Source organism: Rhinatrema bivittatum, chromosome 3 (assembly GCF_901001135.1).
Source record: "Rhinatrema bivittatum chromosome 3, aRhiBiv1.1, whole genome shotgun sequence".
Lineage (NCBI taxonomy): Eukaryota > Metazoa > Chordata > Amphibia > Gymnophiona > Rhinatrematidae > Rhinatrema > Rhinatrema bivittatum.
Window position 1 is genome coordinate 187,269,373 of NC_042617.1, and position 144,179 is coordinate 187,413,551.

Below are 144,179 nucleotides of genomic sequence, written 5' to 3' on the forward strand. Positions count from 1 at the left end.
TCACGAAAGAAATCTGTGATCTGGAGCCATTTTCAAATGAGGGAAGACTCACGCTTTGCACGTTGTAACAACTGCACAAAGGACATCAGCTAAGGGAAGCAACTGGGCCACAAGAAATTATGGAGTGGAACATCAGCTGAAGAAGCAGCATCCCCTTCAATATGCACCTAAGGATGGTGGTGGTAGTAGTCAGGGGACCCCTTCTGCAAGACAGAGGACACTAGTCTTTGCAATGAGGACTAATGTTCCTCAAGCTCCTTCCAAGACTTCGACTTCTTCTACCAGTCAGGTTGCAGGCTTGTAGCAGCAGTCCCCAACTATAGCTAAGAAGTGACAGCCCAATGGAGGAAATGGGGTGGTGTTTGGTGGCACTGTCATGGGGAAAGAGGCAGGCAGCATCCAAAGTGGTGATAAGGACTATTGGTGAGGTGATCGCTTTAGACAATCAGCCCCTGCAGGTCATTGAGAATGTGGGTTTCAGGCAATTGCTGCAGCTTCTAGCGCCAAACTATAAAATGTCTTCCAAGACCATTTTCAGCAGAAAGGTCATACCCAGTTTGGTAAAAATTGTTGTAGTGTGCAGGCGCTGATGCTGAAGGTACAGGGGAATAGTGTACATTTCACAAGTGATGTATGGACCTCCACAAAAGCCTCACACTCTTTCCTCTCTCTGATTGCACAGTGGTGGCACCTGGCTGCGTGATTGGCAGGCAGCAGCTCCACAGGGGCCGGAGCAATAGGACGCAGTTGGGCTTTGCTGCACACTCACCTGGCGGATGGTAACCATACCTCTGCCAATATTTTAGCAGCAATTCCAGAAATGCTGGAGGGATGGCAGCTGGATCAGACAGCCAGAGGTCTCAACACAGGTTTCATTATCACCTACAATGGCTCTAATATGGACAAGGCAGTATCTGATGGTAGATATCAGGGTGTACGATGCTTTGCTCACACCCTGCACCTAGCAGTGAAGGAGGCCCTGGGGCTGGGGTCCAGGGATCCAGAGCATGTATACCTGCATGGCTTACTATAGAAGTTTATAAAATAGCTGGACACTTCCACTGAAGTGTGAAGGAAGGTGAATTTCTCTGTAAAAAGCAGGATGAATTAGAGATGCCTCAAAAGCGTCTCATCGTAGATATGGGTACCCACTGGAATTCAACCTACATGATGCTGCAGAGGCTAGTGGAGCAGCAGATACCCCTGTATGTTCTGTCTCAGGAAATGGAGATAGGTGTGCAGGCTTCCCTAGGGCATCATGACTGGTCAGTCATGAGTCAGCTTGTGAAAATCCTGAAGCCCTTTAAGTTTGCCACAAAGAAGCCGAGTACTACAAGTGTCACTGTGTTCGGAGGCGCGGTTGCTTGCTCATGGCGATTGTGAGCTCTTGGGCCACGGTGCAGCTCAGGGAGGAGCCCCAAGACACACACCGTGGGAGGTGAGAGTTTTCAGGGATGGGCTGGAGCAAGGCTGGACCATGATCAAGACTTGGAACATCAGGAACTGGAACAAGGCAGGCTCAGCCCTCCACTGGACCTGTACGCACAGGTGAGACCCAGCAACGCAATGCTGGTCTCAAGAGTAGCCCTCCAGCCACTCGGTGGCCCTTCCGGACTCGTGGCTTGGGAACAACGAGTGCGTGAGGTCAGACAGAGGCTGAGGGCAGGAACAAGACGAGACATGGAACTCAGGAACTAGGAAACTCAGACGAGGACTCAAGGAACTTGGAAGACTAAGACGAGGATACGTGGAACTTGGAAGACACAGCTGAGGTTTCAGTATACTTGGAAGATTCAGACAAGGATCCAGGATACTTGGAAGACTCAGGTGAGGTGTCAGTATACTTGGAAGATTCAGACAAGGATCCAGGATACTTGGAAGACTCAGGTGAGGATTCAGGGTTCAGGCACTATTACAGTGCCCTACACGGCTGCTCATGGCTGGTCGCAGACCATGCCGAAAGCGAAGCCGACTCCAGGTGAGAAGGTGAAGACTTGGAACTGGAAACATGTCGAAGATTCAGGAGAGGCCTGCACCAAGGCACGCCCTACACAGCCGCCCATGGCTGGTCGTGGACCACGCTGAAGCAGAGCAGGTTCTGGCTTGAGTCTTGGGCATGGACGGAAGCAAGCACCAGGTACTCCAAAGATCGGGAACAAGATTCAAGACTCTGGATTCAAGACTCGGAACGTGGATTCAGGAACAAACCTTGGATTAAAAACAGTACATTTTAATGGAAAACAAATGAAACTAATAAAACAAATGAAAAAAAAAATTCCGCATTGAAACTAATGAGTCCCAATAAAACAAATAAACGAACCAAAACAATTTTTTTTGGTCTGCACATCCCTAATGTCCAGCCTGGGTTATTCAGCACCATATTCGGCTAGCTGCAGAATTTAGGGGTGGTCTGGGGATGGGCGGGAGGCATATCGGGGTGGGTCAGAGTTAGCCTCATAAGTTAAGTGGCTAACGCTTAACCTATGCAACTAACTCTGGTCACACTGAAGGACTGTCCTAAAGTTAGCTGGATTGGTATATCCAGCTAACTTTAAGATAGCCAGATATATTACGCTGCTGAATATCCCCATTAGTTAACCAGATAGCTAGTTCTGGCTAACTTAACTAGCAGCTCCATGGCTGAATATTGGCCCCTAAATATTTCAAAAGAGCAGAAACATCAAATTAAACTCAATAAGTAAAACTAATAAGGATTTTAAAAATCCTGCTTCTGCTGCATAAAATCGGGCAATTTTAAAAGGGGTGCGTGTCCACGCCATTGCCAGTTTCATCAGTCAGCCACCAATTCACCCAGTTAACAGCTAGGTCCTCTAAACCCCCTGGTTTGATAATCTGCACTCCTTCCAATTACCACAGACCTTATAAACCCCTTAGAAATGGCTCTTTCTTTTTATTTTTTAACTTACACCTTCTCCATAGCAGAAGTAAACTTGTGTGGCAGTGGATCTGGCCATGCACGCTGGCGCACATTTCTTGGCCATGCCCTGAAATGCCCATGCCTCACCCAGAACACAGCCGTACCCTGCCCCTTTTTGAAAAAATTTGAGATGTGTGCGCAGTAGGAGATATGTGCGCATCTGGGTGGCTTTTAAAATTCAGTGGGCGCTTGACTTGTGCGCATATCTCCCAATTTTGGTGCACACCAGGCTTTTACAATTCACCTTTTAGTGTTTTCCAGTGTCTTACGGGTTAAGAGGACAGGAAGAATATTTGTATCTGATGCAGCCATCAAAGAGCTGCATAACAGACAAATGCGGTCCGTGAGCAAGAAGTGACAGGGCTGGATGGATCTGGACTGAGCATAAGAAATCAATCGCATATTCATTTTGTCTAATATATCTGGCAGTATAATCTTACTGTAGCAGAATTGTTTTCTAGATAAATGAGCAATCAGAAGTCGCAACTCCTGTCTGTTTTAAAAGTGTGTCATAAATCCCAATGTTTAGAAGAAAACTAACATCACTGATACTCCATATAATTCAGAAAAGGAGCTATTGTCTTCCACTAACAGCTAATGTAATTAAGCAGTGTTTATTCAAATATCTCAATACTAATTTATTTAAACAAAAACAACAAAACCAGAAATCACATGCGCCGAAAGTTTTGTGCTGTGGGGAAGGAACCGGGAACGGACAGCAAAACAAGAGGAATCCCCTGAAGCTGGCGAGCTGTGCTGCCGAAACATTGCAATGTCGGGAGGTTGGAGGTTTAACAGTCACAAACACATTGGTTGATAGCACTGCCTGTAAGGCAGGTGATTTGGAGGTTCACGGGATAAGTTCACGCAACGGTGTGGAGAGGTTGTCATGAATATGGCAAGATAAGTAATATAAAATTTAAAACGATTTAAAAAGAGAGTTGATTAAAAACAAAATAAAAGCATTATGTCATGGAAATTGGTAAATGAAGTAAAACTCTAGTGACATTGCCATCATGAAAGTGGTTGCAGCCCTGTATAGGGCAAGAGCCTAAGCGATTGAGCACACAAGTCTGATACCAATTTCTTAGGGTAAGAAAAATTAGTATAAACGGATGAGACGTTAAGTAGTATATTAATCCTCATATGTTGTGTATGTGTATGATTATATCGAGTGAGGATAGTAGCCCTTTAACTTTGAATTATTTGGTTTTCTTGGTGAAACTTTGGAGTTCCGCATCAATTAATAAAGTGAATGATTCTTCTATGAAATGCTTTGCAAGGACTTATAGTGTTCATACCCCAACAATCGTAACATGCTATAACATTCAAAAAACGTCATGTTCTCCAAACCTAGATTACCCTGGACCCCAGCATCCTTGATTGGTGGTACATGGCATAATTTTTTTTTAAATTTTAAGTTGTGGTACCTGTGCAAAGGGTGACAGAAGCCTCCTCCCTTTTATAGTTAGGTCAAGCACTGCTGCTCACAGGTATTTCAGCAGGAGTCCTTCTTTCTCTAACCCATGAATGTACACACTTTAATGAATAGCACACAACTTTTTACAGCATGCAGCATCACTTATTTGTTTAATGAATTCCACATTAACCTACACAAATGCAGAGCATTTTCATTTTCAGGCTGAAGCATCAACCTACCTGTACTTGGTGAAAGTGCCACATCAAGATTTTAGTAAATAGGTGATTTCTACTGGTATAAATGGCCATTTATGACCATGTAAATGCCCATGTAAATGCCCATTTGGTGAATCGGCCCCTTGATCTTCCTAATGTAGACCTCATGGTACACAAACATAGAAATAATTAATGTGACATTGCAGTTAGGTTCTATTGGCTGAATTGCCCTGGAGAAAATAGTCGGTGATATTTTGTAAAGAATAAAAAAAAAAAAAAAAAAAAAAAAAGATGTCAAATACATGAGGTTTTCACACCACATACAGATAACTTCTTCAAGTCAGAATAAAAAGGGAGCCTCTATGTGATATTCCCTGTAAGTTGTGTGTGTGCTCACATAGGTTGTGAAACAAGCACACACAGGAAAACATAGCACAGAAAAGAAAAGGAAAATAGAATGTTTTTTGAAGAACGTTGCACACAAATGTGTACACTATTTTGCACATGAAAACATATTTTCGCACATGGCCAACAAAATATGAGAGGGAACATAGCTTTCGATACAACAAAGGCAAACTCATTGTAACATCTTTTTGTTGATACCATAAACCTACTGAGATTTCAGTATTGCAGTTCACAAATCTTTTCATTTGGAATTTACAGGAGGCTTAAATATGTTACTATTACACATCTGCATAGGTAAACAACAGTAAGGCAACTATTTCTGGAATTAGTTCTTCTGTATGCAAGATAAAATGTCTTTTAATAGATTCTCTATACAATATTCTTGGTCTCTGTCCTGTCAACTTCTGCAGTTTGCAGCATTTTCCAACTTTTATAGACCCAGATATTTCACTTAGTCATTACTGTATTACAGATACAAAATGTTCCCTTAAGCATCATCCCTATATTTATCTTGCCTCTCTTCTCAATTACTTGTTCTAAAACATTACCAATAACTTCAAAAATCTTATCCTCTTGTATAAAATTTTTTTTTCATGACTCTGCCTTTTTCATAAAGTCTTCATATACACTGCAATTTGTTTCTATCTTAATGAATTAGCTTTCTGGGTTATGCATTGTGTGGTTTGGGTATAAATTATTGATAAAGTATACAATTTTCTTGTGCTGTCTATTTGTGCCATTTGTATAATACAATTATCAAGAACCACCTGCCAAAAGAAATGAAAAACACAATAGATTAAGTCAGAAAGAAACCAAAAATAAAAAAAATAACAGGAAACAGAGAAGAAATTCAACCTTACGCATATCTTAGTGAAAGGACCCATCAAAAGAGACAGGCCAAAAAGTGAGTACATGCATATACTCACTGACCCCAGCTTCTCCCTCCCTGAGAATCCACAATGTCAGGCTCATATTCAATCAATACGTGCCTTCTTCTGTAGCCGCATATCCCTTTGTTGTGTAGTTTCTTATGATCTTCTTTTTCTTTGTATATCTCTGTGCCTGTATTTGTATTCCCCTTGCTCATTAGTGTCTTGTGATCTTTTTTGTGCAACTTTGTTTTTTCTCTGGTCGTATGTCGTTGCTGTAGATTTTCCTGTGATCTTTTCTTGTTTCTTGTTCTCTAATCTTCTGCAGTCATGTCTTTTTTGCTGTACAGTTTCATGCAATTTTTTCTTTGCTACTTTTTCTCTGTGCGTCTGTTATCTATGGCTCTCTTTGCTCTTTTTTTTTTTAATTATTTTCTGTTTTTCTTTCAGTCTGTCACCCTCTGTACATATTCGCTGCTCATATTACCTTCATTTGAGGAAACAATTGAAAACAGAACATCATAATGATCGCTATCTACCTCACCACTGTACAACGGTGATATAGCGGGGCAAGCAATGAATGAAAGAAATATAATAGTGGGTGGTCCCAGTAACTAGACGTTTGGTGTTACAATAACTACTAACAGAAATTCTGTAAAGTTTGCAAATAGCAACCATTTTTACATAATGTCCATCAACTCTGCATTACCTCCATCAATTTAAGACAAGCTATTGCTATGTTATTTCCTAGTTATCAGTTTTGAAAAAGTATAATTTCTCTTCCAACTGCTTAAGAAAGCTAAATTTTTTCTGTAAAAAAAAAAAAAAAAAAAAGGAATGAATGTAGCAACCAGCAAGGGGTCTAATAGTCTGCTACCTTTCTGATATTCATGGGGCTAGAATTTTGTATGACATTGTGATCCCAAGCTTTAAGAAGATAAGATGAGCCATCAACTGCTACAGAAGACTCTCTCCTTGCAGGGATAGTTTCTGTTTGTGTTCAAGTTTAATTCTGGAGTTGGCAGCAAACTTCATTCACATACATGAATTCCAACATTCATTACTCCAGGAGTGAAGCCACCAACATTAATACTGGAACGACTAATCCCACCAATGTAGTATTCACTTTCTGATCATCTAAGGTGAACACAAGCAACAATGATTCTAGAGGGAATGTACATTCAGTATGGGATAAGGAATGTGGAAAATGTATGGCGTGGGGTGGGGGGGGGGGGCGCGCAAATACATCTGATTTTCAAGATAACTAAAATCAAATTATCTGGTTCTTATATTTCATGTTTATTCTTCAGAAAACCAGTCCTCAAGGATCAGAGTTGTGCAACTTCTGGTGTAAAGGATGCACACAAAAAAGGTACGATATGCCTTCTCATACAAAGTATTGTTACCAATTATTTCATTTGAAATACAGGAAACCATAAATAATATAGTGCAGCTTACAATTTTAGCACTGGAAGAGTAAACTGAGTAGTTTACGCTCTCATTGCTGCCTATCAGATGTAGCGTGGGAGGTGCCAGGAGCAGGTAAGTGAAGACCCTTTCTCCCGGCAGGGAGGTATTTGGGTCATCTGGGAGGTGGGGGAGGGGTACTACTAAGTCGTTTGAGTCCTTGGGGGTAGACAGGGCCAGTTCAAGGGTATTAGGCGCCCTAGGCACCTTCTGCTTGTGCCGAACCCCCCCCCCCACCCCCTCTGTTACCCCCCCCCCCCCGGGCTTGTACACTCTCTCCTACTCCTCCGTGCAGAGAGAGCCTAAACAAGATGGTGCGAGGTTGCATGAGCCGGGGTCCGGCCTGAGGGGAACCACCGCAGGTGAGGTGAGGGGGGGGGGGGGGGGGAAACCAGGTTACTACACAGCTGGCAAGCTGTCAGTGCCTGTGAGGGAGAAAAAAGCACTGAGTTAGGTGAGGACGGACAGGTCGTGAGTCTGTGGTCACTGCCACAGCTGTTGCCCCTGGAACCCTGGCACCCTAGGCCGCTGCCTAGTTCACCTAATGCTTCCAGCGGCCCTGGGAGTGGGATGAAAGTCCAGGTGGGGGCGAGATTGAACATTTTAAAATTAAAATGGAGAAAGGGTACGGAAGGAGGCCTGGTAATGTTTCAGGCTGAGGGGTGCTGGGCCAGACAGGGCCATTTCTATTTAAAACTAGGAAAGGCGGACATTCAAGCCGCGAGTCCTTTTATTTTTGTTATTTTGATACTTACTGGATATCTTTTAAAAATATCCAGGTAAGTAGAAAGTTATCTGGTCACACGAGGCCAGATAACTTTAGGTCAACCCTGAAGCAGGCCTAAAATTATCAGGCTAACATAGCCAGATATACCTGATATTCAGCTGGATAACTCAACCACTGCCCAGAGCGTCCCTAGAATGCCCCTTTTCTATCTGGCTAAATTATAGCTAAAAAGTAGCCAGATAAATGTCTGAATGCGCTAAATTTGCCATTTAGACGGATAACTTTTGAGTTATCCGTCTAAATGACTTGACTATTGACCTCTATATTTTTCACCTGGCCATACAAAGGGGATCATTTATTAAGCAGAAGAGGACAAATACTAGGGGCAAGAGGCTTTCCTGTGATATTTTTCTCCTCCCATAAAAATTATCATGGTGACTCCTTAAGTTATTGCAGAAAAACTCTGCGAGAAAATATATCACAATGAAATAGGAAAATGTGCAATGTTGACCCCCTTTGCACAGGGTCACCATCATCTTAAAGAGCCTCCATCCCACCATAACAATCCCCCAGGGGTCTGGTTAAACTCCTGCCACTTCTAGACGTGGTCCAGCAAGGGTAAAAATAAAAAAAAATAAAAAAAGATTTTAATGTTACACAGTGATATCCTGCCCTCCCTTTCCAAACCTCTGTTTCCAAGAAATATCACCCCCTGGTTCACTCCCCCCCCCTCCCCCCACTGTAGCTCACCTTCTGGATTTCCTAATATTTTAGAAGAGTTCCCTGATATTTGGTGGGGCCTGGAGTGCTCCCGATGCCATGGGCCGGAGGCTGCCATCTTGAAAAATGGTGCCCCCTTACCCCTATCAAGTGGTGGGGCAAAAGCTGGTCAGTAGCATTACTGGAATGGTGCGATATGGGAACCTTCACAGAAACAGAAGAATGAGCAGCCTCTTAAACAGTACTTAGTTCCTTTAACTAGATGTAACACCAAGTTGTTGCCACAGACATTCAATTTACATCTGTTAATTAATCAACATAAATGTATTTCCAAGAAAGGTGCTGTCATTTTATACCTATTATTGGGCAGCATCCCTGGCATTCAATTATAGAATTGTGGTTATCGGATGCAGACAGAGTTCTGTTGTTTCAACTTTGTTCTATAAGTTATGATTTAAGTTCTCATCCTCGCCCCAGTAGAAGAGGGAGGCTTTTAGTAATTTTAAGTGTTTTCTTTCCTTGAAAGCTATGGAGCGTGCGATTGAATTACCTTATGAAGGTTTAGTAGTGGTATTGTAGGACTTGAATATCTGCTTATTTTATTGCCCTCCTGGGTTGATGACTGAATATCTCTCCTGTTTAATTTTTATCTAGTTTAACATTAAATGTTTAGCAATAGATTTTAATCTTCACATGCACATGAAGCCCTTTTCTACTCCATGTGAAACTTTTGTTGATCAGTGTTGGCACTTGGTTGAGAGCTATTATCACCTGCACCAATCCATAAATACGGACATGTCCTGGATCTTATTTTCCTAAATTTTGATCTTATAATGAGCAGGGCATCTCTTATTGATATTAATCAGGTGTTATGGTCTGATCATTTCTTGATCTCAAACAAATTTGGTATCATGAGGGGTGCTTCTGGTATGAAACTTGCCCCTCCGATGATTAATAAGTGCATGTGATGGGTGGCATAATTGTGAGCCCTTGTTGCTGTGGCGTAGCTGATGCAGCCTCGTTGGCAAACCTACAAGGCCTACTCCAACAGCTAGCGAACACGCCCTGAAATGGCACAGGCTGGAGCTTTACCTATACCAGATGTCTCCCCCACAGATTGAGCTCTTGGATTCTGGCAGCCAGTAAGGCTTAGGTGGGTGCCTAGGGCGGTCATGCAAAACAAGAGTCTGAGGGAACGCAGGGTCAGGGCAGGCAGCAGACTTGAGGAGTCGAAGGCAGGCCAAGGTTGGGTGAGACTGCAGACAGATGTAGTCAAGTGCAAGCAAGAGGTCAGGTCCAGGTGGCAGGCAGTTATAGTCAGGTCCAAGCAAGAAGTCAGAATTTGGAAGTTAGGCCAAGGGTGGACAAAGACACACATAAGACACTGGAGGAGATGGTCAGGACAAGGCAAGGTTGGACAAGGAAGACTAGACGAGGCAAGGCATACAAACAAAGACCATTGGAAAGTCATGATCATCACACACTACTAGCAGTAGGAGACCCATTATTAAGGTGAGGAACTGTGGTGCCAGGAGAGCTTATAAAGGCCCATGGCTGTGACATCATCCAAGGGAGCTATGCGGCTGTTCTTGCCATGGGCTTTTTAAGAACTGGTGTACGCTGTGTGCACATAGAAGGGGGCCGAAGAGGAATAGGAGCTTTATGGGGCCTAGGCATCATGCTGGCGTGCCAACCACATGACACTGCTCTGATGGTTGGAAGCGGTGTCCCTGCTGTGGATGGCCGGAAGTGGCAGCTCACAGAACCTACCTGGGAGCCGCACATCATGACAATGCAGTTTAATAGACCCTGAAATGTTTCACTGGCTCTATTATGAGATTTTGAACCAACTAAATGCACAGAGACAGTAAAAAACCTTGTTCCTAGCATTAGATAATACTGTAGAGGAGGTGACACCTATGATGGCAGTGTTGCAAAAACAAAGGAAGAGAAACCTTTGGTTTACCCAGGCTGTAAAGAATTCTAAACAGGAGATTGGAATATTCATTGTGGACATCCAAATCTGAGAGTGTAGCCATGATCTTTAAAGCTAATCTATTTATTTTAGTTATTTATTTAGGCATTTTATACACCGTTGTTTCATGTTTAGATCACAATAGTTTACAAAGTAACATTCATAGTTATAACTCTACAGACATACATTGATTGGTTACAGAGGTGGTATTCATAGACAGGCATTAATATTTGTCAAGTGACATTTTCTAGTATATATTAATGACTGATCAAGTACTTAAGGCAAAGGTTATTGAAAATTAAAATGAAATGATAGTTTTCACATCTTAGTCAGTGGGTTGTTGTTATAATCTTACATTTTCTCGTTTGAGTTATTTTTCATGATTCGATTATCTTTTGTCCTTGTCTTGGTGGCTCTTATATATTCTGATGTTATGAATTAACTTAAGCATTTTTGAATAGCCATGTTTTTAGCTCACATTTAAATTTATTTTCTAACTGGTAGAATACGTAACATTTCAGGCAAAGAATTCCAGGACTTTGGACCCGCTATGCAGAACATACGATCTCTTATTTGTGTCAGAATTGTGCTCCATAATGTGGGAGTATCAACAGACCTTTATTTTGAGATCTTACAGGCCGATTCAGTAAAGTCCGCGGGACAGCGGGTGAACGCCCGCTCTCCCGGCGTGCACACAGGCCACTCGCCTGTGCGCGCAATACAGTACTTAAATTAGGCCCGGCAGTAGAAACGGGCACAAGGAGGCGCTAGGGACACTAGCGCCTCCCTAGCGCCTCCTTTTTGACAGGAGCGTCGGCTGTCAGTGGGTTTGACAGCCGACGCTCAATTTTGCTGGCATCGATTCTCGAGCCCGCTGACAGCCACGGACTCGGAAACTGGACGCCGGCAAAATTGAGCGTCCGGTTTTCAACCCGACAGCCGTCGGCTGACATCCAATTTTTTTTTTTTTTAACTTTTTTTACTCTTCGGGATTTCCGACTTAATATCTCCATGATATTAAGTCGGAGGGTGCACAGAAAATCAGTTTTTACTGCATTTCTGTGCATTTTCCCAGTGCCGACAGAAACTAGCGCCTACCTCTGGGTAGGTGCTAATTTCTGAAGGCAAAATGTGCGGCTTGGCTGCACATTTTGCTTTGTGAATCGCGCGGGAATAACTAATAGGGCCATCAACATGCATTTGCATGTTGAGGGCGCTATTAGGTTCGGCGGGTTGGACGCGCGTTTTCCGCCACTTACTGAATAAGGCGGAAAACGCCTTATTCAGTAAGTGGCGGAAAACGCCACTTACTGAATAATTCTTTATTATTATTTATTATCCACAGAGAACACTAACAGGCCGCTACAGTACAGTGCGCTCCGTCAGAGCGCACTGTACTGTACAGATATTGCAAAAAAGTCTTTTATGCAGATATTGCAAAAAAGTCTTTTATGCAGGAATGATAGCAGAAGCCGGGGGAGGGGGGAATCACCGTGAGTTATTCTTTATTATTAAAGGAGTGACCTGCGATATTGCTAATACAGATATGAATAGTTATATTGGAAAAACCCACTAAATATAAAGATTTGCTCACTTTTTTGAAGATAAATATGCAGTCAGTTTAGTGTTCTCCCCTTCTCAGATTATTCTTCAAGATCAGTTGTCACATTGGGAGAGCTTTTCTTTCGTATCTTCAGAAGAAATTGTGCGTATTATTTCCAAACTGAACTCAGCTCCATGTGCCTTGAGCTCATGTCCTTCTGCACTGATTAAATATTCACGACAATATTTTGCTGAATTGATTTGAAAGATAGTGAATCTATCACTCTGAGGGCTGTATGCCAAGTATTTTGAAAAGGGCTTCTGTTAGGCCTTTGTTGAAAAAACACTCTTAAGATTCATCTGATATTTGTAATTAGTGCTCTATTTCTTCTCTCCTATTTTTAGCTAAGATTGTAGAGAATGCTGTTTTAACCCAACTGAATAAGTTTTTAGAAGATAATGGTGCATTAGACCAATTTCAGTTCACTTTTAGAAGATATTTTAGAACTGAAACAATTATTGACAAATTTAGACAATATGAGGAGAGGCTTTGGTCAGGGAATGAGTTATGAGTTGGCTTTTTTGGGCATCACAGCTGCCTTTGATACATTGAATCATGTCATCTTATTCCAGTCTAGCTCAGGTAGGCATATTCGGGACAGTTTTTAAATGGTTTTAGTCATTTATGTCCATGCATCTGCAGTGCGTGTCCCCATTGCCTTAGCTTACTTGAAGGGTGACCAAAATGATAAGGGGAATGGAACAGCTCCCCTATGAGGAAAGACTAAAGAGGTTAGGACTTTTCAGCTTGGAGAAGAGACGGCTGAGGGAGGATATGATAGAGGTGTTTAAAATCATGAGAGGTCTAGAACGGGTAAATGTGAATCAGTTATTTACTCTTTCGGATAGTAGAAAGACTAGGGGGCACTCCATGAAGTTAGCATGTGGCCCATTTAAAATTAATCGGAGAAAGTTCTTTTTCACTCAACGCACAATTAAACTCTAGAATTTGTTGCCAGAGGATGTGGTTAGTGCAGTTAGTATAGCTGGGTTTAAAAAAGGATTGGATAAATTCTTGGAGGAGAAGTCCATTACCTGCTATTACTCAAGTTGAGAGCAACTGCTATTACTAGCAGCAGTAACATGGAATATTCTTAGTTTTTGGGTACTTGGCAGGTTCTTATGGCCTGGATTGGCTACTGTTGGAGACAGGATGCTGGGCTTGATGGACCCTTGGTCTGAGCCAGTATGGCATGTTCTTATGTTCTTATGTTGAATTTTCATGAGCTGCCTAATGGGATACTGCTGAGCTCTGCCTAATCAGCTGTTTTAACATTTATATGGCCCCTTTGTTTACACTTCTATTCAGTCTGGGAGTCTGTTAAAAATTATACACTGAAAATATCCAGTTTTTCATATCTAAGTTATCTACCTGGTAGGCTACCCAGACCTTTCTTTCCATCTGTTTATCGTCTATAAGGGCATGGATGTCTCATAATCATCTTGTATTAAATTGGAGATTATTATTTTGGACAGATTTCCTGACCCAGAAGATACAACAGATTTTAATGTTGGAGATGTAAGCCTAATAATGTCAAGGGAGACAAGTACACACTAAGTGTGAATACAAAGAATAGAGGAGTGCAGATTTCTGTTAATCCAATTTTTCAAAACATCATAAGTATTTTATCATTTAAAGTAATACGAGATTTTAATTTCAAAGGAACTCCTGAGAGTTGAAAGGATTCTAAAACAATAAATCAAAGTGTCCCCCGATATGGACACCATGTTTCGCCGAAGGCGGCTAGATTGGGAGGGATAGAGAAACAATTGTTTGTGCTCTGTAAAATAAAAACTATTTCATTACCAATAAGGACAAAACACAGACAGGAATGCACAACAGAGAACATAGTAGCATACCTATTGTTAATTTTTGTGCATATTAAGAGTCTGTACACAAAGTAAATCCCCTTACAGACAATTTTTAGATGATGACAAGGGCATCAAACACTAGATCAACCATAGGTGGTCACATGGTGTAATCAAGCAGGTCACAGATAATAATGTTACATTGTAGTTATACATAGTATATGCTAAGAACCATAGGTAATGCAAAAAGCTTTGAACTGCCAAGAGGCATAAGAAACTAAACAAGTATATTTATAAACATTTAAAATGTTTTAAAATAATGAATCGCATCAACATTGCAAGACTAGCAAAAGAAATTGCAGAGACTGGAACAGCATACCTGTTTGTAGATTATTTCAGTACCTGTCAGGAATCCATACACAGAACAAGTCCTTTAACAGAAAGATTTTTAGATGCCGACAAAGGCACCAAAACGCTGAACCAAACATAAGCAGTCACATGATGGAGCGGCAGTAGCCACAGAGGCATTCACGGAGCGGGATGCCAGTGGCCAGTAGTTGGTGTTCCACCTTCACGGAGTAGAAGGATGGAGGGCTGCTATCTCCAAAAAAAAAAACAAACAAAAAAACAAAAAACAAACAAAAAAATAAAAACAGGGGTGGGTAAGAGTATGGGGTAAGGGTGTGGCCTGCTTATTACAGCGGTTGCTACCCCTAATTGAGCTGGACATTCAGTTGGATGCAGATACAGCGCTGCTCTCTAAATTGGTGGTGGGGTGGAGGGGAATTAGGGCTGGAGGGTACTGGAAGCCAATAGTAACAGGTGGGAGAGAAAAAAATGGATAAAGTGTGTAGCTTGCTGGGCAGACTAGATGGGCCGTTTGGTCTTCTTCTGCCATCATTTCTATGTTTCTATGATATGGACACAAACCAATCAGATCGCAGATGGTGGTATTGCATTATAAATGTACGTGAAGATGAAAAATGACAAAAACTATGTTGCCAAAGGGCAAAAAACATTAAGAGAGTACATTTGTAAACATCGGAACTGACAAATCACATCAACACTGCAGATGTAACCCTACCAGTTTTTAAGTACATAATTTTAGGGTTACTTTAGATTCAGAATTTTCTATGAAGCCCTATATCAGATCAATGGTAATGGCTTTGTTTTTCAAATTGTGTATGTTACGCAGGCGTAAACCTTTGCTATCAGCAGTGGGTTTTCATTTGGTATTGCAAGTGCTTGTGATGGGTGGGTTAGATTATTATAATTTTGCTCTAGCTGGCTCTGCTGGGATCAACTTTGAGGGCCATCCAAATTGAATAGAAGGCAGCAGCAAGGTTACTCCTGGGCACAAGGGTCTTTGATCATATTACACCAATTTTGAAGGCACTCCATTGGTTACAAATAGAATGGAGAATTAAATATAAAGTGGCCATGGTAATTCATAAAATGATGGTGAATAATGAATCTGTTTCATGGGTTAGTGCCCTGTTTTCAGTTTATGTGCCATTGTATGTTTTATACTCCACTGGTAAAGGCTTGCTTGAAGTTAAGTTTCCTCATTTAGGGCCTGATTCATCAAGGCATTTTCCCATAGACACAGAATGGGAGAAATGCTTTAGTGAATCAGGCCCTTAGGGGCGGATTTTAAGAGCCCTGCTCGCCTAAATCCGCCCAAATCCGGGCGGATTTAGGCGAGCAGGGCCCTGCGCGCCGGTGCGCCTATGTTCAATAGGCCTACCGGCGTGCGCAGACCCCGGGACTCGCGTAAGTCCCGGGGTTTGGCGAGGGGGCGTGTCAGGGGCGTGTCAGGGGGCGGGCCCGAGCCGCGCGGCGTTTAGGGGGCGTGTCGGCAGCATTTTGGGGGCGGGCCCGGGGGCGTGGTTACGGCCTGGGGCGGTCCGGGGGTGTGGCCGTGCCCTCCGGACCCGCCCCCCAGGTCGCGTCCCGGCGCGCTAGCGGCCCGCTGGCGCGCGGGGATTTACGCCTCCCTCTGGGAGGCGTAAATCCCCCGACAAAGGTAAGGAGGGGGTTTAGACAGGGCCGGGCTGGTGGGTTAGGTAGAGGAAGGGAGGGGAAGGTGAGGGGAGGGCGTTAGAGGATTCCCTCCGAGGCCGCTCCGATTTCGGAGCGGCCTCTGAGGGAACGGGGGTAGGCTGCGCGGCTCAGCGCGCGCCGGCTATACAGAATCGATAGCCTTGCACGCGCCGATCCAGGATTTTAGCGGATACGTGCGGCTACGCGCGTATCTACTAAAATCCCGCATACTTTTGCTTGCGCCTGATGTGCCAGCAAAAGTACGCCTATTCGCGCAGTCTGAAAATCTACCCCTTAGGTTAGTTCACCTGGTAGAGGCTAGAGAAGGTGCCTTCTCCATTGCAGGTCACATTTTTTGGCATACTCTTCCAGAACAACTATGTTTGATGTTAGATACAAAAAAGTTCAGGACACCATTAAAAATAGTTCTCTTCCAGAGTGCGTTCGGGGAAGGGATTATGACCGCTGTTTGTCTTAATTCTTGGGAAGGTGCAAATATGATGATGAATGTCTGTCTTAACTTATAGTTATGTGTTTCAACTTCATATTTTGTACGTTTGTTTTATTTCTGGTTTTATCTATTTATAGTTTTATATGTGATAGTATGTTTTACTATGTTAATTGTGGTGTTGGTGTCATTTGTTAGATATGTTTCACTTGGAATCAGCTATGTAATATGGGATTTAGTGGAATATAAATTCTGGAATAAAGAGAAAGATGGTGGGGACCAGCCTGGAGCTAGGAGGCCCTCCAGGCACCACTAGACACCAGTAAACTCTTAAGGTATTGGGGGTTCCGGAAGGTGGCCTAGGATGGGGGGGGGGGGGGGGTTTGAACCAGGGGTGATTTTTTTTTTTTTTTTTTTTGAAAAGGTGAGGGCAAAGAATTTCCATGACTTTAAAATCTTATTTTGGACTTTTGCCCCTGCTGGGCTTTTTCCGGGGGGAGGGGGAGGTGTCTAACCAGGTACTCTGGGGGGAATTTGTCATAGTGGATGGAAAGTCATTTTGGGTCAATTGCTGGCCCTTTAAATAGCAGCTCCAGAATATTGGTATATACATTAACATTCCAATGCTCCAGGGATTTTGATTTGTAGCTAAACGTTTTGGCAAATAATACAGTTCTGGGAAGTCATGTTGTTTGATTAGCATAGAATTAGCTAGGCATAAGCTGATTTGTTTTATTGCTTTTATTGATTTATATTCTGCTTTTGTTTTGCATGCATTTGAAAATGTTATGTATGCAAAGCACCTGCAAAGCAGCTCATTTTAATAGGGGCAGGTTTTACACATAAATATTGTGCGATATTGCCATGATATGGGTATGTCATACGATAAGCAGCACTTTTTACACATTATATCATCATCATCAGTTTAATAAATATACCCCAAAGGTTGTTTCTGGAATAAGCCTCATGCAAAGTAAAGTACAATAGACTAACAAATGCACAAATAAAAAGCAGAGGGCACGATAATCAATATTATTTAGCTGGCTAAATGCAGGCTTCACTAGCTAAATGGCAGGTTTGAATATATAGCTGCCGTCAGTGGCTGTCACTTAGGGGCCAATTTCACCCGTGGTGAAATTGGTGCTTTTTGTCTGCATGTATTATTTTAGAGCGTATGGCAAAAGCTGGAGCTTCCATGGGATATAATAAGGGAATGGCATGCAAATGAGATTCATGCAAAAAATCCAAGCAAAACAAATATCCACGTAGATATGCGCTAAAATTTACGCTAAAGGTGCTATGCAATAAACCGTGCATAAACCCACATTATGTGGTGACCTATGATTGATTATGACAGTAGTGAATTTGAGATCCTGGAGTAGGACTGAAGGTGGGTAGAGCAATGTCTAACCCTTTCATGATCTGTCACCGACCACGTGGGAGCTGTAATGGTGAATGCTGATGAGTGGGGAAAATGCAGTAGAGATTTGGAAGGGCTACAAAAGCATTCAGCATTTCTGACATGTGCCTGTTCCCTCTTCAACCCTTCTTCTGGCTTCTACCACATAGTTTTTCGACCTCCAGACACTTACACTTAACTCCTGCCCTGACCCAGGCACTAAAAAACCCGCACTAACACCAGTGCAGTTCTCTGCATTGCCCATGAATAGTTAATTGCTTCCTTTCCATGGCATCAGCATGGACTCGTGCTAAAACAGCCGCAGCTTTTTTGAATGGGTTTGTGCATGCGTTTTTTCTGCACTAACTGCATTACATATATGCGAAAGATTGCCATGGAAAAACCACATGTAATACCATACGCAAAAACCCGCAGCAAGTCTATCACAACTTTTTACATTGGCCCCTTAGGCAGCTAACTTTTATTTGGCTAGAAAGTTAGCTGTATAAATGAGGGGCCGGACAGAAACACTGTTCAACTAACCAAGCCAGATAAATGCTGATATTCAGCATTATCCAGCTTAGTTTCTGGATAAGAGTAGGACTATTTGATTGTTCTAAAGTAAGCTGAATAAACTTATCTGGCTAAATTTAATTTAGCTGAGTTTATTCAGTGATGCAGCCTTTTCACTGAATATCTAGGTTATGTTGGCTGGGTAAGTTTATCCAGCTCACTAAGGGTTAGATTCATGAAACTATCACATGTGATAGGAAGAGGGGTGTGTTGAGAGAACATTGTACAAATCTCATCTTTGGTTGAGTTTCCTCACTCCGAAGGACATCAAATCTTCACAAGGGTGCACTACTTTGTTCGTACATCTCACTCTGAATGTTAAAGTGGCCCCTAACCCCTACACTAATACCTAAACCTCACCTCGAGTAACTAGGTTGGCCTCCTATAGAGCTATAAATACCTAACTACTATGAGGGCCTTATAGCTTCTTTCTCTCTCTCTCTCTCTCTAAAAATGCTATGTGTGAAAACATCACAAAGTATGATAAAGCCATTTCGCACAGCTTAATGAACTCTCCACCCCTTTTCTAAATTAGCATCGCACCATACGTTATGGTGCTTTTCGCATGCAAAAAGCCCATAACGCAGCTTGGAAAATAACCCCCTAAGGCAGCCATATGATGGCTGAATATTAGGCCCACAGAGTACAGACATTACTGCATACACATAATACTTACCCCCATAGTCTAATATTGTAATGCTACATCATGACATGTAAGGCAGAAATAGTTGTTACAAAGGAAGATTATTTCTCTCCCCTGTACTGAGATCCACACTGGACTGAAAAGATAATATGCAGAATTCAGCTAACACAGATGTTTTATAAATGGTGTGTGCATGTATGGCTTGTGTCATTCAGGCCCTGATTAATATCCAGAAGAAATAAAAAGAAAGTAAAAAAACATAGTAAGAAGCAAACATCTAGCCCAACCTGTACTTTCTAGCTTTATTGCTGTCTTGGAGTCCTTAAGGCATAAAACAACAACAAAATGTCTCGGCTGCATTTTTTGTCTATCTAGGCCAACAGAGAGGTATGGAAGAGAGGAAAGTTACCATTCCACTTTGAATTAAAAAAAAATTTGTGTGGAAGGATTCTGGTCAGGACTAGAAAATTAAAAAAAACAAACACATTTTCATATTACATAATCATAATTCTATCATTGTTTTTCAGGAGCTCCAAGGTCTTGCTCTTGTGGTTCTGCTTTCCATAAACATCTCCCAAAATAGAGCCAGCACCCTCCTCTCTCAGGGTCTCTGTAACTCGGGATTCCTATAATCAAACAGCCTCACTTAGAAGATTAACATAGAGCCCAAGGCGAAGAGAAAGCTCAGATTTCTCTTAGAAAAAAGTAAGGATAGAGGAACTGAACCTCTTCACATAAGCACCAATGCTCTACAATAATCAAGAACATTTCAAGTTAACCCTGTTCTAATAACTTAAAAGAGTTCCAGTTCTTTCCTTAGGTAGTCGCCACGATCCGCTTTCAGCCTTTTAACAAGAAGCATTTTGCCATGCACAAGGATTGCCTACCTGGAATCAAAGTCCCAGGGTCAATTTGTACCAGCAGATTTGAAAATTCCATTCTGCATGTGCACTTTACTTCCCCCACCCTAAACGTGCCCCCAGAAACGCTCCTTTATAACGCTGCTAAACACTACACATATCTTAGCCTCTCTGAGGAGGGCAATTTTCTAGCAGGTCAATTTACCTGAGTAAATGTTTTTTTTAAAAACGGACCTTAATGAGTCTGGGAACTGGACTGAGCTTATGCACAGACACTTGTGGTGATGTTTCTTACTTTTCTACAAATGCTGAATCATGATATTTCATACAACGTGAATTGTTGCTCAGTAGCTTAGCATTCTTTTCCAGTCTTTGTTTGCAACTTCTGATGGCGGGCATTCATTTCAGCTCTGGGAACTAGGGAGAATAAAATCACATCTCCATCCAAGTCTGAATTTTACCCATCAAGCTTAGTTTCTTTTGCTCTCATCTGTCTTTTTATGGAAAATTGATATGGGCTGTAATTATAGTTTGCTGGAAGCAACTGAGTTACAACAATGCTTCCCTTGCAGAAGATGCCTTAGGGAGTAAAGAGAGACAGACAGAGGAGCAGTGACTTTCGGTCTTTTAGCTTTCCATCTGTTAAACTCTCATTGGTGTCAACTTCCAAACCATATGCTGAGACATCACCAGAATCAGCTTGGTATTTCTTGCAGGCCACAACGTTAGGCATTTTGGCACATGGAGAGATTGTAATGTATATAGCAGATAAGGGAAAGATAAGTGTCTGACTTAGGGATGTACAGAGGTAAAACATTTTGTTTTGGTTCATTCATTCATTTATTTGGTAGGCCACCTCCATTCATTTCATTAGTTTCAAATGAAAAAAAAATTTGTTTATTCAATTCATTTCCTATTAATGTCAAGGGGGAAAGCAATGCAGCCTAGTCTGAGCTTCAAAATTGGGGTTTTCTAATTCATTCTAATGGAATTTGAGGATTGACAACATCAGGAGGAGGAAGAGAACTCCAAGGCACTAAGACCATGGCAAACTGGCACCAAAAGTGGCACTGAAAAGGGGCAAAAGGATATCAGCAGTGGCAGGCGTTCTCCAAAGCACCTTCAGAGGAGCAAAACAGCATAAAAGTGTCAAGAATATCCCATGACTTCAAAAGATGGCACTAATATCAATGGCATGAACCTCCAAAGGCAGAATGAGAGGGGCAAAGTGGCACTGAGTAGTATGAACATCCTAAAGCACCATGAAGGGTGAACAAAGCAGCAAGGCTAGCAGAAAAAAAAATGCACTGATAGAGGGACAAAGAGCACTAAGAGTGGCATGAAGAGTTCAAGACACCATGAAAAGAGTAAAGCAGCAACCTGCAGTGGCAAGAAGTAAGGAAGAGGTTGGGGACTAGAAACCAGTTAGTCCGACCTCTGTGGCGAGAAAATTAATGGAATGATTGCTAAAACAGAGGATAGAGTAGTTTTTGGAATGCAATGAATTGCAATATCCAAGGCAGCATGGTTTTACCAGAGGTAGATCTTGTCAACTGGATTGCAAGATCCAAGGCAGCATAGTTTTAAAAGAGGTAGATCTTATCAGACAAATCTAATTAACTTCTCTGATGGGGTGACTAGAGTTGGATCAAGAAAGAGTGCTAGATGTAGTGTGTTTAGCTTTCAGTAAGACCTTTGTCACAGTTTAGCATATAATTTATAAATAAATTGAACACAGGGGCTGTGGAGAAGGAGTCATTTTTCGTGCTTCCTAGTACTTCTTCCCTGCACCAAAGCTGATTGGCGAGCCAAAGAGAAATAGCGGAGCTCCAACTTTGTCAACAAGTGACTCTGAGACTTTAAATCTATGGTATGCAGCCTCTTGTACACAGCTAAAGGGGAGCACCCCTGGTTAAGATTGTTTGTTTGTTTCTTGATCATGGGAATGAAGAGGAAAGGAAAGGTGAACAAGTCACTTTGAGCCTAGATTCCAACTGGTAAATTCAGCCTTGTAGTGATTTCTCCTTTTGACATCTCTCCTCAGATCCTTTGGGCAAGGGAATCTCCTAGGCCTAGCTTTTCTGAGAATCAAACGCTCAAAACCCCCCAACTCTTAGACCCCTGAAAGCACCCAACAAACCCAAACCTCCCTCCTCCCTTCCTTACCCAAAGTGCCCATAGCAACCCACAATCCGAATCCAGATTGAGTCCAATATTCAAGTTCCATAAGGACTGATTTCTTCGTGGGGCAGAAACAAGGAACAACAGAAGCAATCACAACTCTTCCGTAGTCTTCCTCTCTTAGGGACATGTGTGCCAGCAGGCCAATAAGGAAAATCCAAATTTTCCAAATCCCTCTATACAACCCCATAATCTTTAACCACTAATCTGTACCTCCCCAGTTCTACCCCCTCACATAAAGACCACTCACATAACTATACTCCCATAATCAGTCAGGCATAGAAATGCACCTTGCACCCAGATATATATTCCAAAATTTGCAGAAAAAGGATATCAGCGTGTTGCAGAGAATCTACACATGGGCAGAATCTGCTCCTCACAGCTGCTGTACAAATGTTGAGGCTGCCTTCTCGTCATTGTACATTGTTCCTGTTGTAGTGGACCCATAATCTTGCTGGGTAAAAGAGTGCACATGAGATTCCTCTTTTCTGTAGCTCCTTCTTGACTTCTCCAAACCCCTGTTGCTTCTTTAACACCTCAATGGAAAAGTCTTGAAAAAAGAATAATCTCCTGACCTAGTATATGATTTCCTTTTTTTTGTGTGTCACTTCTAAAATGTCAGCCTCATCCCTGTAATCATGCAGCTTTCGTATCAGAGTGCAGGTGTGACCATCTGGTGCTGGGGCTAGCACCAATGCTCTGTGCTTGTGCTCAATTTTCAACTTCCAGCTCTTGAATTCCTGACCCAAGGGCCTTAGGGATACAGCGTGACAAGAACTCCGCTGGATCTGCTACCTCTGCTTCCTCTGGAAGTCTATGCATAGATTATTATCGTGAATTCAGTTCTCAATGTCATACACCTTTTCTACTGTGCTTTTCTGCACACATTCCAGGGCATCCAAATGGTGCCAGGCCTTGGTGAGAGAACATCTCTTCCACACACTTGACTATGATATCCAACCTGGCATTAATTTCACAGACAGTTGAAACTAACTGACCGACCTGGTCTACCATGGACTCGTTTTGCCTTGAGGCTGGAGTGAATTTTGTCACCTAGTTGCTGTATTACCATTTCATGGCCTCGATCATGTCACTGGGTAGTGTGATCTTGGCCTGGGTTTCTTCTTCCAATGATATTTTCTCCTGAGCTACCTCTTTCTCTATTGTCTTTCTGGTAGATCTTTTTGGTCTTAGTGCCTGCTCTCCCCCAAAACATGGGGGGTAGATTCTTGGGTCCCTTATTTGCCATGCCCAGCTAAAATAACTGGAAATAGAGGGTATTGACTATTAAAAATTCCTAGTGGAAGTGGGAGCCAGCCGAGATGCATCCTCCTGCTACTGCTGCATTGCGCAAGCCCAGATATTTATTTTTAAGAATTAATTTCATACACATTTTCTCCCTGTTTTTGAAACATAGCCATATTTAGATTTTTATAGTTCATTTTTTATTATACTGTTATTGTTTTAGTTTTATTTTCATTTTGACTTTTTAGTCCTTTAATTGATATAGAATTATGTCCCAGAGAGTGTAGGCCCTAAAAGGAGTATGCGCTACAGCAGGGTCCCCAAACTCAATGGTCAAGGGCTGCAACCCAGTTAGGTTTTCAGGATTTCCACAATGAATAATATATCTCATGCATATTCATTGTGGAAATCCTGTAAATCCACATGGATTGTGGCTCTTGAGGACCAAGTTTGGGGACCCTTATACTAGCGGGTGTATGTGTGCGAAACTGGAAATGTAGATTGGTGTGTGCATGTGTGAACACCTGCACTGGAGCTGTGAGAAAGAGAAGCTACAGGTGGAATGGCTGGAGAGAGGATGCCAAACTCCTGGTGAAGCCTTGACTCCAAGGAGGATTAAGGAAACCCACATGAGAGATTTTTCAGTCAGTGAGGACAATTAGAACACTGAATAAATGAGAATTCTACCCCTGAACACACCCTTGTTAAGAGGAACATGAGACCCCTTTATACGGTACTTCTAGAACAGAAAGATTCACTGGATAATACTTTCCAAGAAAGAGAAGTGTTCAGTAAAGACAGAATCCGAAAATTCATTCTTTGGGTAAACGGGAGAATCAACAGTCTAAAAGCCTAGAGCTTTACTCTGAGTAGCATATCTGAAATTTGAATTATATCAGTGATTTATCTACTAAATTGAGATCTGTGATTTTTAAGGAGGAGGGATTTGTGAAATCTATGAAGTGGAGCACACTGTATTCAGCACAGATACATAAAATCTGCATATACTCAAATTGTGCCTGTGAAGCAGCTTATAAATACTTTGTAAATAAAAGTCAGAGCAGTTGGAACCATAGGGCCAGATTTTCAAAGGGTTATGCCCGCCGGGCCTATTTTCAAAAGGCCCGGCAACGTGCGTAAAGCCCCGGGACGCATGTAAGTCCCGGGGCTTTACTAAAGGGGCGGGAAGGGGGACGGGGCAGTACGGGGTGGGGTGGGGTCAAGAAGCTCCAGGAACAATGGCCATTTGTCCCTGTGCCAGGCATCGCGAGCCGGCAGTCGGCTGGTGCAACTTTCTTCAGCCCCAGATGAAGTAAGTCTTGAAACAAAAACAAGAAGTCAAAAAAGGTAGGGGGGAAAAGGTAGGTGAGGTAGGGGAAGGTGGGGAGTAAGGAATGGGGGAAGGCAGTGTGGCTCGGCGTGGGCTCAGTGCATGCAAGGTGCACAATTGTGCACCCCTTTGTGTGTGCCGACCCCCGATTTTATAACGTGCGCGCGCCTGCGCGTGCAAGTTATAAAATCGGGCGTACAAATGTGCGCGCTGGGTAGCACACGCACGTGTACGCCCGCATGCACCCTTTTAAAATCTATCCCATAACTATTCGATTTGTCAGCTGGTCTTAACTAAATCAGTGCTACCACAGGGAGGATTTGGTCACCTTTTACTTTTGAGTACCTTCACTCGCAATCTACCTTACCATCATCTCAACTACATTTTAAAGAACCCTAAGGCTGTTCAGAACATTCTCTAGAAGTCTAGTTACATGGTCACCGACAATATTCATTTTACTTAACAAAAGCTTTTTGTTGCCTATTTTAATTCTTATTTATAATTTATTTAAAAGTTGTATCCCACTCATATCTATAAATTCATGACAGGTAACAATGTTAAACATTCATAATAAACATATATCAAACAAAAGTAACAAACTCTACAAACATTAAATTTTAGAGATGTGAATCGGAACCGGAATCGGCTCTGATTCCAGTTCCGATTCACATCGTGTTTTTTTTTCGTCCGGCCCGATCGCGGTTTTGTTTATCGGCTGCACCCAAGCCAATAAACAAAAAACCCACCCCGACCCTTTAAAATGAATCCCTTAGCTTCCCCCACCCTCCCGACCCCCCAAAAAACTTTTTACAGGTACCTGGTGGTCCAGTCGGGGTCCCGAGAGTGATCTCCCGCTCTCGGGCTGTCGGCTGCCACTAATAAAAATGGCGCTGATGGTCTTTGCCCTTACCATGTGACAGGGTATCTGTGCAATTGGCCGGCCCCTGTCACAAGGTAGGAGCACTGGATGACTTGCACCAGGAATCGCTTACCCTTCCTAGGGTACATCATATCCGATCAAGGTTTCTCCATGGATCCAGAGAAAGTCCAAGGGATCCAAGATTGGCCCTAGCCAGCAGTCCTATGGGCCTTACAAGGTTTTCTTGGTTTCACCAATTATTAACAGAGCTTCATTGCCAACTATTCTACCCTAGCTGCTCTACTCACGGCCATGACCAAGAAAGGGCCTAACACTCGTGTGTGGACACCCAAAGTACAAGCTGCCTTTCAGACGTTAAAAGAGGCCTTCTGTTCCAGCCCTTGTCTTCAGCATCCAGACCCAAGATGTTCATTCGTTGTTGAAGTCAATGCCTCCACAATTGGAGTGGGAGCTGTCTTAAGTCAGTTTTCTCCAAAGGGTAAATTAATACCTTGCTCATTCTACTCCCACAAGTTCTCTCCCACAGAGCAGCACTACACCATGGGTGACCGAGAACTCCTTGGGGTCAAGTTGGCTCTCCAACAGTGGTGCCCCGGGTTGGAAGGGACGCAACATAAATTTACCATTTTCACAGATCATAAGAATCTTGAGCACCTGAAAGAAGCTCAACTCTTGAATCCTAGACAAACCCAATGGTGTTCTTCTTTGAACGATTCAATTTTGTCCTACGCTATCACCCAGGTCCCAAGAACCTCTGTGCTGATGCACTATCGAGATCCTTTGAACCAGAGGATGTTCTTGACATTCCCAGACACATCATAGATCCTGCATGCATATCCCTTGCCATGACCACCACAGTTCCAGTGGGGAAAACAATCGTTCCATGTAAATTATGTGAACGAGTTCTGAAATGGGCCCATGATTCCAAGTTGGCAGGATACCCAGGTTGTACAGGGACCCTAGAGATGCTGCAGAGATATTACTGGTGGCCCAACATGGTGCAAGTCTCTTGTAACTATGTGGATTCATGTCCCGTCTGTGCCCAACAGAAGCCACCTACCGAAAGGCCTTGGGGCCTACTCCAGCTGCTCCAGCACCTACTGAGCCATGGTCCAGAATCTCAATGGACTTCATCACAGACCTGCCTCTGTCTCAGAACAATACTGTAATTTTGGGTCATCATCGATCGTTTTTCGAAAATGGGTCACTTTATTCCCTTGCCGGGCCTCTCATCAGCCCCAGAACTAACCAATCTGTACCTGAAACATATTTTTCATCTCCATGGACTCCCAAAAGAGATAATATCTGACCAAGGACCACAGTTTGCCACCAGATACTGGCGCTCCTTATGCAATAAATGTAATATTACCTTGAATTTTATGTCGGCCTATCATCATCCACAGGCCAATGGTCAAACTGAAAGGACCAATCAGACCTTGAAAGCATTCCTCCATTCCTACGTGAATGACCAGCAGGACAACTGGTCTGATTTGTTGCCCTGGGCTGAGTTGTCGCATAATACCCACGTTGCTGCCACTACCAATGTATCTCCGTTCTCCGTGGTATTCAGATGACAACCTCGGCTGCCACTTCTATTTCCTCTGACTTTATTCCCATAACATTCTCGACAAAGAACTCCTTAAAGCCTTCCATAGAACCCATCCTGACAAGCCACGAGGCCGGGAGGGGTGGGGGGGGGGGTAATGTTGCGTGCCCCGTCCACGCCTGGGCCAAGCATGGGCCTGCTCACCTCGCTAGCTCCTCTGCAGGTCCCCAGTCGGCCTCCCCAGCGGCAGCCACGGGCTCTTCTAGGTCTCGGCGTCCCGCGGTGGCGGTCGCCAGGCCTTCCACTGCACACCAGGCCTGAGTTTGGCATCTCCAGTGGTATTGGCCATGTCTCTATGCATGTCCTGATTGATGGGACGATATACAGAAGTCCCTGCCTGCACTTCCTTGCCTTGGCAATCAGGTCGGCACTGTAAGTGTACTAGTTTGCCTCAGTGTTCACAATCTTATTCCAGTCTTGTTCCAGCGTCCTTCTGTTCCTGCATCTATTTGTCCGTCCTCCCAGGTAGTACCCTCGGACTGTCTCTCTGGTACTGACCTTGGCCTGTTCCTTGACCTTCCTGGCCACTGCTTGCATCCTGACCTCTGCCTGCCTTGTGACCTCGTCTGACTTCAGGAACCTGACCTCTGCCTCGTTGACTACTTCTCTGACTGATGCTCGGATTCTGACCTTGGCTGCCATTGACCACGTCTTCTGATTCTGGCTCTGTCCCGTGCCTTGCCATCACCTACACTGTTTGGGCCTTCCTTGCCTCTCCAGGCCAACAATGTGAAGTCCGACCGCACTCCCTTGCTAATCGTGGGCACGCCTTTCTACTACCTCTCCGGGAGACTCTGTGAGGCCCACCTACGTCCAAGCGGCCCAGGTCCCTATGGGCTCCACCCGGGGGGACCTCAGGCTTCCAGTGGTAAAGCTCATCCTAGCCTCTGACTCCTCCTGTGCTCCACCCCCTGGGGGCAGGTGCTTTCTGGTCCCTACCAGGGAGCCATTCTCCACTGCTCCAGGACAAGGGTCCAAGTCTAAACGCAACATAAGGTGGAAGATCAAAGTGCATTTCACAAATAAGTCCAAGTAATTATGGTGGGAGTATATAAAGAAAATAAAAATGAAAAAGCAACACAAATGGCCCCAGTATGCAAAATTCTGACAGGCCATTGTGATGGTTATAAAATCTGTGTGGACAATTTGCAATTTTTTGTCTGTATCCAGTCCTCTTGGTCAGTTACAATTGAAACACTAAAAATCTGTTTATCTGCTATTAAAGAAGGGTTATTCTTTCACAAGCTCACATTAAACATGTCAAAACCCCAAAATTTATGGTGCTCCAAAAATCAGCTGCTAAAATTATTGATTCTTCTATTTCTATTGATGATTTAACTTTTTCATTATGTCTTAGTATCCAAAATTTGGGTATTTGGATTGATTCTCACTTAAATTTTCAACAACATATTACATTTTTATAAGATATGGGTTTTTCAAGGTGTGAATTTTGAATGGTTTAAAATCTGTTTCAGATCAAGCCAACTTCCGTATGCTAGCCCAGACTAACTTTTGACACCTGAATCCAAAAATGACCCCAGTTTTTCTCTATCACATCAACTTTTTAAGGTACAAGATACCCTCCCTTTGTTCGAAAAATCATACAAAATGTACATACAAAGGAAATAAAAGAAAAAATTACCTGAATATACTGTTTATTTAGAGTTATTTTATTCATACAAAAGCTATATTTTGTTACTGTAAGTCAAAGTGTGTACAAGTAGTAAAGTTCTGCTACCAAACATACATATTAAGGTAAAAATTTACATTTATAGCTTTTCCGGCAGTGTTCAGTCTGTGGACAATCTCGCCTGATGCTCCAACAATAGTCAGCCATCATATGTACATCCCATCTACCCTGATACCATGCCTCCATGACCTTCAAATCTTGGTGGAATCGTTCACCTTGCTCATCACTGACTGCACCAAGGTTTTTCAGGAAGTCAGCAAGATGGCTATGCAGAAAATGCACCTTGATGCTCATGTTGCAACAAAACATTTTGAAGCTCTCCAAGAATTTCTGGACAATTTCGGTGTAATTCTGTGCTCATGTATTTCCAAGAAAGTCCTTGACAAGGTTTTTGAATGACAACCAAGCATTCTTTTGGAGTTCTGACATTGTCCCGATGAAATGTTCATCTTTAATGAGCTGCCGAATCTGTGGACCATCAAGCACACTGGCCTTTATCTTTTCAAATGACAGGCTAGGAAATGCCAAAATGAGATACTTGAAACAGTCTCCTTCAGTTGGCAAAGCTTTAACAAATTGTTTCATGAGACCCAGTTTTATGTGTAGAAGTGGGAATATAATGTTCTTTCTGTCAACAAGTGGCTCACGCCCCGCCCCTTTAGTTATCGCAGTTTGCAGTAATACCTATGCGAAGCGCTAAGATAGCGCACTTTACGATAAACAACCTATTACCATAAAACACGCCCCTTTTCCTATCACATGTGATTTTTAGTGCATTTTGATAAATCCAGGCCTAAGATAGGCTGTAGAGAAAAAACTTGATGTGATAGAAGAAAACTAACTGCAGTTTTGAAATCAGCATGCCTATTTAAGTCTAAAACAGCTGAAAAATTGAACTCAACAGGAATTATGTTAAAAATTGTTCCCAGAATTATCGCACCATTATTTATTTGGGATTACTTGCTCATGCTTTGAAACCCATTCAGTTTCTCATGAATTCTGCTGCCCGTCTTATGACTGGAGAAAAGCGAAGGAATCATATTACATCTCTGCTGATGGATGTACATTGGCTCGTGTTAGCTCAATGTGTACAATACAAAGTGGGTATGATTGTCTTTCAATTGATTGGCTCCAATAAGCTTCCATGGGCCAATGCATGAGGAGGGCAATGCCTATTGCCCTCCTCATGCATAGGGGTTGCAACAATGGGGACTTTTGGGTGTTCCTCAGCTTGACAGGCTTGCCTGGCTGTTACTTGCGAGTGTGCCTTTTCTTTTGCTGCGCTCACTTTCTGGAACTTGCTGTCAGAAGTGATTAGGCACCTGGACTGCTTAAAAACTGTTAAATTCATGCTGAAAACTGTGCTCTTTAAGCAGGTGTTTTAATGCTAGCTTTAAGTAAATCAGGGTTGCTATAATAGTCAGCTATGTTTACATTCAGGCCCATACAGTAAAGTGCGCGGGAGAGCCAGCACTCCAAGGCGAGCACCCGCTCTCCTAACGCGTGCCCAGGCACCTCTACTGGGTGCGTGATTCACTATTTAAATTAGGGCCCGCGCTAATAAGGAGGCGGCAGATGTCAGCGGGTCTGACAGCCGACGCTTAATTTTACCCGCTGACAGCCATGGGTTCGGAAAACAGATGCCAGCAAAATGGAGCATCTGTTTTCCAACCCGCGTGCAGATTTTTTTATTTTTTTTGGTCCTCCGGCTTAATATCGCTATGATATTAAGTCGGCGGGTGTATAGAAAAGCAGTTTTTTCTGCTTTTCTGTACACTGGCCCGGTGCTGTCTGAAATTAACTCCTGTCTTTGGCAGGAGTTAATTTCTGAAAGTAAAATGTGCAGCTTGGCCGCACATTTTGCTTTCTGTATTGCGGGTGAATACCTAAAAGGCTTATCAACATGCATTTGTTTCAGGGGGGTTGGCCGCGTGTTTTCTACGCACTATTACCCCTTACTGTATAAGGGGTAATAATAGCGCATCAAAAGTGCGTGTCCAAACGGGGGCTAATGGTGTGCTCAGCCGAGCTCATCGTTCTGTATTGGCCTGATTACAAGTTCAATGCATTGCATTGTATTTTTGTTTTGTCTTCATCTTATGTTACTTTAATGATGAATTTGTTTTTATTGCCTTAAGTTTGATTCTGTATATTACCAAAGGCGATTAAGACATTTTAACAAATATATATTTAACCAGCCAAACTACACATTTAATTACCGGCGGTACTTAACATCTCTCTTGTCAGCTATAAATGACTTTAAGTATGACGGATCTGAAAACAAAAATTGTTCCTCTGAAAAGCAAACACTTACATGGAAATGTTTTTTTGGATCAATAATGTTTATTAGCAAAGCACAACAGCAAATACAATAGCAGTAAAGTGAAATAACATATATCTATATGAAAAACAGCAGCACATAGAGGTCACAAAGGCATATTAATAGTCAAAATTGTCAATCCGTGGATGGAGGTCCAATATGGTAGACTTTAAATTGGAAATCTTTTCGACAGGCCACTGAGTTTATCATCTAGAGCGGCAATGACCACCTCTGATTTCAGCAAACATCGGCATTGTTTGAAGGGAACTCTCAGAAAAATCTTTACTGATGCCATCTTGTTTTCTGTTTCCCGTGGCTTCTCTTTTTTTCCTTCTGCTGATGTTAGGTGGCATCACAGAAGGCAATTTTTGTATGTATGGTACAATTGACGTAAGCAGAATCTAAGTGAGGTATGTCCAATAGGAAGAAAAAAAACTTTTTCAGCTGGATAGCAATTACAGGAACATGGCACCACCAACCGAGAGAGAGACATCCTCCTTGGTTCACCACATCATGTGATCCTACATGGAAATTTTTAGAAGAAAGTGGCACTCAATGCCAAAACTCTTGATCTCAGCTGAAGGAACTGCATCCTCTGAGCCTGAGTCACTTTAGAAAATAGAGGAAATAGAGAAATAGGAAATAGAGATTTTTTACCCACAAAATAAAAGATCTTTGGGGTGAATTTTGTGTTAAAAGGCCCAAATACATGGGTATACATACTGAGCATGAGCAACTCATATTTTAAACCCAGCAAACTATGTATTTATATGCGCATATGTGAGCAAGAGAACGTGTGATAAGGGGTAGATTAGAGGCAGGGCCAATATTACACGCATAAATCCCTATTTAAAAATCACTGAATACAATGGGGCAAATTTTCAAAAAAGTTTGATGAGTTCACCACTTTGGTGTGCAGCTTCGGCAGCACATCCGCATACTGCTAAGCCAGATGTTTAAAAGGCAATATTTGGGGAGGGGGGGCACCATATGATGATGTTATTCGCCTTGAGAAGGAGTTGCTCAGCTGAAACAGGTGCCAAATTAGCCCACCGATTTGGGCTGGGACTGGTCTCAGCAGTCTCCTTGATGGAGCTTCCTCCCAATATTGGATTTTTACATTGTGAACAGTGCCACACGAGATTGAATGGTAAAGTTTATCATTTATGTTCCTAATTTTTATGAACAGTTTATATAAATAGACTGCATACCCATATATAAAGGAATCCCATAGATAGTATTAATCCAATTATCAAGTCATCAACATGGTTTCATCGAGATGTCAGAGCAGTGGGTTTGAAGTATGTCCTTTTGGTTTATCTGAGTAATGGCTGACGGATGAGAGAATGCTGAAATACTTTCTCTAATGCAGACATTCAAATCGTGGATCGATGTTGGGCTATTAGTGAAGAAAGATGTAAAGGAGGGTTAACAGCATCCTTAAGGATTAGATATAAGCAATTTATGAAAACATGATATAAGATGTGTCATAATGAGATAAATAGTTTTTATTTGCAATTTTTCTAAAAAAAATTCAAAATTTAAGAGATTTGTTGTATCACTGATTACAACTTATAAGCATTGGTTTATCACTAACTCCATATATGATACTCCCTCCTCTAGCAAATGTAGTTGGATATTAGGTCATTTGTCTCTGCAATATGATATTTTGATTCTCTTAGTGAATTACATATATTAAAATAGCAGTATAAACTAATTTCTTTGTGGATTGTTAGATTTTGGCTAGTGTGTTACATAGTGTTATCCAGTTGTGGATTTTGTCAGTGGTAATGACCAAGTTTCACATGCTTCATTGGAATAAACCTAAATTGGCCATCTGAAATTTTCTGTCCCTCAATGTGGCTAAACGTACGTGTGTTATTCCATAATATATGCACTTGTTGCTATATTTGGAGGTAGCATTTCGGTGGGTATGTAGGTCAGGTGATGAAAGGTGCGCACATTAGGGGTGTGCATTCGTTTTGAACTTAAATGTAAAACGCTACTTTTTTTTTTTTAACTTAAAAAAGTGATACGACGTAAACAATCGGATTTCCAACTTATTCAACATAGCTATGTTGAATACGTTGGAAATCGCGATTGTTGATCCAAAATAAAAATTTAAACCCCTCACCTTCCTTAATCCCCCCCCAAAGACTTACCACAACTCCCTGGTGATCCAGCGAGGAGTGAGGACGCCATTTCTGAAATCCTTTGCGAGGAGCACGTGACGTCGGCGCCACGTCGGAGTGACGCGGCGTCACGTGATTCCCCCCGGGTTCGCGCCAGAACGCTCGTTCGGCCCAAAGGGAACTTTTGGCCAGCTTGGGGGGGCCTCCTGACCCCCCAAGCTGGCCAAAAGTTCCTTTTGGGCCGAACGAGCATTCCGGCGCGAACCCGGGGGGAATCACGTGACGCCGCGTCACTCCGACGTGGCGCCGACGTCACGTGATTCCCCGCGGGTTCGCGCCAGAACGCTCGTTCGGCCCAAAGGGAACTTTTGGCCAGCTTGGGGGGGCCTCCTGACTCCCCCAAGCTGGCCAAAAGTTCCTTTTGGGCCGAACGAGCATTCCGGCGCGAACCCGGGGGGAATCACGTGACGCCGCGTCACTCCGACGTGGCGCCGACGTCACGTGATTCCCCGCGGGTTCGCGCCAGAACGCTCGTTCGGCCCAAAGGGAACTTTTGGCCAGCTTGGGGGGGCCTCCTGACTCCCCCAAGCTGGCCAAAAGTTCCTTTTGGGCCGAACGAGCATTCCGGCGCGAACCCGGGGGGAATCACGTGACGCCGCGTCACTCCAACGTGGCGCCGACGTCACGTGATTCCCCGCGGGTTCGCGCCGGAACGCTCATTTGGCCCAAAAGGAACTTTTGGGTGCAACGAGGATTCCGGAGCGAACCCGCGGGGAATCACGTGACGCCGCGTCACTCCGACGTGGCGCCGACGTCACGTGCTCCTCGCAAAGGATTTCAGAAGTGGCGTCCTCACTCCTCGCTGGATCACCAGGGAGTTGTGGTAAGTCTTTGGGGGGGGATTAAGGAGGGTGAGGGGTTTAAATTTTTATTTGCACGTATGGACATAGACTCAAATTATGGAATTCTCCATATGTCCATATTGACCGCAAATGGGACCCCCTTTCGACTTATGGACATATGAACTTAAACTTTTGCTCTGCACATCCCTAGCGCACATAGATTGCATTTTCAAATCTGCATGAGGAGTTACCCAAGAAAAAAGTACCAGCACAAGAATCAGGTGGTAATGAACATGGGGGTTTTGTACTTCAGACAAGCTTCAAACAAATGTATGTGTATAAAACCAACCACAGACTTTGTTCCAAAATGCATAGTTTGAATATCATTGCTGAATCTGCTAGGTAATTTTATATTTTTTATCACATCACCCTTTGTCAACCTCTCTCATCTGCTTCGAGTATGTATTCTATCACTTTCCTATTCAGCTTCCTAGTCATGTCTTTTGTCCCAGCATCACTATATAAGCTCAGCTACAGGGTAAGTAGAATTTGAAGGGTAACCTTTTTAGTAAATGCAAGTAACTTGTCCAAGCTGTGTCAAAGCAGTGTCAGTTTGTACTGTTCATCTCCCTTCAAAGATACTCTTTGGGCAATCAGGATAGCAACCATGCCACACATCTTGGATTGTCCCTTGCAGTCTCAATGACTTCTCCAGATCCTGCAGGGATCACCTGTAGCATAGATAATGGGGCACAGCTTCCTTCAAGACTGTAGCTTAATCTTTATGTTGCAGCTGCTATAATAGTCAGTCCTTAGAGTGGGAACTTGAATTAGGAATCAAATCTGTGCTTCCTGGAGAGTAGCATTTTTACTTAGGTGGTACAGACTGGTACCAATTATTTCGTATGACGTAAACATGCCTTGCTTTAACAATAATCGCTCTGTACAGGATGAATAAACCAATTGTCCTATAAGTTTTATTGTTTCCTATGAATATTGATTATTCCATTGTCTTTGTGGTAAAAATTTAAGTATCAGAAGCCTTTGCTAATAAAGTTCCCTGTGAAATTTTCATTAATAAGTAAAATGCTTCTGTCCTATTTTAAAAATAGGGTGAAATATATATTTACAAACCACTCTATGAGATCATAGCAAAAGAAAGAAGAAAAACTTCAGAAATCCAGATTACCAATTTGACAAGCATTTTGAAACAGTCACTTTCTGCTTCCAGGACACTATAAAAGAAATAGACAAAATTTCTTACAGTAAAGGTTCAACCAGGTTTACCTTCTATGCATACCCTGCTTTGCATTATTGCTTGCACAATCCTGAGAACCCTTTATGGACAATCTCCTCAAAAAGGACGGGCTGATTACACAATAAATCCTTAATGTAGCAGTATTCTCTAGCTTCCTATAAATAGGAATATGACTCTGTTGCTTCCTTTTTTAGTCTTATCTGTAGATTTTTTTGTGTTTTAGGGTACAATAATTCAAGTCCCTTCCCCATGAGCTTATATTGATAAGGGGTCTGAGCAGAGCATGGACAGTGATTACTAGTGGACCTCCTCATGGGTTTGATAAGGGAATGCACTCACAATCTATTGGCAGTCCCCTGCTGTAAGCAAAGAACACCGTAAACTGAAGAGAACTGTCTGAGTGAAGATAAAGACTTGTTACTGCCACAGCTGGTATCTCTTCAGCACCAGGAATTAAAGGGTTAAACTTCAAAAGTGAGAGAGATCCCCCCCTCCCTTCTCATTCAGGCTGATGTAGTGAAGCTGACATCAGAGGCCGCATGACTGTATACAGCGAATAAGAATTCTGATTCAGGAAGCAAGATGTTGAAGAGTGCAGCAGGTATTCTTATATCCTGAAAGAAGTGCTACATAGAAGTGATCGCCTACATGAGGAAGATAGCGGGAAGTCCAAAATGAGGTGTGTTTTGTCTGGTAACTAGTGAAAGTGAATCCCCCTGTAAAAACATGGAGGTGCAGTTATGAATTGGTGCAAGGGTAAGAACGTGGATCCAGCCCACTGTTTCACTGGAGACAAGCCCACAGGAGATTCAGGCCTTGGTGATGAGCCCACAGGAGATTCAGGCCCTGGTGAAGAACACATGGAGGTAAGGAAGATAAAGATACTAGAGGGAGTTCAGGAATCTTTAAAGGAAGCTTTAACAGTTCTGGGTATATGTGCAGAAGAAAAAAAATTGTTTCGGTTCGTTTATCTGTTTCATTGGGATCCCAATTTGTTTCATTAGTTTCAAAGCACACAAGACTTGCCAAAAGTCCAGCGGGGGTCCGGGAGTGACCTCCTGCACTCGGGCCGTATTGCCAATATTCAAAATGGCGCCGGTGCTACTTTTGCCCTCACTATGTCATACGGGTCGTATGACATAATGAATATGTCGTATGACATTTTGAATATTGGCAATACGGCCCGAGTGCAGGAGGTCGCTCCCGGACCCCCGCTGGACTTTTGGCGTCTTGTGGGGGTCAGGAGGCCCCCCCAAGCTGGCCAAAAGTCCCTGGGGGTCCAGCGGGGGGCCGGGAGCGATCTCCTGCACTCGTGACGTCGGGTGACAGGAACCAAAATGGCGCCGGCGCTACCTTTGCCCTGTCATATGGTAAGGGCAAAGGGCCACCGGCGCCATTTCTATTAACGCAGCCGTGGCCCGAGAGCGGGAGATCGCGCCAGGACCCCCCCACTGGACCCCAGGTAATTTAAAACATTTTGGAGGGGTTTGGGAGGGTGGGGGATTTGTTTTAAAGGATCGGGGTGGGTTTTAGGGTTGTTTTGGTGTGCCAGTTTTCCTGCCCTCCCCCTCCCGATTTACGATTTTTTTGACGATAAATCTGGGGAATTGCTATTGTATCGCGGCTCTAATGATTTTTGATGATTTACAATATATCTGACGATTGTTTTAAATCGTCAAAAAACGATTCACATCCCTAATATGTTCTTCATTTCTCCATAGCTGACAATCATATTCTAGAGGCCTAGCAGAGTAGGCACTTCTATACAGTTGTTCTTGAAAATAGTCATGAACACAAGAAAATAACCTACATTAAATCTTTTGTGAATGATCCCTCTTGACATAGTGTATATGATTTCAGAGAAAAAAAATTCACTGGGGACCCTTGCCTCTTGTTTGAACCTGTCATGGGGATCTCTGGGCTTGGCAATCAGGACCACCCAGAGTGAAGGTGCATACCCAAGAGGCAAGGCTGAGGCATGGTTTTGGAGGTCAGGGACTGGAGAAGAGTCAGGAGAGATACACATGAAACAGGAACGCTGGAATTGGACACAAGAAGGACATTGGAGACTGAACTGTGAAGCAGGAAGGTTTATATGCCTGGGTTGGTCCCCCTGTTTGGTGCTTTATCCATCACTAAGGGGTGGTCTGGGTTCGTGTCCGGGTTCAAGTCTGGATGGGGAGGAAGAATTATTTTCCAGGGTCTCTGGCATGTCTATCCACTCTTCACGCTCAATGCTCACACTGAAGTTGGAGGACCTCCAACAGGTGCCAAACATTCCAGAGATGGAGTAATAAATGAAATAGCCACAAGGGTATATAACTAGATCCACACCAATGTCCAACAATACAGTTAATTCACTAAAAAGGGTAGGAAACTCAGAAAAAAAAATTCTTTGGAGTCCAAGAATGATATTCAAATAAAATGGTCTTTACTTTAAAAAGAATAATCTAGGCTTCTATATCAACAATCAAAAATAGCATAAAAAATGTAATAACATTGAGGATTATTGTCAATCTGTCCATTTTAGGTGTTATATGCCTTTTCACTTCCCTTGTACCATTATCCATGGAGGAAAAACAGCTCCCCTTGCAATATGGGAAAACTGGAATGAGGTTCCAGCATAAAGTCAATCACCAAACAGAAGAAAATCCTCAAGCACAAAACTTGCAAGACAATTGTCCCCCATGTACAAAAACATCCAAATTAAATTGGTCCAAGTTTTAATTTTTCTGGAAAAACTTTATCACACTGTCTCAATCCTTTGGGATACTGGGGGTAAGCTCTTCTCTTCAAATTGGTGAAGTCAAAGTCCAAAGTATCTTTTATCCAAAAATCTTTCAATACCAAAATGCAAAAATGATGAGCATAGGCCTATCAAACAAGTACTTGGCTATTGTCATTTGAGATCCTGTAGAAAGTCTCAATCTGCTCTCTCTTCCTTGTAGATCCTGAAGGGATCACTAACTATCCTTTCAACTACTATCTCCAATCCACTGTTTCCTTGAGATTTTGGGGAATCTCTATCTCCAACCCTTTACCTTCTGAAGTTCTGAGCATGCTCCTTAGAAATATATATCGTAGATGCCATAACCACAAAAAGGTGGGGTTAACACACAGGGAGGAATGAAAAATATAAAATATTTCCTACAACTACTAAATATCCAAATTACAAATGAAATATTATTGATAGCTTGAACTCCCATCATATGCAAGAATGCTGGAACAAGAATACAACTGTGGAACAGTTGGAACAGGATACTTAGACTAGAAAAAGGCTAGGAAATCAGAGCTGGAATGGAGAGTACTTCCATAGTATGGACACCAAAAGGACTGTTGGACCAGCACTGTGTGCCTCCTGGGTATGCCTTATATACTGCTGGGAATATGGGGCACATCCAGTGCTGGTGCAATTGGGAGACTGCAGGGATGTGTCTAATTTTCTCAGGAAACAAGACAAATATACCAAGACTCCTAAGAAAACCAGTAGCCTCTGCAGCCTTGTGGCAGATTTATAGCCTGGATGTCCTTTGGTCATCCTATTAACCCCAAACATTGCAGCACAGGAGTGTCTGCTGAACTACATTGTATCCGGGGTTAAAAATAGGAACCCTCTGTTCTAAGGGAATAAATGAATGAAATGAAAGCTAATTAATCAGGAAATGAAGTACACACTAGAATATAGAAAAAATATCACTGAATGAAGACCAATTAAATGAACCAACATTCCCCATGGTGAAATACAGTTATTAATGGAGCTATTTAAAAACCTGTTAAATGAAGAGATATATTCTGTACCAATTAATGTCAGAACTGTATATCATACTATGAAACATCTTAGAAATAATGGGGACAGATTTACTGTACATCAGAGACATTAGTATGAGTTTTATACTTCATCTTACTATTTTTGGGCCATTAAAACATTTAGTTTTAAATCTGTTCATAATATAGTGGAATACGTGCACAGAACACCTGATCCATGCACTGATGTCATTACTCTGTTTTCATCCTTCTTAGTAATGTCACAGCAAAGCTACTCATCATTCTTCTTCCATGATGAATCACTGTATTGTCCTGACACTCTTGTTCAAGGTCTTAGGAAATCTTAAAATTTACTATTGTGCTCATAACGTTTCTGACATTCATTAGGCATGGCATGAACAAGAGCCAATGCCTCAGATATTTTATTGTCTCTGGTACAGAAGAAAAATGTGGATGTGTTTACTGTTTTATGCTTTTCCATTGTGTGTTTTCATTTTCTGTCAGTTTTTGTTCTTTTACAACATAACAATGAATGACAGTTACAGTGAATAAACTTACAGTTAGAGTTCTCAAAAGAGTCAGTGTCATAAGGGACAAGTAGAGTTAATCCTTAATTCGCTCCATTGTAAGTTCTCAGTTCCTAAAGAAGCGTCCATATATACAATAATGTAACACCGCAGAGAAAAATAGATTATGTGAACAGATAAAGACTGTAATGTCCAACTAGTTTAAGGTCCAGTTTAATTCCTAGCTCAATGCTGGAGACCTCAGTTGATTTTTGGCTTTCACTTAATATCTTCACAGCTAGGGATCCTCTGTGCCTATCTTATGCTTTCTTCAATTCTGTTACTGTTTTTGTCTCTACTTTTTTCATTGGGAAGTATTTCTATTCATCGATCATACATTTCATGAAGAAATATTTTCTGAGGTTGCTTTGCAATCTACATCCTCATATCATAACCCCCTTGTTCTAGAATTTTCTTTCCATTATAAAAGGTTTGCTCCTTGTCCACTATTAATACCATTCAGGTATTGAAGGTCCCAAGCATATATCCTGTCTCTCCTCTCTATAAAGCGTAGTGAAGCACCATGAGGTGGCGTTACTCTAGTTTCATGGCTAGGCTGGCAGGAGAGCTCCGCAATCCATCTGCTGGAGAAGATAGGACTCAATTCTGGAATGGTTGATGCCCATTCCAGAGGTATGGGTAGAGGGATATTAGGTAGACCCAAAGGGAGCTTCTGTATTTTTGTGAGGGAAGGGGAGATAGGGAGGGGGTAGCCTGTAGCTCCAGAGAGGGCTTCTCCAATCTTGTGGGTGATGGCTTATTGACTTGTTCTGCAGGGAGGAAGAGAGACTTTAAATGGAGTACTCAGGGTCTGCAGTGGGAGTAGGGTGGCCAACTGCCCAGTTCTGGACCAGATAGACCAGTTTTTAAGCTAATTGTACAGTGTCCGGTTACAAAAAGTAACCGGACACTGTAATGCTCAGCCTCCTACAGGGACCATGTCTAACCCAGCTTTCAGAAGGAGAGGGGATGATTGACAGACTCCAACTCACCCCATGAAAGTGGCCAAAGGTGGAAGACACCCAGCACTCAAGCATTCCTGCCAATCATTTCATTCCCCTTGGATGAGGGGCAGATGTGTCAGCCAATCAGTTATAGTGCCATGCAGCCAATAGCAGGAGGTGCGGACTGGGAGTTCATGTTTGTATGTAAGAGAGCATGAATAGCAGGATCTGGAGGGTTCAAGAGCACTGGGAGCAGATTATGCAAATGAGGGGGCCCCTGCTCCCCCTTAAGTGTCCAGTCCAGGTCTGTGGAAAAGTTGGCCACTCTAAGTGGGAAGTGTGGTCAGATATTCCCTACTGGGGCCTTAGGGGGATGAAATCGCCCCTGCTTACCAGCCCTCTCACTTCATGCTGGTTAGTTCTGAGGAATTTTATGGTAGCATGGCGAATAGAAAAAAACCCCTAACACTTGCTCTGAGGCAGGTGCTAACTATATGGCTTTATCAAGACCCATGGTAAATAGTGGGCAGAAGACATCATGCCACACAGGAATACAGGAATAGGCAGAAGAGCATCAACACACTGCACTACTCTCAGAATGTGCAACGCTATATCACCACAAACATAATTGTAAATACAGAGAATAAGAATTTTACCAGTGATTAGTACCATAAAAGCACACCTGGGCATGACCTACTTCACTTTTCAATTGATTACTAGTTCTTTTGATATATTGTAACCGAACCTTTTGCGGCACCTGTTAGAATGTGCTATAGTACGCACTCAATCATCTTAATTTATGTGCCAACATGTAAACCTTTGCGATGGTATTTACTTAGCGACGGTATAGAAAAGATTTTAAATAAATAAATAACTAAATACTGTAAGCCTGCTGAAAACGTAATTTGCATATGATGCTCCTTCATTTATATTCAGTTGAATGCACATTTTAGCACATACGCACTAATGTTTTGGGGGAATGTGTAAGATAGCGCGAGCGGTCTTTGGCTTTCCAGAGGACAGAATAGACTGGACTCCCGCTATTCTTCTACAGACTTTTATTATTTACAGACAAAAGTCCAACAAACAAGAGCCTACTGACCTCAGCCATATAAATCTTCTGATAAGTAACTTTGGCAAAACTCCTGCTTCCTTCTCTTCATGTCTGGGGCTTCCCTCTTCCCTCTGGGCCTTGACATCTTACCCCTTTCCCCAGGGGACATGCCCTGCAACCAGGATTCCCTTCTGGCTGACTTAAGGTAGACTGGGTTAAATTCCTGGTCCTGGGCTTTTATGGAAAGTCTCACATACACTCCTTTACAGACTGTTTTAATATGCACATGAAGATCTTATTGCATACCACCCTATTTTTAATATGCGCCAAATGGCCTTAACATGCATGCTAAACTAATGTTTATTCATCAAAGTGTTTCCCTATCACTGATGTCCCTATTCCTAGCAAATTATGATAATAACATTTGTAACCTCCCTTCGGAGGAGGGGACCACATTTCCCACTCCTGTAGAGCACTGAACTGCCAGACCTTAGAATACCTGGAGGATTTCGCATCCAGAGAGGACTGCTACCAGTTCTCCACCTTGACAGAAACAAGACATCTATTTTGGTGAGGACTGAGTCAAGAAGAAAGATTACTCTTCAAAAGGGATCTGTGTTAGAATCTACTTTATCTGTACATAACTATCTCCTCAGGATCAAGCCTGAATGGTACACTTCTATCCAGGGCTTAATTTGTGGGGCAATGGCCTGGAATGCAGTTCCAGCACTTCTTTTCAGACTTAAAAGGCAGAGCAGTAGAGGTGTGCTGCTCCAGCCCCTACCCTTCAGGCAGCAAATTATGGCTGCAACCCTGGCCTTGCTGATCGGCACCACAGTTCACAAGTTTCTAGCATGCTAATTCAACCCCTTTTTGTGTCTGTTAGCTAGCACTTAATTTATGGTGGAATAACCCAGAATGGCGTTCTGCCACTTTTTTTCCCAAGACCCAAGGAAGCTGAGTACAGCTAGTTTTATACTTCAGTTCTGACTCACTGGGACAAGGAAAAGGAAGAGTGCGTTGAAATATATGTGTGTGTTTAGAAGAAAGATTTCTCACCTGGCTCTGCCCCCCAGGTCACCACTACCCTGGCTCCACTCCCCCAGTCTGCCTCCCACTTTCCCCGCTCCTCAGTTCCATTTCCTTTTTGTCTACAAATTAAGCCCTGCTTCTATCCAAGATTCATCCAGCTAGATTCCATTTTGGAGAGTCATCTATAACCAGAAAAAATCTCACCAGGCACGAAAAAGTGTACTCACTCCATGAGAGTAGGAGGATGGCTTGATCAAGGAAATAGAATGTCCTATTTGCCTTCATGACTCTTGTCCTTTCAGAGAGAGATCATGGTTATTGGTACCTTAGCACTGAAGATGTTTAAAAACATCTGTAGGAGCTTCTGGAGGCTAGAATTATAAAGGAGTCCAGGAGCCCTTATGCCTTTCTCAAAATATTAGCAAGGAAGAAAAACGAAACCATCAGAATGTGCATTGATTATTGCACTCTAAACAAAAGAACTGTGCCAGATCTGAATACTTTGCTCAGGATAGACCATTGTTCTCCATTCTTGATGTAAGAAGTATTAACAGATCTCCATGAAAAAGTGTGATAAAGCAAACACAGTTTTTATTTGTCTCTTGGGATTTTACCAGTTCAAGAGAATGCTTCAAAGTGTTATTGGAGTTTCAAATACCTTCCAATGACTGATGGAGTGGGCAGTGAGAGGTATGAATCTTCTAAGGTCTATTTGGATGAATAGTATTCTGCAAGATTTTAAAAGAACATGAAACCAGACTCATGAGGACTCTACACTAACAAGAAGCACAAGGACTTAAACTGCTCTTTGGTAAGTACCTCTTTTGTCAAGCACAAGTGAAGTACATTGGATGTATTGTGTGTGAGAAAAGGATTGCAACTGACCCAGAGAAAATTGATGCCACCTGTGATTGGCCTACTGACTAAGATCCTTTCTTATATTTTGTGGATATTATCGTTGATTCATCCGGAATTTCTCTGCTATAGTAACTGATCTCACAAAAGGCTATTCAATGTGAGAAAAGGAGTTAAGAAACCACTTTCTTCTACAGTGTATTTTAAACCATCTGAATTTCTTGGCCCAAGATAGATTCTAATAAATGGGAGAATGCATCCAGAAAAATTATCTGTCTGATGCATGACCCAATATTAACCTATGCTGATAGAAACCTTATATATTACATGCTGATTCTAGCCTAGATAGTATGGGTACTGCACTATACCAGAAATATCCTGAGGGCCTGAGACCTCTGGCTTTTGCTAGTAAGAAACTGACAAGCGCTGAGAAAATGTATCCAGTTCCCTGACTTGAGTTGTTGGCCTTGAAGTGGTTGTAGTAGATAGATTTCTTGATTTTCTCTATGAGGCTCAGTTTGTAGTAACAACCCTCTAACACAGTGGTCCCCAACCTTTTTTGTACCAGGGACCGGCTTCAAGCAAGACCATTTTTCCATGGCCCGGCAGGGCGGGGCAGGGGCGGGGCTTTGGTCATATGAGGGTGGGGTTATGGAGGGGGTTGGATTTTAGTGCACACTTATCATTTAATTATGACATTTATAATGTGAATGTGACTCAACTCACCATAGGTTCTCATATGCATGGCACACTGACCCATGATCGTCATGGGGCTAGATGTAAAAGTACGGTTTGTATCCACGGGAACCCCCCTGACCCACAATAAAGGATGTAAAGCAGAATTATGACATTCCCCATACAACTCACCCTACAAAAAAGATATTCTGGTTCTGGTGACATCTCAGTAACAGTAACTCAAACTCCTTCTACTTCCAGGCTCAATAGCCCTACTTATGAAAAGACAGCAGTTTACCACCAATGCATGTCCTCTTGAGAAAACACAACAAATAAGACCGAGCAAAATATTTCATCTCGGTAACAGACACAGAACCGACCTAACATACTCCCAGGATCTGTAGTAATGCACATAAACGAATCTGCACACAGTTACACCTGTATTATAGAATACACTCAAACAGGAGCAACCCTATCTATGAAAAGGCAACACTACAAATATTAAATCAGGTCCTAAAAACCAATACACCTCTTATTAGGAAAACAGAACTAGCAAGCAGCTATAGATCCCCACACAGAAATAATTGTAAAACTATACTAATAAGCAGAATAAATGTTTCAAAACAGCTATGAACAGAATAACATCCAACAATTAAAAACTCATAAAAACTATTAAACATTCTCCAAACACCAATAAAATATTTCAAAAAAGCAGACATCACACAATTAAAATGGCAGTCAAGAAAAATAAACTTAAAAAGCCACTTTTACTTACCCCCTCCAGCAGCTGTCCTACTCCCCTTCCCTGCAGGCCGTGGCACACACCAGAAGCAGCAGTAGAAGCTAAGCTCTATACTTATGGTCCTCTTCCTTAGTGCCCATGACTCACACACACACCATACCAGTCATGCCCCCATGACCAGTTTCTGTCTCTCACACACCAATCATCTCCCAAACAGTCTTTGGCACACACACACCAGTCACCTTCCTGAACAGTTTCTCTCATGCCATACACACACACACACAGAGGCTTCCCACTCCCGTGTTCTACTTACATATATGGGCTTCTCACTCTCATAATCACTTTCTCTGTCTCTCTCTCTCACACACACACACACACTCACCAGTCTCTCACTCCCATGTTCTCTTTCAGGTATACAGGCTTCTCCCTCCCATGATGTGTCTCACACACACCCAGGTTTCTCACTCCCATGCTCACTCTTCACATGCACAGGCTTCTCATTCCCATAATCACTTTATTTCTCTCTCTCTCTCTCTCTCACACACACACACCAGTCACCTGATCTCGCTCATGCACACACAGGCTTCCCACACAGGCACACACAGGCTTCCCACTCCCATGTTCTCTTTCAGATATACAGGCTTCTCCCTCCTATGCTGTGTCTCACACACACCCAGGTTTCTCACGCCCATGCTCATTTCTCTCCACATGCACAGGCTTCCCATTCCCATAATCACTTTCTTTCTCTCTCTCTCTCTCACACACACACACACACACACCAGTCACCTGATCTCTCTCATGCATACACACACACAGGCTTCCCACTCCCATGTTCTTTCAGATATACAGGCTTCTCACTCCCATGCTGTGTCTCACACACACCCAGGTTTCTCACTCCCATGCTCACTCTCTTCACATGCACAGGTTTCTCATTCCCATAATCACTTTCTCTCTGTTACACACACATACATACACACACACATACATACACACACACCAGTCTCTCTCATTTCCATGCTCACTCTCCACGTGCACAGGCTTCTCATTCCCATAATCACATTCTCTCACATTCACACACACACCAGTCTTTTTCTCTCACACACACCGTCACCTTACCAAGCAGTCTCTCTCTCTCTCATGCATGCACACTCACCCAGGTTTCTCACTCCCACAACACCAGGCTTCTTACGCTCATGCTTTCCCACATACCCAGACTTCTCACTTCCATGCTTTTTCTCTCTCACACACACACACACAACAGTCACCTCCCTGACTAATGTCTCACACTCTCACATACACATCAGTCATCTCCCTGAGCAATCACTTTCATTGTCTCTCACATACACACATCAGCTCTCTGACCAGTCAATCATACACAGGCTGGCTGCCTGCTTCTCTCTCTTTCTCTCACTCACTTCCTCTCCCCTCCCCCCCGAGCACAAACGGTAGCTGCTCCTCCTCCTCCTCCAGCCCCCGCAGGCCAAGAAGGAAGAATTCCATCGATCGCGGGAGGCTCATGCTGCTCTCCCCTTTCCCGATTACCGTCTGCTGCAATAGCTTGGGGGCCGATGCTGCAGCGGCCGCTGCTAGTTTATCACGAGGCACGGCCTTTCTTCTTCCCGCGCACCGCGTATCACTTCCTGTTCCGGGTCACGGGGGGGGGGGGGGGGGCAGGCGCGGGAAGAAGAAAAGGCCAGCCGCGGATGCCATAGCTTTTTTTTTTTTTTTTTTGCATCGCTGCCGTTCCCGCTGGGCTTGAACGTGCTGATAGCCCAGCGGCAACGGCAGCAGGGAAGGAAGAGCAGCGGGGCCGCGGACCGGCAAAAAACTCCCACGGCCCGGTCCCGGTCCGTGGACCGGTGGTTGGGGACCCCTGCTCTAACATATGCATTGATATCAGGAAAACTGAATGCTATCGGTCATCGGTGGTTAACATCCCTAACCACCACATAACTTCAGTCATCAGTATTGACCAGAGCAGGCCAATAACGATGCTGATGCTCTATTTTAACAGGCATATCTAGGAAAACAGTCTGATTCCTGGGTTCAAGCTCCCAAGGATACTGTTAAAGGTTTGTGTCTATAGAGGAAACTGTTACCTCCAAGGGTCTATTTGCAGAAGTTCTTCCAATTGCCTGTGTTGCTGTAACAGGTTTGGAAGCAGGTAATTTTATTATTTTATTATTATTATTTTTTTTTTATATACCGACATTCGATCTCAATCGAGATATCACACCGGTTTACATTCAGGTACTGTAGGTATTTCTCTATCCCCAGAGAGCTTACAATCTAAGTTTTTGTACCTGAGGCAATGGAGGGTAAAGTGACTTGCCCAAGGTCACAAGGAACGACAGCAGGAATCGAACCCTGGTCTCCTGGTTCAATTTGTCCTCACTACTGTGGAAAGCCTTTAGATAAAGACCCCATTGGGGTTTCCCCAGAGGCCCTAAGTCTGGCTTTGTATATTTCTGTCTGTAAAAATTCAAAAGGTTTAATGAAAAATTTGTAATACCAACTAATTAACAGAAGGCAATTGAGGTTCATCTTTTATTGATCTTATCTATTTGCATGCAAAGTAATAGGTTCAATCAGTGACCAAACATGGAGAGCACTCTAAATGTTGCAGATGAAATTAACCTTCAAGTATGATCCAAAGACATTGATAACAAGCTTTTAACAAATCAGCAATCAGCATTTGACTCTCTAATTTAATATACATTAAATTACTGTAATTTATCTTACATTCCTGTAACTAATACCTATGCATAAGATTACATGTTGCCTACATGAACTAATGGTCAACTTTAGCTATAAATAGCTTCTTATTTCTATATAAGGTAAACTTTAGCCTCTAATAATTATTTATTTATGTCTCCTAGCATACAATAGCCATACGTCATCTTTGAGTAAATGTGTTTCTTTTTCTGTCATTCTAGGGCCTAAAGTGCAGCTTCAATCATTATGATGGCAGTTAGTATAACCTAACTAAGGATTTCAAGCTGGAAATCCTGAAATTCACCACATTATGTAAACTTGATTTGCAAAAAAGCACAGAGGGCAGATCCTTTTCTATCAGAAGTCTGGAAGGCAAAGAAACAACATCAACCAGCTACCTCCACATCTTTTATTCACTCAGAAATTAACTTTCCATTGTGAAAATGGAACAGATTAGTATTAAGAGACAACTAGCAGTATCAGATCACCTCTAATCCTGTATCAAGATCCAAAAAACAGCTTGTGTTACCTCAGCAGTTTCATACCAGTGTCTTAAAGTCTACATGATAGCATCAGTCACCTGGGAACTGATCGAACAACTAAAGAGAGCTTGATGTTGTGGAATATTAGTATATAGGAAACTAGTGGCCAAGGTCACCAGGATTGTAGATTGTGAAATGGGAGGTAATACATCCAAAATAGTCAATGGATGTTTCATATTTCTAACATAGGAGCATGCTCTTGTCATTTCTTGTTTTAAGAAAATATCAATGAAAGTTGAAAGACATTCCAGGACAGACCCAGTCGTTGATACAATAGGTCACCCCAGTGGATGGACCAGACTTTTGTGAAAATCCAAAAGTATGTACATAAGTTCAAATCCTTCCCCAACTCTGTCCCCAGGATTGCCTGTACTTAGTCCAGGTAAAATTACTTGCATACAAGACATCTGCAAGTAAGTTTTCACATAGCGTGTGGGCAATTTTATAGCCATTTCTGTGCGCAAAGCATTGTTCTATAGGGATGTTCAGAAATAAAAATCTTCTTTTGTTTCATTTTTTTGGGAGGGGGTTTCACTATGAATTTTGTGTGTGTGTGTGGGTTTATGTTTATTTCATTTAGTTTTAAAAAAAACAAAATAAACACAAAACAAAACAAAAAAAACACAAAATGGAAAAAAAAAGAAAAAAGGCCTCCCATCCCCACCACTCAAACAAATGCAGGGGCCAGAATCTTTCCTGACCCCAACTTACCCAATCTGGATGGGCTCTGACTACGAGGCTGAAGCTTTGGCCTGCAGTAGGTTGCTGCAACCTCAGCATAAACCCTATGAAAGACCCAGGTTTGAAGGCCTGGTCCTGACGCTGGGGCCTAGGCCTAGGCCAAGGCCTGAGTCCAGGCCTGATGCTGGACTCAGGCCTGGACTGGACTGCCTATAATAGGGCGTGGTTAAAGAGATTCCCAACTCCTTATTCCAGCCAGCCACCACTTTGTCCCAATTAGGGGGAGAACGGGAGTTATCTAACAATTTATACCAAAATGAAATCCTATGGTGGGTAGGGTCGTCCATATCCAAAAAAATCGGACAAAAATTCCCAAGCAGGGTGATGAGGGTCCGGTAATTGCAGAGTACCAATGTAGTGTCAGACCTGCAGGTTTGCGTAAAAATGACGCTGCGGGATACCATAAAGATCTTGTAACATGGTAAAAGAATCAACCTTTTTAGAATCATCTACTAATTGCCAAACTGACCTAATACCCTTCGCATACCAGGTCTCAAAAAGCCAATTGTGCAAGCCAGGAGGGAAATCCAAGTTGCCTAGGAGGGGCAAAAAATGGGTAACACCACTTCCAAGCCACGTAGGTAGGTTTAACTAATACACTAGTGCGTAAATAAGCTGGGAGCTTGCACAAGGGCTTATGGAGAACATAAGCAAGTTTTAGGGGTAGGACTTGTTCCTGCTCAATCGTCAATGGGGTATAATAAGACGTGGTCATTAGCCAATCCGCAGCATAATGCAACTGACAGGCTGCATTATAGACTTTAAAGTCCGGGAGTCCCCAACCCCCCCCCTCCTTCTAGATAATCGAAGGACTTGCAGAGCCACCCTAGGTTTTTTACCCTGCCATAAAAAGGTTCGTAATTGAGTATCCAAGACCTTGAACTCCTACTTTGTCCAGACAATAGGAAGGAGCTGCATCGCATACAACCATTTTAGGAAAATAAGCATCTTATATAAGGCAATCCTACCCACTAAAGTCAAAGGAAGGTGAGACCATCTAGAAAGCAAATTACTTGTTTTTTTGCAGAAGTACCTTATAATTAAGCACCTGAATCAAGTGTGGGAGTTTGGGTATGAGTATACCTAAGTATTTAAGGTGGTGAGTTGTCTGTGGTATAGGGAAATTAGCAGGCAACCATATCTGGGAGTCATGCTCGGTCAGTAAGAACAGAGATTTACCCAAATTTAGTTTGAGACCGGCCAAGGAGCCGTAAACACTCATCTCCTGCATTAGCTCCTCCCATGAACCAGGAGATCATCAGCAAAAGCCACCAACTTATAGGGAGCGTGGGCTCCAGGGTGAGGGGAAATACCTTTAATTAGTTCATTACCCCGAATATGGTTCAAAAGAGGCTCCAACGTAAGTATAAACAAAAGGGGAGAAAGTGGACAGCCCTGATGAGTACCACGATGTATGAGAAAAGGAGCTGTCAATGTGCATTAATCAGCATCGAAGCCGAAGGATCATGATACAATGCATGTACTGCCGATCTGAAGTATCCAGTTATACCCAAGGAATCCAGGACTGCAAACATGAAGGGCCAGCCCACCCTGTCAAACGCTTTTTCAGCGTCGAAGCTTATCAAAATAGATGGGATAGCTTGCCAATTACATGTCTCAAGAGAGGACAATATTTTTTGAACATTGGAGGAAGAACTGTGGTCTTTTACAAAACCCACCTGGTCCTCACGAATAAGGCCAGGTAAAAGGCATGAGAGGCGGGTGGCCAACACCTTTCCCAGGAGCTTCATTTCAAAATTGAGAAGGGAGATCGGTCTATAAGAATCCAGTAGAGTGGGATCCTTTTTGTCCTTGGGTATAACTGTTATATAGGCCAGATTACGATATAAAGGAGAAGCCGGATGTTCAATGAGACCGTTCAATATTTCTGCCAAAGGTAGCGCCACCTGGGTAGAAAGGATCTTATAAAACTCCGCCGGGTACCCATCTGGGCCCGGGGTCTTCAAAGGTTTGGCCTTTTTTATAGCGAATTGGAGTTCCCGGGGTTGGATGGGCAAATTCAGCTGATCCAGTTGATCATCAGTTAAACGAGGCAATCCTGAGTGAGTTAGGTAATCCGCTATGTCCTTCGGCGAGTCAGCTTGATAAAGCTGCTGGTAATATTGGCAAAAAAGATTACCCATGGCTTGGTTGGTGTTAACTAAGGTACCTGCTGGTGTTCGTAGGGCCGCTATGTGTGTCTTACTGCCCCAAGTTTTTGTCATGTTCACCAGAAGTCTACCTGATGTGCTGCCCTGATGGTAGTACTTGGCCTTAAAATAAAAAGCAGATTTTCTTGCCCGATCATATAATAGAGAATTCAATTCATGCATAACAGCATGTAGTATTGTCTTACGAGGTTGCTAGGAGACTTCTCATAAGCCCTTTTGGCTATCAATAGGCAATCTTCCAATGAGTGAATCTGTTGCAATTGAACCTTATTGTGTCGGGCGGCATAGACAATCAAAGCAACCCTCAGGACTGCTTTCGCTGCCTCCCAAAACAGCAAGGGATTAGACTTATGCTGCTCATTATGTTCAACATGATCATTCCATTGCTGAAGAAGGTAGGCACAAAAAGGTCCATCCCCAGACAAGCGGCGAGGAAATCGCCAAAAACGGGGGGAAGAGTCTGGTGTCCGAACCAAAAAATCTAAGAGGACCGGAGTATGATCTGATACTACTAAGGGGCCCAACTCCACCCTTAGTACTCTAGCAAAATCTGTACTCCGGGTTAGCAAGTAATCAATTCGAGACCCTGTTCCATGAGCCTGGGAGAGGTGAATGTATTCTAAATCAAAAGGATGGAGCGTTCTCCAAGCATCAAGTACGTCTAAGGCCTGGCACACCAATGAAACACCCTTATGGGGAGCATCCCCCGGCCCAGGTTTTTTAGTTGAGCGGTCCTGAGTAGGATCTAAAACACAATTAAAATCGCCCCCAAGCAACAGATGACCCTTAGCATGTGTAGCCAGCAGGGCAATCAATCGGGTATAAAAGGCATGCTTATAAACATTAGGAGCATATAAGTTGCAAAGAGTAAAGTCCTGTCCTTGGATTTGACCAATTACAATAAGATAGCGACCCTCATCATCCGCTATCATGCGTTCCAACTGGAAAGATAGCTGTTTGCCTATCAAGACTGCAACACCCGCTACTCGAGATGAACTTTGCGCTGAGTATACCTGGTGCACCCACATTCTGCAAAGTTTCTGATGTTCGGGCGCGTCCAATTTGGTCTCCTGCAGAAAAGCGATGTGAACTTGATGATGTTGTAGTGACTGTAACATTTTATAGCGCTTTATAATGGAACCAATCCCAGAAACATTCCAGGACCCAAAACGTATCACAGACTGAGACATAGCAGGGCTTTGAGAAAAAGAGCATTATAGCGAGAATAGTGAGTAAAATCAAGAACTCGGGTCTCCCAGCCTAAACCCGAGTCCAAAATCCCTACAGAGCCCTGTAAAGACATAAAGAAAAACTGCTTATGAAGAAAAAATCTGATGTCCTGAGTTCCCAATCCCATACCCTCCCTCCTCCCTACTTGTACTCCCCTCAGATGTACCCATTCTCTAACCATAGAGAATTAAACTTCCTTCCGCATGGCTCACCCCCCTCCATGAAAGCAAGAGAAGGAGAGAGAAAGCTTAAGAGAAAATGTCCCCTAGTAATAGGTCCATACAGGATATGATGCAGTAAGCTCGATAGTGGTCTCTCAATGGGCAGCAGCCTAGTTCTGATTTAAACTTAGTCATTTACAAATGTAAAGGGTCCCAACTCGATAGAGACCAAAGTCAAAGTGTGCCATATCCTGATGAGTACAACCCACAGTGGGTAGAAGAGGGGTTTACTTAGTAGTTTTAAGGGACCAACTGTATAGCAGAATCCCTTACAAAATATGGCCTTCTCTTGATCTTATAAAATGAAGCTCAGCAAAAAGCTTGTCTCTTTCACTCGCTGGGAAGTTGAAGTGTGCTCACATATTGTTGCGCTGCATCAGCCGACTCAAAGAAGTGAGACTCTTTTTGCCAGGTGATTCTGAGTCTAGCAGGAAACTGAAGCATAAAAGGCACTTTATGTTGTATCAGCTGAGTGCAGATAGTTGAAAAAGCTTTTCTTTGAGATACCACCAAAGCAGAGTAATCTTGAAATATTAAAATCGAAGTCCCCTGGTAGTCTATTTCTCTTCTTTCGATATGCAAGCTTATGAGCTGAGTTGAGAAATTTAGCTATTATCGGGCGTGGGCGCTGAGGATTAGATTGCTTCTGACCCAATCTATGTGCTCGTTCGATCCTCAGGGTGCCATGCTTCTGTGTAAAGTCCAAGGACCTGCGGGAGCCAAGATTCCAGAAGATCCGGTAAATCACTGTCCTTTAGTGTTTCAGAGAAACCAATAAAACGGAGGTTACCCCTGTGTGAGCAGTTTTCCAGGGCATCAATTTTTTTAGCTTGCTTCTCATTTTCTGCTTTTAATTCCATAACCTGGTTCTCAAGGGTGTGCAACTGATCTTCCGCCGACGAGATTCATGTCTCAGCCTCCTGCAGCCGTTTCGTAGACTCCGTAAAGAGCTGGCTCATATCTTCAAATTTTTGGTACATTTTATCAAACTTCTAATCTAAAGCGGCGACCACAGCTTCGACCATCTCAGTGACCTTACCGTCCCGGTGTTCTGGGGATGAGGGTGAGCCAGCCACTGGCGCCATTTTAAGTTCAGTTTGGCGGTATTTGTCCAGGCCTCTGTGCTGAGGTTTCGCTGCCATGAAGCGCTGTATTGTGGCGATTCCAGGTCGCACTAGTTCCAGAAGAAGATCGTTAAAACTGTGAGTTTAATGGTATCGCTGTGAAGCGGGAGAAAGACGCCGAAGTGAGCTAAGAAACGCGATACAGAGGAGGGGAGGACAGAGCTCTGCAGAAGCGCATCCTACTCCTCCACCATGCTACCGGAAGTCTCCATTATAATATTTTAACCTGTAGACTGTTATCTGGACATACAACATGTTATGACTAGTGACACCCATATGGCTACTAAGAAATATTGTTGAATTTGTTTTTTGAACTCTATGTTTGATCAGTGTGATTGTACATAGGTAGCTAAAATCAGCTATACTGGCATTCATTCCCTCCCCATTTCTCTGTTATTTCCCCCTCCTCACTTTTCCCTACCCCTAGTTTGCCCCCCGCTCTTCTCTCCTTTTCTCTGCTACTCGCCCCTTCCCTCATCTCCCCTGCTACTTTTGCTGCTGACCCCTTTCTTCAGGGAAAATGATATTTCTTCCTTTCTGGCATAAAATATATTTAAAGTTGTTTTATTTTCCTTTCAGCTGAATCCAAGTTGTTATGTTTGCCAGTTGTGGTGGGCTGCCGCAACTGGCTACACTCACTACCAAGGCCCTGGATGTCTCCTTGAAGTGCCGGGCAGCAGCGCTGCAGCTGCGACTCTGCCCTCTCTTCCTTGGTGTGCTGGCCTTAGGGGAACATGATCATGTGCACCTTAAAGGCCCCATGCATTATCTGTGTGCCAACCTTGCCACATGGAGGGAGCACTGGATGGCCAGCGCCATCTTTAAAAATGGTGCGGGCCATCCAGTGCTCCTACCATGTGACAGGAGCCGGTCAATGGCACTGATACCCTGTCACATGGTAAGGGCAAAGAGCAGCTTTTAAACTAGAACAAGGGGGAAAGCAGACAGTCACTCAGCAGTGCATGGTTCGGAGAAATGTTTCCTTGAACGATACTAATGAAATAGGAGAGTTAGGGCAACCCAACAGAGAGGTTCCATTAAAAGCAAATATAGTCCATATGCCTATATGTAAAAAATCACCAAAAATAATGATTTCCGAATTATCCCAAACAACTGAAAAGCAGGTTGTTAAAACAAACAAAAAACACACTTTGAAATGTCTATATGCCAATGCCAGAAGTCTAAGAAGTAAGATGGGAGAGTTAGAGTGTATAGCAGCAAATGATGAGATTGACATAATTGGCATCACAGAAACTTGGTGGAAGGAGGATAACCAATGGGACAGTGCTATATCAGGGTACAAATTATATCGCAATGATAGGGAGGATCAACTTGGCGGGGGTGTGGCACTTTATGTCCGCGAGGGTATAGAGTCCAACAGGCTAAAGATCATACAAGAGACTAAATGCTCAGTAGAATCTATATGGGTAGAAATCCCATGTGTGTTGGGTAAGAGTATAGTGATAGGAGTATACTACCATCCACCTGGACAAAATGGTCAGACAGATGATGAAATGCTAAGAGAAATCAGGGAAGCAAACCAATTTGCCAGTGCAATAATAATGGGAGATTTCAATTACCCCAATATTGACTGGGTAAATGTAACATCAGGACTTGCTAGAGATATAAAGTTCCTGGATGTTATAAATGATTGTTTCATGGAGCAATTGGTTCAGGAACCAACAAGAGAGGGAGCTATTTTAGATTTAATTCTTAGTGGAACACAGGATTTGGTGAGAGAGGTAACGGTGGTGGGGCAACTTGGCAACAGTGATCATAACATGATCAAATTTAAACTAATAACTGGTAGGGGGACAATAAGTAAATCTGCAGCTCTAACACTAAACTTTCAAAAGGGAAACTTTGATAAAATGAGGAAAATAGTCAGAAAAAAACTGAAAGGTGCAGCTGCAAAAGTTAAAAGTGTTCAACAGGCTTGGACATTGTTTAAAAATACAATCCTAGAGGCGCAGTCCATATGTATTCCACGCATTAAGAAAGGTGGAAGGAAGGCAAAACGATTACCGTCATGGTTAAAAGGTGAAGTGAAAGAGGCTATTTTAGCCAAGAAATCATCCTTCAAAAATTGGAAGAAAGATCCATCTGAAGAAAATAGGATAAAACATAAGCATTGTCAAGTTAAGTGTAAAACATTGATAAAACAAGCGAAGAGAGATTTTAAATGAAGTTGGCCATAGAGGCAAAAACTCATAATAAAAACTTTTTTAAATATATCCAAAGCAAGAAACCTGTGAGGGAGTCGGTTGGACCATTAGATGACCGAGGGGTTAAAGGGGCTCTTAGGGAAGATAAGGCCATTGCAGAAAGACTAAATGAATTCTTTGCTTCTGTGTTTACTAATGAGGATTTTGGGGAGATACCAGTTCCAGAGATGGTTTTCAAGGGTGATGAGTCAGATGAACTGAACGAAATCACTGTCAACCTGGAAGATGTAGTAGGCCAGATTGACAAACTAAAGAGTAGCAAGTCACCTGGACCGGATGGTATGCATCCTAGGGTACTAAAGGAACTCAAAAATGAAATTTCTGATCTATTAGTTAAAATGTGTAACCTATCATTAAAATCATCCATTGTACCTGAAGACTGGAGGGTGGCCAATGTAACCCCAATATTTAAAAAAGGCTCCAGGGGTGATCCGGGTAACTATAGACCAGTGAGCCTAACTTCAGTGCTGGGAAAAATAGTGGAAACTATCCTCAAGATCAAAATTGTAGAGCATATAGAAAGACATGATTTTAATGGGACACAGTCAACATGGATTTACCCAAGGGAAGTCTTGCCTAACAAACCTGCTTCATTTTTTTGAAGGGGTTAATAAACATGTGGATAAAGGTGAACTGGTAGATGTAGTTTATTTGGATTTTCAGAAGGCGTTTGACAAAGTCCCTCATGAGAGGCTTCTACGAAAACTAAAGTCATGGGATAGGAGGCGATGTCCTTTCGTGGATTACAAACTGGTTAAAAGACAGGAAACAGAGAGTAGGACTAAATGGTCAATTTTCTCAGTGGAAAAGGGTAAACAGTGGCGTGCCTCAGGGATCTGTACTTGGACCGGTGCTTTTCAATATATATATCAATGATCTGGAAAGGAATACGATGAGTGACGTTATCAAATTTGCGGATGATACAAAATTCTTCAGCACCGAAACTCTCCTCCTCTCTCTCACCGATACCATCCTCAGAGGTCGCGACAGTGGCAAATCATTCCTCCTGATACTCCTTGATATATCAGCCGCCTTTGACACCATCAATCACAGAACTCTCCTCACCAGGCTTAAAGAAATCGGTCTTCGAGACACTACACTCAATTGGTTCAAATCCTACCTCTCAAACAGATCCTACATCGTCAAGACAAACTCATCTGAATCCTCCCAAGTGCCCCTCACCCATGGCGTCCCTCAAGGTTCTTCACTATCCTCAACCCTCTTCAACATTTACCTCCTCCCACTATGCAAATACCTCTCAGATGCCAACCTCACCTACTTCGTTTATGCAGATGACATTCAAATATTACTCCCCATAACCAAGTCCATTGAACTCACCATGGAAAGATGGAACAAACTCAGCTCAAAATTATCACTACTGCTATCCCAACTATCACTCTGCCTCAACCAAGCCAAAACAGAAATCGTTCACATTCATGACGACCGTCCCTCTTCTCTCCTCAAGTGGACCCCCTCAAACAACCCGGGGATGCCAAACATCTCCAGAATCTCACTCACACCATCCACAAAAAACCTAGGCGTAACAATCAACAGCCAACTCAACTTGAAACGACACATCTCCAATACAATCAAGGATGGATTCTTCAAGCTTCAAACACTGAAAAAACTCAAACTCCTTCTCCAACCGCATGATTTCCGAACAGTATTTCAATCAATTATTTTCTCAAAACTCGACTACTGCAACTCCCTCCTCCTTGGACTCCCAGAAATCCACATCAAACCCCTCCAAGTCCTACAAAACGCCGCCGCCAGAATCATCACTAACCACAGAAAATCCTCCCACATCACACCCACTCTCAAAGACCTCCACTGGCTGCCCATCACACAAAGAATCCAGTATAAAACCCTCACCCTCATACACAAAAAAATAAACAACAACAAAATGGTCTGGCTAAACAACGCCATCCAACCATACCCCACACAAAGAACTCTCAGATCCACCAACACTGGTCTTCTCTTCGTCCTCAATCTCAAAAATGCACACCTCAACGCAACACGCAAACGAGCCATAACAATAGCGGGCCCTACCCTGTGGAACTCCCTCCCCACACATCTCAGAAACGAACCTTCACAGCAAATCTTTAAAAAACATCTCAAAACATGGCTGTTCTTAAAAGCCTTCCCACCTGACCCCTAACCTGCACAAATGCATAACACCCCCTCCCACATACTCTCTCCCTCCTTTCCTCCCTCCCGATCCTCCCACCCTCCCCCCACCCCCACCCATCCTACCCCTATCAACCTGATACCCAAACTATTTTTTAACAAGCCATAATGTATATAGGTTATATGCTATAAGTTTATTTTTACATATATTTGTTTCAACTGTTACCATGTTTTGTTTTATTTTATTTGTTATCATGTTATAATGTAAAATAGGGCAGAACTCACCCTATTCTCTCTGTTACCTGGAAACCGATGTGATATCTCGATCGAATGTCGGTATATAAAATAAATAAATAAATAAATAAATAAATTATTCAGAGTAGTTAAATCACAAGCAGACTGTGATACATTACAGGAGGACCTTGCAAGACTGGAAGATTGGGCATCCAAATGGCAGATGAAATTTAATGTGGACAAGTGCAAGGTGTTGCATATAGGGAAAAATAACCCTTGCTGTAGTTACACGATGTTAGGTTCCATATTAGGAGCTACCACCCAAGAAAGAGATCTAGGCGTCATAGTAGATAATACATTGAAATCGTCGGCTCAGTGTGCTGCAGCAGTCAAAAAAGCAAATAAAATGTTAGGAATTATTAGGAAGGGAATGGTTAATAAAACGGAAAATGTCATAATGCCTCTGTATCGCTCCATGGTGAGACCACACCTTGAATACTGTGTACAATTCTGGTCGCCGTATCTCAAAAAAGATATAGTTGCAATGGAGAAGGTACAGAGAAGGGCAACCAAAATGATAAAGGGGATGGAACAGCTCCCCTATGAGGAAAGGCTGAAGAGGTTAGGGCTTTTCAGCTTGGAGAAGAGACGGCTGAGGGGGGATATCATAGAGGTCTTTAAGATCATGAGAGGTCTTGAATGAGTAGATGTGACTCGGTTATTTACACTTTCGAATAATAGAAGGACTAGGGGGCATTCCATGAAGTTAGCAAGTAGCACATTTAAGACTAATCGGAGAAAATTCTTTTTCACTCAACGCACAATAAATCTCTGGAATTTGTTGCCAGAGGATGTGGTTAGTGCAGTTAGTGTAGCTGGGTTCAAAAAAGGTTTGGATAAGTTCTTGGAAGAAAAGTCCATTAACTGCTATTAATCAAGTTTACTTAGGGAATAGCCACTGCTATTAATTGCATCAGTAGCATGGGATCTTCTAGGTGTTTGGGTAATTGCCAGGTTCTTGTGGCCTGGTTTGGCCTCTGTTGGAAACAGGATGCTGGGCTTGATGGACCCTTGGTCTGACCCAGCATGGCAATTTCTTATGTTCTTATGTTCTTATGTTTCAGCTGCACCTTGATGTCCCGGTACATATATGCCATCTGCTCCGCATTTTGTTGGACTCTGCTGCGGGTGCTGATGCCCTGGGCTATGTTGTGCCATATCTGGCCCTTGGCTGCCTTCAAGGTCTTGGCCACCCGGTTGCCGAAGGTCATGGCATAATGGTGCAGGACTGCAATGACCATGTCATTCTCCTGCATACTTATTGATAGCCCTGAGATGAGGCCGTGGTGCTGCCTGGCTGCCAGAAGGGGGTGCCACTTCCACTTCTGGAAAGGTTTCTTCCTTTTCCTCACTCTTACTCATTCCCACTTCCCTCTCCCTTCTCTTCCTCCCCCACTTCCTGCCTCTGCCCTGTCAACTCCCTTCCCCTTTGCCCTCTCTCTCTATCCCTTGTCTGCCATCCTCCTCCCTCCATCCTTGCCTGCCTATCTCCTTCCCGCCTCCTCCTATCCTTCCCTCCTGCTTCTCTCTGCTTCTGTCCCTGTCCCTACTCCTACTCCTCCTTCCCCTAACACCCCTGACCTTGTCCTCCTACCTCCTCTCCTCTCTCCTTCCCTCCTCTCCTCACATCTCTCCTTTACACTCTCCCCCACACCTCACACCCCATCCTCTCCACAACCTCCATTCACTTCTCGCTCCTCCACACGCCTCCTCGCACCTCCTCCATACATTTCCTCACTCCTCCACTCACCTCCTCACTCTTCAACACACTTCCTCAGAAAATGACATACTGACAAACCTGACAAACAAACACACCTGACAAACAAACACACACACAGATAGATAAAAGACAAAGGTAAAGGTAAATAGAAGGATAAACAGTAAAAGACAGGACAACGCACTCAGAAATCACAATTACCAACTAACTCCTCATCCACTGACCACTACTTGCCTCTTCTCCTCTAACCCATGCCTCGACACACCCTCAAAGAGGCAGCTGCAGGAAGCCTGTATATATGACCTGGAAAAAATAATGCACCATGCATTAAAGCGAGCTGCATCAAATGACACGGAAAGCAGTAACGCAACATGCCATGTGATGAATCAACATGCACTGCATTGACGCAAAGCTGTTTGAACTGACACAGAACCCCATGCGGTATTTACCTATGTGATGTGGCAGCTGCAAATTAACCTAAACATGCCCTTTTTTTTTTTTTATCATGAGCGCTATTTCCACTATTTAAAGCGATTTGATGGATCTAGGCCTATGTGTGGTTTCTAATTTTAACTAGATATATTTAAAACCTGATGTTAGCCTGGTAAATCTTTTAAATATTGACCCTTTCATGTATACATTGCTATGCTGAGTGCATGCTAAACAATCTGTGTGCACACTTTGTTTTAACGCATATGCCCAGTTGTATCCAACCCACCACCCCTATGATAGAATATTCTGAAACCATTATGCAGAAGCATATAGAATGAACTATGTGCACACAATGTTCACTCTGGCTGGTTCTGAGACTTGCATCTTAGGATACATCCTGGTGCAGGCAGTAGGAAAAAGGAAAGATGATTGTGCATCCAAGAAACTTAAAAAAAAAAAAAAAAAAAAGAAAGTACCCAGGAGAAAATAAAATATCCAGTCACCCTTCAGATATTGTTATCACTAAACTGCATTGCTAAGGGGAGGGTAAAAAAAAAAAGATCAAATGCAGCTACATTCATAACATGCCACTGGAGTGTATCAAAGAAGGCAAGAAAGCTGCCAGGTTATCATACTGCTGTGTTAAGAAGATTAGCTCAAAACATGAAAACAAGTTATGTTGTCTAATAATCCAGCTCAAGGTAAGATGTGCAGAGCCTCAAAGCCCTACCATCTTCTGTTCAAACCAAATTAAATTTCCAGCTGTGTTTGGGGAGCTCAAAATTACAACTTTGAGCTAAATCAGTGTAGCTGTTAAAAATGCAGGTGAGTTAAAAGGCATTCAAGTTAATGATATTTGCATTAGATTTAAAAATGTCAGTGATTTCCTGTTAATCAGGTTTTACCAAAATCACTGTTTTCTTTTAAATTACTTTGGAGTACATTCATTATTCCTTTTGCTACTTCATCAGTAGGAGCAAATTCAGGGTGAGAAATAAGTGTCCACAGCCACTTTATTTTATATTAAGCCTTTCTCCTCTTGCCCCCTCTTTATTCCTTGCCCGTTGTTCTGAAAAGTATAGGCATTTAAATAGCATTCTCTCTGCAAGTATGCTACTAATCAAGTAAGGACTTTGAGAAAATTCAGTAAGACTGTCATCTGGGTCTGAGGGGGCTGTTAGGGGAATGGAGTTTCACAAAAGGAGACAGCCTCACAAAATTTAAAGTACGATACTAGTCTACTCTTAATCAGGAACTGTACCTGCATCTGCAGTTCGCTAAAAACAGGTGTAGATATAGAACTGTGTTACTTAAAGTAAGTGGAAATAGGAAACAAGACTATTATAAAATGAGGATATTGGAAAAAACTAAAAGGAGTGGTTACGAAGATTAAACGTTTGCAAGAGTTGTGGCCATTGTTTAAAAATACCATCTTGGAAGACCAGATATAATTATTCCACACGTTAAAAAAGGTCTAAAGATGACAAAACAACCACCAGCATAGTTAAAAGGTGAGGTGAAAGAGGCAATTAAAGCCAAAATATCTTTAAGAAAATGGAAAGCTGATCCATAAGGACAATCTCTTGGTTAAAATAGCAAATGAGGGAGTGGGCATTTTAGTTATTTATTTCCCTCCAGGTTTTCCTTCAGATAGGACTGAGAATTTTGTAGAATAATAGCTTTATGTTTTAGCACATTGTTAGTGGTAGGAGATTTTAATCTCCATGTAGAAATTGTACTTTAGCCTAACATTTTCTATCTAGTTTGTCAGTTTGGGGGTTGAAACAGCTGGTAAAATTTGCAACTCATAGGGAATGACATATGCTGAATCTGCTTTTTGGATCAGGAGACTTTGAACAAGAGAGATTAAGGATTGTGGGGGATAAGGAGGTAATATGGTCTGACCTGTTGCACTTGGGGGTGGACCCTTGTCTTGGGGCAGTGAAGAGACACTTCCTGATAGGGATCAGAAGGCAATTGCCCTCAGGGGGTGGAGCACTAGAGGAGACAGAGACCTGGGAAGAACTCCACCACTGGAAGCCCGAGGTCCCCCCGGGAGGAGCCCGTAGGGACCCGGGCCACTTGGACTTAGGTAGGCCTCGCAGGGTCTCCTGGGAGAGTAGAAGTCCGGCATGCCCATGGACACAGAGAGAGGGCAATCGGGTTTGAGACTGGGAGTCCGATGGAACAAGGAGGACCAGAACCGTGAAGCTGACAAGACAGGGAGCAAGCCAGTATCTAGGGACAAGCCAGACGGGTAAAGGTCAGAGTTCAGAGGTCAGTCCGAGGAATGGTCGACAAGACCGAGGTCCGATACCGGAGGCCAGACGAAGTCACAGGCAAGCCGAGGTCAGCAGGCAGACGAGTCGAGGAACAGGCGGAGGTCACAGGCAGGCAGCAGGCAGGTGAGTTGAGGAACAGGCTGAGGTCACAGGCAGGCAGCAGGCAGAGGGGCAGGTCAAGAAGCAAGTCGAGGTCAGTATCAAGAGACAGTCCAAAGGTAATACTTGGGTGTGCGCAGGAACAGACAGGTGCTGAGACAACAGGGTACTGGTACAGGACTAGAGGATGAGCGAGGTCAGTCAGGCAGAGGTCAGGTTCCAGAGGTCAGATGAAGTCACAGACAAGCCGAGGTCAATACCAGTAGAACGAGGAGTTACTAGAGACTAAGACAAGTAACAAGAAGCCCAGACAACCTAAGGAGGAAGCGAGTTGCAAAGGCAAGCTCTGGTTGCCAGAGCTTGCCTTAAATACTCCTGAGGGAGTGATGTCATCAGAGGGAGCCCGGCAGCCCTAGCACATTGGGGCCCCTTTAAATCTTGAAGGAAGGCGCGTGCGCACGCTAGGGAAGGCCCCAGCCAAAACGGGGCTCGGCGATGGGCGAACCATGCAAGGCCTGAAGGTGGAAGGCGACAGCGTTCCTGCTGTGCCACGTCGTGGGAAAGAGTCTTCTGCGCCGCGGGAGAGGGGTGAGAAGTGCCGGCCACGGGCTCCATGGACGGGCTTCGTAACATGACCATAGGGATATTGAATCTGTGTTCCAGGCACTAAAGACCAGTTGTCCTTTAGTGCCAGAACAGATTAAGAAAAGCAGGGGTAAAATCAATGGTGAACTATTTATATCAATAAACCAACAATTCTGCACCTGTGGCTCAGATATTGTTATCTTACATTAAATGGAGGATATGGATGACCATCATAGTGTCTTGTCACTGGCTCATAATTAAAGCCTATAATGACACTAAGACCTGGTGTGTATAGTGCAACAGGCTGACAATGCTCAATAGAGCCTTAAAGCACAATACCCAGTTTAATCATTGGTCATTCCTCACCAAAAGTTTTTTATAGGCTCAAGGTCACTTGGCTGTATATAGCATAGGATAGTGCACTAGCCAAAACATAAGGTGCACTTATCTGAGTCCTGAAGTTGATCCTCCAACTCTGCAGGGTTTCGGAGTGTACAGCACTCCTTCAGGGAGCTTCAGGATAGCTTGAGTGAGTAGCTTAAGCTTTCATTAGCCTGGTTGTTGAGGACTCGCTAAGAATCTCTTACATGCTTTGGCAGCCTAGATCTTCGCTGTATTTGTCTTTGCTGTGTCAAAGAACTATTTATATCAGCATGGTTGAAGAAAGATTAAAATTGGTTGGGAGATAATGTGGATTAAATGGTAGGCACTTGAAATGACTCACTGTCTCAATTACTGGGTGAGATTACTCCAGAGAAGTTAAAGTTGGGTAAGACAAAAAATATACCACAATGGTTTTCTGCAGATATGAGAGCTCCATGACAAATTGTGAGGAGTTTAGGGAGATTATGGGTGAAAGTGTGATTACAATGGCATAAAGCGGTAAATAAGTGTTCAGTGAATATTGTAAGATCTAAAAGAAAGTTTTTAGAAGATGAGATCAAGAAGGCAGAGAATGTGCTAAAACAACTTATTAAGATAGTGGAGACTTTGTTGGGAGGGAATTGTAAAAAGGTAAAGGCCATTCCAGATTTTTTAGATGGGAACAGTTTTGTACATTGCTGACAAGAGAAAATTCAGACCTATGATAAAGAGGCAGAGCAGATGTATAGGAGTATGGGGAGGAAGACAAATGGAGAGTATGGTTTAAGTCTGCAATTTAAGGAAGGCTTGACTGAATTTGATGAAGTGAGTGCAATGGAATTAAGAGGGTCCTTATCAGAATGTAGAGCGACTTGGTATTTGTTTGACCCCTATCCTTAATGTTCTCCAATAGTTTTATTTCTGCTCTGTACCAGATTGTGAATTCTTCTTTACAGGAAGGTATTCTTCCTTTAAAGTTGAAAAATCCTGTTTTGACTCCATTATTGAAGAAACCCACCTTGCAAGTGTCAAGTTGTATGAATTATTGACCAGTCGCCAAAATCCGCTTCTTATGTAAAGTGATGGAGAAAGTAGTTCAACAACTCACAGAATATCTGGAGTAAATTAATGGACTGGACAGATGTCAATCAGTATTTAGGCAGGGATATAGTACAGAAACAATTTTAGTAGCAGTTAATGATGAAATAATTCAATATTGGGATAAAGGGGAATCAGTTTTGTTGCTATTGTTAGATTTGTCCAGTGCCTTTGATTTAGTAGACCACACTAGTTTAATGAAATGTTGTAAGCAGGTAGGATTAGGTGGGAAAGTAATGCAATGGATTCTCTCACTTTTGAGTGAGAGAACTTTGGTCATGGTTGTGAGAGATAAATTGTCTGAGGTTTTTTAAATGAAGTGTGGATTTCCACAGGGCTCCGCACTATCCCCTTTATTGTTTAATTTATTTTTGAGGCCATTGGGGGCGTTAATTCACTCCTTAGGATTTAAAGGTTTTTTGTATTTGGTGACATACCAATAGGGAATGATCAATGGATGATATTGAGTAAGATGAATGAGGGCTTACAGAAGATTTCAAACTGGTTGATAATCAAGCAGTTGTTGCTGAATGCAACAAAAACAGAGATGCTGTTAATAAACGTGATAAAAGACTATTGTGCTCTGATAAAGATAAAAATTGATTTGAAAGAAATTAGCATACTGGAAAAAGTGTGGGATCTATATATATAAACGCCAAAGCCCTCACTCACTCACTCACTCATCACTAATTCTCCCACTTTCCGAGTACCTACAAGGCTGAAATTTGGCTCTGTCATTCCCTATCATGTCCTTGGAAAAACAAGCCGCTTCTCACTTTCCTACATTCGATGGTTCATTCCATCTAACACAACACCACACCTGGGTCATGTCGGAATGGGATATGAATAGCAGTCCGTAATGCAGGATATTACGTGCCAATCATGCAATAGCACATCATATGTTACATCTATAGATATAAACTCCAAAGCCCTCACTCACTCACTCATTACTAATTCTCCCACTTCTCGAGTCCCTACAACACTGCAATTTGGATCCAGTTTTCACTTTCCTACGTTGCATCGTTCCTTCTGTACAGGCATTTGCATTCACCAAAAGGTCAAGGGCCACCTTCCACTTCCCTACGTTGCAACCATGGATTAGGCAGCCCCCCTTCCACATGCACCGCACTAATTCACCCTGCCAGGCCGCCGCAGTTGGTACGCATTACACTTGCCCATGTGCAGGGGTGTCCCTCTCTCTCCCCATTGGCCATGCGCAGGGGTGCACCGCACTGCCCATGCGCAGGGGTGGACCTCTCTCTCCCCATTGGCCATGCGCAGGGGTATCATACCTAGTCACACACTCGCTCTCTCAACAGTCCTTCCAGTACGGTTGGACTGTTCACATCGTGCTCTCCGGGGCCTCATGGGATAACATCTCTCGATCTGTTCCTTGGTTCATTTCTTATGCTTTGCTTCAATCGGTACTTTTAAGGACCACCAAACAGTTATTAACACTTCTTCCTTACGTTCCTGCATTTCTTGGTTACTTTCTACGCACTTCCTTGGTTTCTACATACATAAATACTTTATCCCACCCAATTTGGTTTTAGGAAAAACCACAGTACCGAAACCCTCTTACTCAACCTTTCCAATACCATACTAAGAGGACTCGACAACAAAAAAGGATACTTACTGATCCTTCTGGACCTCTCCGCAGCCTTCGACACTGTGGAACACAAATTGCTTATTTCTAGTCTTGAATCCATCGGGCTTGCTGGAAAAACTCTTAGCTGGTTTTCATCCTTCATTAAAAATAGATATTTCAAAGTTGCCTACAACAACATATTATCAAACGCCATCCCCCTCGAAACAGGTGTGCCACAAGGATCGGCACTTTCACCCATCTTATTCAACATCTACCTTACTCCTCTTTGCCATCTCTTATCAAGTCTTGACATAACATATTACATGTACGCCGACGATATACAAATTCTCATTCCAATTTCCTCCTCATTAGAAGATGCAATGTCTAGAGCAGCCTCACACCTTGATACAATCAGAAACATGTTAATCCAACTTAAATTATGTTTAAATATGAGCAAAACTGAATGTATACTAATCGCCAGAAAAAACTCCGGACCAAAAACTATACCACCCTTCCAATTTGACAATTCCCTCATCCAACTTAAAGACAATTGTCAACCCAAATTTAGGCATTTGGGTTGACAATGATCTAAATTATAAAAAACACATCTCTACAAGAGCAAAAAAAGGATTTCACAAACTACAAGTTATCAAACACCTAAAACCACTGCTTCACCCCCATGATTTCAAAACCATCCTTCAAGCCCTAATCTTCTCCTGTTTGGACTACTGCAATTCTCTTTTGATTGGCCTACCTAAGTCGTCCTTAAGACCTCTACAGCTTCTTCAGAATGCCACTGCCAGAGTCCTGACGGGTAAAAGAAAATCTGAACACATCACTCCTGTTCTCAACCATCTACAATGGCTCACAATTGAGAAAAGAATCAAATTCAAAGTCCTCTCAATACTGCAGAAAGCAATTTACAAAGCAGACTACACTGCACTTGATGACATCATACATATCCATTATTCCCTACGCACAACAAGAACAACTAGTAAACTACAACTAGTGATTCCATCACTTCCTCATGCCAAACTCTCCTCCACTAGAAACAGAGCCATTTCCATCATCGGCCCAAAGTTATGGAATTCACTACCTCAGTACCTCACCGGTCAAGAAAACCCAAAATCTTTTAAAAAGACCTAAAAGCATGGCTACTCAGCCAATCTCTTAATGACAGCTCGGACTATTGATCTCAAATCATAATTACCATAGCCTCCCAACATTCAGTCTTCCCCTTTGACAATTGATCCTGCTTCCTAACTACAGAGGTCTCCTATTATGTATGAACCCAGTTTTTTCAGTGTACCTAACCTTTGGTATATCTTGTTTTTGTTTTACTAATATTATATGACAGTTCTCAGTTTGTTAAATGTAATTTTTTCAAATTTTTAATGTAACAGGTTGTTATAATTGTAAACCGGAGTGAAGGCAACTCTGCTATACCTTGGTATATAAAAAAAAAAAAAAAAAGCTAAATAAATAAATAAATAAATGTTCATTCCTTTCACTCACCTTCATCATTACCAAGACCAACATGTCTTGTGAGGTTGTCACCACTGGCCACACAAGTTGCCCCTACACTGTTGTTCCTATGCCTCGCGATGGTTCATGTCTTTTCCATTCGTTGTCCTATGTGTATTGCATGGCAACACGTGTTCCACCATCGATATCAGGAAAGCAATAGTCTCCTATGTCTGTCTGAACTGAGACAGGTTCCAAGTGTGGACTGATGATGGTATGGGAAACAATTACACTTCCCAAATTCACTACACAGGTGAAATGTTGAGGGCCGGCACCTATGGTTCTGCATGTGAGTTGATGGTAGCCGCCGAATTGTTCCAATACCACTTTCAGGTCTTTCAAAATGGTCACCTCTATCATGCTTTCAGGGATGAAGGAGTACCTGTGAAAAGTCTCCGATTCAGTGGCAAGGACTTGGGCAATGGCCATTGTGATATTTACGAATATGTCTCAGACTATAAATTAAACATGCAACCTATAATACTCTTACAACCCTTCAGTAATAAGCACAATCACTTGCAAACAAATAACGTGAAACTTCCCACTTACACTGAAATACAGCCCGCCAAAACCACAAGAAACACACACAAATGCACCAGACATCATGGCAGGTTCTCTGATGCACCTAAACAGAAGCAACTGTGCGATGCTGCTGCAAGATATGCACAAACACACCCTGAAGTCAATCGCAAAGCTGTTCAAAAATATACTGCAGCACATCCACAAGTCAATAGAAATGCAGTTGCCATGTACACACAGTCATCCTGAAGTTAATAGTAGGGATGTGAATCATTTTTTGGCGATTTAAAATATCGTCCGATATATTTTAAATCGTCAAAAATCGTTAGAAGCGCGATACAATAGGAATTCCCCCGATTTATCGTCAAAAATCGTAAATCGGGGGAAGGGGGAGGGCGGAAAAACTGGCACACTAAAGCAACCCTAAAACCCACCCCGACCCTTTAAAATAAATCCCCCACCCTCCCGAACCCCCCCAAAATGCCTTAAATTACCTGGGGTCCAGAGCGGGGGTCCCGGTGTGATCTTTTACTCTTGGGCCTGTGGTGCGTTGTAGAAATGGCGCTGGCGCTACCTTTGCCCTGTCATATGACAGGGCAAAGGTAGCACCGGCGCCATTTTGTTTTTTGTCCCCCGACGTCAGGAGCGTAGGAGATCGCTCCCGGACTCCCGCTGGACCCCCAGGGACTTTTGGCCAGCTTGGGGGGGCCTCCTGACCCCCACAAGACTTGCCAAAAGTCCAGCGGGGGTCCGGGAACGACCTCCTAAACTCGAATCGTTTTGCTGTACAAAATGGCCGTTTTGCCGTACAAAATGGCCGTTTTGCCATACAAAATGGCGCCGGCCATACGCTGTATGGCCGGCGCCATTTTGCCGTACATCAAAAGGATTCGAGTTTAGGAGGTCGTTCCCGGACCCCCGCTGGACTTTTGGCAAGTCTTGTGGGGGTCAGGAGGCCCCCCCAAGCTGGCCAAAAGTCCCTGGGGGTCCGGGAGCGATCTCCTATGCTCCTGACGTCGGGGGACAAAAAACAAAATGGCGCCGGCGCCATTTCTACAACGCACCGCAGGCCCGAGAGTAAAAGATCACACCGGGACCCTCCCTCTGGACCCCAGGTAATTTAAGGCATTTTGGGGGGGCTTCGGGAGGGTGGGGGATTTATTTTAAAGGGTCGGGGTGGGTTTTAGGGATGTTTTAGTGTGCCGGTTTTCCCGCCCTCCCCCGATTTACGATTTACACGATATTTTAAAAAACAAAACCGCGACGATAAGATTCCCTCCCCCCCAGCCGAAATTGATCGTTAAGACGATCGATTACATGATTCACATCTCTAGTTAATAGGGCCGCCATTGCTAGGTACACACACAATGATCCTGAAGTTCACAGGGCCGCCGTTGCCACATATACAAACGCACATCCCCAAGTAAACAGAGCCTCTGTTTCACGATACGATCTGTCGCACGAGAAGCGTCTTCATCGTAAAAAGCAACTGTGGCTGAAAAAAGAAAACTTGGGCTTTACCTATGACCCACACATTATTTATGAATCTGACGCAACTATCAGCATTGGACGAAACAATGTTGTCTGTGGGTACTGTAAGGTGCTCAAGTGGAAGGGTGAGTCTCCTGGTTTATGATGTAGCGTCGGTAAAGTCTACCTCACTCCATTCCACAAACTCCCCGAGCCTCTCTACAGTCTCTTAACCGGCCACCATCCCGATAGTGAACACTTTTTAAATCACATTGGAAATTATAACACTACATTTCAAATGACGTCTTTTGGAGGAAAACAGATTATTGAAGGAAACTTTATGCCCACATTTAAAGTTCAGGAACAAGTATACCATTTAATGGGGAGTTTGTTACCTTATGAAAACCACAAATATTTACAGATATACTTCGTGGGCGATAAGGATAGGGAGACTGATGTGTGCAAACGTCTCCGGCATTAAAGATCATTTGGTTAGGCAATTACAAACAATGCTCCATAACATTAATACATACATCACTGATTTCCAGGCCGCACTCGACAGTAGTGAAAATACAAATGAGGAGTTCCACGTTGTCATTCACGCTGACAAAAAACCACCACAGGATCATAAGGGCAGGTTTAATAAACCTATAGCGCGTGAAGTCGGTATTGTTATCGTGGGTCAAATGTTCGAGAATAGGGACATTTTGTTGAAGAGCAGAGACAACAAACTACAGCATATCAGGGAAACTCACAGATCCTATGATGCTCTTCAATATCCCCTCATGTTCTTTTATGGCAAAGATGGTTATTCCATTTCAGTACCTCAGGTGGACGTCGCCAGTAAGACACCGCTTACAAAATCAGTATCTGCTGCAAACTTCTACTCATATCGTCTCATGTCGACATGTACGCCAAAATTGAAACAGAGAGGCTAAATTACATCAGAAACAATCAAAAGAAACTCAGGGCTGAAAACTATGTTCACTTACAAGATGCTCTCATCAGCAACAGTGCTACCAACTTCAGTGAACTTGGTCAGGTTGTTATACTTCCATCATCATTCACTGGGGGACCTCGCTATATGCATGAGCGTACACAAGACGCCATGGCTTACGTCCGTCATTATGGCCGGCCCGACTCATTTATTACCTTCACATGTAATCTTAAATGGAATGACATCACTGATGTTTTGCTTCCCAGACAAAAACCACACGAAAGTCATGATATCATCAGTCAGGTGTTTCATCTCAAGGTCAACAAATTGATTCGCTTGCTTACCAAGGGTCACTTTTTCGGCTCCATTGTTTGCTACATGTATACGAAAGAGTGGCAAAAGTGAGGTCTTCCCCACGTCCACATCCTCCTATGGCTGCGAGATCGGATCAAACCTGACCTCATTGATCAGGTGATCACTGCAGAGATCACTGCAGAGATTCCTGACCCTGAAGTTGACCCGCTATTCCACCAAATTGTTAAGTTAATGATGCTTCATGGACCGTGTGAACTCTAAAACAGAAACTCCCCTTGCATGGTAAGTGGATCCTGCAGTAAGAACTAACCCCGATTTCGGAGCGGCCTCAGAGGGAAAAGAGGCAGGCTGCGCGGCTTGGCACGCACAGCCTGCCAATTTTGGGCAGCCTTGCACGCGCCGACCCCGGATTTTAATGGATACGCGCGGCTATGCATGTATCTATTAAAATCCCACATACTCTTGTTCGTGCGGGCTTAGATTTACTGTAATTGTATCCTGTTCATATTATAGTTAACTTACTTCTGTATCCCTATCCTGTATCCCTATCCTGTAACCTTATCGGGTAACTTTACTCCAAACGTATTGTATTTGCTAACCTGCTAACATCGATAATTGTAAACAGTTATGATGGCGAAACCGAATGATGGTATATAAAACTCGATAAATAAATAAATAAAATATAAGAAAGGGAAGTAGATATCGCTCTAGAATGCAACATAATAGTAATCACTGAAGGAGAGTAACCTCTTCCAGCTAACTTTGCCCTTTCAATAGCCAAACTGTAAACAAGAATGGAGTTAGATCCTCCATCTCTATAGGACCCTGATGTAGAATACCCTTGACCTGCTGTAGATGTAGAGGCTGATCTATTAATAATCTCCTTAGATCTGCATACCAAGGCCTTCATGGCCAGTTGGGAGGTACTAAGTCTGTAGAAACCTTTTCCTTTTCTATTTTCCTTAATAGTTTTGCTATTAATGGCCAAGGAGGAAACATACAGAAATTTGTATCCCTTCCAACTTTGCTGAAAAACATCTATTGCTTCACTGCCTAAATCTCTGTGGTGACTGAAAAACCTTCTTACTTTTCTGCTCTGACTGGAAGCCATCAGATCTATCTGATGTGGCCCCCATCTTTGCACTATCTGAACATAAGCCTCCTGGCTCAATTTGCACTCTCCGGGGGTTTATTAAGTTCAGAATGAGATAATCTACCTGAACATTACTCTGGCCTGCAATGTGTTGAGCTGCCAACTGAACTACATGGTTCTCGGCCCACTCAAACAAGAGATCTATCTCTTCTGAAACACCATGGCTGCACGTACTGCCCTGTTTGTTTATAAATGTAACTACTACTGCATTGTCACTTGACTCTCAGTGCCTTCCCTTGAAGACTCTGAAAATGCAAGAGAGCCAATCTGATGCCTCTTGTCTCTAGATGATTTATAGACCATTGTATCTCGCTCTAGCTCTAAAGAATCTGAGCATAATGACTTGTAATGAGCTCTCCAGCCCTTTAAACTAGCATCCTTTGTTAGAAGAATCCAGCTTGGACTTTCCAAGGGCATTCCTTTTAACAAATTTGGGGGATGCAACCACCATCTTAGAGATGCTCAAATCTTGTTGGATAGTGGAAGATGTAGCCCATAGCCCTTATGCTGAAGTTTCCATCTCAAAATGAATGATATTTGCAGTGGTCTCATATGGGCTCTTGCCCAAGGAACTAATTCCAGAGTTGAATCCATTGAGCTTAGAAGCTGAAGCTAGTGCCAAGTAGTTGGTACCTGCTAATCTAAAAAAACCTTTTCATCTGGGATTGAATTTTTGAGATTCCTGCCTGCAGTTGTGTCAAATTATGCCCCTAGATGTTCTATAGTCTGAAAGGGGTGCAATGACTTTGTAAAATTGATCACCCAACCTAATCGTTGGAGTAATGAGATTAACGTTTTCATTAAAGCTACTCCTTCGGAATATGATTTAGCTCTTATTAACCAATCGGCCAAATAAGGATGGACCAAAATTCCCTTCTTAAAAAGGCAGCTACTACCGGCGCCATTTTGCTTTGCCGTACAGCAAAGGTAGCGCCGGCGCCATTTTCTATCAACGCGCCCGACGCCCGAGAGTGGAAGATCACAATGGGACCCCCCCACTGGACCCCAGGTAATTTAAGAAATTTTGGGGGGGGTTCGGGAGGGTGGGGGATTTATGTTAAAAGGTCGGGGTGGGTTTTAGGGATGTTTTAATGTGCCGGTTTTCCCGCCCTCCCCCTTCCCCTCCCCCTTCCCCCGATTTACGATTTTTGATGATAAATCGGGGGAATTCCTATTAAATATCGCCTCTAACGATTTTTGACGATTTAAAATATATCGGACGATATTTTAAATCGTCAAAAAACGATTCACATCCCTAGAAATAACCTGATCTGCAGTTCTTCATCTTCTCCCATCTGAATTTAACCTTCTTCTAAGGAATCCTGTCCACTTCCACATCTCTCATCCTCCACTCTTAAATAAGAGGGACAATCCAAATTCTGCGAAAGTTTCAGCTTCTTCTGACTCAAATTTCTCTCTCTTATGAAGTTTTGAAAATTCAGCAGGTAAAATATCACTCTGGCCTGTTCTGCAATGCTTTCTCATTGCCCCTGTAAGGCATGAAATGCTTGATGTAAAAACTTGAAAAAATCAGGGGAAAATGAATCAGTACTAGTGCTAGGGACTTCCTGATAAAGCCCTGATGAAAATCCAGCCCCGGTAATAATTTGGGAGGTCCCTGACTTAACACGGGACCTGCCCTTATTGACTATGTTACAGGAGACATTCAAAATGGACACCACATCTGCCATTACAAACAGCTCTCCTGAGGCTGATTTTGCTCTGGGGAAGCCTTTTGTTTACCTGAAATCTCTCTGGAGGAAATGTTTTTGGCAGAGGGAGTGATCTTAGTCCATTTGAGAGAATTAGATTTACCATGGTAAACAGAGCACAGACTCCCTTCAGCTGAAATGTGCTTGGCACCACAAATGCCACAGCGGCAAATTTTCTCAGCCATCGAGTCAAATAAAATATAGCTTGAGGCTGTGACAGTGCAAGCAGCTTAACAAAAAGTAATTACCTCTTTTAAAGCCTTAAAAAAACACAGGCAGAAACCAGGCCGTAACTCTCAATCTTGCCGACAACAGGAAGGGAGCAGAAAACAACTTGGTGCCGTCAGAGCATGCATCACTGCAGGAGCACATCCGCAGGAGCAAGGCTCAAATATACAGCCTTAATATCGCTATGAAAATAATAAGTGGTCTGAAATCCTAAATAAATATCTGCTCATGACGTGCTGAGCTCAAAGAGACATCCACCCAGCAGCTGGAGGCAGAGAACACTGGCTGAATTGGTTTTAAATATGACAGATATAGTGGTGATGTCATAAAAAAAAATAGAACTCTGCCTCCATGCGTTTTGGTTAAGAAGATACAACCCATAGGCTCAGGACTGGTGGAGCAGAAGGAAGAGGAACTACAAGTATTCAAACTTTACATTCAAGCCCTCTAGGTGAAAAAAAAATCCATCAAAATCTCCTTGATTTTGATGGATAAATCACAGATAATCTGTGATTTATCCAATAATTAGAGGACACTGGAGGTTACACCTTGCCAGTGACATAAACCATGCCTTCTTGTTTTCATCTTTTGTTTATATACTGTAGATATAAAATAGAGACAATAGATATTTCCTGGCTTTCAAATCCCAAAGAAACTATAAGCAAAATCCAGTGAGCTGTAAGCAAGAATCAAACACAAAAAAAATCCCAACTTATTTTATGACATTTCAATTTCAACATTATTATGGAAGGCAGGAGAGGGATAAAGATAAACTGTGTTAAAATAATATCTTCTTAAAAAGTAGCACTGTGAAATCTTCCCTTCCGTCCAGGTTTCCACTGCTTCTCCTCTAGGATAAATTTGAAAACATTGGCCATGCAGAAAAATGCCATCCAATGAAAAGAGGACAAGGGCTTGCAGGAAGAAGTATTTGGATACAATACAGCTTCACTGCAGCAAGAACATGAGGATAAAGTCAGAGACTGGTCACACACCTCAGGGAGGCTCCTATTCACATCCATCCAAATCCCAGGCAGGCTCCCATTCCCACACACACACACACCACTCCCTGCCCATCCCAGGCAGGCTCCCGCGCATGCATGTGCACAACACATACATACACACATACATGCACATCCCCACTCATCCCAGGCAGGTTCCCATTCACATACCTACTCATCCCAGGTAGGCTCACATTCACACACCCATCCCAGACAGTGTCCCATTCACACACCCATTCACACAGGCACTCCCATCACAGGCAGCTTCCTATTCACATACACACACCTATCACAGGCAGCCTCCCATTCACACACACAAACACACACACACACACACACACACACATATATACCCATCCTAGGCAGGGTCCCATTCACACACACACACACATGCAGACCTGGCAGTCAAAATCCATGGGCCATTCCTCCTCTGCCACCAGCCTGTTCCTTCTTTGTGGAGAGCAGCCATTCTGCAGCTCCTCTTCCTGTGCTGACCCTGAGGTAATTCAAACACTCGCGGTGACTTCCTTCATCGCAAGATGAGAATACAAGAAGTGTCAGCACCTTGAGTGTTGAATACCACGGGGCAGCACATGAGGAGTAGTCGCCAGATGGGCTTTCTCTTCTGCTGTGGCCTCCTACTTCTTCTGCCACCGGTGGACCTGAACCCACTGGCAGCACCACGGGCCTCTACTTCTTTCGTCATTGGTGGGATCAGGTCTACCGGTGGCACCATGGGCCTCCTGCCACTGCATACTGAGGGTATTCGGCCCCCAGGAGCCAATGCATTTGTGTGCCTCTCCAGCACCCCCCATCCTTCTTGCACTAATGCTTAAGGTCACAGAAAATCAATGGTGTTTCTAGACAAAAGAATTTGTGGGGGGGGGGTGGAGGGTAGAGCCAAAATGACATTTCCTCATAGCACACCCACCTCCATAGCATGGTCCTGCTTTAAAATTGGCTATAAGAAAAGTGTTAATAAGAAAGTCCAAAAGGTCGTCTGCGTAATTTTAAAAAGCTGGTTAGTTTCACACTTCTAGTGAAACTACTATTAAAATTATTTGATAGCCTCATTCAACTAATTCTATATGGATATAAAAGTGAAGTCTGGAATGTATACAGGAAGAGACAGAATGTCAATATAAATCTGTACCTCCAGTTCTGTAACACACTGTGCATCCACTGAAATTCCCCCAACAATGGAACTTGGACGTTTCCCTTACAGCTCATCATACAAAAAAATGTTTTCAGATTTTGGTGGCACCTCATAGTAATAACAGAACAAACAACTTCCACTGTCAAACATGTTGTGAACTAACACAAAACCCCGCAATAAAAGTTACTCAAAATCTATACAACAAACCTATCATAATGTAACAGCAGTAACACCAAGGACTCAAACAACAAGAATCCTACCTGTGAAAAAGCACAGGTAAATATTACACTGGGTCCCAGAATACCAATACACCACCTACTGAGGAAAAAAACCAAACCCGATTGCTATAGATCCCTGCACAGACACTACATGCTAACAGAATCTCTCACCTTGGTCACACGTGCAGAGCAGAGGCAAACCCTCACCAAATACAGAATAAAGGATCACAAATTAAAACCAGCAATATGCAGACAAAAACTGAAATGGAAACCCCAAAAAGCCAGAGACTGCTTGTAAAAATGGAAAAACAGAACCACCATTCCTCATAAAACAAATAAAATCAAGAAACATAGAGCATAAATTATAATAGTAAAACCATACTACCGGTAATAAAAGAATATTTTTAAACCACTGACAATTAGAATAACTTCTATTAATTAAAATCATATATATATTTTTTTAATTTCCAAGCACCAATAAAATGTTTCAAAACAGCACATATATCAAATAATACCCAATAATTAAAACTAATAAGGATAAAAAAAAAAAGCCCCTGCTGTCCATACCTGGGAACTCTTGATTTGCATTCACTCTGAGATTGTAGAGGATTAGGGGGTTGGGGGTGCAGAAACTTGATCCTCTCTCTCACACATACTTGCATGTCCATTCTCTCTCACACATATACTGTCACATACACACATATACATACATGCTCTTATATATACCCTCAACCTCTCTCTCTCACAGTCACTGACACACTTTCAGGCTCTAAGACTCTCTCACTCTCTCCCCCTTCCCCCCCCCCCCCAAGCTCTTACTTCCCCAGATTCTCTCATACACACACACACACACACACACACACACACACACACTCTCACTGACTCCCTTACATACACACACATACCACTAGGCAAGCTCCCAGTCATTTTCACCCAGGCACCCATTCTTACACACAGACCCCAGGAAAGCACCCATTCATTCTCATACACAACCCCAGACAGACTTCCATTCATACTCATGCACACACACTGAAGGCAGAACCCATCTCTTTCTTTTGCTAGCAATCTTGGAGCCTCTCTGCTGCCAGTGTCACTGCTGCTGCGTGGCTATTGGGGAAGAAGCACCAATCACTGCTTCTGGCACTGAAGCCCATTCTGCTGCCTCCTCTGTGCAGGCCCTGTGGTATTAAAAATTTCTGGGCTTCCATTTCTTCTATGCTGATCTCGTACATTGTGAGATTGGCATAGAGAAAGTGGTACTCTTGCACATTCCCAAAGATAACATATGCCAATCACTAAAAATTCAAAAATTATTTTTTTTTTACCATTGCTGTCTGACCTTAATTTTCTAATCGTTTAGTCACAGGCTTTTTTCCCCACCTTCCTTTTCTTGGTCATTTGCCAGATCCTTTTTCAGGGTCTCTTTTTTTCTGTTTTTTCTCTATCCACCTGTCTTCTTCCCTTCTTTCCTCAAACACACTCAGGTTCTCATTTTCACATGCTGTCTCTCTCACATGCACACACTCAGGCTCTCATTCTCACACACTGTGTCTCTCACACAGACACTCATGAGCTCATTCTCACATGCTGTCTCCCTCTCTCTCACACATACAGACATATACATAGGCACAGGCTCTCACTTTCACATGCTGTCTCTCACACACACAGGCTCTCTCACATGAGCTATTTTAGATTTAATTCTTAGTGGAACGCAGGATTTGGTGAGAGAGGTAATGGTTGTAGGGCTACTTGGCAACAGTGATCATAACATGATCAAATTTAAACTAATAACTGGAAGGGGGACAATAAATAAATCTGCAGCTCTAACACTAAACTTTCAAAAGGGAAACTTTGATAAAATGAGGAAAATAGAAAAAAACTGAAAGGTGCAGCTGCAAAGGTTAAAAGTGTTCAACAGGCTTGGACATTGTTTAAAAATACAATCCTAGAGGTGCAGTCCATATGTATTCCACACAGGGCCGGCGGAACCACTAGGCGAGCTAGGCCTGTGCCTAGGGTGCCGAGACGTAGGGGGCACCGTGGCAGGCAGCAGAATTTTGAAAGGGCAAAAAGTGCCCTTTCAAAATTCTGCCAGCCTTCGACTCGCCTAGATGGAGACCAAGCGAAGAGATTTAGAGGGCGCCGCGGCAGGCAGCCAGCTCCCGACTCGCCCTGCCTCCCCCCCCCCCCCCCCGAATGTCACCCTCCCAACCCCCTCCCCCAGTGGTCCAGCGGAGGTCCCGGTAGCGATCTGCCGCTCCCGGGGCCTCCGCTGCCACTAAGCAAAATGGCGCCGGTGACCTTTAGCCCCTACCATGTGACAGGGGCTGAAGGCCACCGGCGCCATTTTGCTTAGTGGCAGCCGAGACCCCGGGAGCGGCAGATCGCTCCCGGGCCCTCCGCTGGACCACCAGGGGGGGCGTCGGGAGGGTGGCACTGGGGGGGAGGCAGGGAGAGTTGGGGCTGGCTGCCTGCCGCGGCGCCCCTTAACTCTCGGTGGCTGGTCTCCGGCTGCACCGATCTTCCTTTCTTCGGCCACGTGATCAGCTAGACCTGCTGCACCGATCTTCTTTCTGTGTGTGTGATGTGATGTATATTAATAAGGAATGGAGCTTCTGTGTGTGTGTGTGTATGTGATGTGTATGTGAGAAAGGAATCTGCCAGTTTAAAAAAATGAAGTGTGATAATACATATACCTCATCTTTTGTGCTGATTTTGTTGAAAAGTTGGATGAAAGATGAAATTACTGAATTTTAAGCATCCCTCTGCTGGAAAATAAAATTTAACAAAGTGGGTAGAGACAAATACTAAAGTAAAAAAAAAAAATTAAAGTATTTAAAATGTTCATCTCAGCAAAATCACAAATTTAAGATACTGATGCCAGGTGGGTTTTTTTTTTTTTTTAAAGCATAATTTAAGCATGAAGACTAGAATAGTTCCAATCTGAAACAGTTTTGCTTTTTTTTTTTTTTAAGCCTTTAGAAAATTTATATTTTTAAATGACTAAGACTGGAGCCTTCCCATTTAAAAGGGAAGCTGACTAAGGATGTCTTTCTGTTCCATATCTCCCACATGAATAATCATATGACTGATAGTTTGAAGAAAGACACTTGCTTTATTGCCTTAATGCGTAAAGAGAAGCTGTACTGTGTGGGTGGCTGTCCCTTGGGAGGACAGAACCTGAAGGAAGAGTGTCATTTCGCCTTCTTATAGGAATGTGGTTTTCTTATTTAATAGTTGGGAGCATCACTTTCACTTTTAGTAAAAGTGAAAAATGCTGTAAGTCTGAAAGCAAGGTGCTTCTGTGAGTGTAATGTGTATGTGAGACAGGGAGAGTGCTTCTGTATGTGTGTGGTGTATATGTGAGTCAGGGAGGGTGCTTGTGTGTGTCAGTGTGTGTGTGCGAGAGAGATAGAGCATGTTTTTGGCTGGCTTATGGCTGTGAGAGAGGGCATGTGTGTGATTGAGAGCTTGTGTGTAAGTGAAATAGAGAGAGCATGTGTGTGATTGAAAGCCTGTGTGTTAGTAAGAGAGAGCGAGAGCATTGTGTGATTGAGAGAGACTGGCCAGAGAGGTGACTGGTATGTGTGTGTGTGTGTGTGTGTGTGTGTGTGAGAGAGAGAGAGAAAGAGACTGGTTGGGGAGATGAGTGATGTGTGAGAGACAGAAACTGGTCCTGAGGGAGTGACTTGTGTGTGTGAGAGAGAGAGAGAGAAGAGACTGGTTGTAGTCCCTAAGGAAGAGGACTGTGAGGACAGCTTCAGCAGCTACTGCTGCTTCTGGTATGGCCTGCAAGGGAAAGGAGTAGGAGAACTGCTGGAGAGGGTAAGTAAAGATGGCTTTTTAAGTTCATTTTTCTTGATTGATTACCATTTTAATTATTGGGTAGTATGTGATGTGTCTGCTGTTTGAAATATTTTATTGGTGTTTGGTAAAGCTTTCAAAATTTGCATTAATCTTTAATTATTGGATATTCTATTCATCAGCTATTTTGAAATTATCTTATTTGTATGGTTTTATAATTATGATTAATGATTTATATATCTTTATATTATTGATTTGTTTCATAAGGAATGGTGAAATTTTTGTTTTTCCATTGTAACACTGTATAGAGTCTGGCGTGATGTGTTTTACAGTTCAGTTTTTGTCTGCACATTTCTGTTTATACTTTATGTGGCTTTATTCTGTATTTGATGAGAGGTCTGTCTCTGCTCTGTATGTGTGACCATGATGAGAGATTCTGCTAGCATGTAGTGTCTGTATAGGGATCATTAGCAATCAGGTTTGTTTTGTTTCCTCAGTAGGTGGTGTATTGGTATTCTAGGACCCAGTGTAATATTTACCCTTGCTTTTTCACAGGTAGGGTTATTGTTGTTTGAGTCCTTGGTGTTATTACTGTTGTGGTACAATGGGATTGCAGTAAAGATTTTGAGTGTCTTTTTTGCGAGGTTTTGTGTTAGTTCACAATGTGCCTGGCAGTGGAAGGTGTTTGTGTTGCTGTTACTGTGAGGTGACACCAGAATTTGAAAATATCTTTTAGTATGATGAGCTGTAAGGGAAACATCCAAGCTCCATTGTTTGGGGGAATTTCAGTGGATGCACAGAGTTACAGAACTGGAGGTGCAGGATTTATATTGACATTCTGTCCCTTCCTATAAATTCCAGACTTCACTCTCACAGCCATATAGAATTAGTTGAATGAGGCTATCAAATAATTATATAGTGTGAAACTGGCCAGCTTTTTAAAATTACGCAGAAGACCCTTTGGACTTTTTTATTAATACTTTTTCTTTATAACCAATTTTAAAGCAGGATCCACGCTATAGAGGTGGGTGTGATGAAGAAATGGCATTTTGGCTCCCCCCCCCCCCCATTCTTCTGTCTACAGATGCCACTGATTTTCTGTGACCTTAAGCATTAGTACAAGAAGGATTAAGGGGGGATGCTGGAAAGGCACACAAATGCATTGTCCGGAGACCCTTGGTGCGCCACTGGGTGCGAGTCATATGGGGCCGCAAGCGGTGGCAAAAGAGGAGTGGAGACTTGGCGGGCCGCAAGCAGTGCCCAACCTGCTTGTGACCGGAAAACCACAGTCAGCGGGCGTGATCAAGAATGAGGTAGGAATCGGGGCCGAGACCGGGGGGTGGTGGCGCAACGGGGGGGGGGCGGGCACAAGGGAGAAGGCTCGCCTACAGGGCCAAATCCCCTTGCACCGGCCCTGATTCCACACATAAAGAAAGGTGGAAAGAAGGCAAAACGATTACCATCATGGTTAAAAGGTGAGGTGAAAGAGGCTATTTTAGCTAAAACAAATCCTTCAAAAACTGGAAGAAGGATCCATCTGAAGAAAATAGAATAAAACATAAGCATTGGCAAGTTAAGTGTAAAATATTGATAAGACAGGCGAAGAGAGAATTTGAAATGAAGTTGGTTCCGTTGAGAAGGAGACTGACGAGCTGCCGGTTACAACACCTAAGATCTATCATTTGCTGCCTAAAGTGCCATTCAGTTTTGAAGCCCACTAAAAGGTCCCTATTTTGGTACTGAGTATTCCGGTGTTTAGCAATGAGACTTTACACACACACAGTACTATTCACTGCTCTTTGACGTTTTCATAAGTTTTTATTGCTGTATACATACCGGTGTTATATGATGTTATTTACATACAAAATGTTATGTCAACATGTTCCATATTTTGTATTGATGCAAAATTGAGCAATAAAATATTTAAAACTTAAAAAAAAAAAAAAAAAAAGTACAGTGTCTTTCACTGTCTTCATTACACTCCACGTGGAATTTGTATGTACATTATTAATTCTCATATTGCAACCATTTATTCGGAAGAAAACCAACTGGTAATAAGATCTTCCACATACATATAAGAGATTATTTCACCAAGCCCCTGAGGCAGCCCCCGTGAGGGGGGCGAAACTCGGCCTGAGTTGGGCATATTGTGCATTGGACCTGTAAGTCACTCTAATAAAGCTTCCAATGGACATTTTTAGGCATCTATTTTGTGTGTATTTTCCTCGCAGTCCATATGTATTCTTTTTTTTTTTTAATTTTATTTTTAATGCATTTCAATTGTTTATACATACAGAAAATACATAGAGTGTGTTATATTAGAATTATTATTCCATATACAATTTAAGACATCATTTTTATAACCACCCTATTACTCAAGGCAATATAGTAAGAAAACTAGAGATCAAACCTCGGCTAAGGCCAAATTGTTGGAGCAAATAAAGAAATTTTTAATCTACACTAAATTGCCTAACCACATTTTTCAATCCTTTCCCCCCCTTTAATCATATTACACCTCTAGGAGTGTGTATCTAAGTACACCCTAAGCTGGTTTGGGTCATTAAAGACATATCTGTCTTTCCCAAAACTTATGTGACATTTACACGGGTACTTTAGTACGAATTGAGCACCTTTCTCTATCACTTCTTTACGCATTTCAATAAATTTTTTCCAGTCCATATGTATTCTACGCATTAAGAAAGATGGAAGGAAGTCAAAACGATTACCATCATGGTTAAAAGGTGAGGTGAAAGAGGCTATTTTAGACAAAAAAAAACATCCTTCAAAAATTGGAAGAAGGATCCATCTGAAGAAAATAGGATAAAACATAAACATTGTCAAGTTAAGTATAAAACATTGATAAGACAGGCGAAGAGTGAATTTGAAATGAAGTTTGACAGAGGCAAAAACTCATAATAAAATCTTTTTAAAATATATCCAAAGCAAGAAACTTGTGAGGGAGTTGGTTGGACCATTAGATGACCGAGGGGTTAAAGGGGCTCTTAGGGAAGATAAGGCCATTGCAGAAAAATTAAATGAATTCTTTGCTTCTGTGTTTACTAATGAGGATGTTGGGGAGATATCAGTTCCGGAGATGGTTTTCAGGGGTGATGAGTCAGTTGAACTGAACGAAATCACTGTGAACCTGGAAGATGTAGTAGGCCAGATTGACAAACTAAAGAGTAGCAAATCACCTGGACCGGATGGTATGTATCCTATGGTACTAAAGGAATTAAAAAATGAAATTTCTGATCTATTAGTTAAAATTTGTAACCTATCATTAAAATCATCCATTCTATCTGAAGACTGGCCAATGTAACCCCAATTTTTGAAAAAAGGCTCCAGGGGCAATCAGGGTAACTATAGACCAGTGAGCCTAACTTCAGTGCCGGAAAAAATAGTGGAAACTATTCTCAAGATCAAAATCGTAGAGCATATAGAAAGACGTGATTTAATGGAACACAGTCAACACGGATTTACCCAAGGGAAGTCTTGCCTAACAAATCTGCTTCATTTTTTTGAAAGGGTTAATAAACATGTGAATAAAGGTGAACCGGTAGATATAGGGGCGGATTTTCAGAGCCCTGCTCGCGTAAATCCGCCCAAAACCGGGCGGATTTACGCGAGCAGGGCCCTGCGCGCCGGGAAGCCTATTTTACATAGGCCTCCCGGCGCGCGCAGAGCCCCGGGACTCGCGTAAGTCCCGGGGTTCTCGGAGGGGGGCGTGTCGGGGGGCGGGCCCGGTCGTCGCGGCGTTCCGGGGGCGTGTCGGCAGCGTTTTGGGGGCGGGTACGGGGGCGTGGCTACGGCCCGGGGGCGTGGCCGCACCCTCCGTACCCGCCCCCAGGTCGCGGCCCGGCGCGCAGCAGGCCCGCTGGCGCGCGGGGATTTACGTCTCCCTCCGGGAGGCGTAAATCCCCCGACAAAGGTAAGGGGGGGGTGTAGACAGGGCCGGGTGGGTGGGTTAGGTAGGGGAAGGGAGGGTAAGGTGAGGGGAGGGCAAAGGAAAGTTCCCTCCGAGGCCGCTCCGATTTCGGAGCGGCCTTGGAGGGAACGGGGGGAGGCAGCGCGGCTCGGCGCGCGCAGGCTATACAAAATCGATAGCCTTGCGCGCGCCGATCCAGGATTTTAGTGGATACGCGCGGCTCCGCGCGTATCTACTAAAATCCAGCGTACTTTTGCTTGAGTCTGATGCGCAAGCAAAAGTAGGCTGATCGCGCTTCTTTTAAAATCTACCCCATAGTGTATTTGGATTTTCAGAAGGCGTTTGACAAAGTCACTCATGAGAGGCTTCTACGAAAACTAAAAAGTCATGGGATAGGAGGCAATGTCCTTTTGTGGATTACAAACTGGTTAAAAGACAGGAAACAGAGAATAGGATTAAATGGTCAATTTTCTCAGTGGAAAAGGGTAAACAGTGGAGTGCCTCAGGGATCTGTACTTGGACTGGTGCTTTTCAATATATATATAAATGATCTGGGAAGGAATACGACAAGTGAGGTTATCAAATTTGCCGATGATACAACATTATTCAGATTAGTTAAATAACAAGCAGACTGTGATAAATTGCAGGAGGACCTTGCAAGATTGGAAGATTGGGCATCCAAATGGCAGATGAAATTTAATGTGGACAAGTGCAAGGTGTTGCATATAGGGAAAAATAACCCTTGCTGTAGTTACATGATGTTAGGTTCTATAATAGGAGCTACCACCCAGGAAAAAGATCTAGGCATCATAGTGGATAATACTTTAAAATCATCGGCTCAGTGTGCTGCATCAGTCAAAAGAGCAAACAGAATGTTAGGAATTATTAGGAAGGGAATGATTAATAAAACAGAAAATGTTATTATGCCTCTATATCGCTCCATGGTGAGACCACACCTTGAATAACATGTACAATTCTGGTTGCCGCATCTCAAAAATGATATAGTTGCGATGGAGAAGGTACAGAGAAGGGCAACCAAAATGATAAAGGGGATGGAACAGCTCCCCTATGAGGAAAGGCTGAAGAAGTTAGGGCTGTTCAGCTTGGAGAAGAGATGGCTGAGGGGGGATATGATAGAGGTCTTTAAGATCATGAGAGGTCTTGAACGAGTAGATGTGACTCGGTTATTTACACTTTCAAATAATAGAAAGACTAGGGGGCATTCCATGAAGTTAGCAAGTAGCACATTTAAGACTAATTGGAGAAAATTCTTTTTCACTCAACATACAATAAAGCTCTGGAATTTGTTGCCAGAGGATGTGCTTAGTGCAATTAGTGTAGCTGGGTTCAAAAAAGGTTTGGATAAATTCTTGGCGAAGTCCATTAACTGCTATTAATCAAGTTTACTTAGGGAATAGCCACTGCTATTAATTGCATCAGTAGCATGGGATCTTCTTAGTGTTTGGGTAATTGCCAGGTTCTTGTGGCCTGGTTTGGCCTCAGTTGGAAACAGGATGCTGGGCTTGATGGACCCTTGGTCTGACCCAGCATGGCAATTTCTTATGTTCTTATGTTCTTGAGATCTAGAAGGAACTTCTGATCCAGTTTGATCTCTGTCAGAGATGGGATGCTGGGCTTAATGGACGTTTGGTCTGACCCGGGATGGCATATTTTATGTTCTTATGTACAGACAGGAGAAGGAGATGTGATACTGGAAGCTATTTGATTACCGTTTTGTTGTACTTTTTAGATTGTATTTTAGATTGTATGTTTTATTGAATAATTTACTGCTTTGGATATTTTATGTTGATTTTATGCTATTTTAAAGTGTTTTAAAGTTGTAAACTTGTATGATTACATTGGAATACCGGCATATAAATTGAAATAAATAATAAAGAAATAAAGAATTGCCATATCATAAGCGTCTAATGGTAATCAGTTCTGTTATGAGGATTATAATGTCTAAAGAATCTAGAGCAATGTTGCTTAAATCTTTACTGCCCTTAAGGTTCTACACAGAAACATATTTCATTCCTGCCATTGGTTGTAATAGTGATATATTTAAGTCAGCAGACATAGGAGTCTTTGTAAAATACATGTGGGTCAATATTCAAAATATCTGCATAAGTAAGTTAGCTGGATAAGACTTATCCAGCCAACTTAGAAGGGATATGCTATGCTGCTGAATATCACTGAAAAAAATCTCTAGTTAGCTGGATAGACCTATTTTTGAACAGGTCTAACATAAGAGGTTAACTGAAGATGTTCTCCCTTCAGAACTTAGACTTGAACATTGTCCAATTAATTTCAAAAAAAGACTCAAGACTTGGCTCTTCACCCTAGCCTACGCCTAATTCGGACTTAATCCTTCCTACACACCTGATGCAAATTATCATGTTTTTTCACTACCAAACAACCATAGATTTATTCTCCTAATACTCTAGTCGCATTTAATCGCTTGTTACATGTCTGACTACCAATCTTTACTAACTCTGTTACTTAAGGATTCTATTTCATTATGAGTTTAATTGTTTTATATCCCAGTTCTTATTTCCTGTTCTCTGTAAGACTCACGTCAGTCATTTCAATAGTTGTCTGTAAACCGAAGTGCTTAGGGATTTTGTCTCTAGAACCTCGGTATATAAAAAATGTTAAATAAATAAATAAAATGTTTGAATATTGGTACTTATCCAGTAAAGTTGACTGGATAAATAATTTCTCCCTAAAAAAACCCATCATTTAGCCTGGCTATGTGCTGACTGCTGAATGGAGCTGGATGTTCAGCCACTGCCACGTTGCCAAAGATGTTGTCACGTATCTAGCTAAGTGGCGCTGATTATTGGTCGCATTGTTGCTGAATTTATGCAGAAAGGAGGAAAGCATTCTTCTTTTCGTTCTTTGTAGACTCACTTAAGAGAAGGCTGTTCTACATTTTTAAATACTGTACAGAATGTAAAGTGGTTGATTCTTTCAGTTAAATCTATGCTGAAAATGTTATATTGACCTAAATGTTAATGGGAGATTAACACTGCTAAATCCTGAATAAAAAAATAGAGAATTATCTTTATAAAATCAATGGGATTTCTTCAGTGACTTGGATTCCAGTTAAAGTTAAATTGGCAATGAAAAGGAAATTTGGAAAGCTCTCTTTGGTTTAGGAGCTGTGAATTTTCCCAAAACAGCATCCCTTTCAAGATTAGTGGTTGGTTTCATTGGCTGAGTTTTTTGTTTAATCTATCAGCCACCTTTCCTTGTTCTTCTTTGTGTTTTCCTCCATTTTAATTACGATAAACATATGGTTCTCAGTGATTTTAATATTCATATAGATGAGTTATCCAAACAGGCAATACAGGAATTGTTAGCAACATTGTCAGTTTTTGAGCTAACACTGATAGCCTTACACATAAGCAAGGAGATATCTTAGATTTAATGATCATTCCCAATTCCTGGGTACTGGAAAAATTACTCTTGAACCTAAGTCTTGATCAAGTATCCTGGTCTGGCCACCCCTGTATTCATTTTCTGTTGCATATGCGTCTCAGATTAAGATTATGCTGGAAGATCAATATCAGAAAACTGAAAATCTGCTGACCTAACTACGGGCCTGATTTATTAAGGCATTTCTCCTATTCTGTGTCTATGGAAAAATACCTTGATGAATTAGGCCCTACATTTGCAGAATCATGGGTGAACAGTAAATATTTTATAATCAAAAGCAATTTTCTTTATATTTTCTTTCTATTCCAAATTGGAAATGATATTTAGAGATGCTGCCCCATCTCAAGTTAAAATGAATCATTTTTTTCCACTGATTATTTTCCTGCTTTTGTTTGTTATAATAAACACTGATAAATTCCATAGGAAAATAAAAACTGAAAACAAAGGTCCCTATCTATAAAGTAGATCTATTTCCTGTTATTAACTCCCAGGGACAGCAATAGCTTTCTTTACTCTACTCGACTAATAATGTGCTATGGACTTTTCCTCCAGGAACTTATCCAAACCTCTTTTAAACACTGCTATGTTAATTGCCTTGAACACATGAGGGGGCAATCATAATGGAATAGCTGAAACAACCCTAAATATCTTCCTGGGCAGACTGGATCGGCCATTTTGGTCTTTATCTGATGTCATTTACTATGTTACTAACCCCTGGATTCACTAAGCTGCAATGTTATATTGCAGGAGGAGTCCCGCTATCATGTGTGTGTGTGTGTGTGTGTGGGGGGGGGGGTGTCGTGGCATAAAAGAATGCAGCAAGTGGCCCCTTAATGCAATGGTGACCCCCAACCTCACGGGACTGCCATCACCTTAAAGGATTGCAGGCCCAAAAAAAAAAAAAAATCACAGCAGTCTTAGATTGAGTGGGGGGTCAGTGGTGACTCCTGTGTCAACCTGGGGCCACCAGTCAAGGTGGCCCTGACATCCCTAAAATGTTAAAAAGTACAAAAAAAGAATCATGAGGCAACATTCCTTGCCCCAAGCACATAAGTAAAATGTGGTCCCCATCACTAAATCACAACTGCAAGCCCCCACCTCTGCTCCCCCAAAGCCAATACAACAATACACCCCCAAAGGGCAACATCAAATCCCCCACCCCATGGTTCACCCCAAAGTAAGTACATCAAACCCCCACCCCCCCAAAGTCAATAGAGCAAACCCTCTCCCTGCCCCCAAAATCTAACATCAAACGTCCATCCCACAGCTCCCCCCCAAAGTCAATACATCAAACCTCCCAGTCCTCACTCTCCCGGTCAATAGAGCAAACCCCCTCCCCCCCCCAAGTCAATAGAGAAAACCCCCACCCCCCCAGAAAAGAAAAAAAGTTGCTGGACCGTTTACGAACCCTCCCCCACCCCTAATGCCCCCCACCCCGAACCTTGAAAAGCTTGATTGGTGCCATTTTGCAAACTGGCGCCACCTGAGCTTGCCCCTGCCAGGTGACTGAGATAAGGGCCAGGAATCAAGAGCATATTAAAATCACTCCATGTGCACTGTCTCAGATTTCTCCAAAACTGAAAAAGTAAAATGGTCAAACCAATGTTGGGCGACAAGAGCATGTTCTACCAAAGGGGCTTCTTTTTTCTGGCAATTGTATGGCACTCCAGTGCTCCACAATGCAAATCCAAAAAGAAGACATGGTTTTACCCACATAAAATAAATTGCATGTGTATCATATCACATACACAACACCTTTGGAGGTACAAGTAGTAATCGATCTGTCCGGCGCCTACCTCATTGCTCCGATGCAGGGGCATCCCAGCTTGTTCAAAGCTCCATGTACTGAAGAGCACATTGTGTTGCGACTCCGGGTCGGCCCCGGAATCGCCACCTACCCCGCCGGGGTCCTGGCCGGGTTCCGCGCTCCCCGGGCCTCCGGGCACCTCTGCCGCCGCGGGCCCGGCGTCCTCCCATCTCGCCCGGGCCTGCAGTTACCTCTGCCTCTGCTTCCACGCCGCGCCGGAGAAGCCGGCGTTCCTCGGCGGTAGGCCCCGCCCCCTAGATGCGCGCGCGCGGCTCTGGCCAGATTTAAAGGGGCCAGCGCGGGAGGAACATGGGGGATGCCCTCTGATGACGTCAGACGCTGCAGGGTATTTAAACCCTGCAGTCTGACTAAGCCTTTGCCTTGCAACGAGGTTCCCAGGTTTTCCCTGTCTTCAGTTGCTGCGTTCCTGTATCCTTCGGCTTCTTCTTGGCTTCTGACCCCGGACTGGCTTGCGGTGATTCTTGGCTTCTGACCCCGGACTGGCTTGCGGTGACCCTCTGGCTTCTGACCCCGGACCGGCTTACGTTGACTCTTTGGCTCCTGACCTCGGACTGGCTTACGGTGATCCATTGGTTCCTGACTCTGGACTGGCGAGCGACGACCCTTCGGCAATCAACCTCGGACTTCATCCGACTTGGCCCCCGCGGGTCCTCCTAAGTCCCAGCGGCCGGGTTCCTACAGGCTCCTCCTGGGGGGACTTCGGCTTCCAGGGTGAATCTCCTAAGACCCAGCGGCCGAACTCCTACGAGCTCCTCTCGGGGGAGGATCGGCTTCCAGGGCGAAGATCTTCTCACTACTGGACCAGCTCCATCGTCTCCATCCTTCTCGCCAAAGCCCTTGGTCGCATAGGGCTTCCAGAGTTCCTGCTTCGGCCAGTTCCGAGCCCGTCTGTGCCGCCTCCCGGTCGGGGCCACTGCTGTCACCATCTACAGCAACTTCTCCTCTGGTCCCGATCGGCCCAAGGGTCCACGAATCCAACACATTGCATGTTGTTTCGTTCAGATTGCTTCGTCCTAGTGAGAGTTATTACAGAATATTCAGGGCCTCTATCAAGTGAATCTCCCTGTGCATAGAGTCAGGTCATGGTATGCATAATATTGGCTATGTTTAAGTTATTGGTTATTTAGGAAAAATCTGAATTTGAATGAGATGTTTTTGACTTTTTCTGAAAGAAATCATGTTTTTTGTCTTTTCCAAACCTACCTGTATAGCCCATAATTTACAGCAGGCATTTGATCTCATAGTCCTAAATTTCAGTCCTAGGGCTGGGAATCTCTCCAGTGTTGTGGAGACACTGATGAAGATGTTAAACAGTGTGGAGCTCAGTCTACATTCCTGTCTTACTTTTGCACCTGCCTGAAGTTATCGGTCTGCAGATTGTGTCTACCCTTTATTTATAATACCTGAATGTAATATACTTTTAAATGTCATGAAAGGCAGAATATAAATACAAATTATAATTATTATTTTATAGATGATGGATAATACATAGATTTAATTATAGGATACATTTCTGACCCCCAACCCAATTCCAGCTTGCAGTAGTTTAAGATTGAGGCCAGGATGCAAGATAGAATCAAAAGTCAATACAGCATTCAAATATTGGCTCTGAGTTTTTCACATGCTTATTAATTAATGTCTGTAAGGAAGTTTGCTGTTTTGGGAGGAACCCAGTTTGACTCATCTGTAAGCATTGTTGCCAGTCCAATCTTGTTGTTCAGAACCTGCTGTCTGTAGTGGGGGCCCTCTCCCTTTCCCACTCTCCAGTTTAAACACTTCCTGTGAAATAGAAATGATTCAACACTCTTCTGTGGCAGCATGCAAAGATACTTTACTTGGGAAAATGGGTTAGAAAAATTATTCGGTCATGGGGGACCGAAACCTCCTTCCAATAACTCGTGACTAAAAGGCAGAAATGCTTAATTTACCATTCTCTTCGCTTCATTATTGATTAGTCCAATATAAGGATCCATGAACATTTAGCACTATACCACTTCTATTTTTGGTTAGAAAAATTATTAACATATACATGGTTACATGGTTCTCTTCATGAAGGGCTGTACTGGTATGACCAGACCCAATAACAGAGAAGAAGTAACAGCAGATCCATGCTAACTCAGACTGACTAATACAGGTTACACCCTATCTAGGTAATAGGGATGTACAGTCGTTTGCAACGAAATAGGAAAGAAAGACGATATTTCCTATTTCATTGTATTTTGAGAAAAAAAAACCAATAGGAAAACCCACAAAATTTCATGTGGTTTGTTCTAGCATTTTTTTAGGTGTTGTTTAAAATGAAGTTTAATTAAAAACAAAACTCTAACCTACCCATTTATATATATATATATATATATATATATATATATATATATATATATATATATATATATATATATATATATGCTGTTTATTTTGGGTAAGGTCATAGATCGGTGGAATATCGGCTGAAGTGGACCATACATCTTATCATTTTTGTTTTTATGTGTCCTAGTTGTTTATTTTATGAAATATTACTGTCTGTTTTTATAATTTAGATTGTAACCTAATTAGAATTGTAGACTAGTGGGCAACACATATTTAAAAAAAATAAATAAATAATACAAGCAATACATCTGTCAAAAGTCATATTAAAACAATCTATATAGAAACAAAAAAATAAAATTAAGGCAAATGGTCCAATAAGGTCATTAAAAAATAAGCAATAGGAGTCCAACCTGCATGAAGGCCTCCAAACATAAAACAGATCACCTCTAAGTAAAATGTTTTTCATCAAGTCATTAGTTAGTGGCATTCCTAGTTTGCCGGAGTGGTGTAATTAACTCCTCTGACTATGTCTGTCAGGGGAAAAATGCCCTTGTTGACTTCTGTCTGATTGAAGGCAGAAGTTCTGCATTCAGAACCATGAAGTAGTTCAGGTAAAAGCTGGCTCAAGCAGTCTTTACACAGAGGATGGGGCAACCTTCTCCTGAGCAGCTCAATTGGTCCTCAGGGCTTGAAAAATAACCTAGAGTTTCCAGCAATTTGAGAACAAGGAGGCCAAGCTGTGTTGAGGTGTTGAAATATATAGAGAGGGTATGTATTGTGCTTGTTGATGGAAAATTGAAATTTTAATTTATTTATTTATTTATTTATTTATTTATTTAGAGACTTTTATACACCGGTATTAGTGGGGACATCATACCGGTTCACATACTAACAAAAGGCTTGAAAATACATATCAACAGGGAACGAGAACTGGGCGGGGGGTTAAACAAGGGCAGTATGGAAAAATAGATTAAAAACAAGAACCAGAAACAATTTACAATATAATTAGCTCCTTAATATAAGGAAAGGGAGGTCACCAGGGGGTGGTGTAAGAGATGGTGTGAATGGACGGAACTATTCTGAGTAAACTTGGTTGAACAGTAGTGTTTTTAGTTTCTTTTTAAATTTGATCACACATGGTTCAAGGCGCATGTGGACGGGCAGGGAGTTCCAGAGAGCCGGACCAGCAATAGAAAGGGCACGGTCGCGGGTGGAGGAAAGATGAGCTGTTTTCAGGGATGGTACATGTAGGGTACCATTGCTGGCAGATCTGGTAGTTCGAGTGGACTGGGGGGCATTGAAGGGAAGGTCAAGCCAGTTGGAATTATGTGTGTGGATAGACTTGTGTACTATGGTCAGGGTTTTGTAGTGTATGCGGGAGAGGATGGGGAGCCAATGTAGATCCTTGAGGATAGGGGTAATGTGTTCATGTTTACGTGTGTTAGTGATAAGTCTTGCTGTAGCATTTTGCAACATTTGGAGGGGTTTTATCGTAGACATGGGGAGCCCTAAGAGTAGTGCATTGCAGTAATCTAGTTTGGAGGTGAGGGTGGCTTGGATCACTGTGCGGAGAACTTGGGTGTATAGTAGGGGTCGGTGTTTTTTAAGAACGTTGAGTTTGAAGAAACCAGCTTTGAGAATAGAGTTGATGTAGGGTTTCATGCTTAGATCATGATCGAGAAGGACTCCGAGGTCCCTAACGGATGGTTGGTTGTGAGAAGGTTGAGTTTGGGGTCATTAGGTAGGGGGGGGGAGGGGGGTTGCGAGGAGATGAGCAGGAGTTCAGTTTTATTAGCGTTGAGAGCAAGGTGAAGGTTAGTGAGGAGGGAGTTGATGGCTGCAAGGCAGTTTTCCCAGTGCTCTAGAGCTTCAGAGATAGAGTTGTGGATGGGAATAATGATCTGAACATCATCAGCGTAGAGATAGAACTTGAGCTTAAGGTCGGAGAGGAGCTGGCAGAGAGGGGTGAGGTAAACATTGAAAAGGGTTGAGGAAAGAGATGAGCCTTGCGGGACTCCTTGTTGTAAAGGGTGTGAGGCAGATAGGTTGTTTCCAATTTTAACAGAGAACTTTCTGTTTGAGAGGTAGGATTTGAACCAGGCGAGGGCTAGTCCTGAGATGCCAATGCTTTCTAGCCATGTCAGAAGGTGGTGATGGCTGATGGTATCGATGGCCGCCGAAATGTCGAGGAGGGCAAGGAGGTAGCTGTGGCCTTGGCCCAGGCCTCTGAGGAGATGGTCGGAAAGGGAGAGGAGTAGATATTCGGTATTAAAGTGTTTCCTGAAGCCAAATTGGGAAACATGGAGGATAGCATGATTTTCGAGGTAATCCATGAGTTGAGAATTAACAACTTTTCCCAGCAGCTTGGAAATAAAAGGGAGGTTCGAGATTGGGCAGAAATTGGAGGGGTCTTTTGGGTCTAAGGAGGGTTTCTTAAGGAGGGGTTTGACAACTGCGTGTTTGAGAGAATCTGGGACCATCCCATGTGCGAGGGAGCAGTTGATAATATCTGCTATGGCTCTGGCTATAATGTTGTACCTAATTTGTACCTAAACCCTGGATTGGATTGTGAAACTGAGAAGCCTTGCTCTTAAAAGTAAATGAAGGCTGATTTGTGTTACTGAATAAGCCAGGTCTTGCCTCTGTTCTAGCTATATGTGTATAAATCCTTATCTGAATGCTACCTCTGAGTATGGCTTATTGCTTTAGGGGCTCCAAGCTGACAATGTCTTAGGGAAATGGTCCAAAAATAGAATTGGATTAAATAATTTTACTTTTGATTCCTAAACTTGAAATTGCCATATTTGAGCATTTTGTTTAGTATCCTATCAGGTCCACATGCTTTTCTGAGCTTAAGAGTCTGGAGGCAATCCTTAATTTCCTGTATAGGTGGAACTATTGATGTTCGCTAAAATTAATTTGATTTCCAGCAGGTATAATTTCTCTTTGGTATGTTTTTGATTTTGTATGAGATCTTCAGGTTTGCTCTCTTTATAGAGGTGGTGTAAGTGTTCTCAGTTTAAGTCTGAGCGGTTTAGAGTAAATATCAAAATAAAACCAGAACACAAGCAATATTGCAAATATAATAGATGTGGCCTCTCCACTGTTCATCACTATCTTTTTTATTTAAATTTCATTCATTACCACCCCCGAGTGAATTTTCAAAGTTAAGTGGGTAAAAGTAGCATACATCTGGGCAATTTTTAAAAGTCCATTTACATGTATAAAACCTTTTGAAAATTCAGGCCAAAGTCTAACATTTAACTAGTTTATAACCCTTTTTACCACTTTAAAACCCACCCAGCCTGCCTAACTTGTTTATGAATCTCCTGCATGGAATAGTATCAGAGTTCTTACTGAAACCTTAAGCAAGCTATATGCATTTCACTGAGCATGCAGTCATAAAAGTCAAGCAGATTTGTTTATTATGATTCTTAATCAATTCTGTTTTATAACTAGAAAATTACACATAGATTTATTGGACATATGGTAACAAATAGAATAATGAATGAATTAGCATAACTTTGAAACTTGTGAGCAATGGCACCAATTATTAAGGATTCAGCTTTAGCTACTGTAATATTCTTAATTCAATCACCTTCAAACATAACATTAGAAAAAAAAACAACCCAAAACCCTGTTCACACACCTTTTGTTTACAATAAGTGCTTGAGGTACTAAAAGAGGTCATGAAGTTCTAGCACTAGCCTTTTAGGGGGTAATTATATATCAAGTCCCAAATCCACTCTGGCAGCCCCAGCGCTGCCTTGGATCAGAAAGGTCTCCTGGTTGGAGAACATCACCCTGGTATATCAGGAAGTGATCCTATAGCATGGACCTGCTCTTTAGGTGATGTATTGTCCTCTCGTACTGAGGACAAGTCTCCCAGGGCTACTGCCTAGGAGGGAAGGGTTAGGCCGGCCATCATAGTTGGTGATTCGATTAGAAATGTAGATAACTGGGTGGCTGGTAGACGTGAAGGTATGAAGGTGGCGGACCTCATGCATCATAATAAAAACTTTTAAAAATATATCTGAAGCAAGAAACCTGTGAGGGAGTCGATTGGACTGTTAGATGACCGAGGGGTTAAAGGGGCACTTAGGGAAGATAAGGCAATTGCAAAAAGATTAAGGGGTAGATTTTAAAAGAAGCGCATGGACACACCAATTTTATAACATGCATGTGCTGGCACATAATAGGCACAGGGGGCCAAATATTAAAAACATATGCATGGTGACGAGATTGGGCCTCTCCCAATTCCTTCCCATTCCACTCCAATTAAGGAGTGGACTGGGAGGGAACTTCCCTATTTCCCTACCTAATCTCTCTTCCCCTTCTCCTCTCCTCCCCATGTCTTAAACCCTTTCTCCTAACTTTAGTTTTTTTTATTTTGCTGCTTACTGCTCCTTTGGAGCAGTAGCAACTTGTGCGCGCTGGCAGTCCCACCCCCAGTACAGCGGCAAATGGCCGCCATATGGTCGCCTCCAGCCCTGCCCTGGACTGCCTCTTGAACCGCTCCACCCCGCCCTCCAGATCGCCCCTTTTGTTTGGTCTAACACTTCTGCATCTAACGAGAGTTACATACATGGCCGGGCCCCTTTGAAAATGTGTGTGGCGTGCGCAAGGCCCGGCCACGTGCATTACCCCCGTTTTTCACATGCGCATCTTTTGGAACATCTACCTGTAAGTGAATTCTTTGCTTCTGTGTTTACTAATGAGGATGTTGGGGAGATACCAGTTCCAGAGAATGTTTTCAAGGGTGATGAGTCAGATGAACTGAACCAAATCATTGTGAACCTGGAAGATGTAGTAGGCCAGATTGACAAACTAAAGAGAAACAAATTACCTGGACCAGATGGTATGCATCCTAGGGTTCTGAAGGAACTAAAAAATGAAATTTCAGATCTATTAGTTAAAATTTGTAACCTATCATTAAAATCATGCATTATACCTGAAGACTGGAGGGTGGCCAATGTAACCCCAATCTTTAAAAAGGACTCCAGGTGCAATCCAGAAAACTATATTTTATTTATTTAAATAAATAAAATGGGCCGCCTGCACATACGCATGCGTATGTGCAGGCAGCCCATGACTTGCACGCACACGGAGGGGAATTTTAGCAAAATACGCGCAGTGGCACAATTGGGCCTCCCCCAGTTCCATCCCAGTACACTCCACTTAAGGAATGAATGTGGGGGGGGAACATTCCTATCCCTAACCCTACCCTTCCTACCTCTTCCCCTCTCCTTCCCAACCCATAACCTAACTCTACCTATCCCTAATTTTTTTATATTAATACTTATTGCTTCCTGGGAGTAGAAGTAATCTCCGCGTGCCAGCAGCTGGCTAACTGCACTGTCCCGGCCCACTCCCCGCCCCACCCCTCCCCCTCCCTGCCCAGACCATGCCCCCTGGCCCATCCCTTTTGCAGGGCCCGGCACTACGCGCATGGCTGGGCCCTTCTGAAAATACACTTGGCATGCACAAGGCCTGGCCACGCTTGTAACCCCCATTATTTACGTGCATGGCCCATTTTATATCGGGCCATTAGTGAATAAGCCCCATTGCTAGATATTCATCCTCTGGACTCCAGAAAGCTGGAGCTGGGGAATAGGCAAAGTGGAGGGAGGATGAATTGAGCCCAACAAAAGTGTTGGTGTCCCAAGCCTTATATCACAAGGATAGCAAAGCCACTGCAAGATATCTCTCCTGCATGTGCTATATTTCTTTTCTCTCAGTACCTTTGGAAATGGATGCAAAGCATCTAGATTGAATAACCCTACACAAGACACAACCCCTTATATGCCTCCCAGACACTATCAAAGGCTATCTTCACACACTCTGACAGGCTCTCTGTTAGTGTAATTGTATTACCCTTTCACATATTATTTAAACCATTTTGAATCTTCTTTCTCAATCAAGTTATAAGGCCAGAGCTATATATATTCTTGTGATCTGTCCGTTTGGATCTGCAGTATCAATATTTGCAGAATTTTTTTCCCCTATGAACAGTCTGAAAAATGTATTTATTTTTTAAGTTATAAATGCTTTTTCTCTTACTTTCCCATATTTATTTTTTAGATTTTGTCAGTAATGCTTAGGCAAATCCTAACAATAAAGAATGGGATGCTTAATGTGGTTTTCCCACACATGGACTGTCAGATGACAAAACATATTTCAATGTTCAGTTACATGTAAGACTGTGAAAATCAGTACAGATCTAAGTTTTTGGGCAAAAGTAGAACAACAAAAGTACATAAATCCTGTAAGTCTGTTTTGCACAATTTTGAAATAATGCACCTTTTGCCCAAGGATATAATTTTTTGTACCTTCAAGAATACAAAAAATATATACATACAAAAACTGTGCAAACTAAAATGCTCAGAAATAGTTCTTCTATTTATGAAAAGGTGCGAGAAAGATACTGGATCTGGGCCAACTCCCGCTCTGATTGCTTCTTATTTAAAACTACACTGAGTAATGTAGTATGTTGGGATATACTATGATTCTGTTAAATGTTATTACAGATCATGAGCAACTTGAAGAACCATCTGTATATGCTGATAGTCTCGCAGAGGGATGATTCATATTATACGATTGGGTGCTCTGTGATGCTTACTAGCTTTTTAAATAAAAAGTAAAAAAAAAAAAAATACTGTGGGATTTTGGCCTCATCTTACTTTCAGCACTTTCAGGCCAAACTCCCACAATGCTTTTTGCTTAAGTTTTTCCTTGTTCAATCTTTGATATGGAAATATTTATCTTACTAGAAGCTGTAAGAAATTAAATCATTGGGGAAAAAAGATGTGCTGTTTCAGAATCGTGCAAGTGTACACCCAAAAAACCTACTGCATCAATGTTTAGCTCTCTTTTCAGCCACACTGAAGGCTATCAGGGATGACAAGTTCTTAAGGGGGGGGGGGGGGGGGTCCTTCAGGCTAATTTACATAGTGCATTAGTGCTTTTATTAATAAATGATGTATTCCATGCATTAACAAAGGTAGCAGAAAGGCTACATGACTGCCAGCATGGTTAAAATGAAAGGTAAGAGAGGGTATTCTTACTAAAATAACATATTTCAAAAAATGGAAAAGGCATCCAAATTAGGAACACAGGAAATGGCATAAGCACTAGCAAGTTAGATGCAAGGCATTGATGAGGAAGGGAAAGGCAGAATTTGAAAAGAGGCTTGCTGATGAAGAAAAAACTCATATTAAAATTTTTTAGGTACATACAAACCATAAAATCTGCAAGAGAGTTAGTTGGATCATTAGTTGACTGAGTGGTAAAAAGGGCACTAAGGGAGGACAAGGCTATATCAAAGAGATTAAATTAATTCTTTGCTGTAGTCTTTACTGAGGAAGATGTAAATCAAAAACACTTGCCAGAAGTGATATTTAAAGGTGATGATTCAGAGGAACTGAAACAAATCTCAGTGAACCGGGAAGATGTACTAGGGCAAATTGACAACTAAAGAGTAGCAAATCATCTGGACTGGAAGGTATACATCCCAGAGTGCTGAAAGAAAATGAAATTGCATTAAAATCAGCTATAGTACCTGAAAGGTTAAAGGGTGCCCAATATAATGCCATTATTTTTAAAAGGGTACCAGGAGTGATCCAAAAAACTACAGACCAGTGAGTATCAGTGATGGGAAAAATGGTTGAAACAATTATACAGAATAAAATTATTGAATATATTAATAATTTATTTATTTATTTTATTTATTTAGCCATTTTATATTCTGTCATTCCAAGAGAAGATCACAACAGTGTACATCATGACATAAGTATATAGGAACCAATTACCTTCACTTTAATGGGCAGATTTTTATTCTTGCGCGCGTGGGGTACATTTGTGCGCGCTACTGGTGCGCACAAATGTACACCCGGTTTTATAACATGCGAGCGCTGCCACACGCATGTTATAAAATCTGGGATTGGCGCGCACAAGGGAGTGCACACTTGTGTACCTTGCATGTGCCGAGCCCTAGGGGAGGCCCGATGGCTTTTCCCAATCCTTCCAAGGGCGCCCCGAAATCAGAGCGACCTCGGAGGGAACTTTTTTTTGGATCCCCCCCACCTTCCTATCCTTTCCCCTATCTAACCCTCCCTCCAGTCCTACCTAAATCCCCACCTACCTTTTGTTGTCAAAGTTATACCTGCCTAAGGCAGGCATAACTTGCACACACCAGCCGGCTGCCGGCACGCACCATCCCCCTGCACAGCCACTGTGCTGGAGGACTCGTACCGCCCCCAGACTGCTGCCCCACCCCCACCCCTGGACCACCCCTGGATTGCTGCCCCACCCCCAGCCCCACCCCCGGCCCGCCCATTTTTGAAAGCCCCGGGACATACGCGCATCCCGGGACTTGCGTGCAACGCCGAGCCTATGCAAAATAGGCTCGGCGCGTGCAGGGGCAGGTTTTTCCTGTTACGTGCATAAGTTATGCGTGTAACCTTTTGAAAATCTGTCCCTTGGTGTTCATATTTCATACAATTTAGGCACAAGACATAGAATTTATATGAAAGACACATACATTGCCTGAAGTGGCAAGGTGAAGGGGAGATATGAAGGGATGAGGTAGAAGGGGTGAGGGATCAATTAAGACATAAGGTGCTGGAGGGTTATAGAGAAGGGAGTTCAGAGAAGAAGTTTCTGATATATTTATTTCGGGTGAGTTGGAAGGAAAGAGGTGAGTTCTTTAGAAAGATTCATATTGAATTTGTTCATGTAGTAGTAAGTAATGATTTCAGAGGGTTAAGTCAGATTATAGGCAATTTGAAATAACATTGTTTTGAGGTCACATCTGAATTTATTTGTTTCAGAAGTCAGACGTTGGATCTTGGGTAGTGAATTCCAAAGTGTAGGGCCAGCTATGGAGAACATACAGTCTCTTATTTTTGTTAGATGTGTGTTTTGTAATGACGGGACAGCTAGTAATCCTTTATTATGAGATCTTAGTGATCTCTGTGGCTTATATGGTTTTATTTCCACCCCTACCAGGCCAGTGTGGTTAGAGTAAAGGGAGGGGTGTAGTAATATTAAGACTTTGTAATGGATTGGTGATTGTATTGATAACCAGTGAAGAGCTATCAGTGATTGCAAGATTTGATTGAATTTCCTGGATCCAGTTAGGAGTTTCACTGCAGCATTTTGTAGTAGTTGTAGTTTTTTTTAATAAAACCTTTAGGTGCACCAAGTAGAAGAGAGTTGGAATATCTAAGTTTAAAAAAATAGGGTTTGTAGTACTGTACGGAAGTCTACATGAGTCAGCAAAGGTTTCAGTCTATATAGTAGTCGCGATTTAACATAGCCTGGTTTGATTAATTTGTTTATGTGTTTTCCATAGTTAGGTTCTTGTCGATCGGTACTCCTAAGTCCCGTACTTGGTCTGAGGGTATGATATTGAAGTTACCCAGATCAAGTGGCTATGGGGGTGTTATTGGAGGATTTCTTCTTAACAAAATGATTTCAGTTTTTTTAGTATTTAGAGATAGCCTAAGATTGGATAATTCATGTTGGATAGCCTATAAGTGTGAAGCCAGTGTCCCTACTGTATTTTCAACAGAAATGGTGCATGGTATGTAGAATTGAATAACATCAGCATATAGGTAGAAGGCAATTCCTTGATCAGATATTAATTTATTTAGTGGAAGCATGTAGATTTTGAATTGAGTTGCAGATAGTACTGAACCCTGGGGGACACCAGTGTCGATAGGGAAGGTGTCAGACATATGGCTGTCTAGTTTGTCTTGGATAGTCAAAGTTTAATTAGACAAAGCTAACATGGATTTAGCCAAGGGAAGTCTTTCCTTACCAATCCATTACATTTTTTTGAAGGCATGAATAAACATGTGGATAAAGGTAAGCCAGTTGATATAGTATATCTGGATTTTTAGCAAGAGTTTGACAAAGTACCTAATGAGAGCTCTTGAGGAAATTAAAAAAAACATGGGATAGGAGGCAATGTTTTACTGTGGCTTGAGAATGATTAAAAGATAGAAAATAGAGAGTAGGTCTAAATGGTCATTTTCTCATTGGAGTAGATTGCCCCAGGGATCTGTACAGGGGCCACTGCTGTTTAACATATTTATAATTGATTTAGAGATGGGATCAACAAATGAGGTGATCACATTTGCTAATAACACAAAATGATTCAGTTGTTAAAGCACACGAGGATTGTGAGAATATGCAGAAGGACCTTAAGAGACTGGGAGACTTGACATTGAAATGGCAGAGGACATTTAATGTGGAGAAGTGCAAAGTGATGTATTCTGGGAAGAGCAACCAAAATTATAGCTACATAATGCAAAGTTCCACATTGGGAGTCATCACCCAGGAAAAGGATATAGATGTCATCTTGGATAACATATTGAAATCCTCTACTCAGTGTACAGCAGCAACCATAAAAGCAAATAGAATTCTAGGAATTCTTAGGAAAGGAATGGAGAATAAAGCAGAGTGTCATAAATGTCTCTGTATTACTCCATGGTGAGAATAATCCTTGAGTATTGTTTGCAAATCTGGTCACTGCATCTGAAAAAAAATATAGCAGATTTAGAAAAAATACAGAGAAAGACATCTAAAATTATAAAGGGGATGAAACGATTCACCTGTGAAGGGAGGCTAAACAGATTAGGGTTCTTTAGCTTGGAAAAGAAATGGATGAGGAGAGATATGATAGAGGTATATAAAATAATGAGTGGAGAGGAATAGGTAACTTTGAATCAGTTGTTTACTCTTTCAAAATATACAAATATTATTGGACATGCAATAAAATTTCTAGGTAATACATTTTAAACAAACAGGGGAAAATATTTTTATATTCAATTCATGATTAATGTCTGGAATTTGTTGCCAGAGGATGTAATAAAAGCTGGATTTGTGACCTGAATTGGTCATTGTTGCAAACAGGATATTGCTGGGACTTAGGTGGACCTTTGAGAGGTCAAGGAGTCGAGAGTTCGGTGCAAGGGCTAACTGGAGCTTCACCCCTGGAAGCCCGCAGTCCCCCCAGGAGGAGCCCGTAGGGACCCGGGCCGCTGGGACTTAGGTGGGCCCTTGAAGACGATGGTCCAGAAGAAGTCCGAGGTCACGTGCCAGAGGGTCGTCGCTTACCAGTCCGAGGTTGTATACCAAGGGATCACCACTTGCCAGTTCGAAGTCACATACCAGGAATCACCACTTGCCAGTCCGAAGTCAGGAACCAGGAACACCAAGACAAGACAGGAACAAGGATCCAAAGTACACGAACTCACCGAAGCAAGCAGACCAGACTACGTGGGACGTTGCCAAGTCGAGGAATGAGCAAGTCTCCTTATATACTTACTCTGCTCTAGCTCATTGGAATCAGCTGCAGGTAATTAAAGGGATGAGGTCCCTTTAAATCTCAGAAGGGGGCGTGGCCTCACGCCTAAGATGGCGGCGGCCATCTTGGATCGGGCTGCGGAGGAGAGCTGCCTGATGCCGTGCGGGAGGAGCAGGGACAGCTCCTGACCCAGCGGCCAACTCGGAGGCCCACGCCGGTGCGCGGGGACAACAGGGACCAACAGCACGCATCTCCCCTGATGCTGCCACGGCGGGTCGCCATCGTGGTGAGGTAGGGGGACGAGGCTGCAGCCACCATTGATGCTGACCGATGCTGAAAGCGGCTGGGCCACTGCCGCCATTTTCCTCCCACTGACCTCCTTAGGTGTGCGCATGTGGTATGCACCTGAAGATAAGATCTCCATGGCAGGAGATGGGAGCAGCACCGGCGTGATGACATCAGCGCAAGCTGGGGATTTAAACCCCAGCCGCGCGCTCAGGCGGCACCTTTGAAACAGATCCCTTGCCATGTCTGTTGTCCGGATTAAGCCTCATCTTGTTGACCCAGCCAAGTCTCATCCTGCTGGTCCAGCCAAGCCTTGTTCTGCCAGTTCAGCCAAGTCTCGTTCTGCCATTCCAGCCTAGCCCTGCCTGCATGCCTTGCCAAGCCTTGTGAATATTTCCCCTTTTTATCAAGGTAGTCTCACTTTTCAGGTCACAAAAAAGCCATTTTCTCTTTTTTTTTTTTTCTCAAATCATTTAGTACAATAAAGAGTCACTTCAGCAATATGGACTCAAAATGTTGATCAATGATGGGAATAAAAAGCATAGGTAGAGGTAAAATATATCATTATGCACTTCAGAAAGAGATAATCACTTCAAATTTCTGAAGATCCTGCAAGGAAATTTTCAAAGCAAAACTCCCCACAGAGAGTGTCCTGCCTGCCTTTCCAAGGATCATTTCTTTATTTATTTAAAAATGTTTGTATACTGCTTTTACAATTCAAAGAATTAATCAAAACAGTTCATCTAGCCTGCCTTGCCAAAGCTCATCTGGCTTTGTCCAGTCTGCCTTGTCTGTGCCCACTGCCTTGTCTGTTCTTGTCTTCCTTGTTCTTGTCCATGTTTAGCCTATCCCCAGTTCTTGTTCCTGCCCCTTGTCTTGGTTTGTTCTTGATGTGCCTTTTCCAGCTTGCCTTATTCCTTCTCTTATTCTTCCCTTTAGAGTGTGGAGATCTGATTGGAAATCTCCCAAGACTTGATCTTAAACCTTGAATGACCTCTCTGGAAGAGAATCCAGATGTTCTAGTTCAGCTCACAGCTATCTCCTTCACCACCATGTGCAGAGGGGGTGGGAAAAACCTCAGCGGAAACAAAAAAGGGGAAACATCCAAAAGTCTCTATCCAAAATGTCTCACGCTGGGTAGTGCTGTCATTGGTCTTGCTTCCTCTAGGGAGTAGAGGGGTTGCTCACAGGTCTAAGCCCCTGTTCTCCGGATTGGAGGAGTGGGTCCTTTCCAAAGCACAGGGTATTCCCCAGAATAAGAAAAAACATACAAAAGCCAGAGCAAAATCTACAAAAACCTTTACTCTCTGCAAAAGGGAGGCAGATTTTCTCAGACAGGGAGTGTACTGAGAAGGGATTTTCCTCTGAACTCAAGAAACACCAAGCTGAGTTAGTAGGCCCACCTGAGCAGGGAGACATGAAAAACAGCTCCTCACTCCTCAAATCTTAACTCAAAACAGAAAACCCCAATCTACCTCTAACTTCACCTATGCCCCTGGGATATCCAATTAGTCAGCTCAATGGAGAGATTGAAAGAGAATGGACATCCAATGATGTTGCTAATCCAGATGGTAAGGGATCTGGGGCCATCTAAGGACCAACCAAGGGGTTAGTCACATCGGTGTTTTACTTATTCCGAGTTCCAGCCTTGTCTTGTTCATGCCCCTTGTCTGCCTTGTTCCTGCTCATGTCTTGTCTGTGTTTGTTTTGTTATCCCTGGACTTTCTTGCTCCTTGGACATCACCTAAGTCCTACTGACCCCCGAGCTCAAGGATTCAGTCTGTGGGGAAAAGGTGAAGACCAGCCCTTGTCCTGAACGTTTCTGCCTACTGACAGCGGGGGAAATCACATCTCAGCCCAAGGGCTCAGGGACCATGACAGTGCCAGCTTTGCAGAAAGTACAAAGTACATGCAGGAAAGCATGTGCAGTGATTTCACAGCCTTGCCTGCCCCATCACCGGCATGAAGTGGGGGTGGAGGGGGTGGGTGGGAATTTTCAAAAGTCTGTTTTACACAGGTTAACGCATGTTTACCCATGTATCCATTTTTTGAAAAGTTCCCCTTGTAACATCCAGCCCCTTCAGAAAAGTATACTGCTACATGCACATCTTTAGAAGAGTTATGTAATAGTCTAATGTTGTTCATTAATTCTCCTCTTATAGTGCTGAGTGCAATGGTTATTATTCAATTATTTTCCTACTGATTTTCTCCTGTTATTTTTTTCTTTAAATACCCCATTTCCCCCTTAGATTTTTTTAAATCAACCACTCCCCAGACAGCATGCCTGATTAACAAAGGATCTCTTATAGGCTCTGAGCTGGAGGGAACTATCTTCCAAGTCTGGCACAGTGTTCACCTCATTCCCTCCCTGGAGCCACACTGGACAAGACACCCAAACCCAAGTCTTCTGCGCTACAGCTCATGGCCCAAGTCTGGAGGCTGACTGTTCTGTGCTTTCAAAATGTAAAATAAATATATTTTAAATTACCAGGATTGTTCTGGAAACAGGTTTGTTGACACCCTAGACCTTGAGAAGTACATTCTGCACTTTTGTGTAATCTTTAGTAGACACGTCTTCAAATGAGTTTTGAATCCATTCTATTCAAGTTTCAAACATATTTACTGAAAGGCATTAGGTAGGCTCTCAAATTAAATACGTTTCAGATTCACCCGAATGAGAATTGTTCTATAACTCGAGTGAGAATTGTTCTATAACTTTCTCCAAAAGCTGCCCACGGGGGCTAAAATACAGCTATGTTTGAAATGTAATTGAATCGTAAATCTATACCTGAAGAGTGATGCAATTCTACTAACTGTTGCTCATGAGGGTATGAGTCAGAATATTTTTGGATGCCTTTTGGATTTTAGATTTCAATTACTAGCTTTTTTTCAAATATGAGCTGAGGAAGAGTTACAAATTAGGTGTAGTAGGAATTTCTCTACCCCAGCAGGCTTATAATCAAAGGGATCAATTTACTAAGTTGAATTAGGGCTTTACTGAGTAGTAAACAGCATTTAATGTGTGAATTCCTTTATGCGAAGTTAATGTGTGGTATTTGAAATACTGTGCTTTATCTTTCTCCCGAAAACCTGGTGCAACAAGGGTATTAAAACCAGTCAATTTGCATGCAAATTAGCTCTTTACTAAGGAATATTTTGCAAACCAAATCATATGCCTTCCTTTAAAATTAAAAAAAAATGCATTATATAATTGAGTTAACTACCCCTCAAGAGGTGCAGCTACATTTCCCTGGGAGCATATCCCAATACTCCCAGGCTAAGGCCTTAAAGGGGCTGATATGGCTCCTGGTGCTCCCTTCTTACAGAGTTATAAAATCAGTGGAGGTCTATAGAGACCTCCACTCCCTCACCCCTCCCACCCACTGTTCCCTAAGGTGGCCAAAGTTGCAAATTTTAAAATAGTCCATAAGTTAGCACTGCCTCATCCTGAAACCCCTCTCCTTTGTCTAAAAGAAGCACACCCCTCCTGACGCTCCCAATGCCTTATCTCCTGGGCCACCCAGTCCCTCTGATCCCTTGCTGCACTTATTATTAGCCCTGGTGCTCTAGTGTAGAAAGTCCCCCTCACCAGGTACCAGGTGTTGCACTGATGGTGGACCCTTGGCCCGAGTGGGGTTGGCGCTACCCGCAGGGCAAGCCCTACAGGTCCCCACCATCGAGTGGCGGAGCAGCCTAGGAGACGGAGGCCAACTGGAGCTTCGCCAATACCAGCCCACGTTCCCCTTAGGTTGAGCCCTTGAGTGCTGGGGCCGGCTGGACTTAGGCGGGCCTCCATGAGATGACTCCCAGTTGATGTAGACAAGGGTATGCCAGAGACTAGCAGAGGTTTTGGAAGGCCGAGGACGGTCCGGATGAGGCAGGGTTCCAAAGACCCAGACGCCAACAGGAACAAGAGGAACAAAAGGCATCCAGGTAAAGATAGGCCAAAGCCTGAGAGGCCAGGTCTGTAGGAGACAAGGAGAGTCCAAGGCAAGCTGGAGTCAGGGCAGGTGGCAGGAAGGCACAGTACCAGGAACAGAGCAGAGGTCAGAGCCAGGAGAGAGAACAAACGAAGTCCAGACGAAGTGGAGGTCAATACTAGAGAATCAGTCCAAGCATAATCCTGGTGATGCAGGGGTTAATACCAGAGAATCAGTCTGAGGAAACGAGGAGCAGACATGGGAAACTGCAGGGACAAGAACCAGGAATGGTGGCAGGAACGAAGACAGGAACAAGAACCAGGAACTAGTACACAAGCAATCGTGGAAACCTGTTGCCAAAGCAGGGAACAAGTGGATGGGCCTTGCCTTTTATACAAATGCCCAGTGATGTTACCATCTGGGGCCGAGGGCTACTTTCCTGCCATGGCCCCTTTAAAAGAGCGCAAGTTGCGCGCACGCTGCCTAAGCCAGAACCCAGAGGAGGTAGGGCAGCGGCGTCACTCCGCAGTCTGTGCGGGGAGGCCCGTCGGGCGCCAAGAGGAACCACGCAGGAGTCAGAAGCAGAAGAGGTGGCTGCAGGTGCTCGGGGACGGAGGCAGCTGCCCACCGCCGTGAGCGAAGGTAAACCAGAGCTGGCAGCTGAGCTCCTGGGGTGAGTAGGCCCGGGTGTGGGCCTTGCACGGCCAGGACACATAACACTAGGTAAAATAATGCAACTTAGTAAATAGACTCCTAAGTTTGTACCTAAGGTAATGGAAGATGACTAAGGTCACAAGTAGCATCAACCCGCTACTCTAATTACTAGAGTACTCCACTAGTCTTTCTGGTGTTTGAGGAGTATTAGAACAGAAGTGACAAATCCGGCTTCACTCTTTTTTTTGTTTCCATGCTATTTCTGTAAAGTGATCTTTCTTTTGATCCAAGAAGGTATCATTTTTCTCTATTAGATTTGTGGATTTCTACCTGGGGTGTGACCCTATAATATATCACATGCATTTGCGTGTTCTTTCAGCCTTGTTCCTGTGATAACAGAGATTTCTATCATCTTTTTCTATTTACTTTATCTTGAGTTTGGAAGATTTTGCTGGTAAAATTGTAGATCCTTTTTATGCTGCAAACTTCCCTTTCTTTTCTTCTGTTCCAGTTGCCCTTTTCCTTCCCCTGTTTCTTGCTGAGCTATTATACTGACTGGCTTACAAATACTGTGAAAAATATGCCCTCCCCTCAATTTAAGAAATTTGGCTATAATTATCCTTGTGTACCATTTCTCCCTCTTTTCAATTCCTTTCCATTTCCTCATCTTTTGCATAGCTTGTTATGAAATTATCATAGTAATCTCTCTGACTATAATTGTTAAAGCACACCATTTTCCTCCGCGCCATTTCACTGTTTTGTCACTCTTGAGAACATAGAGCTCTCCTCTGTGTTGGACTGCTGTGAAATGAAATGATGCCACTGTTTTTTGTTTTTTTTTTAAGACAGCTAAAGTTGAATGCTGATGTAGGGCTTTTTGTCTGTATGTCTGAACAAATAATCTTTGCATATTCCTTTCAGCCTGAAGATGGTTCTGTTGCTGAACTGAAAGGTACATTTGAAAAATAAAATTAAAAATATAGTTTCAGGACACGGAGCATCATGTCTATGATGCGTAGCCTTGCTTGGAGCGCCCTAGATACCGATCGCTGATTTTGCTCTTAAAACACCTCTGTCCCCGTTAATATTGTTAGCAGCTAAAATTGTATCAGTACATATCAAATTGATCCAATATGCACCCACAATTATATTAATTACCTTTATTTTAAGATCTCAGTTAAATCCACAGCTGTTATTCTGAAATTCTATTACCAAAACTGAAAAATATTTTCCCTTGGCTTTAAAATACATTTTCCTTTGATGAGACTTAACTTTTGACCTGCGACCATCTATATTAAACAGTCATTCATACAAACCAATGTGTAATCATCTTAAATGATTATACAGTGTTATCATATCCATTTAATTTCCTCTTTATTCACAGTTTACATCTCAAGAATTTTTAGTCTTCTTAGTCATTCATTTTATAACTTGTGTTTTCTCTTCTTTCAACTCCCTTACTTTTATTCATATCCCCCCAGTACAGAGGCATGAAGAACATTCTTTATTTCACGAGAAACCTTGTTGCGGATTTGGAGCTGAGAAAGGGTGGTGGACACCACCTCCAGGGTGGCACAGGATGCCAGGACAGACTGGAGTTAGACTGGGCAGTCTGGTGAGGCTGGAGCAAGAGATAATGTGTGGGCTGTGCTGGAGCTCAGGAACGGAGTGCAGACTGGACTGGAGCTCCGTGGAGTAAGGGTGCACTGGAACTCAGGAATAGACTGGAGCTGCATGGAGGTGAGAGTAAACCAGAACATAGGAACAGACTGGAGTTGGAGTGAATGGAACACAGGAACATACAGGAGCAGAGTGGAGGTAAGAGTAAACTGGAACCTGTGTGGAGGTAAGAATGAACTGGAACACAGAGATAGAGGCCTAGAAACAGGAAGAGGCTTAAGAAGACCTGAGGAATAGGCCTGGTAAGGCCAGAGGCAAGGAAAGGCCAGGGGCAGGCCACAAGGCAAGGGAGATTCAGAAGGCCTGCAGGCCACAGGGCAAAGCTAAAGACAGAAGGCCGGATGGCCACAAGTCAAGGCAGGAAAAGACCAAGGTCAGAAGGCCCAACGGCCACGGGATAAAGCATGGCAAGACTAGAATAAGAAGGCCTGGAGGCCATGAGGAAAAACAAGGAAAGGCCTTAGAAGGCCGCAAGACATTCGTGGCTAGAGCAGGGAGCTGAATAGAACTTAATGCCAAGCATTGAGGCAGGGCCTAGGCAGAGTTAAATAATGTTAGAGTCTGGGCATGGTGCAGGCAGGCGAGAGTGATTTGGGCAGACAGGGGAGTAAACTCATGGAGGTCCTCTGGTGGCGAGGAGGCTGTAGGACTGGCTGAGGCAAGAAGCCAGCGATGTTCTGGGGAGTACTGTTCAGAGCCAGGCTTGCTGGAGACCTCTGGAGGAGGGGAGGCCGCACAGTGGCCGGAAATGCAACCGGTTTCTTCTGCACAAACAGAAGCACAGGCACAGTTAGAAGGAAGTTAAAGAGAATGTAATGCAGGAGTTAGGGAAGTTTCCCATGTAATCAGAAATTTTAAAAAATTGAAAATACGATGTCTCATCTCCTTTGCTCATTTTGCCTTGCTGTCATTGCACACCAGTCCCTATATAAACAATATGGAGTAATATTCAGTCACTGGATCGATTGCAAAGTTATCCAGATAAACGTATTTAGCTAACTTTGATGGGATATTCAGTGGTGCAGCTGAATCACTGAATATACCCAATTATCTTAAAGTTAGCCAGATAAAGTTTATCTGGCTAATTTTAGGACTAACCTGCATCATAACCAAAGATAGCTGGCTAACAGGCAGGCTGATACAGTAAAAGTCGCGGGAGAGCAGGCGAGTGCCCGTTCTCCCAGTGCGCGCACAGGCCACTCTCCTGTGCACGCAATTCAGTATTCAAATGAGGGCCCTAGGTAAAAAGCGCTAGGGACACTAGCGCGTCCCTAGTGCCTCTTTTTTGACAGGAGCGGCGGCTGTCAGAGAGTTTGACAGCCAATGCTCAATTTTGCCGGCATCGGTTCTCAAACCCGCTGACAGCCACGGGTTCGGAAACCGGACGCCGGCAAAATTGAGCGTCCGGTTTTCAACCCGTGAGCTGCAGGCTGATTTTAATTTTTTTTTTAATTATTTTTTACTTTTGGGACCTCCGACTTAATATCGCCATGATATTAAGTCGGAGGGTGTACAGAAAAGCAGTTTTTACTGCTTTTTTGTACACTTTCCTGGTTCTGACAGAAATTAACACCTACTTTTGGGTAGGCGCTAATTTCTGAAAGTAAAATGTGCAGCCACATTTTACTTTCATACTTACTGAATTGCGTGGGAATAACTAATAGGGGCATCAACATGCATTCGCATGTTGCGGGCACTATTAGTTTCTGGTGGGGGGGGGGGAGTGGCCACGCATTTTCGAAATGCTATTACCTCTTACTGAATAAGGAGTAAAGCTAACGCGTCGAAAACATGCGTCCAAACGTGGGTTAACAGTGCACTCCGCTGGAGTGCACTGTACAGTATAGGCCTGAGGGTTATTCATCAAATTGCGTTAGGGCCTTATGGTGTGATAATAGGCTCTAATGTGCAATATGTTGCACGATATATGCAATATTTTGCATATCCCCGCCCAGATACCCTACCCATTACAATGACCTTCTTTGCATGCACGAGTAATGCAAATGCATGCAAAGAAGGTAATTACTAGGCAATATGATGCAAATATTTTATTGTGGCTGATCAAGAAGATGGTCAGCCACAATAAAATAACAATACCTCCCTGGTTAGCGTTAGATGTGTGACGGGAGGCCTGGAACCCTAACGCAACAGGGAAAAAAATTGACAGGGAAAAAAAATGGCAGCCAAATGAGGAGATTGAGCGAGGGTCATTACTGACCCCCATTTCAACCTGGGGCCACTTGTCGAGACAGCCCCGATTCCCCTAAAATAAAAATAAAGTAGAAAGTATGTGGTGGCCTCTCCGATGGTCATCTCCCCTCCTCCCTCCTCCCTGCCCCCCTGATGGAGAAATCCCTGGATTTTACCCCAGTCACGTGACTGGGCAAGATGAGGTTAGTGCCATTTTGGAAAATGACACCAACTGGGATGGGTGTTAGGGTGTACCTGTCCCTGATGTAGGATCGATAGTAAGATAAGGGATGCTCTGGAGGGAGGCCATTGGGCAGGAGGGGAGAGGGGATTGATCATTGGGGAGCTAGGGGAGAGGGGACTTTTCTATCTGGGAGGGCTGGAGGCAGGGGGAGTGGGTACTCTCCATTAGGGGAGGGCAGAGGGCAGAGGGAAAGGGGACTTGACCATCAGGGGCCAGGGGGAGATGGCACTACTCTATTGGGGGGCTGGGGGGACAGGGGCCAGGGGGAAGGGGGACTTATCCATTCGGGGTCAGGAGGGCTGCCACAGGTATACTTTCTACTTTATTTTTATTTTAGGGTAGTTGGGGCCGCCTCAATTGGGATGAAACAGGGGTCAGCAATGACCCTCGCTCAAATTTCCCATTTGGCCATGGTCAAATTTTTTGGTGGTCAATGGCCCTTTAAGACAATGGCAATCCTGTGAGATTGGGGCTGCCATCACGTTAAAGGGATGCTCACCCATTCTTTTGTGTTGCGGTGTTTGGCTGCGACAAAAAGAATGCGCTATTGAGCAATGCTGTGTTTTCATTGGAGGAGTCCCACTATTGTGGTGATGTCCCACCTCACAATAGTGATACCTCTCCTCTGAAAAATGTGTAAGTGAGAGCATTTGACTGAGATCATCTATGTAAATGTGTGAGAGAGAGCATGAGTATGATTGAGAGAAACTGGTCAGAGAGGTGATGTCTGTATATAGGAGAGACAATGGAAGTGACTGTTCAGGGAGATGACTGGAGTGTGTTGTATGTGTGTGTGAGAGAGAAAGAAAGTGATTATGGGAATGAGAAGCCCGTGCATGTAGAGAGAGTTAGCATAGGAGTGAGAAACCTGGGTGTGTGGTTGTGTGTGAGACCCAGCATGGGAGTGAGAAGCCTGTATATATAAGATAGAACATGGGAGTGGGAAGCCTGTGTGTGTGTGTACATGAGAGAGAGAGACTGTTCGGGAAGGTGATTGGTGTGTGTGTAAGAGAAAGTCTGGTCGGGAGATGATTGGTGTGTGAAAGACGGAAAATGGTCATAGGGTGTTATTGCGTTTGAGCTGGACCCTTGGGCTGAGATGGGGTTGACACAACCCGTAGGTAGGGACCTACGGGTCCCCACTGTCGGCAGGTGGAGTGGGCTGAAGATAGAGGCCGCTGGAGCTTCACCTATACCAGCCCACATTCCCCGCAGGTTGAGCCTTTGGCTGCCGGGGCCGGCAGGACTTAGGTGGGTCTCGAGGTTGTTTGTGAAGAAAGGTGGTTTAGCCCAGAGACAGCAGTCGATAGGTGACATAGTCCTACCCTGGACTGGGTCTGGTACAGAAACTCAGGCGCCAATGGAACGGAAATTTACCGGAGGTGCTTGAGCAAAGAAAGGCCGGAGCCTTGTAAGTCCACGTCCAAGGAATAGGCTAGAGGAGGCGTCACTGACAGGCTGGGATCAGGGCCGGCAGCAAGCAGAGGTTGTGGCAAGCAATGTAGAATTCTGGATGCGAAGAAATCTGTAGCGTAGTCAATCCATGCAATGGTCAGGGAATGAAGAATGCAAGCAGAGTCAATCAAGGCAACATCCGTGGCTGCGGCCAGGTTCCCTCCGCGGGCCCTTTAAAAGGATTAGCGATGCATGCGCACGCACCTAGGGAGGGGCACGGTGCCGATGGCAGCATCTCTCCATGGGCCATGTGGAGAGGCCCGATGAGCAGGGGCATCTTGGCTGGCAGCACTGGGGACCATGGCAGAGCCGTAGGCACCGGAGGCGACCCGAGGTCAAAGCTGGCAGACACCCACTGTCAGTGAAGAGGAACCAGGAGCTGGAGTCCGTGCAAGAAGGTGAGAGGGCCACGCTGCGGGTCTGCTGTGGGCAGCACGCATAACAGGTGTGACTGGTATGCGTGTGTGTGTGAGAGACAGAGAGACTGGTCATGGGCCCTAAGGAAGCGGACCATGTATACAGAGCTTCAGCCACTACTGCTTCTGGTGTGTGTTACTGGCCTGCATGAAAGAGGAGTAGGAGAGCTGCTGGAGAGGGTTAGTAAAGGTGGCTTTTAAAGTTTATTTTTCTTGATTTACTGCCATTTTAATTACTGAATATTATGTGATGTGTCTGTTGTTTTGAAATATTTTATTGGTGTTTGGAGAATTTTAAATAATTTTTATGAGTTTTTAATTGTTGGATATTATTCTGTTCATAGTTGTTGTGAAACATTTATTCTGCTTATTAGTATATTTATACACTTATTTCTGTGTTGGGATCTATAGCTGCTTGGCTAGTTTTGTTTTCCTAATAGGAGGTGTATTGGTGTTTAGGGTCTGATTTAATATTTGTAGTGTTGCCTTTTCATAGGTAGGGTTGCTCCTGTTTGAGTGCATTCATGATACAGGTATAACTGTGTGTTGATTAATTGATGTGCATTACTGCAGATCCTGGGAGTATGTTAGGTCGGTTCTGTGTATGTGACCGAGGTGAGGTATTTTACTAGCATGTAAGTGTTTGTATCGGTCTTATTTGTTGTATTTTCTCAAGAGGACATGCATTGGTAATAAACTGCTGCCTTTTCATAAGTAGGGCTATTGAGCCTGGTAGAAGGAGTTTGTGTTGCTGTTACTGAGATGGCACTAGAACCAGTTTTTTTGTAAGGTGAGTTGTATGGGGAATGTCATAATTCTGCTTTACATTCATAATTGTGGGTCGGGGGGTTCTTGTGGATGCAAACTATACTTTAACTTTTAGCCCTATGATGGTCAGGTCATGTGTTCAGTGTGTCATGCATGTGAGAACCATCTGTCAGGTGTGTCCCGACAGAAAAAAGGTCGAGAACCACTGGTCTAGGGGAACCATTGAGCCATGGATGTGTGTCACATGATGACTTGAATTATATTTGGAGAACACCTAATGGTGGCTGTAATTCTTGTAAATTTTCAGCATTGCTATAATAAATTTTAATATGCCCGTACCATATTGCTGAGAAATTGGTATGTATAGACAAGGGCATAATGTTAAATGCTGGAGAAAGTGTAGAGTGAAGGGATTGGATTTGCAGCATATATTTTTCTGAATTTCCTGTAATTAAACTTTGCTAGAACATTTTCACATTTCAATTAGGGATATAGGGAAGCTGGTGCTAGCCATATGACCTTGGTATTATTCTGTAAGGGAGAAACATGGATAATTTTCCTCAGCATAATATTAATTCCCTCATTGATGCTCTCATTTTGGTGAATAGACATTTTCTTATTTGAAAGTGTAATTCATTGTTTTTTCCATTTATGACAAGTTTAAAATTTCATGAAATGTGATGGAAAAGAAAAATTAACTGCCATGGTAAATGATAAAAGTAAAAACTTCACTGATATTTGGGAAACTTTACTTTTCATTACACAAAAAAGTTCTAGCTTCAGTGACATTCATTTGACAAGCTTGGTGTGTGGGTGTATCATATTGTTAAAATGCAATAAGATCTTGTGTATATACAATTATATAGTACTTCTAAGTGAAGAAATGAATGTTTATGCAGGTGATAATTAATATCTAGTAATCATGAATATATATTTTATATGCATTCTTGTGTATCTATTTTTTTTCCTTGATTGTGTTAAGATTGGCTTAGAGTTGCCAACTGACTCCAGATCTTCAGGACAGGTTGATCCAGTCCTGGATTTACTCCCCTGCATGCATAGGGCTGGCAGAACCAGTAGGCAAACTAGGCCTGGGCCTAGGGTGCCAATCATTAGCGGGTGCTGGCCGCGAGTGATGGCAAGGAGAAGGAGTAGAGTTTCAGCTGCTCGCGGCCCAGCTCAATCAGGGCCAAGATCGGGGGTGGCAATACAGCCGCATGAGGCTGCCTAACCTGATAACAGCTCAGTGTGATTAGGGCCGAGATCAGTGTGGTGACGTGATGGGGGGGGCGGGGGGGACGGCATGACCAGGGTGGCGAGTGACCGGGGGCAGGGAGGGTGCAAGGTAGAAGGTGCCTAGGGTGCCTAATTCCCTTGCACTGGCCCTGTGCATGCAGGTATTAAAATCTTGTTTTATTTAGGGAATACAATAGGAAAATCAGAATAAATCCCAGCATGCAAGGGGGTAAAACTAGGACTGAATCAATTTGTCCTGAAAATCTGGAGCAAGTTTGCAACCCTAGATTGGCGACTGGTGGAATTTAAACTGGGGACAACTCTGGAAGGAAGACTAATGCTATTATCATTAAGCTAACCTGGCAACACAGTGAAGGTCAAAACCTAGGAAGAAAGAACTTGACCACACCCTCAAGGATAAGGATTGGTCAGGAGGCTAGTGAAAACTTGTTACTAGATGTTTTAGTTTATTAATTTGAATCTCTCTATGTCCAAATGCAGACTGAAGCAAGTTACAATAAAAACATGCACAAAATAAAATTACACAGACCTAACATTTAAATAAACCATAAATGACCTGAGCTCCCTGCTAACAATATTTATTTATTTTTATTTATTTCTCAGCTTTTCTATACCACCTAACAGACGAACTGCTCAGAGTGGTTTACAACATAATAAAACCATATACAATCAATCATATAAAACAAAAATAAACCTCCATTTTAAAACTCCTCATCCATTAAAATCATTTTGCTTTTTCAATCTAATATAGCCATGAATGATAAATTATATCCTTTCCAACCTGATTTCCATTGGTGCTGAATTCCAAAGTGTCAGTCCACAAATTAAAACAACTTCCTACGAAAGGCTTCTCTTTTTATTGCTTTAACTCCTGAAACTACAAAAAGAGGGCCATTTGCCAAATGTAAATTCCATCCTGGAATATACCTTTGTACCTGATTTGTCAGATATTCTACTCCCTCATTATAATTCACTTTAAACATTAAAGTTATGATCTTAAACTTTATTCTTGCCTGAATAGGGAGCCAGTGCAATTCCATTAACATAGGTCTTGTACTCATCCTTCTTGGATACCCAAACTTCAATCTCGCTGTCATATTTTGCATCACTTGTAGCCGTTTCATAGTTTTCACTGTCACCCCCATCAACAAAACATTATAGTAATCAAATATGGGGCATGCCAATGCCTGGATACCAATCCAAAAAGCCTCAAAATTCAACTAGCCTTTAATTCTCTTGAGTTGCTTTAATTTCATAAAACATCTTCATACCATCAAGGAAATCTGGGCAACAAAGGACAGTCTACCATCCAATTGAATTGAACAATGGAGTATTAATTGAATAAAGTATTAATTTCTAAGATGAAATGCTTCAAGGAATAGATAAGATTTTAGCATCCTTTTTAACTGAGCTGTGTCAGAAGTCAACCATATTTTCTGGAAGAGCATTCCATCTATAAATCCAGCTATTGTGAAGGCATGATCTTGTACTTTGACTAAATGAGCAAGCTTTGGTGATGGAACTTCTAATAAACTTCTATTAGCTGACTTCAGAGCTCTGAATGGCTTATATATTCTAAGGATTGAATTTAGCCAAATTTGATTAATTTCATAGAATCAATAGGAGAATTTTATATTTTACATGCCAGGAGTAATAAGGTTACAAATTGATGTTCAGGTTAAAAGCCATATTGCACCTTTTACACAATTTGTAAAACTCTTAAAGTGCATGCCGCGAAACCCAAAAACAGAGTTAAATTAGTCCATTGAAGGAAACAGTAAGGCTTGAAGTGTAGTATGAAAATTAAAAGGGTCTAAGAGAGGATTAGGTTTCTGAAGAAGCTGCATGAAAGATATCTTAACCAATGCTTTGATATGAGTTGAACTGAGAAATTAATATCAATCAGAATCCCTAGATTTTGTACCCCAGACATAATTGAAATTTTGATGGCTGTCAAATTCAATAGCTGTTGGATAATCTAAAGCAGAAAATCTTGTCAAGACAAAGACTTTGCATTCTTGCCTGTAGCTTTCCCTTGGGTTCCAGGTCTTCCAGCTGTTACGTTTACCGGCTCGCGGGGTCAGCCCATGAGTTGGTGTACTCACCTGATGTCGCTGATGGGCTACGCAGCTGGGCACTGCCAACAGGAATCTTCACAACTAGAAGCCACTGCTCTAAGACCCCTCTGACGCACCTCTAGCCATACACCAACCAGACTCAGCCCTTCTTAAAAGGTCCATGGTGAAAGCTCCTGTGGCGTCTACTGATGACCTCAGGTCCTCTTCCATATAAAAGGCCTCCCTTGGCACTCACACTTTGCCTCAGCAATGGGTCAACTATCTCAGTGGAAGTGTTTGTTGCTGCCTTGTGTCTTCAGCTTCCCAGCCTTTCCTTATCTTCAGCCTCGTCCTTGCCTTCAACCTTGCCTTGTCTACAGCCTTGTCCTGTCCTGTCCTCCCCTTGTCCTTCTCTTCTGCAGTACCTGAATGTAATCCACATTGAAGTGCTGAATAAGTGTAAAAAGCAGAATATAAAAATCTAAAATAAATAAATAAAATAAATACTCTCAGATTGAACCTCTGAACTAACCTTAACCTGGGAACACTGACTATACTTGTCTGCCACCTGCATGGATAATTCAATGGTATATATATTGTAGCAATTTTCAAAAGCCTACTCACTCTAGTAAAGTGCATTTACTCAAGTAAATCCTAGCTTTATGCATATAAATGTTTTTTTTTTTTAAATCAGGCCCTAATAGTTGATCCTATGCTAATCAGTAACATGGCTTTCCTCACAACTTGCAAGCTGTGTTAGTTGGGATAAAGTTAGCTACATATCAAGAGGTGTAGCTAACTTTCCTTGGGAGCAACCACCACCACCACAAAGAGAGTGGTGGCTGCATGGAATGCTCTCCTGGAAGAGCTGATGAAGAAGAAAAAAGTAATGGAATTCCAAAGGGCATGGGATAAGCATTGCAGCTTCCTGGATGCTAGAGAATGGAAATGAGGAAATGGGGTAACCTATGTTAACTTCAAGTGTAAAATTTCTGTATGGGAGTAACCTGCATGAAGTGGCAATTTTTACCCTTAACAGAAGGCATGTTGTAACCTGCATCGAGCAGCAGTTAGTACTATGAACTTGCTGGGCAGACAGAATGGACCATTTGGTCTTTAATCTGACATTATTTACTATTTTATTATGTCCTGATGCTCTAGGGCTTCATTTAAAGGGCCCGAGTGGCCCAAATAATTACCTCACTACAATGATTCCCAAAACTCCAGGGGTCTCGAGAGAACTTCTGTTCCACTCACCTTGCTGAATCTTGAGGCAGGCAAAGTAAAATAAGGTTCAAAATTGTGGTTTCTCCCACGTGCATGTCCCACCCCTCCCTCTTTCTGAATCCTTCCAGACCTCAGCATCCCATTCTAGCTCACATTTGACTTCCCCCTAACCCTTATCTAGCTAGTCTTAGAGGTCCAGTAGGGTCTAGAGATCTCCTTAGTGCTCTTGGCCCATCACCTCCATTTTCAAATTGGCACCAGTCAGCCAATGTCATGCTTTTGCCATGATCACATGATAAAGCACAGGTATGACATCAGCCATCTGGTGCTACTTTAAAAATGGTGCTTTAGGTCCATCTGGACTTTTAGGGCTAACTAGGTAAAGACTGGGGAAGTTAGAGAGATGGACTATGGTGGGGGTGGGGGGTGATGTCATGCACTGCTTTTGTTTGCATTATTTGAAACAAATGGGTAAAATACAACAAATGAGACCATTTTCATTTAATTTGTGGACCCCTGAAATGAATGGAGGGTACTCATGAATTTAAATAAAAGTTTTAATTTCATTTGCTTATGTTTTCCATTGAAGCCATGGGCACATTCAAGTCTGTCTGTTCTGCGCATGCAACAGGTGCAGGCAGGGACTAACTGGTAACTATAACAACCAAGTCCTGCCTGTATGACATAGCAGTCTCATCAGAGTTGAGAAGGGAGAAGTTGGCACGGAGACCAGATGGATGATAAATCATTGTGAAGCATCTTTGTAACTGGCCTTTAGCTGCCATCTGGGTCAAGTTACACTGACATCCTCCCACTGAAAGTTCTGAGCATCTGCAAAGAAATTCCATTTGCTGTGTTGGATTTTGCAGAGAAAGATCTCTTTTAGAAGATTTCTGAATGTTAAAGAAAAAAAAAGGTAGGCCCTGGCTTTGGCAAAGGCCTTTTCCTGATCTTCTTTGCTGCAGTCAGTGGTCTCACGGTGAGAAAGACAGAGACAGTGATACTCCTTTCTGTGTTCAGAGTTGCTGATTCCATTGGGCAAACTAGATAGTTGCCTAGAGCACCAATATTTTGGGGGCAGAAAAATCTTGCTGATGTGATATCTAGAGGGGTGCTGTACCACATCTAATACTGTCAAAGAAGCGAGTGCTGTGCTGGAGCCATTGCTCCTGGAAGTTAAGTTGAGGGAAGGGGGAGGGGAATGAATGACCAAAGGTTCACTGGAGGCAGGGTAGGAGTAGAGTGGAGACTGAAGCAGTGCCATGATTTGTGTAACTCTGTCTGACACAGCATAGTGTAGTATAGTGCAGTGAGGTTATATGTAGATAGATTGAAATGAAGAGATACACAGGTTTGTTAGCCTTCTTGGCTTTGTTTCTAACAATTTTTTTGTGTATGCATAAGGAGTCAATCAGCAGTGCAAACATGGCATTATAGTGAAAGAAGAATTTATTAGCATTGGAAAATTAAGAAAATCAGCTTTATGTAAGTTATAACAGAAATCACTAACCACACTCATACAGTAGATATGTATGTGTATGTGATAGAGACATTTTTGCACACACTGTAAAGAATAGCCTTAAAGTGGAAGATATGCTCATTCAGTAGTAGAATGGTACTGTGAATGCTGGCACAGTATCAAAACCCCCAGTAGGCACTTAAAATTTCATCATGCCATTGTGAGGAAAGGGCAGAGGAGGAAATGGCAGGGGCAGGGGATTTTCTGCAGAGCCAGCCTAGCCTGCGAAAAGTACAAACTAAATTAATAGCATCAAAAAGAAAGGGAACCCTGCCCATAAACGTTTTGCTACAGAAAGCCAGGAATGGAAGTCAACTCAAGCCAAAAGAAATTGAAATTGGGAGACATGAGTTACCACCACCTGTTCCTATCCCTTTTTTTATAGCAGGGGCAAAAAGTGGAATAGCTATCCAAGGCTGATATTAGCAGGGCAGGGGCATGAACAGAGGCAAGAGAAGGTAATACCCAAAGTCAACAGTGCACTCCTCAATGACTATTGATTCTGATGTAAAGGAGGCAATATTTTCAATAACTGATTCTGAGGAAGAATCTTGTCGGGGATTCCCTGAATTAGAAGATATTGAAGAGATAGTACTTGAAGAAAATTTGGAAGGTCTACACAGTAGCAACTTAACTTTCTGTGAGTTGAAGGGAGAGATATTTGATACTGACGGTGCTGATTATCTCCAGGAAGAGCAGACAATGAGCGATGCCCCTTACTTTTTTGTTCATGGTCTACCCTCAACATCAAATCCAGTGCAGTATCAACCCTAGTCTGGAATCACTTTAAAGTGAGGCCGACCCATGTTTACTCACTGTATTCACTGCAATAAGGTCATTAGTCAAGGGAAGGTACTGAGACATTTGATAAACACTGGTATGCAGCATCACCTACAGAAGCTGTATCCACAACCATTGGCATCAGAAAAGGGTGGTAGTACTAGCCTGGGGAGTGGGGATACCCTCTGCCAGTCAAAGCATAAGCCATAGGAAAGAGGTTGAAAAGGGGAAGACTTTCCCCCAAGCTGAATCCATGGGCCCTTCCATTAGTCAGGTGGAAGGCAAGCAGGCCCCTACCAAGCATCTGCAGCACCAATCCCCCATAGAAGAAATGGGATGATGTTCTGTATCACTGTCCTGGGGCAAGAGCCAGCCAGTAACAAACGTAGCAATGGGGTACATCAGGGAAATGATTGTCCTAGATGACCAGGCCCTGCAGATTGTAGAGAAGATGGGCTTTATGCACCTGTTAGCCCCCAATTAAAAAGAACCATCAGGACTACATTTAGAAGGCAGGTTATCCTCACCCTGTACAATCATTGTCAAAGTTGCATGCAGGCGCATCTGGCTAAGGCAGAGAGAAGAAATGTGCATTTTACCAGCAACATCTGGACCACATGTTACCCGATTATCTTTAATGGTTTCATGGCCTCTTAGACTTTTTCTTCAAACTCCCTTCCCTTATGGTTTTTATGACCATTGGTTTAATCCACTATTTAGCCTTTGATGAATTATGCCACAGCAAAAGGCAAAAGATGTGCAGCACCCAAAACCAGCACAACGCTCCTCTATTATTACTGCTTCACAGGTAATGGAGGAAGTATTTACCGGTGGTGTAACAAGGGTCTCCTGCTCCTGGGACTCAATACATTTGTGTTGCCTCTCTTGTGCCTCCACCTTCCCACTTTCCCACCAACAACACTTTCCTTGTAGAAATGTTTAAGATCACAGAAACAGCAGATATTTCAAACAACACTCTCTTCTTGGCTTCTACCTGTATGAAAAAAATACAAAAAATGCCCATAGGTACTCCCTACAGCCTGGAGACCAGGGGGCTTTGACTGCCTCCCCTTGCTATTCCACTGGTATTTACAAAAACTGATTCAGAAAAAAAATCATGTCCTAAATTCTCCAAGTCATGGGTTATTAAATAGCTAGTGGATGAAGAGCATATGGCGCCTCTAGACAGTAACATTTTAGCATCCAGTGAGGTCTTGGAGGAGGCAGATGATACTGACAAGACTGAGAATCAGATTATGCACAGGAAAGGTTAAGATCAGCCCCTTGCCTGAACAGCCAGGTCCTTCACCTAATAATGCTATATGGAATGACATCATGCATCCTCCAGGGATTTCACCTTGCTTCACTCTGTGTAGGGCTTTCTACCAATTTGGTTGGTGTCCTTTACTCCTCATTTGGAGCCTTGGAGTGTTCTTTGTGCCTCTCATAATGCTTTAAGAACATAAGAAATTGCCATACTGGGTCAGACCAAGGGTCCATCAAGCCGAGCATCCTGTTTCCAACAGTGGCCAATCCAGGCTACAAGTACCTGGCAAGTACCCAAACCCTAAGTAGATCCCATGCTACTGATGCCAGTAATAGCAGAGGCTATTCCTCAAGTCAACCCAATCAATAGCAGTCAATACACCTCTCATCCAAGAACCTATCCAAACCTTTTTTAAACCCAGCTATACTAACTGCACTAATCTCATCCGCTGGCAACAAATTCCAGAGGTTAATTGTGCATTGAATGAAAACGAATTTTCTCTGATTAGTTTTAAATGTGCTGCTTGCTAACTTCATGAAGTGCCCCCTAGTCCTTCTATTATCCAAAAGTGTAAATAACCGATTCACATCTACTCATTCAAGACCTCTCATGATCTTAAAGACCTCTATCATATCCCCCCTCCGTCATATCTTCTTCAAACTGAACAGCCCTAACCTCTTCAGCCTTTCCTCATAGGGGAGCTGTTCCATCCCCTTTATCATTTTGGCTGCCCTTCTCTGTACCTTCTCCAGTGCAACTCTATCTTTTTTGAGATGCAGTGACCAGAATTGTATACAGTACTCAAGATGCAATCTCACCATGGAGCGATACAGAGGGATTATTAAATTTTCCATTTTTTAAAATTTTTTTTTAATGTTTATTTTAAATTCTTTATGAACTTTTTTTTGCAAGAATACAAATAAAATTCAATTATTACATATATTCAACATTCCAATTGAATATTCTTTAAGGATCAGGGTTACCTCATATCATATCTTCAATACATCATAAATAAGTTAGATCCTTACTATCCCCCTGTCTCCAGTTACAAAACAAATTGGGGAGCTTAATTGAGCAAAGAAAATAACATAATAATGTAAACATAACTTACAGAATACAGAGTATACTCTCTCTTCTATTAACCAATTTACCTGGGATTTAAGCTAACATTAGGTGCTACTACACTCCTTCTGTTTCTTATACTCTTCCAAAAACTTTTCTAAATGTTCTGGATCATAATAAACATATCTTTTACCTTCTTTATGCATAACACTTTTACATGGAAATCTAATAATTATTTGAATACCATAGGTTCTTCCCTATTATTTGTTGAATCTCTCTGTTAGATCTACCATAAGGTATGTCATTTAGTGAATCTCTTCGTAGGGACAAGTCTCTAATGTTAGATCCGTATAATTTGATATGGTTTCTATGAAACCTTATACATATGAGTGTATTATTTATGTTTCTGTTTTTATTATTATTATGTATGTTTACTATGTGTATCACCTAGGCCTTGCAGTGTTAAGCGATTAATAAATTGTATTAAATGAAATGAAAATGAAATGAAATTGGCCAACATTATAAACTTTTTCTGTCTCTGCTGTGTTTCTTTAGATACATCGGGATAGACCCATATTTTTTGTCCCAGGTAGAGGGAGGATCTTTTTAACATAAATAATTTCAACACTTTATCTCTATCCGATGATAGAGCAAATTTTACTAAAAGAGTTCCTCTCTTCTCAACCTGGGAGCTATATGACATCTCAATTAATTCAGTTACATTTAAAGATATTTCCTGTATTTCTGGGGGAGATATTATACCTTGATCTTTGCTTATAAAATAAACACTTACAACCACTGGAAGATTATCCGGGGATATTTGTAGTATTTCCAGAAAATAATTTTTCACTTGTTCTTTCAATGATATCATCTTACATTTTGGGAAATTTACCATTCTCAAATTGGAGTATCTAACAGGATTTTCCAAATTTTCAACTTTTTTTGAAACTAACAATTCCCCCTGAATAATAGAAGATTGAACTTTCTTAATAGTATTTATATCATCCTCAACTTTTTTTAAGGTCACCCCATAATTTGTAACCATAGGATTTATATTTAGCAGGACCGCTTGCATTTCTTTGATATTCACATTTACTTTCACTATATTATTTTGAAGCGTAGACATCGCTTGCCATAACATTTCCATTGTCACTGTTCCTTTATCTAGAATTGGTGTAGATAATGCTTGAGAATTAACCAGTTTTTTGGTTAGTAGCAGCAGTCCCCATAAGGAGTGGAGCACAACCTCCAGGTGCTTCAAGACTTCGGTCGGTTCCAAACACATTTTCTCCGACAGAAGAAACCTCCTGGACCGGGGGAAGTTCTTCCCTTCTTCCCCTTTCAAGCGAAACCTTAATGTCACTGCCCTCCTCAATCGGGCTTGACTGAAAAAACGAAGACTGTTCTTCTGCCAAGCCTGTCACAGTGACAGTAGTAATGCTCACAGGAGGTATAGGTGTTATTGGGGCCCCAGGACTAAGAGTGACATCTCCCAACAGAAAGGAAGTTTGCTCACCTACCACATCTGTAACGGGATTCTCCGGGGTCGATGCCTCCGTTGACGGATAGAAGGTTGTCAGCATTGTTTGTTTGGGGCTCGGTCTGGCAGGGGTTGAGGCTTCTTGCCTAACTTTGCCTTTCCGTTTTGTATGCGGCATGAGGAAAAAAGTCAGATGGAAATCTTTTACAAAAAACAAGCTGCAACTTCCAAACGGTTTCTGTAAGATTTGGAATAATTCTGGAGGAAATGTGAGAGAAACCAATTGGACATAGAGGGCAGCCTCCCAGCCTTCGCCGGCCTAAGCTAGACCAAGCCGCGCGCCCCTTACGGAGCGCGCGGCTTAGGCAGCGAGCTGCGACGGCGGGGTGCTGCCTGCCCTTTGATCATATAGGGCAAGGGCTGCCCTCACGTCGTTCACGTCACTCGGCCCCGCCTTCTTTCCCCTCCACAGGCTAGCCAGGTCTCTCAGGCTGCGCCAGGGGTCCAAACAGAGATGTTCCGGAGAAAAAACTCGCCAAGTGCAGGTACACTTGGGGCCTCTCACCTCCTTCCTTAGGCTCCCAAGATTCAGCATCTGCCCTTTGATCTTATAGGGCAAGGGCTGCCCTCACGTCGCTCACGTCACTCGGTCTTGCTGAGGAGTGAAATTTGAGGGGTATGCTGAGTTGGAGAGGTGATTGTTGAAATATCGTTTTGTGTATGATGGTCAGTGTCTTGAAGAGAATTCTGTAGTGGATGGGTAGCCAGTGAAGTATTTTGAGAATCGGTGTGATGTGGTCCATACGGCGAGTGTTTGTGAGGATCCTGGCTGCAGAGTTCTGCAGCATCTGAAGAGGTGTGAAGAATGGTGAATAAATTTTCCATTTTATTCACCATTCCCTTCCTAATAATTCCTACATTCTGTTTGCTTTTTTGACTGCCACAGCATATTGAGCCTACAATTTCAGTGTATTATCCTAGATTTGTTTCCTGGGTGGCAACTCCTAATATGGAACCTAACATTGTGTAACTACAGAATCGGTTATTTTTCCCTATATGCAACACCTTGCACTTGGGATCTTCATGCCATTCTTTCAGTTGCTTTTACCTTCTTGCACTGTCTTGGGAGGCTTTTTGCCTCTTTTGATGCTTTATTCCCCCTTTATGGTATCTTGAGCTATTCATGCTAGAGATGTGAATCGGTTTGCTTCTGGTTCCGATTCAAATCATGCATTTTCTTTCATTCGGCCCGATCGTTTTTTGTTTTTTTTTATCGGCTGTGCCCGATCCGATAAACAAAAAACCCACCCCGACCCTTTAAAACCGCTCCCTTTGCCTCCACCACCCTCCCGACCCCCCAAAAAACATTTTAAAATTACCTGGTGGTCCAGCGGGGGTCCCGGGAGCATTCTCTCGTGCTTGGGCTGTCGGCCGATAAACAAAAAACCTACCTGACCCGTTAAAACTGCTTCCTTAGCCTCCATCACCCTCCCGACCCCCCCCCCCCCAAAAAAAAAAAAACATTTTAAAATTTCCTGGTGGTCCAGTGGAACCCAGGAGTAATCTCCCGCTCTCGGGCCATCGGCTGCCACTAATAAAAATGGCGCCGATGGCCCTTTGCCCTTACCAGTGGATGGCCGGCGCCATCTTTAAAAATGACACAGGCCGTCCAGTGCTCCTACCATGTGACAGGGGCCGGCCAATGGCACGGTTACCCTGTCACATGGTAAGGGAAAAGGGCCTTCGGCGCCATTTTTATTAGTGGCAGTCGACGGCCCGAGAGCGGGAGATCGCTTCCGGGGCCCACTGGACCACCAGGTAATTTTAAAACATTTTTTGGGGGGTCGGGAGGGTGGTGGAGGCTAAGGGAGCGGTTTTAAAGGGTCGGGGGTGGGTTTTTTGTTTATCGGCCGACAGCCCAAGCGCGAGAGAATGCTCCTGGGATCCCCACTGGACGACCAGGTAATTTTAAAACATTTTTTGGGGGGGTCGGGAGGGTGGTGGAGGCTAAGGGAGTGGTATTAAAGGGTTGGGCTGGGTTTTTAGGTTGTGTCCTAACTCCCGTTAGTGTGCACTAACCCGATTAATGATTTTTTCATGATAAATCGGTGGAATTTCTATTGTATCGCTCTCTTTAACGATTAATGACAATTTAAAAAATATCGGATGATATTTTAAATCGTCAAAAAATGATTCACATCCCTAATTCATGCCAAACTGGACTCTGAGTATCTCTTCAGGTTTCTATTCCCCTATACTCTCACAAGAGATGTTTGATCTTCCCAGATGAGTCCCCTATGATCTCCTACTTTGACAGATGCCATGACTGTGGGCATTCGGCTGCCATGTCCCAAAACTGTGGAACAAGTTGCTGCTACCTTTTCACCTAGAAGCAAACTACCTTACCTTCAGAAAACTAGTGAAGACTTGACTATTCACCCAAGCCTTCTCATAAACACTATGAGAGAGACTATTTTGCTTATAAGGGCTACCAGAACTCTAATCATGAGGCCTTCTCATTAAGCCCCATCGACTTTCCTATTCTAATGTCAGTATTTAACATTTCTTCTCTGTTCTGGGTCCTGTATTATGCTCTCATCTATGTCATACCTATTCTATACTTAGGGCTTAATTTTCAAAAGGATTTTTCATGTAAATTTAACTACTATTGTAACAATTTTCAAAAGCCATTTACTCGCATAAAGTGCACTTATGCAGGTACATTCTATGGACAAGTAAATGGCATATACTGTAGCAATTTTCAAAAGCCCACTTACATGGGTAAAGTGTATTTACACTTGTAAAACACATTTTCAAATCTGTAAATTCTTTTGAAAATCAGGCCCTTATTCTATAATGCATATAGCAGACAACCTCCCAAGATAAGTGCTGCTACATGCTAAGAAAACATAATATTCTACTTCCTTTTCTTTCTTTCAGGAATTAACCTTAGAGATCCTTAATCCTGCTATGATCATATATTATGATTCAATTGCAGTTGTAATTAACCTTGTAATACGCCTTGTGCCCATTGTTTGGTAAAAGATGGAAGATCAAATGTCTATAAATCGATAAAATAAAATACAGCTAGTGTTGAGACTTGTCCTATTCTATCTCCAGCAAGCATGGGCATATCTGAAATGCTTCTGGCATTTAAGCTTACAAATGAAGCAAGAAGACTCATAAATTCAGACACCGCAGGCAAGAAAACAATAAGCACAAGTACAAGCTACGGAAAACCTCATCACGCTGGTCCAGGGTAATCACAAATCTATTTCTAAAAAAATAAAAAGGTACATTAGGACTGCAGCACTTCCCAAGCTGAGATGACAACCCTCTTGCTTCAAAGAGTACTTGTAAAAACCAGTAGTGTTATTTGTCACCTAATTTAGAAGAACTTTGACAAATGAAAAAGCAGCAGGCAGAGAGTGGATTATATATTCTCCATCTGCTGTATTTATTGCTAGTACCAAAATGAGTAGAGCAATTCCATTACCACATTTTCTTCAGGGTTTCCAGATTTGGAAAAAATATCCAGAAGAAAAAAGCATTTTGTCACAGAAACATCAAAGAGCAGAGAAATTCTGTAGTTAAACAGCTGATACACTTCAGATTCAGAAATGGGGTTGATAAGATAAATTCTGCTCTGTTTGGTCTCCAGAAGGCACTGATTTTCCTGAGTGATATTCAGGAGATGCTTGTTGCCATCCAAAAGATATTTACCATGGTAGCATCAAAGATATTCATAGTATACAAGAGGAAGATCAATCTTAGATGTTCCATTAACAACCTCAGTTCTGCCCATGAACCAACCCAAAAAGGCTTATTTGTCCACATACTCGCTTACATTTTTTTCTTCATTACCCTGAACTTTAACACCACGATATATTTATCCTGCTAGCACCTGAAATAATTCTGGAAGGTCCTTTGATGCAGCCATCTAGCCTTTACTACAGTCTATAGGAAATTATTTTCTTTTATTCTCACAGCAAAGTTGACAAAAGTAAATGAAACAAATGATGATACTTTACTCTACTGCATGCCATGAGAGGGAAAGATGAACCTTCCCCCCCCCCCCCAGATCTCTTAAAAACCATTGACTACATTTTGTAATGGCAAAAGCCACTTTTAAAAAGATGTCCGTGCAGCAAAATGTGGAATGTGCCTTTTTAAAAGAACTTCACCAAACCCTAAATTCTAAACAAACAGCCTAACACTCACCTACCACATATCTCTCCCTTTCAATCTTACCTTGTATGGAATAATAGAAGACTATAAGAATTGCCTACATCTATCTGTGAGAGGAAAATGATTCTAAGTGAGAGATTCAGATCAAGCATTAACAGGTGTTTAAACTGGGAGGCAGGGGTGTCGGGCAAGGGGTGGCAGACTGAAGCCAAGCAATTTGGGCTGTCACCTCCCATGAACAAATAATGATAGTAGAAAAAATATAAAAGTGAAGCTCTAACAGAGCAATAGAAAAGGCAAGGGGAGCAGGTATGAGTCTACGTGGAGTATAGACAATGCAAGGAGAAATAACTGGTAGGCTATAACCACAAATGCTTTATAGATTAGGCAAAACAAATTACAGATCTGCAAACCCTACTGGTAGAGGCAGACCATGATATTGTTGCTATCATGGAGATGTGGTTCAATGAGGCACATTTATGGGCTATGGCTATATTGTGATACAATCTGTTCAGGAAGGATAGGGATGGCAGAAAAGTGAGAGGAGCAGAACTTTATGTAAAAGTAAATATCAAATCAACTTGAATGATTTTGGCATGGAGAAAGGATGGGAGGCAATGTGAGTTATCTTGGAAAGGGGAAATGGCATCAACATTAGTAGGGCCTAAACTCTCCAACACACACAGATGGAATATCAGGAGAGAGATCTGGTTAAAGACATTCAAAAGGTATGAATGCAGTGTTAGTAAGAGGTTTTAACTTGCCAGATACAGATTGGAGTATCCCATCTGAGGAATCAGTCAGAAGTAGGTACTTTAGTTTAATTTATTTGATTAGATGGATCACCTTTCATTTTAATTAATCAAGGCGATTTACATCCAGACTTTAAAACAATATTAGATAAAACAAATAAAACATTTAAAGACACTAAACAAAACAATATATCAGAATTAAACAGAAAATACAGGTAACATCATATGATCTTCACTGTAGTAAATGCAGAGAAACTCTGGACTTCATTCAAGGGGATCTCCTCAGACAAATGGTAAGGAACCCATGATGGAAGGGGCAATACAGGACCTGGTACCGATGGAAAAATCATTTCTAATGTCCAAATAGGTGACCACCTAATTACCAGCATGGTCAGAGATAATAGCCATCACAGGGAGGAGTAACATAAAGTCTTGACTCTTGAATTTAAAAAATACTAACTTTGAGAAAATGGGGGAAGTATGTTAAGGAGGCACTGACAGGGTAAGAGGATGTAGGTGAAGTGGAAGAACTAAACTAACATGAGATATAGAAAGGGTAACACATATTTATGTCAAGAAAATAAATAAAAGTAAGAGGGAAATGAGACTGATATGGTTTCCAAGGTGGTTCAGGAAATAAGGATAAAATTATTAGCCTTCAAAACATACAGGAGATTCCAGAAAAAGAATATCTAGTGAAGCTGAAAGAGGTAGGGAGAATAGTCAATATGGCAAAAGTCTGAGTAGATACAATAGTTAAAATAATAAAATAGGGTGACAAGATTTTTTCAGGTATGTCAGTTAAAAAAGAAAGGGCAGAGGAAAAGGAGAAAAGGAAAAATGTATGGAGGGTGAACACGGAAAACACAGAAATGCTAAACAGGTACTACTCTTAGGTATTTACCAAAGAAGGAATTGGAGACAATTCACCAATTGTTGACAAGGATTTTTTTGGTAGAGGGGTAAATGCCCCTACTTTTATAGAACAAGAAAACTGAAAGTGTAAATAACCGATTCACATCTTCTCATTCAAGACCTCTATGATCTTAAAGACCTCTATCATATCCCCCCTCAGCCATCTCTTCTCCAAGCTGAACAGCCCTAACCTCTTCAGCCTTTCCTCATAGGGGAGCTGTTCCATCCCTTTTATCATTTTGGTTGCCCTTCTCTGTTCCTTCTCCATTGCAACTATATCTTTTTTTAGATGCGGCGACCAGAATTGTACACAGTATTCAAGGCGCGGTCTCACCATGGAGCAATAAAGAGGTATTATGAAATTTTCCGTTTTATTAACCATTCCCTTCCTAATAATTCCTAACATTCTCTTTGCTTTTTTGACTGCTGCAGCACACTGAGCTGACGATTTTAAAGTATTATCCACTATGATGCCTAGATCTTTTTCCTGGTCCAGTGTTTCTCAGACCTCTCCTGGAGGCGCACCTAGCCAGTCAGTTTTCCAGAATTTCCACACTGGATATGCATGAGATATTTGTATACTCTGAGTCTCTAAGGAATGAAATTTATCTCATAATTATTCATTATGCATATCCTGAAAACCCGACCGGTTATGTGTGCCTCCAGGAGAGGGTTGGGAAACACTGCCCTAGTATACCTGCCTAATAATGTGTTATAGACTTTTTTCTTCCAGAAATTTTACCAAACCTCTTTTTTTTTTTTTTTGTAATTAGTGTTTATTGGTTTTACAGTGTATAACATAACCAAGTGGTACCTAAAGGAACATTTAACGTTGAAACATGTTTGACAATCAGTAGGCAGTAAATTTCCACATATGGTATGATATAATAAAAGCTTCGGTATCACTTTCAATTTTGACCCATCCTATGTTTATCATACAATCCAAAGCTTTGTTCCCAAGGCTCTCTTGCAAACCTCCCTGATGCCCTCCCCAACGCTCCGCCTCCCATCTGTCCCCCACTCCATCCCCTACCCAAGTGTCACTATGACAAGGGGCTGTGTATCATAGGGTTATAGCTGAGGAAGAGTCCCATCCGGAGCTGGGTCATTCAAGAACTTTTACATAAACATGTACGTCTTTAAGCCGTTTTGGGAGATAGGCAGGTATGAAATTTTTCCCATTTTTTCTCAATTTCTGTGAAGTGTTTTCCCGAAGTACCCTTAGCTGAGATATATTCTAGTGTGTATAGCAGGGGTGGGCAAGTCCGGTCCTCGAGGGCTGCAAACCAGTCGGGTTTTCAGGATACCCCTAATGAATATGCATGAAATAGATTTGCATACAACTGAGGCAGTGTGTATGCAGGTCTCTCTCATGCATATTCATTAAGGATATCCTGAAAACCCGACTGGTTTGCATCCCTCGAGGACCGGAATTGCCCACCCCTGGTGTATAGCTTTACCAGGAGTCTAAACCAGGGGTCAATGTGGGGACCCACTGGGCCCACCCATGTAAGGAGGATGACCTTTTTCCCCAATAAGACTCGCTTTCTGTAAAACCTCTACATCTGAGGTATCGAAGGGGACATGGCCTTCCTGTGTCTGGTGTGCTCTGCCAAATAGCCATAGCATAGAGCCCAGAGGTAGTTGTGTACCTAGGATTTTACCACATGTATTGCTAACTTGTTGCCAGAAGTGTAAAACATGTGGTCATGTCCAGAATGCATGAGAGAATGAGCCATAATTATGGGCACATTTCGGACAGATTGGAGAATCGACCAGTTTAGCCTTGAAGGCCCTGTGGGGAGAGAGATAGAAATGTCGCAGAAATTTATATTGTAGCTCACAATATAGCACATTTTCGGACACTAGCAGAATATCCGAAAAACACTGGGAGAAATCCTGATATGCAAGATTGAATTCTGACCATTTTTGCCATCTTTGATGAAGCAGTTGTAAATCTCCTGGGATTAACGAGTCCCTAATCTCTTTGGAGAACCGAGCTATAGATGGGGCATACTTTGTGTGTTCAAGCAGAATGTGCCTTAAAAGCGTAGTTTGGGGAGTGCCCTTAAAGACCTCGTAGGAGGAATAAATGAAATGGCGTAGCTGTAGATAGGCATAAAAATCAGAGGATGGTATGTGAAACTGCTGTTGAACCTCGGCAAATCTAATGAGTTGAGCGGAGGAACGTGAGAATGTTTGGTGTACAAACTTTAAACCGCGCTCTCACCAGAGATGGAGTTTTTTAAGAATTCATTTGGGCTGGAGCAAATAGACCATTATTGCAGGTACTCAGTAAAGGCGTTAAACTCCAAACCTTTTTTAAACCGTTATGCTATTAGCCTTGACTATGCTCTCTGGCAACAGATTCTACAGTTTGATGGCGCCTCGAGTGAAAAAGTACATTTTATGATTTGTTTTAAATTTGCTAGTTGACAATTTCCTGGCGTACATCCTTGTTTTGTTTGTTTATTCATTCATTTAATTAAAAGATGTATTGCCTGTTCTATCACCAGTTCTAGGCAGGTAATAATGGACATATATAATCAAGACAAACATACAAAAGACCCATAAAATGATACTGAACAATAAACAATAAACATGGGATTTAAACGGCTGCTGCAAGTCTTAACCCCCAAATTATAAAGTGCCCTCCAGGACAATGTTTAGTAGTGCTGTACCCAGATGGAAGCACAGCTGACCAAGGCAGAGAATATAAGTTTCATCAGGAACATCTAGACCCTCCAGAATACTACCTGTCCCTGACAGCACACTGGTGGCAGCTTGCCAAGGGTGGACCAGGCAGTAGCACTAGCAGGGTTGAACCAGCAGGGTAAAGGTGGCCTGTGCTGCATACAGAGGTGAAATCTTGGCCCATATTTTAGCAGTGATAAGGGGGATGATGGAGGACTGGCAGCTAGACCAGAAATAAATGACCATGCCTGTTTTTTTTCCCCCTTTTATTACAGATAGTGGCAGAAAATTTAAAAGAATAGCATGTGATGTGGGCTGCCAGGGGATCTAGTGCATTGCACAATTGCTGTACTTGGCAGTAAGGACCCCAAAAGAATGGGACCCAGACTCAGGTGTTGATTTGTTTGTTTGTGGTATCACGGTCTATGTTGTTGCAAAGCTGGGTGTAGCAGTCTAGGTTAAATAAAGCACTTTCTAAGAAGAAAAATCCAGTACCGTGGACCTATACTCTTCACCCTTTCAAAATACCTTACAGAGGCAACTAAAGGTAAAATTGTGAAACTGAAAAGGTGTCGGTATATTTTACAGAGAAGGCATCCTGACAATTCATGGCAGGCCAGTTGCTGATAGATTGCTGATTTTCTATGGAAATGCTCAGGCATGCACTGTGTGTAGCACAATACAACTTTATTTACACCTTACAGTGACAAGTGCTAGTAAAGCATGTGGACACCAGTTATTGACCGAGCCTTAGGTATACCTGAGATTCTTTAAGGCAAGAGGGTATTTGGGTAACTCTTCTTAAAAGCACCTTTCAAAAAGTTTAAGAATTCCCAAAAGTGCTTAGTAAATTATCATCATTATCATTTCCCAAAACTCGTATATGTTTACTATATGCCTTTGTAGATGGCATCAGCTCAGGTGCTTTCTGGTTCTGTTTTCCCCAACTGATCAGTTTCTAGAAGTTTATAGGACTTAAATCTGACACTTTGTATTAAATGCATCATTTATGAGCCATATTCCCTGTTGTTAACTTTATAGTTGTAATATAAACCTTGCCTAAGGGATAACTTTGAGTGCTTATTTTGCTCTATGCAAACTGTGTTTCTACAAGGCAAGCTTGTAAATAAGTTTCATGGAGTCTGAGAATAAGGCACGAAAAGGAATGATTAATGATGGAGCTTAATGACTGAAGTTTTCAAAGGTATCACATTGAGAGGGTCTGGCAAACTGTGGAAATGTGTCACGCAGATGGTGTTCTGGACCTGGGCCCAGGGGAAGAGGGAAGGCAACACATTTTCTTGAGCTGGAACAGTAAACCCAATTACTTGGATCTCCTCCCTTCTATGAACCCTGTTCCTCACTATCCCAATTACGTGTGCTGGTACTGAAACTGTACTCCAAATAAAGTCCACATCAATGTATATTCCAAGCAATTAAACTTTTATTTCTTGGCACACTAGCAAGCAAACATTTACAAGATAGTAAAGGATACCAAGTCACTGATTTAATTAGGGTTCACAGGCTTTTACAGCCAAAATGCAGCTTGAAAGATATCAAGTTAACAACACCAGTACAAAAGGTCATAGGCTTTCTTTCAGTGCCTCCACCATACACTCAAATACTCCCCACTCCTACACCTTATGAAATATGTTGATCACATTTGTTTTGTGCTTCACCAAGCCTAAAATTATATTATCTCAGCTCTACCTAAGCTGGATACATTAACTTTTTATCAATACTCGTATCAGCTTTAGTTACATTATGCACTCACTCATGGACTATAGGGTACATCCTTATCTTAGTTGTAGTAACTCTGTATTCTTAACTCCACAACTCTTCTGCAGGCACTATCCATGGACTTTTCTGGCATTCTTGGCACAGTTCTTTTACAACTAACTCTTCTTTTCTGGTCCTCCATAAGTTGCAGGACCATATACTTCTTCTAATACTCCTCATAGACCAAGGCAATATCCCTTGGTTGTTTTCCCAAGGGAAAAAACACCACTTCAGCCTTGGGACTTTCCTCTTGAGGGGAAAGACCTTTCAATGCCTCTGATGAGGAGGAGTCCTCAAATTCACCAGCCTTCTGGTGACTCCACTCCGTCCTCCAAACCCTTGAACCAGCATTATAAACTTCTATAACATTCCCTCTAGAAGATCTCAATCTCCTTCTTAATGGAATACAGTATCCTAACCTCAATATTTAATCCATCTAGATTCTATGAATCATCCGCTATACTATGCAGTGGTGGTAGTACAGTGGTGGTAGTACACACATAATACATTTTCTCCAAATATCCAACAAAAACCCTGGGGTTCTTCCACCCAAAATCTCTTCCTAGGCAATACTTCAAGATAAGGACCCAATTTAGAGGGCTTATTACATTTGAAAGGATAAATTACTGTCCTTTTTTTTATCAATTCCACCCCACTCATTATTTTATATGCTTCTATGATGTCCTCTCTCAGCTGTCTCTTTTCCAAGATAAAGAGCCCTAACCTGTGTAGCTTCTTATGATAGGAAAGATGTTCCATCCCCTTTATCATTTCTCTTGTCTCTTTCTCTTTTCTTGCGATATTTCTTCCCTTGTATAACTCCCCTTGGTGGGGTGCACTGAAAGAAGGGGGGTCACATAGTTCCCCCATTACTGCCCTGGACCTCCCTTTCACTCAAACATTCCTCACAGCAGCTCCTGGGAATACAGAGGTTCATCCAACGGGAGGTTGTGGGGGGGAGGGAGAACCATCTGAACCCCTTGTGCATTAGTGGGCAACGCAGTCTCTGCCATTAAACTCTCACCCCACTCCGTCTTTCTGGTCAGTGAATACTCATAGTAGAAGAGTTTTCTGGTAGGAAAGGCACACTGGAATAAAGCATGGAGTCCAATGGTGGTGTTCAATTGAAAAATCTTTCCTTTAACTTAAAAAGGATGATTCAGGATAAGCTAGCCAAAATAAAAAATAGCAAGATGATAATCACATCAGCAAAAACTGTGGTTTCGTTATCTATGGTGCCGCGTTTACTCTCCTCTATTATGCCTGTCGGTCGCAGACGGCTGTGACCACTAATGCTCACCTCTTTCTTTGCTGCCTTGCCATCTCTTGGCCGAATGGCGGCCTCTGCCAACCACCGCCGACCAGCCTGACATTCCCAGGATGGCGTGGGCACTGCCAACCACCATCTTGGCTCAGGAATCACCTATGTGTGCTCATGGGCCACATTTGTACACGTCATGGCAGAAACCTTGGAGGCACCTTCTCCAGATGACGTCATCTACCTCTTGTATTTAAGCTGGCTGGCCCTTCACTTCGATGAGTTAGCAAGGAGTTTACACAATGTTGAATTCCGCTCCATCCTTGGACTTCCAGTTCCAGATCCTACGCTTGGTGAGAGACACTCTGGCTATCTGCTCCTCGGAGAGCCTTTCTGCCTTGGACTTCTATCTGTCCCACTCCCCAGGACCTCTCCTGGAACTACCTTATTTATTATTTATTTATTATTTTTGTTATACCGAGTTTCATGACAGATATCACATCAACCCGGTTTACAATTAACAATGTGTGTAAAGCATAGCGTAACGTATATTCCCAATAAACTGTGAAACTTTAAATACAGTGTATCAATACCGTGTGTGAGAAAGTTACAATAAAACAGGGAAAATTAACTTGGAGCTGGAATAGGGGGAAAATTGAACAATGCAGTATATATTTTTTGAGTACCTATTTCTACGGACTTCAACTATTTCATAACCTCGTTGTGGGATCCTCTTCGGTGTACCCTGTGCCTCAGGCCACTACTGCATCTACCCAGAAGGAACCACTCCGGTATATCCTGCTCTGCAGGTCATCACCTCACCACCACTACAGGAACCTCATTGGGGTTCTTGCACCTCGGACCACCAGCTCATTACCACTACTGAGACACCTCTCCGGCATACCCCGCTCCGCGGGCCACTACCGGATCTACACATCTGAGGTATTTCTACACTATTGCAAGACTTCCTGGCGTACCCTGCTCCGCAGGCCACTACCAGATCTTCACAGCTGAGGTATCACCCTGGGGTATACCCTTCTGCTATGAGCTTCACTTATACTGCATTCCCCGCTCCGCGGGTTGTGCCTTTTTCTTCTCGTAATACTCTATTCCACAGCTGTGTCTGACTTCACTGAGACCGTGCCTACTGACAGTGAGGTTCACAGGGCTCCTCCCTGTGGGCAGAGACATCTCTCACCTCGGCCCAGGGTTCACACTCTTACAAGACATAACATCCTCCCTGGAAATGAACCAGTGTCCTCTTCCAAAGTTCCTCCCCCTGGAGAGTAGGGTAGTTCTCTTCAACAATCAGCATCCAAAAAAAGGTAGAATGGAAAATTTCTCTTTAGTTCAAAATCTAGAAAAAAATCAAAACTTATCCTCCAAAAATCATCACCCTTTGCTGTTAGCTGTGCGAGAAGGTAAAAATTAGAAACCCAGCCCTTCAGAAACAGGGGTTGACCTTTCTGTCAATATCTGGAGCACAAGGTCTCAATAACAAAAATCTCTTCACTTAAGAATCTCCAAAAACTCCATACAAAACTATGCCCACTATTTCTGGACATAGGATAAAACAGCCAACCTCCAAAGTCTCTGCCCTGCGATATTCTGGTTGCAAGCAAAAATCCCCAGAGCAAAATACAGCACTGCTAGAAAGGGGATTACTGATCCTCCTAAGAGAATTCTGGTTAAAAATATCTCCAAAACTTCTCTTCTTCTCCCAAACTCTCCAACACCTCTTGATCAATCCAGTGTACAGCAGAAAGACCTCCTGATCAATCATCTGAAGCAGAGAAAAGGTGCTCCAGGGGCAATTCATAACCCTGAGACACATCCCAAAAAGAGGATAACAAAAAGCAGGGGGAGGGCCTACAAACTGCAAAAGACCCCAAAAGTTGAAAACAGGCAAAAATAATAGCAGGGACTACATTTGATACTCTGATCTCCTCCCATGGCTTTCAGAACCACGTTTATGCTGATGACTATCAGACCTACACAAGACATTTCACCAAGAATCCAGTCCCATATCTCAGCCTGTTTGTCTGACATCACTGCCTGGATGTCCTGCTGCCATCACCTTAAAATTAACATGGCCAAGATGGAACACCTTGCTCTCTCCCACCCCCCAACGCTTCCCCCCCCTCCTCTCTTTTTCTATCTCTGTGGTTTGCATTCTCATCATTCTGGTTCCCTCGGCCCGTAAACTTGGGATGATTTTTATGCCTCTTTCCTTCTCTAAGCATATCCAAACTATTGCCAAGCATGTCATTTCTTTCTCTGTAACATTGCTAAAATCTGTCCCTTCCTTTCTTAGCATGCTACCGAAGCACTCATCCACTCTCTTATCAGCTCCCACTTAGACTACTGCAACTTGCTCTTACAGGCCTCCCACTGACCATATCTCTCCACTGCAATCTATTAAAAATTCAGCAGAGTGACTTATCTTCCTTCAACACTGCTATGATCATGTAAGCCCTATTCTCAAGTTGCTATATTGACTCCCGTCCACTTCTACATTTAGGTCAAGCTACTCTTATGTATTCATTCATTTTGCAGCTTCTGATCTGTCTTCTCTTCTCTCTCCCTTTACTCTTCCTTGTGAATGCCATTGACTGGGCAGGTTGCTCTTGTCTTTGCCCTTTTTCTCCAATGCCAATTCCTGTCTCCATGCTTTCCAGCTTGCTGTGCTATATGCATGGAATAGACTTCCTGATTTGGTGCATCATGTTTACTCTCTGGCCATATTCAAGTCCAGTCTGGAAACTCATCTTTTTGAGGCTACTTTTAAATCCTAAGCACTTCTCTTCATGAAATACACTTCCCATAGACTCTTGTTTGTCATGTCTGTTTGTCTAAGCTCCACGGAGCAGGGACTGTCTTTTATAGGCATCTGTAGAACGCTGCCTATGTCTAGTAGTGCTTTAAAAATTAATAGTAGCAGTTATAAACACAGGCAGAATCTTTCTCGGCTTTTAGTTTTCTCTCAGTCCATCTCATGTCCTTTCTCTCTGGTCCTTTCTCTCTGGTCAGCACATCTAGCAGCGTGAGGCTTCTGCAGACAAACTCCTGAGGCTGGCACAACTCTGGCCTCTGTCCCATTCAAACATATCCCCTTCTTTGCCTCCCCTCCAAAAGCACAAAAACCCTTGCCACTGACCTAAATTTCTTGTGAAGCTACTCCATCAGGAAATCCTGTCCTAACGGTGTCAGACATTGATTCAGCAGGCATTTGCCTGGAAGGTGGATTTTGTCTTCCCCTCATTATATCACAGCTAGTCTCAGATTTACCTTGCAGTTGCTGAATTTCACTGCTCTGAGGGAAAACACATTTTAAAGTGAAATAGTCAACAGCACATGCAAACTTTCGTTCACAGGCATCTTGAATGCAGGCAAATAGGCACAGTGAATTACTCCCGGGCCACACGCACAACAAATTCCCAGATATACACATCACTCTCTCGGTAGTCCACAGTCACTTCCTCTGTACCATACACATCGCTATACCTACGAAAAATGATACTGCACCATATATTTATTCAAACAAAATTATTTACTAAAAATCATCAGTTCAAAATCATCATCAAGAGCTGTCTTTGATATTAATGTTGACAGTATCCTATATACTTAGTAGGCTTTGCCTTAATGTTATATTTAAGTTCCATTGAAGAAAATCATTACACTCCTCAGTCATTTTTTATATTACCAGTTCATCTTTTTTATGTCTATCAAATATATTTGCCATTATTTGTGATCCTACTTCTGAGACCTTTCTAATCTTTTATTTGTTTCAGTTTCTGTCCTACAGCAAATATTTCTATAGGTTTGCTATTTTTTTGCTGATTATTCTGTTTTTTGCCTTTTTGTGTTCAAGATCATTACATACAGGTTCCACGCACTTTATCTTCTCTTAGCAGCATCTGTATTATCATCAATACATGAAATGTTCATTAGGATTTTGCAATTGATGTTTGCATCCTTTTTCAGATCAGAGCCTCCAAGATTAAAAATTTACTACATAAATTGAATAAAAGTGGGGAGAGTATGCACCCTCACCTCACTTATCTTTTCATTTTCATATTCTTCGTGCTTTCTACTGTTGTTCAGACTGTAGCAATTTGACTGCAATTTGTGACTAACTTAATTTCATGGTATGGTATTTTCGATTTACACATTTGGCTGAATTTTAAAATCGGCCCCACGGGCAAATATCATCACTTAAGTGCATGGCTAGGCCCTGTGCGCGCCGCGCACATTTTCAAAAGGGCCCAGCCACATGTGTAAGCGACGATGCGCACTTAATTGCTGGGCCCTGAAAAGGGGGTGGGCCGGGGGCGTGGTCTGGGCAGGGCGGGATGGAGGCCGGCCGGGACAATGGCAATTAGCTGCTATCCCGGGGAAGCATGCGCCGATAGTCGGCCGGCGCGTGCAAACTACGTCTGCTCCAGGGGAGCAGTAAACAGTGAAATGAAAAAAATTCTAAGGTTTGAGTATAGGTTAAGGGAGTGGGGAGGAGAGGGAAAGAGGGAAGAGGTTTAGGTAAGGGAGTAGGGAAGTTCCCTCCCAGTCCGCTCCTTAATTGGAGCGGACTGGGAGGGAATGGGGGAAGGCCCAATTTTGTCACTGCATATACTTTTACAAAATTTGGCCCATCATATGCGCGACGCCGGCACATGCGCACGCAGATTATAAAATTCGGCGCGCATGTGCAAGCGGCCCAAGGATTTTACAACATGCTTGTGCCAGCGCACGTATGTTATAAAATTGGCATGTCCATGTGTGGGTGCCGGGAAGATTACACACATAGACACAAGCGCGCATGTTTTAAAATCTACCCCTCCATTTCTACCAGTGTACTATGATTCACTCTATCAAAAGCTTTGGAATAATCAACAAAGAGATAGATCTTTCTTCTTTTGTATCATTCTTCTGTCAAAGGATGCCTCAGGTGGCTTTGAACTGATGTTTGCTTGGTTTGGGGTTTGTGTATTTTTCTGGATCCCAAAGGCCAGAAAGTGTCCAACTGGATTGTTTGCTCACTACTGTGGCATATCCAATAACAGGCCTGCCTGGCATGACTAGGCCCAGTGATTTTCTGGATAATATTGTAGTATTGCTGACCCATGAAGTATCAGAAGCACTGGCTCTAATCATTTCTTTTAAACTTCAAAAGAGAGAGTTTGTCTCCTTCCATCCTGGAAGTCTCACTTAAGTGTGAGGAACAAAACATCTTACTTCAAGGGCAAATGCAGATTAGAGCCATAAATCTTAAAGTTTGTTTTCAAATTTTATTTTTATTTGCTCTGGGAATGTATCAGTGTTTATTATAAGAAACAAAACAGGATAAAATCATCGGGGAAAAAAGGAATCATTCATTTTCTACTGATTGTTTGGTTATAATAAACACTGATAAATTCCGAGGGTAAATAAAAACTGTCTAAAAATGGGGCTACAAAACACAGAGAGGCGGATTTTATAATTTTGTGCGAGCGCGTACCTTTGTTCGCGCACCAGGCACGAACAAGAGTACGCGGGATTTCAATAGATACGCGCGTTGCGGCGCGTATCCATTAAAATCCGGGATCGGCGCGCGGAAGGCTGCCGATTTTGGGCAGCCTGCCTCCGTTCCCTCCGAGGCCGCTCTGAAATTGGAGCGGCCTCGGAGGGAACTTTCTTTCGCCCTCACCTCACCTTCCCTTTCCTTCCCCTACCTAACCCCCCCCCCCGGCCCTATCTAACCCCCCCCCTACCTTTATTGTGGGATTTACGCCTGCCAGAGGCAGGCGTAAATCCGGAGGCAGACTTAAATCTGCGCACGCCAGCGGGCTGCTGGTGCGCCATCACCCGACCCCGGGGCTGTTCTGGACGGCGCGGCCACGCCCCCTAAATGCCCCCGGGCCGAAACCACGCTCCCGGTGCCGTCCCCGAAATGCCGCGTCACCCACGCCATGCCCCCGAAACGCCGCGTCATGACTGCCACGCCCCCCGGCACGCCTCTCCATGCAAGCCTCGGGACTTATGCGTGTTCCGGGGCTTGCGCACGCTGCTGAGCCTATGCAAAATAGGCTCGACGCACACAGGGGGGGTTTGGGGTAGGTTTTCCGGGGGTACGCGCGTAGGATACGCGCGTACCCCTTTGAAAATCTACCCCAGAATGTTGAAATAATACAATTTTTCTAATATTCTCCTGGAGGTGCACCTACTTATTCGGGTTTTCAGGACATTCATAATGAATTTGCATGAGATGATTTGCATACACTGAACACTTGTCATATACAAACCTGTCTCATGCATATTCATTGTGGTATCTTGAAAACCAGACTGGATATGTATGCCTCCAAGAGAGGGTTGGGGAAACACTGAAATAATACACCAACAGCTTCCATAACAAATACTGAGTCACAGAATGGTTCTGATAAGATGCAATACCAGGCTGCTGATAATCTGGTGCATGGCCCTACACCTGAAGATCTGGATTGGTCCTGGGGGGGATGTAAAAGGTAATCATGGGATGCCAGGAAGGTGTTCCCAAAATTTGGAAGACTCTATGCCAAGAGATGGTGTGGGTTCCCAGTGGAAGACCTATGATCTCTTAAACTATTGTGTACAAATGTTATATGATGTGACGACACTGAAATCTTGATTAACCTTGTAAGTGGAAGTTTTGCTTCAAGTGTATACTGTGCTAGTCCAAGAGGAAGGATT